This window comes from Gobius niger (assembly GCF_951799975.1).
Source record: "Gobius niger genome assembly, chromosome: 13".
Taxonomy (NCBI): Eukaryota; Metazoa; Chordata; class Actinopteri; order Gobiiformes; family Gobiidae; genus Gobius; species Gobius niger.
In genome coordinates, this window is record NC_136864.1 from 29,816,541 (window position 1) to 29,944,217 (window position 127,677).

At 42.9% G+C, this 127,677-nt stretch overlaps 3 protein-coding genes and 1 long non-coding RNA gene across 7 annotated transcripts; 1 reads left to right on the forward strand and 3 right to left on the reverse strand.

Moving 5' to 3' along the window:
• Nucleotides 1–1,216: 1,216 nt before the first annotated feature.
• tyw3 (tRNA-yW synthesizing protein 3 homolog) lies at nt 1,217–5,508 on the reverse strand. The gene is made up of 6 exons (XM_079570177.1): nt 5,236–5,508; nt 3,481–3,561; nt 3,301–3,399; nt 3,155–3,226; nt 2,748–2,881; nt 1,217–1,585 (listed from the first exon to the last, which is right to left on the reverse strand). Exons 1-6 carry the CDS (start codon nt 5,410–5,412, stop codon nt 1,306–1,308), a joined length of 843 nt encoding a protein of 280 aa, XP_079426303.1. The 5' UTR covers nt 5,413–5,508; the 3' UTR covers nt 1,217–1,305.
• Nucleotides 5,509–12,403: 6,895 nt separating this feature from the next.
• On the forward strand, nt 12,404–64,108 carry LOC306973219 (phospholipid phosphatase-related protein type 4-like). 4 transcript variants are annotated; one of them, XM_079570089.1, is made up of 11 exons: nt 12,404–12,735; nt 32,881–33,066; nt 35,078–35,207; nt 37,901–38,096; nt 47,520–47,577; nt 47,861–48,034; nt 50,833–50,995; nt 51,666–51,891; nt 58,909–59,539; nt 61,018–61,171; nt 62,539–64,108. In XM_079570089.1, the coding sequence occupies exons 1-11, from the start codon at nt 12,673–12,675 to the stop codon at nt 63,759–63,761; spliced, it is 3,204 nt and encodes a 1,067-aa protein (XP_079426215.1). In that variant the 5' UTR covers nt 12,404–12,672; the 3' UTR covers nt 63,762–64,108. The 4 variants fall into 4 exon arrangements, with proteins under 4 accessions (XP_079426215.1, XP_079426216.1, XP_079426217.1 ...); XM_079570090.1 differs by having other exon boundaries at nt 12,405–12,735; nt 62,560–64,108; XM_079570091.1 differs by having other exon boundaries at nt 12,406–12,735; nt 50,860–50,995.
• Nucleotides 64,109–79,160: 15,052 nt separating this feature from the next.
• LOC306973282 lies at nt 79,161–81,511 on the reverse strand. Its single transcript, XR_013793554.1, has 4 exons — nt 81,306–81,511; nt 81,035–81,140; nt 80,670–80,717; nt 79,161–79,294 (listed from the first exon to the last, which is right to left on the reverse strand). It is a non-coding gene; the product is annotated as an uncharacterized lncRNA (long non-coding RNA).
• Nucleotides 81,512–81,611: 100 nt separating this feature from the next.
• On the reverse strand, nt 81,612–123,153 carry asph (aspartate beta-hydroxylase; the record flags this gene model as incomplete). The annotated part of the gene is made up of 9 exons (XM_079569525.1): nt 122,932–123,153; nt 103,631–103,792; nt 101,116–101,160; nt 99,867–99,935; nt 86,122–86,202; nt 84,276–84,353; nt 83,531–83,613; nt 83,289–83,363; nt 81,612–81,830 (listed from the first exon to the last, which is right to left on the reverse strand). Coding segments are annotated over exons 1-9 (852 nt in total), but the record flags the coding sequence as incomplete, so codon positions are not given.
• Between the last annotated feature and the right edge of the window lie 4,524 nt (nt 123,154–127,677).

Sequence of the window (127,677 nt, forward strand, 5' to 3'; positions counted from 1 at the left end):
GAGAGCGACCCTTTTTTTTGTTGGAAACTCAGCCAAAAAAATCCACGGAATTTGTAAATGTGGAAACCTTCTAGTCAAGTTTTTGTTGGACATTTCTTTAGTTCATTGACTGAATAACTAGTTACTTACAATTTGTTTTTAATTAGAATCAAACATGTGTTGAAATGGTTTAGTGAAATATCGCAAGTTACTTCAATATCGTGCAGCCCTAGTTTCTTTGTAACGTTTCTATGCACCCATGGACTGTGTGAGAAATTGTTACTTCAAAGGCCTTTGGAAAAACTAGTTTATCTTTGTGAAGTATGTTAACAAAATCAAGACAAAAGTTGAAACTTCGCAATTATTATATTCACGCTATTCAAATTCGAAAAATCGAAAGATATGCTTTTTTCTAGTTGATGTCTCTGGTTTCTTGGGGGTCCTTTGGCATTAATCATTATCTTATGCCCGTTTCTATCGCCCCCTTCAGTACAAACTAGGCATCGATGTCCAGTTTCACAATAATTGATTTTCCCTTGATTTATATTAAGGTTATCCAGATTTGAACTGCAGAACTATGGAGTAGATTAGGAAAAAAACACAGAAGGTTCAAGCCCGGACTAAATCAGAACTAGCAAAGATGAAAAACATTTCATCACAGAGTAAGGAACTAATACTTCTGTTTGTAATGTGTAGCCTGTTCGTTTCCAGATTTTAGTTTCAGTGGACTAAATGAAATAAACCACAGATTTTTGGCATTCTGTATTTTTTTTCAACAAACTTTTGATACAGATTCATGAGTATTTGAATTAAAGTGACCTTTTATCACAAAGCAGTCTCAGAATTGATTCCTTTTTTACATACAGTAACATTTGAAACCAGTGAACACAGTGAAGCAAATAATAGACAAAACTCCCAGCCACAAACGGCAATGTGGTTTATTCAATACATTTCCCGGAAGAGGAGAATCTAAACAAGCGCTGCAGAAGAGGCTCTACCAACACCGCAGAGAGCCACTGACCACTCTTTTGAGGACAGAGAGGGTCCAACTGTAGCGAATGAAACTAGGACATGTTGATATTTCGTCCACCTGTGGTCAGAAGTGTTTGGTGTTGCTGACGAAGCTTGACGGATGACTTCAACGGCAGAGTTCAGATAATGACTCAAGAATCTACAAATGCTTAAAAGTATGTTTATATATAAAGTTTCAGGTAAATCTGCTATTTAAAAGTGTTTATTGATCCGCAGCTGGTTCACGTCGTCACCGTTTGAAATCCTCAGATTGTATAAAAATGTCCGTCTTTAAAAATAAATGTTCAAACTCCACTATGTGAAGAGATCCAGGCAGTCCTTCAGCTCTGTCAGGGTGCTGTCGCTGTCGTCATGACAACCACGTCCGTCGATGCCGGGGCAGCCGTCCCTGGTGTCTTTCCTGTCGTCGTGGCAACCGTGCGCCTGCTCTCGTCTGCGCCTGCGTCTGTAAACCGCCTGTCCGTCCGCTCCGTCCTCGTTTGCGCTCTGGGCCGGCTGCGCACTGGGGCATTCTGGGACATGCGGTCCGGGGGCGCCTGCGGAGGTCAAAGCTCTCCGGAGGTTCTCATGAAATCTGAGGAGGAAACACAGGAGAGAACCGTCATCGGACTATAAGCAGCTACTTTTCCCCACACATTGAACCTTGAGGCTGATTTATTGTTTTTTTTTGCTCAGACTGAACATTGTGCTGTGACTCCTGTGATCAAAAACACTGCACCTGAGTCCAAAAACACTGGTTATTTCTGATGAAAGACACAATAACAGCTCTAAATCCAAACAAAGTTGTATAGACGATGGAGACTCTCACGTGGTTCCTTTGGGACGTACCTCACTCATGGTAAATGGTCTCAACTTATATAGCGCTTTTCCACCTACATTAGGCACTCAAAGCGCTTTACAGCAAGGATCCACTCACCCATTCATACTCTCATTCATACACCAATGTACGCAGACACTGGGAGCAATGTGGGTGAAGTGTCTTGCCCAAGGACACAACGACAGTGTACACTTTCAGGAGGCGGGATTCAAACCCCCGACCTTCTGATCATGAGACGACCCTCTACCATCTGCGCCACTGTCGCCTCATCTGCACAATGACTCGGACAGGTGCAAACCCCATCTGTGTGCGCTGTGTTTACTGCACACCGAGCAGCAGGATGCCCTCCCCTGACTTCAGGAGCAAAATTAATGTGTTTAATTCTGTCTGAAATTATTTAGCGAAGTGGGTTGACCTCTAACCCCCCGCCTTAACTGAGCACATTTTCTCCAGGTCGGCTTTACCTGAACCTAAAAGCTTCTCGACTGGAGCTCACTGGATTTTTCACGTTCATCTTTTTTTTTTTGACACTTTTTTCAAGAAGCTTTTAGATTTGGGTAAAGCCAAACTGGAGAATCTGTGTTCAGTTAATTCCTTGAGCAATTCACCACAGGTTAAGAGCAGCTTCGAACAACGGGAAAAATGCATACATACGTCCGTGGAAGAGCTTGGTCGCTTCTAACTTCACCCCGTTTGGAGCTATAGGAATATACTGGGAGATGCCAAATGCTAACAACATGACTGAGGGCACGCACAAAGACCAGACAGGTACGCATCAACTCGTCTAAGCTCAGGTAAGAACATATCTCAGTGTGGAAAAACGGTGGCCTGTTCCTTTAAGTTTCTGATCTAGCGTCACCAAAACAAGAGGATTTCATCATTTCGACCTCTCCACAGCATCATCAGGCCTCACACTGACCTGTCGATGCGCCTGAGGTTCTCCTCCATTTTCTGGTTGCAAATTTGACACAGGAAGTCAATGTAGTCATGGGTGACCAGCAGACGGCCCCGCTGGCTCACAGGCACCTCCAGACCGTGGGTGCTACGGACGGCCTGCAGGGACAAAAAACACCAGGACACTCACTTATCGGACTGTGGATTTTCTAGATCAGAGAAAAAACAATACATCGTGTCAAAACATCAGTGACAATGACCAAAAAAACTGATTTATGATGTGCCGGACCCAACAATAATCTCACACACAAACTTCTTATAAGGACTTGGACTTGAATATTCAGAGATTGGCTTTACAGAATGAAGACTTTCAGTTGGACTTAACCACATCTCTGTTCCCTACTACCTAAGAATATTGAATTCCAAATGTACCGAGATGATTTTCCCCGTTTTCCCCACAGTGAGGCCCGAGTTCCTGAAGCCCGAGTTGACGGCCACGGAGTGCTGCGAACACAAGAGCGGTTTAGTTCTCTAGCTTCTCCACGGACGGCAAAAGAAACTACACGGGAGTCTGAAACCATGAGCTGAGCATCTTCGAGGCGACGGCACTGCACGTGGAGCACGAACGGTTCAAACTTCAACACGGCGTCTCCGCTGGACCTGCCCGCCGCGGGGATCTGGACACACACACAAAGCGGGGGCTGTTCAGCTCAACCCGACCCGACACGGTGCTCTTCAGATGTGTGTGTCGTCAGTACCACTTCCTCTGCCGTGCACTTCTGATGGGAGACGAAGAGCCACTGACAGTTCTGTTTATGGACCTCACTGCTGTCTGGGTTCTGGGGAAACACAAAGAAGAATGAGTCGAAATAGTTGATTCTCTCGCCCTTGCTTGTGGAGCGAGGGGTGAGGAGTGAGGGGTGGAAGCCAAAAAGCATAGATCATCGTTTAGAGCGACCTGGATTTGGACTTGTGGATCGTCTGCTTTGTTTGAAGACCTGATTAGAACTTCTGAATCCAGAACCTGTTGTTCTGCGGTTCCCCTTTATCTGAAGGAGGTGCTGACAGGTTTGACCCACCTGTGATGTTTCTGTAGATCTAAGTCAAGTCAGTCAAGATCAGTAATGACCGACACTACGGTTTACGGCTTTTTATTTCTCTGTGAAGGACCCGTTTCATGTTTCAATATTGTAATAATAACAATAATGATAATAATAATAATCATAATAATAAATCAGTTTTATATAGCGCTTTTCTGGATGCTTCACACTACATTATCTGTTCACTACATACTTGGTGGTGGTAAGCTATTATTATAGCCACAGTTGCCCTGGGGTAGATTGATGAAAGCGAGGCAACCAGTCTGCGCCATCGGCCCCTCCGCCCACCACCAACCAGTCACTCCAGTCACTACATGCACCCAGGCTTCCCAAACGGTCTCCCATCCAAGTATCGACCGGGCCCTTCCTGCTTAGCTTCAGAGGTCTGACGGATCAAGCAGAGTAAGGTTGCCAGGGCCACGGTTAAACTGCGAATTGGCTATTTCTGTCTTATTTTTTTTTAATCAAAATCACTATTTTGAATGACAAAATCTCAAATCCAAGGTTCCGTGAGCTGCTTCTTCAACACGGGAGGGAGATTGAGGCGGTTTATCATCATCGCAGGAGCACACGGGCTCTGTTAACTCGTAAACGATGTATTACCGTGGCTTTTCAGATATTTTTGGCCGGGTTTGCCGGCCCAGACCTGGCAACCCTGGGGCAGAGCAGAAGCGGTGTGGCCACAACATTTACCAAATGAACAACAATGATTCTATAAGATATCACCATCCTGTCACAGATACATGTTAGTGTCAAACCCTCTCTCTCCTAACCTCTTAACTAAGTACATTTTCTCCAGTTCGGCTTCACCCAAATCTAAAAGCTTCTCGACTGGAGCTCACAGACTAATCACCAGTGTCACGCCTCATTTGAAAGCTAAGACCATCAAAACTAATCAAAACGAATCTTTCTAGTCTTTTTTTTAACTTTGTTTTCATTGCTTTTTCAATGCTTTTTGATCACTCTTTCGTCAGTTTTTTTATGCGTTTTTGTCACTTTTTTGTTGAATTTTTATCCTCACTCTCATCTCATCTAGTTGCTATTCTGTTGCTCGTTTGTCTTTTCGTTTTTCCTTTTCATCAATTTTTTTTTTTTTTACATTTTTGTCGCTCTTTTGTTGCGTCTCCATCCTCATTTTCGTCTCAACTTTATTTCTATTTCTGAGGGTCACTGATATTTAATCAAATAAAATAAAATAAAATAAAAAATAATAATAATAAAAATAATAATAATAAAAAAAAAAAAAAAAAAAATAATAATAATAATAATAATAATAATAATAATAAAAATAATAAAAATAATAAAAATAATAATAATAATAATAATAATAATAATAATAATAATAATAATAATAATAATAATAATTATAATAATAATAATAATAATAAAGTGACACATTGTGAACTCTCTGACCCCGTCGATGAGGATGGTCCGGCCGGAGCAGGAGGAGGTGGTGAAGTACTGCTGCAGCCCGTTCAGGAGACGCACCAGCGGGGCGATATCCGCGTCCACGCCGCCCTTTCTGCTCTGGTCCAGCTTCTCCGCGCTCTGGCTCTTCCACCGCGCGAACTCCCGGTCTGTGCACGGCATCTCCTCACGGGGGGTTCACGCGCGCGCGGACTGCATTCTGCGGCCAAAAAGGTCCGAATTACGGCTGTGAGGAAATGTAAACATTAGCTTCAGCTCCAGGAAGACGCGTGGGAACGTGTCTTCTTCTTCTTCTGAGTGAGTGAGTGAGTGAGCTGGCGCTGAGGCTGCATTACCGCCACCTACCGGCCAACTACCGGCACTGAGTTAGCTTTACACACAACACGGGAGGCTTACTTTTACTCTTGGCAATTTACGTCAAGAATTATTGCTGTGTTTAACCTCTTAACCCCCGCCTGAACTAAGTGCATTTTCTCAAGTTTGGCTTTACCCAAATCTACAAAACTCATCTAAACGTTGTTTTTCATTGCTTACATTGTCATTGCTTTTTGTCACCTTTTTTGTTGCGTTTTCGTCACTTATTCATCACTTTTTTTTCTCACGTTTTTGTCGCCCTTTTGTGGCATTTTCATTGTGGTTTTTGTCTCATTTTTGTTGCTATTATGACATTTTTTTTTTTTTCAAGAAGCCTTTAGATTTGAGTAAACCCAAGCTGGAGAAAATGTTTTTGTTTTTTTGTCATGTTATTTTTTTCTGTTGGCCTGAGGGTTTGGGATAATGCTTAGTTAAATGTGATTAAATGAAGTATTATTCAAGTATTAACAACAACGACACAACTGCCCCCCCTGTTGGCGAAAGTCCGTAACTACTACTGCGCAGCACATGGGGTTCACGAGATGATTTTTAAGACAATATTTGAAATATTTTTGTCGATTCTGGCCAAATATCTAAACAAACAATAGTAACCCAGATGTTAAATGTTTTGTACCTGAAATGATTCTATAGAAGTACCTTGTGCACTGGGGGTTTAGTCTGGATTCGGTTCATTTCCATCAGTAAAGGCTGTACCTGATGTTTTATTGATGTCCTTTGTGGTTCTAATTCACCTTGTTGTCACTTCTGAACTCGCAGTAGTTGTTTTTATTCAGGTTATTGTGACAGTTCAGCTCCACTGCGCTCCCTGAAAGTTGAAAAGTGAGACAAGCTTTTAAGATAATATACGATAAGCCTTTATTGAGCTCACAATGGAGAAATGTACTTGTTACATTCAGCTCTTAGAAACACTCAGAGTGTGTAATAGGCAGGAAATGTGAGGAAAAAACTATTAAATAGTTAAAAGTGGTATCTTATATACATTGACTATTAAGGACTTTGTGGGGACAAAAAGTATAAGCAGCAAATAATAAGCAGACAGATTATGTCTGCTTATTAAATGTTATAGTAGTTACAAAAAGTTGATAAAGTGACGCAGGAGTAAGTGATGTAAATACAGGGATTATTATTATTGCATGTATTCTGCAAAGGGGTTGTTGCACATGTTACTTTACAGCCTTGTTCAGTCTGACAGCAGTGGGGATGAAGGACCTGCTCCTTCTAGCACTGAGGGTGTCTCAGTCTGCCACTGAAAGAGCTGCTCAGCTCCTCTACAGTCCCCTGCAGTGGGTGGGAGGTGTTGTCCATGATGGAGGTGAGCTTGGCTGATACCCTCCTGTCCCTCACCTCCTCCACAGAGCCCAGGGGGCAGCCCAGGATGGAGCTGGCCCTTTAAACTGAATTGAATATGCTGTAGGTAAGTCAGAAATGAGTTTGGAGACAACTATTTAACATTTGAATCTTATTGTTTCATGCAAGTCTGTATCAGAGTCATGAGCGTAATAACCTGTTCCAGACATTTGCACCGCTCTACTGCTATGTGGTAACATAGCTGCTCTTCTTTATGCATGCACTTATAGTTTTATAGTTTATTCTTTATCTAAATGATGTGTTATGTGTTTTATGTTTCAGGATTGAACCGCAAACAATTCCTTGTTTGTGAACCTGCTCACTCACAATGACAATAAAAACTATTCTGATTCTGACATAAATCAATGAAAGGCTGTTTACAATAACACTGAGCTATTGACCAGCCCAACCGTGACTCTATAAATAAAGGCAAGGTGAGTTTATTTATGTGTTTCTAATGGTAAACATCGGCCGCAGAGCCGTACATGCGCGTGGACGGGGAGGTTTTGGTGACGAGTGTGAGAAAGAGGAGAGAGCAGTCCCCTAAAGCGCTGTCCCAGAATCTATTAGAGACACCGACAAACGGAGCACAGGCATCACAGCGAGACGAGAGAGAGGCTGAAGGACAAGCATGAAGAGGAGGAGGACAGCGGCAGCATGAGGGTCAGCACACAGGTCAGTCCTCACACCTCAGACTGAGACCACAGCCCACATGTCCTGTACAAACATTACGGAGAGGAACAGGAAGAAAAATCACTGTTTGTCTATGAGAATATCAGAAATGCTGTTTGGAAGGTATGCAAATGTACAATATCGAGTTCATCTCCAGCTGAATATATGGGGGGAAATTGGAGAAAAGAAGGGAATTTTTGTTGTTGTTGCCTTTTTTGTTTGTTCAGGACAATAACTTTTTGAGCGACAAAGCAAAATATACATTTCTATAGTCAATCTCTTTACCCCCACCTGACCCTTTTCTCCAGTTTGGCTTTACCCAAATCTACAAGCTTATTGACAAAAGCGTCAAAACAGTGACAAAAACGGGGACGAAAATACAACAATAACAGCTAAAAAAAAAAGAGCGACAAAAACACGACTAAAAGGTGATGCAGAAAAGACGTAAAAAGTGACACAAAAGAGTGACTAAAAAAAGTGACACAATATAAAGTGACAAAAATATGACTAAAAAGTGACAAAAACGTGATGAAAACACAAGAAAAAAAGCGAAGAAAAAACAACAAAAATGACAAAAACAAGACAAAAAAACTACGAAAACGCGACATAAACGCAGCAACAACGCAACAAAAAGTTTAGAAAAGTCTTGAGGGGCTTAGCTTTCAAATGAGGCGTTACACTGGCCTATAGGCTGTGAGCTTCAGTCGAGAAGCTTTTAGATTTGGGTAAAGCCAAACTAGAGAAAATGCTCTTAGTTAAGGCGGGGTCAAGAGGTTAACAGTACATTCCTGTATATATGTGTGACGACTAGCCAAAATGTCACTTCGTTATTGTCAGCATCGCCCGGCCCGAGACGACTTTACTGATGAATACAAACCATAACTGTGCTCCGGACTGTCCCATCTCAGCTCTGGGACAGGGAGGTTCCAGCTGGTCTGAGACATGTTTTTGCCTCAAGGCTCACATGAATCATTGAAAAGAACTACAGTTCAAGCTCTTGGCCAACATTTGGATCGGATCTCGGAAGCTAAGCGGGTTAGGGCCGGGTTTATGTATAATCCAAATATAATCCAATGTCTTTTAAGTTCTTGACACACTTAAACCCCTTAACCACCTCCTTACCCAAGCACATTTTCTCCAGGTCAGCTTTACCCAAAACTAAAAGCTTCTGGACTGGAGCTTACAGACTATAGGCCAGAGTAAGAGCCTCATTTGAAAGCTAAGACCTACAAAACGGATCTAAGATTTGTCCTTACATTGTCACCACCTTTTTCATTACTTTTGTTGCTTTTTCATCACTTTTTCATCACCTGTTTCTCTATGGTTTGGCACCTGTTTTGTTGCGTTTTTGTTGCTTTTTTTGGCTGTATTTTTATCCTCATTTAAGTCATGTATTTGTTGTTCTCTTGAAATATTTGACTGTATTTCCGTGGACCAGCTGTGGCTTATAGACCAGTGAAGCCTTCATGCTGTATGTAAAAAAAGTTTTCTTTATCAATTTTGTTGGTGTGGCTGATATTCAGGTGCGCGGTTTTTGTGTTAGCAATGGATAATACTCCTAGAACGCAAGATAGAATGTAGTTGCACTAAACGCCTGCAGGGGGCGCATCGTTTTGAGTGCAGAAGAGTGACAAACTGACCGGCCAATGAAGGTCTGTTTTTGATGAGGATGTCACATTATAACATGGTTCAAAGCTGTGAGAGAGAGAGAGGGGGAGAGAGAGAGAGAGAGAGAGAGGGGGAGAGAGAGAGAGAGAGAGAAAGAGAGAGAGAGAGAGAGAGGGAGGGAGGGAGGGAGAGAGAGAGAGAGAGGGAGAGAGAGGGGGGAGAGAGAGAGAGGGAAAGAGAGAGAGAGTGAGATAGAGAGAGAGAGAGAGAGGGAGAGAGCGAGTGAGAGAGAGAGAGAGAGAGAGAGGGAGGGAGGGAGGGAGAGAGAGAGAGAGAGGGAGAGAGAGGGGGGAGAGAGAGAGAGGGAAAGAGAGAGCGAGTGAGATAGAGAGAGAGAGAGAGAGGGAGAGAGCGAGTGAGAGAGAGAGAGAGAGGGAGAGAGCGAGTGAGAGAGAGAGAGAGAGAGAGGGAGGGAGGGAGGGAGAGAGAGAGAGAGAGGGAGAGAGAGGGGGGAGAGAGAGAGAGAGGGAAAGAGAGAGCGAGTGAGATAGAGAGAGAGAGAGAGAGGGAGAGAGCGAGTGAGAGAGAGAGAGAGAGAGAGGGAGAGAGCGAGTGAGAGAGAGAGAGAGAGAGAGAGAGAGGGGGAGAGAGAGAGAGAGAGAGAGAGAGAGAGAGAGAGAGAGAGGGAGGGAGGGAGGGAGGGAGAGAGAGAGAGAGAGAGAGAGAGAGAGAGAGAGGGAGGGAGGGAGGGAGGGAGAGAGAGAGAGAGGGAGAGAGAGGGGGGAGAGAGAGAGAGGGAAAGAGAGAGAGAGTGAGATAGAGAGAGAGAGAGAGAGGGAGAGAGCGAGTGAGAGAGAGAGAGAGAGAGAGAGAGGGAGGGAGGGAGGGAGAGAGAGAGAGAGAGGGAGAGAGAGGGGGGAGAGAGAGCGAGTGAGATAGAGAGAGAGAGAGAGGGAGAGAGCGAGTGAGAGAGAGAGAGAGAGAGAGAGGGAGAGAGCGAGTGAGAGAGAGAGAGAGAGAGAGAGGGAGGGAGGGAGGGAGAGAGAGAGAGAGAGGGAGAGAGAGGGGGGAGAGAGAGAGAGAGGGAAAGAGAGAGCGAGTGAGATAGAGAGAGAGAGAGAGAGGGAGAGAGCGAGTGAGAGAGAGAGAGAGAGAGAGCGAGAGAGAGAGAGAGAGAGAGACGTGTGTTTGCCACAGATTCAGAGTTAGAAATTCAGCAGGCTTTTCCTCCAGAGCTGGAAGTAGGTTTTTGGAGCACACGGTGACGTCACCCCCATCGATCTGCTTCGGTTTTCAATCCAAAGACGGTCTATTGAGAGGACGGCTCGCTCATATGTGGAGCTGATGTGTGTGCAGCTTCTTCACCCATGTGCTGTGTTCTTTCCCCGCTGTTCTGGGTCAAATTGTTGTCTTTATCATATAGTTTAAATGTAATCTTCTTATGCATGCTCTTATAATCTTATAGTTTTATAGTTCATTATTCATCTTAAGTTATGTATTATATGTTTTATGTGTCATGTTGCACGATTGAACTGAAAAAAAAGAAGAAAAATCCTAATTGTGAACCTATCCATGACAATGGTCAATACCGGCTCATATGGCGCTGTCCATGGTGCTGGTTCAGAAGGGCTCTCTGTTCAGCACCACGGACAGCGCTCACCACGGCACACACGCATCACCGAGTAGCTAATGAGCGCAGAAAAAAGACTGCATTTCATTTAGCATTTTTCTTGATATTTTTGTGGAATCCTTTAGCAAATAAACCTGCAATTAACCTGCATATTAATTAATATTTATGTCACTTTTTTAAATTGCATTATGGTCATTTTTTTGTTGCGTTTACATCCTCGTTTTCCTAGCCGGCTCCTGCTCACTCCTCCCCGTTTACCACAATGACCACGTTCGAGGGGGAAATCATGGCTGATTTACAGACTCCTCCTCCCCAGCTCTGACGAAGCATGTTCCTAAAAAGGGCATGAGGGCGGGATCTTCACTGTAGACTCTGCCCTTGCGTGACGTGTAGCTCGCACTGCTCCAATGCTAACAGTCCGGCCCTCATTAAGCACGAGATTTCGGAAAAAATTCTTACGAAAACCAGCCTGGTCCCTTAATTGTAACTAACCCAGCGTCATCACAGGAGGAATATCTAGGTGTAGAAAGTTTAAGAAAATTAAAGACCAGGATCTAAAGTTGTTTTTAACATGTCTAAAGTCCAATGCATTCTAATGGGGGACTACCGGCTATATGGAGGAACAACAGCAATGGCGGAGCAATGGCGGCCTCTAGTGTTGTCGTCGCAAAGCAGAGCAGCCATTTTTGTATTTTTGATTCTTCAAAATTGCTGCCCTTTATTCGTGCCGTTTTCTCAAAGAGATTCATAAGGTCTTTGTCCCGGGAAATGGTTTAACGTGAAGTAATTTATTATCTTCCATAGGCTATATGTTGCGTGAATGTATATTGAATTGAAAACACAGCTTTATTGCTTCAGCCTACTTCATTTTGGGCATCCATAGTTTTATCATTTGAAAGAAAAATGAATGTAAATTGCTCAAACTAAACTAAACTACTACAAAGCAGTAAGCAAAGCAAAAGGCGGCCATTTTGAATAATCTGTTTCACCTTTTCCTGTTATTAACATTATTCCAAATAAACAGAGGGAGTGACGCGTCTGTAACTGTGCAGCATCTTCGTGTTCACCTCGCCGACAGAACACCTGCGGATTATGTCAAGCCAACCGAACAGATGTGCGTCTACCGGAAGTAGACGTCTCCCCGAATAAAAAGCCCGCCCCAATCACCGCCTTCACTCAAATATGCAGCAAGTAGAAACACACACTCGCAGATATAACTTCAATGACACAAAAAGTCGCCAGTTTTCCGAAGCGTCCGCGTCTCTCCGGCGCTTTTATTGTGAAAGGGTGCGCCGGAAGTGAGTGCGGTGTCCGCGCAGGGCTTTGCGCAGTCACCTGCTGCAGCACAGACCGAGCTCCACACAGACACACACGGGCAGGCAAGCGAGAGGGGGACACCCAACAACACCCGAACCGACCCCCTCCTTGACAACACCCGGCCGGCCCCTTCCCCTTACACACCCGGCTCCTGTCACCGCCGAGGAGAGCCTTGAGGCGGGCAGCGTGGGTGACAGCCTGGCGGCGCTCCCCCCCCAGAAGCCGCAGTTGTTGTGTGTGTGTTTTTTTTTAGGGGGGCGCAAAATCCTCTCTCTCAGTCGACGACAGCTGAAGCGATGAACTGAACACATTTGAAAAGGGGAAAAGAAGAAAAAAAAGCAAACGACGATGCACGCGCGGAAGTGAACCTATTTCAGGTGAAAAAGGGACTACGGGATTTCGCCAAAATTACGACGGCAATCAAGTACAACTCGCTGTCTCCCGGAGAGGGGAGAGACCAGCGGCCCCCAGCCATGAAGCGCGGGAGGGAGACCAAGGACAGCGTCTCTCTGCTGCCCTGCTTCTACTTCGTGGAGGTGATGCACGCGCCCGCACACACGCATTCGCCTAACACTTGGGACATTCTTGGTTTTTTTCTTTTCATTTTTGGTCCTTTGCGTGCATGCCTGCGTCGTCAACAGCTGCTCCACACACACGGGCTGAGCGCGCGCGCGGAGACATGGCTACAACTGTCAGTGCTTTAGAATGAGATTGTTGTGTAAATGAGGAACACATCAGTGAGAGAGGGGGGGCAGCTGAGGTCTGCACAGGTAGCGCTTTGCAGAGTGAGTCCACAGACTGTAGGGCCCACACAGCCTACAGATGCAATGCCTACGTCCTACTCCATGTCCAGTCTCTAAGACGCCTCTGATGTCTGTCAGATCGGGCTCTCCAGTGCAGTTAGAAGATCCTTTTCTGTGCGGATTAAACGACATTCTAATTACAATAGAGCTGTGGTAATGAGGTTATTAGGTTATGATTCAGTTATTAATGCCTGGCTGAAAATCAAGTTCAACATGAGAGAAAGATGAGGCTGTGGCCCTTCCGATGGTTTAGAAACAAGAGACTAAATATGTGTATGTGTGTCATAATATGTCCTGACGACTTTATATTGTCCACTGATGTGTCCAAAGATGGGCAAAATACAACTGAGTCTTATTAGGGCTGGGGCAAAATATCGCTTTGTTACATGTTGTGCTAATGCACTTTTCAGTCTTAACACTTCAGTAAATGTTAAATGGCATTTGGTTTCCTTTTAAACATTTTAAGGTCAACATATTACTGATCATAATTACTTAGGCTCATTCATACTTCCTAAGATGTCTTAGGAAATAAGTTCTTCCTGAATTAAGTCATTTTTGCTTTGTAACCATGGAAACATCTTGTAACTGAAGATAAGATAAGCCTTTATTGATCTCACAATGGAGACATTTACTTGTTACATTCAGCTCTTGGAAACACAGGGTGAGTAAATAGGCAGGAAATGGGAGAAAAATAATAAAACAATGTAATAGTAAAACAGTGGTATCTTATGTACAATGACTACCAAGGACTTTGTGGGGACAAAAGTAAAAACAGTAAATAATAAATAAACAGACATAACAAAAATGTTATAGTCAGTATTAGGAGTGCAGGTTTACATCATAGTGCAAGTGTTTGATAAAGTGACGCAGGTAAGTGATGTAAATACAGGAATTATTGCATGTATTCTCCAAATAATCATGGTTACAAAGCAAAAATGACTTCATTTTGTTCTTGCAGCTGTCTTGCGTCTTAGGAAGAATGAATGAGCCTTAACTGTATCGTGATCTGTATCAGATCATGACAAAGTGCATCGTCCCGGCTCTAATTCTGATGCATTATAAGTGGACATATCATGGATATTGGGCTGAACAATGAGAACGTTTTTTGCACATCTCAGCATTGGTATTTTACGTTTACGCCTCTGTAAGAACTAAACAGGAAAATACGGGCGCTAGAGCTGTCGTAGACCTTGACTGGGGCTCCTCCTACTGGCAACTGTAGGAACTTATTAAAGAACCCAAACCTCCAGTTTTGATTCGTGGTGAGCAGTTTTCTGATACACACACTGAGCAGAGCGGCTCAGAGCCAATATTATCTGTGATTATGAGCTTTCAAAATGTGGAGGGCAGTTTAGGGTTTTAACTATGATGTTTCCAGGAAGTGCAGAACCAAGAAGAAGAACCTGCTTTGCCTGAGGATTAAGTCCAAAGTGCATGAATGTAGTGAGATAGGTTTGTCTTTAACGAGGGACGCCTTTAGGAAATGGTTTAAAGCCATTAAAAGGATTTGTCCATTTGATGAACCATTTCCCCATTGTACATAAATATATAAATGTATTTGATTCAAAAACATTTAAAACTCAAGACTAAAACGAGCTAGATTTAAGACCTTGTGATTTTGTGCCACGTTGTGAGTGCTGTGTTACGTAATAATACCATAACAGTAATAATATATTGAGCAGCTCTTCTTCTTCACCAGCTCAAAGTGCACATTCTGTCACTAAAGTTCCGTCCAAAAGCCAAATGTTTAGTTTGAAACGGATTGGGGGGGGGGCGGGACATGTTGCATTGTCCGGGCTGCTATTATCTCTGAAGTCCGTCCTCTCAGCTGCTCCTCAGGGTCTGCAGTCTGAGTCCAGCCGCGGACATGCAACACCAAACCAGCTCCACTGACCTACATTCAGCCTGGATTCACTGTCGCTCGCTGTGAACCGCAGGCAGAGAGAAGGAGTCCAGAACAAGGCTTCACAGTGGAAAGTTCATGCCCTTTGTAACTTCTTTAATCGGTTAATATTCATCCTGATTAAATGTGCTCTGCAGCATTAGGCCTAATGAATGATTCTCCGGGTTTTAAAACCTACATGAACTCTTAGGGGCGTGACAACATATCCATTTAGCGATAAATCTCGATATTTTGAGACACATTAAGACACATGATTTTAATGAATAAATAAATGTGAAATATTTATATATTATTATTTTACTGAACGAAATGAAAATATATTTAAATGCAATTCAACTTATAATGTGAACATTGGTGGGTAACTATTAACTAAATATTTCTTTAAGCCATTATCATGACATTATCGTGCATCCCTAATTATAGACCACCAAAAAGTTGCGTGAGCAAATGTTACTGACATGTAACGATGACAGTGGGATTCAGCTGCTGAGTTTAAAAGTGCTCCTCTATTATTGGAAGCAACAGATCACTTCCTTTTAAAATTCAGATTCAGTTCACACAGTGCACATTGTAAACAGCGCTGGCCATCTGGAGAAAACTTGTATTTGAAATAAAAATAAAAAAAAGAATCACACGCATTTCAGAACATGTACTTTATGAAACCTTTCAGGAGTCAGTAGCATGTTCAATGTATTTTTCCTATAGCAGTTAGCATTAGCCATACGGCACGGCTAACTGTCAGTGATCAAGATGTTCTTCACTGTTGTCCACCCATCCTCCACCATAGACACAGACGGCATTGCGTCATAGAAGGGGGCGTGGCTTCACCGAGGGGGAAAGTAGAATCTTCTGGGAAACACAGTTTTCACACTTTTTAGACATTTTCTGGTGAAATATTAACTTATTTATCACATCCAAATAAAGTCAAGTCCATATGGGTGTTTATTCACAGCAGATTGTTCAGTGGAAGCGAATAAATGGCATTCCGTTATTTATGTATTTATGGGCTGTTGAATCACCCCATGTCTTTATTTAGTAGAAACTATATTCATCATCCAGCATTTGTTAAAGTAGTTTTTGATTAATTACAGAAAGTTTCGATTTTTCTCCAAATTGTTTTCCCCCTTAACTGTTTTCAAACATGACCATATATGGGCGATTCCAGAGATGCCGTCTGTATCTATAGGGCTGCAGGATTTTGACAGAAAACCTAATTGCGTTTTTGCAGACAGATCTTGCGATTGCCGTTTGATTTGTGTTTTTTATCTTTATGTTTATGTAAAAGGATGAGTGAAGGAAGTCATGTTCCTATTAGATTGTCAAACAACTTATTCATGCTCCAATTGTCCCACATTAGGCATTTGGCTTGATGTGGACAGTGCCCTCTTCTGGAGGAGCTTCCCCGATATTCGGAATACCTCTGGGGGACAGCCACGTGACTAACATAAGTCCAGGATGGAGTCCCATAGCGTCCATCTAAACACTTTATGGAAACTCAGTGCTTTTGTCTTTTGCAGCTGAACCTGAGATCAGAGGCTCCACAATTCTGATCGATGAACATCTATCACTCAGTCCCTCGCTACAGAACCGTTCGATGACAAATAACTGACAACCCATAGGAGCCCGAGTGTCCGCTTTTGTACCGAGAGGCGCAGAAACTGTGGTGCTTCCATGAAAAACAAGCTAATGCCTGATTCGTGACAGGAGCCGGAGTTGTTGTGGAACAGTGTAATGGCTGTAACCTTTGAGTGAATCGCCTGATTGTCTCATTATGCTCAGAAGACGCTTGAAATGTTAGGCAAATTGAGTAGTTGAAGTCTTCAGGGCACATTTGTCGTGTGCTGTTAAGGGCAAGAAAGCTGTGTTGAGTATTGAGTATGCTGTCAAAAAGTGATGCTTTACAGTAGTTTGCTTTTCTGCTGACATTGTAATGGTTGGTCGTCTTGGAGCATATTCAAAGGCTCTCTGTGGTGCTTTACACAACGTCAGGACCTCTTAGCCTTGGTATTATTGTAGTGTAACGTAAAAGGGTCCAGAGAATACAGAGATCGGCACAAATGCTAATCAATGCGGAGATACAGGGTGTAGTATCAGAGCAAGTTTGGTGAAGGTGTCGCGAAATCTCCTTGTGGCGTTTACCAGAGTGTATGCTGGCTTTTTGAAGGCGGAAGAGAGACACGGACTAAATACTGTGTGCAGGAGAAATGAGCAAAACTAAACACTCCAGCACATACAGTATGTCTTTGAGGAGGATTATAACAGAGACTGAACTGATCCAGCTTTTTTGCTTCCAATATCAATACTGAGGGTTTGATTATCTAACGATATCTGGCATTAACCGATACCGAGAGACTTTCTATAAAGTGTCTTGTTGTGAGTGAAAAAGTGAATGGTCCTCTTTTCTCCAGTGTGAGATCAATAAAGTCTTTTTTCTTTTCTGAGAAACAAGATTGATCTGTTGATAAACTGTCATGGGAAAACTCAGCATCGCGTGGCGGTCGGGGACAGTGCCCCTGGATTGGCAGACCGGGGTGGTGGTCCCTCTCTTTAAGAAGGGGGATCGGAGGGTGTGTTCCAATTACAGAGGGATCACACTCCTCAGCCTCCCCGGTAAGGTCTACTCCAGGGTGCTGGAGACGAGGATCCGGCCGATGGTTGAACCTCGGATCCTGGAGGAACAATGCGGTTTTCGTCCTGGTCGTGGCACACTGGACCAGCTCTATACCCTCCGTCGGGTGCTTGAGGGTCCGTGGGAGTTCGCCCAACCAGTCCACATGTGTTTTGTGGATCTGGAGAAAGCGTTCGACCGTGTCCCTCGTGGTGCCCTTTGGGGGGTGCTCCGGGAGTATGGGGTCCGGGGCCCTCTGCTAAGGGCTGTCCGTTCCCTGTATGACCGCAGCAGTAAGTCAGACCTGTTCCCGGTGCGTGTTGGTCTCCTCAGGGCTGTCCTTTGTCACCGGTTCTGTTCATTACCTTTATGGACAGAATTTCTAGGCGCAGCCAGGGGCCGAAGGTTGTCCGGTTTGGGGGCCTCAGGATCTCATCTCTGCTGTTTGCAGATGATGTTGTTCTGATGGCTTCAACAAATCAGGACCTTCAGCTGCTCTGATGGGAAAACTCAACACAAGGATCACAGGACTTTTCTATACGAAATATCCTTAGGTATTAGGTCAATATTATTTTATTACTTTCGATGACCCAACCATAGTCTATTTCCCAGCCTTTAGCATGGTAGCATGTTAGCACAGAGGTTAGCGCTCTCGCTTCACAGCTAGAAGGTCCAGGTTTCGATTCCCACTTGGACGGGTCCTTTCTGTGTGGAGTTTGCATGTTCTCCCCGTGTGTGCATATATTTCCACTGGGTACTCCGGTTTCCCCTACCACTAAAAACATGTACAATAGGCCAGGATGAATGATGTGAGTGAATGTATGGTGGTGTCAGAGGGACCGTTGGCGCAGACGTGTGCAGTCGCGACAGCGCTTCTGTCAGTCTCCCCCAGGGGAAACTGAAACTACAAACGTAGCTTTACCACCACCGAGTGTGGAGTGAATGTACAATTGTCTCATGTAAAGCGCTTTGTGACTCTGTCTGTGAAAGGCACGATATAAATAAAGATCTTCTTCTTCTACTGCTAGCTGCGGGATTTGCACGGCGTTCGAAAGCAGTAGAATGTAAAAGTGATTCAGTGATTGAATCCTCCAGGTGGAGAGCTTTAAAATCAGGTACAACAGGTCCAATATGAAAGCTGCCGGCCTTCATGGGGCCGTAAGCATGATTAGACTTTGGGGCCCTTACGACATATAAACAAATCCAGGTCAACTATTCATGATTTTGCTTGAAGGCGAAGGGCGTTGTGCTTTAGTTTATTTTTTATTTGTTTGTTTTTGTTTGACTTGTTTTAACTTCTTGGAGGAAAGGATTTTTTGAAATAGTGTAAACAAAGCACATATTTGCTCACACAGCTCAAAAATGAATGTCGGTAACATGACCTTTACTATATGGTTGGCTTAAATAAACAGAGATGTAATTATTCGGTTTATACAGTTGAATGCTGTACAGTATCCGTCATTTTACATGTTATTGCTATAAAAATGTAGATGCTCTTGAGGGCCCCTTGGAGGCCCCTTTGTGACCTTGGGACCCTAAGCAGTTGCTTATCTGCTTATAGACTGCCTGTTGGAATCGACACCTGATATTCCTCTAATCCCATAACAGTATCAGATTGGTGCATCCCTAATTATCACATAGTTAAAAGCTTAAAAAAAGTGGACTGCAACAAGGGCTGGGCAATTTTGGAAAATAAATAATCACCCATGTTGATCCATCTCGATTTTCGATTCGATTTTTTAGTTTAAAAGCAGTGCAGTTCTATTTTTATTTGCACTGCACAACTTGTCAACTTAGCATCTTGCATTTGCTTAGGGACTTTTAGGTTTCAAAAGTCTCCATACTGCACAGTATCGGGTCGATATCAGTAGCACTTAGCATAAAATACTTAGCATAATGAAAGGGATATAAACACTTTATTTGAGTATTTGAGTTTTGATTTGAATATGTTATCCATCCGTTGTTCAGAAACAACATTGGGGTAATAACTGGGTGGTTGCAGTCTGCCATGTTTCCTCTCGCTGCCAGGCACACAGTATTTGGGAGAAGTCACTGCTAGCTTGTAGCATCGGTTGCTGTAAGTTTGCACATATTGCATCATGTTCAGTTTAGTGTTCCGGGCGGTTACACTCTGCCTCAAGAAACTGTTTAGATTCCTTATTTACACCACATCTTTTCAGTATCATTTAGAAATCACTCAAATATTGTCAACATTTCTACTTTCTATGGGGAAACAATGTATCTTATGTACCAGGTCACATGTATGTGCATTTCAGATCAAGGGTGAGGCAGGGCTTGGTTAATCCAAAATGAGTTTCGGCCATGTCCAGAACAAAGACTATTGTAACTGGTGAAGCTGTAAACACTTGTCATACTTTCACTGTGTATATTAAATAAATGGGGGGAAAGGACACAACCTTGTCTCACCCCTTTGCCTATACCGCACCACTCTGTTTTTCCAAATCCTGTTCTGACTGTGGCTTCCTGTCCATTGTAAAGATTCTTCACAAGAGCAGTTAGATGTTCTGGTACACCCAAGCATCTCATGCATTTCCACAACGTAACGTAATCTACACCGTCAAAGGTTTGCTGTAGTCAATGAAACAGAAGTACTGGGCTCTTGTGTTCTCTCAACTTCTTCATGAGCTATCTGATGTTAGCAGGTCACACTGATTTAACATTTCACATCAAACCACTGTTGGAAAAGTAGATTTTGCCCATGATAGAAGCTAGCCGTTAGCACAATTTAAAGGAATAGGCCCCGTTTTTCCATACTGAGATACGTTCATACCTGAGTTTAGACGAGTTGATGTGTGGCCTGGTCTTTGTGTGTGCGCTCAGTCACGCAAACAGACGAAAGACGTTGTTAGCATTTAGCCTCTCCTAGCATGTTCCTATAGCTCCAAACTGGGGTGAAGTTAGAAGCCCAGTTACACAAAATTAAACATGTTGATTTTCTAAGCGGATAGAAAAGGGGAACTATATTGTAAGGCGTAGTAATACAGGAGCACTTCGACATCTGCGCATTAAAGTCGAAGTGCTCCTAAGGTGTTTTTACGACAAATGGACATGTTTAATTTTGTGTAACTAGACTTGGACCGTGTAACTTTTCATGTAACTGTATTTAAATAGGGAAAAGGTGGAAGAGCTTGGTCGCTTCTAACTTCGCCCCAGTTTGGAGCTATACCTATGCTAGGAGAGGCTAAATGCTAACAACGTCTTTCGTCTATTTGCATGACTGAGTACACACACAAAGACCAGACAGGTACTCATCAACTCGTCTAAGCTCAGGTAAGAATATATGTAGTATGTAGTATGCAGTATGTAAGAATGGTAGCCTGTTCCTTGAAGTTGCTGTGAGCATAACATTAGCACTTAGCTTAGCTTCATAGTTCGTGTTTTAGCTGCTTCTTTCCTCTGGTTTGCCTTTTTGCCTGGAATAATTCCATAAACCCCTCCAGAAGTCAGTATTTGTCCACAGTGTTTTCAGTGCGGCTCACAGAACTTTCTTTGCGGTTCGGTTGTTTCTTCAGTAACGTGTGGACGCACCGCTAGCAACTACAGCGGTCCATTTCTAATGGAAAAAGTCGACGAGTGAAACCGTACGAAAACATGTACACCAGCCAAACAGTGCTGGGTTGAAATAATACGTTACTATATAATAATAATAATAATATAATAGTACAACCTTGTTTTTTCTGTGTTTTTAAGAATGTAAACTTTATAAGATTAGGGCTGGGTACCTTGGAAAAACGTTTAGGTAAAAAATAATAAATGTACAGATCTTCCACACATTTTTGTTCTGTTTTGTGGTTCTAGATGACAAACATTTTAGTATATGTATCAGGAAAAGTATTGTTCAGGTATCAGTATCGAAAACCAAGTATCGTTAAAGTACTGATACCAATACCCAGCCCTTGATGCGTTGTTAGCTATAAAAATTAGCTTCATAGTGTCACAGCATTTGATTCGAGCGAGAAAGGAGATGAGTTTTCCCAGCGTTTGACTTTGTCCATGAGTGTCCATGAGTGTGGGCGCTCTGGTGGGGGCTACATTTAGCTGTTGTTGCTACAGGCGTAAATGTCGGTCAGTGCAGTAGAGGTTGTGAGGAAGGACTGCGACATGTCCCAAATCAGAGCATCACAGAAAGGCGGGGCTAAACACCTCTGCAGGGTGAAGACTGCTGCTTCTACTTTGAGGATTCGACTTCAGTAACGCCCTGGACAGTTAAGGGCCTTGTTCTTGACCTTTTTCTCTTGGCGTAGAGTCAAATGTTTTTGCCCAATAGAGATATTTGTTGGTACCAATGAGACTTCTCCGTGTCTGCATCATATTGTGATTACAAATCAAACCTGCAAGATTTGTTTGGATTGTCTGTGTGCACGCCTATGTCAGTGTGCAACAGAAACAAAGGTACTTAGACGTCATCTGTACTCTGTTGTTTTTGCGTCTCATCCATGAAGTCTAGCTTGTACTTTGTAGAAAAGCTTTAGATGATGAACTATATGTTTGTGTTTATACACACACAGGCCTGCAACTAATGATTATTTTGGTAATAGATTAATCTGCCAATTATTTTCTCGATGAATCGCTTGGCTGTGAAAGGTGTATGATGATGCGTACCTGTCTGGTCTTTGTGCCTGTGGAAGAGCTTGGTCACTTCTAACTTCACTCCGTTTGGAGCTATAAGAATATACTGGGAGAGGCCAAATGCTAACAACATCTTTGGTTTTTTTGCGTGACTGAGCGCACACACAAAGACCAGACAGTTATGTATCAACTCGTCTAAGCTCAGGTGACAACATATCTCAGTATGGAAAAACAGTGGTCTGTCCCTTTAAGACTTGTTGGAGTCAAATTAAAGTGAACTGAATGGACTTTTTCCGGAATTGAAGAAGTTTTAACTGGTTTAAAACTACAGGATTTGGCAACAATAAGAGTGGAGTTTATTCTGCTTTCTGATTAGATAATTATCCTGAGGCACTGACGGATCATTTATGAAATTTATAACGTACAAAACACTCTGCACACCCATAGTTTGAAAATAAAGTAGTCATCTTCAAGTCATTTGTTTTGTATTTGAGTCTTTGTAAACCAGAAAACGATTAAGCGATGACTAAAATAGTTGACAACTATTTCAGTAATCGATTAGTTGTCGATTAATCGATTATTTGTCCAGCCCTATACACACAGAAAGAAAATGACGTTCATAACAGAATCCATTAGTGCACAACAGATTACCAATAGAAAAAGTATAATGTGACTTTGTACATGTTATTTTGCCAAGAAAGTCTTCAGATTTGACTCAAGTCGAGAGTCAAGAAAGCTTTTGTGAAGCTCCTTGGAAAGAAAAGCTACAGGTTTGGGCTCCCCCGGCGTAATATTAGTATCTTTGACAGTCAGCTGCTTTGAGTTGGCCTCGTCAATGATTGAAATGAAGAACACAACAGATTTTAATTCTTTCCATATTGTGCACAATCACCCAATCACAGCATGCAGGCTGACACTCCACTGAGAGTAAACAATATGTTTAAAGTTCACTGACAAATTGGCTGTGAAAGACAAAAATAGTTTAGCATAAAGTGTAGCTTTCGCCCGAGCTTTGTGCGCGATTGCAAATGTCATTATTGCATGAGAATGTGATGAACCCGGAGCACTCTGGATTCGCAAATTACCCGCCTACCCTGAGGAAAACTCAGAGTGATTGGTCACTTGTCGAAATTTTTTTATCCATGTGCAAAACTCAGGCCTTTCCCACACATAGCAGACCGTGACATTCATCTTCCTCTTCATGACGACTTCATCTCAAAGTTCTCCAGCAGAGGTGTGTCCCCGGTCTGACCCAAAACCGCTGTTGCTGTCTTTGAATGTGGGACAGGTATTTGGTGTAAAATAGTCGACTGTAAAGTGCTCTTTCGCTACGTGTGGACAGGGCCTCAGAGCTCCATGTTGCCTGGCCCTGTGAGCGTGAAGAGCACCGGCTTTTGTACGTTTTATAAAATTAAACTTCACTTGTTTTGACTCTGCTTCTGCCGCGGTGATCCTCGGCCTCTCCTCTTCTCGTGAAAAACTGCAGAATATTTGACTCCCCTTTGGCGACTCCTCTCTGGAATCGTTCTCCCTGATTGACACACCATCTGGACATTACTTACCATACCACATAGAGGTGACATTCTGTGCTGTCATTTCCCACTGGCATCCCTAGTTTTCCCATTGCCACGTTTGCCATGGCCAGGCTAAACGCCGCTGAATCGGAACTGTTTTCCTTCTAACTTCCTTTTCGAGTCATGTAGATGAATTATGAATGCCTGACTAACTAGAGAGCTTGTGTTTCTGCTGATTCCCGCTCCCTTTCCTCGTCGCGTGGACATAAACAGGGCCAGATCGGGTTGGCGTGAGCAGCACCCTTTGGAGGGGGGGGGAAAAAAATCTGTGGAGAACTGCACGGATTTGTTCCAAACGGAGTGAATTTCTGACGGATTTTGGCTGATTTGCGCCGGGCTTTTTTTCTCGACGGCGCGGCTCCTACGTTTTCGATCGGGCCGACTCTCGCACATTCTGCCCACCAGCGGCTGCTATGGCAACCCCTCTGAATGGAAGTATTTTTATATGTGTGGTGGGGAGAGGATAGAGAGAGAGGGAGGCGCAGTGCTGCCCATACTACTCGTCTTGTCTCCGCAGTGTCCACACACGTCTGGCCCGAATCAAGAGGAGCAGAGCCGGGGGGGAAATGTTGGGCTTTCTGTTGTGACTCAGCATCAATGGTTTGGCTGTGAGCATCTGCAAAGAACCGGAACCTAGGCCTGTTATCTAAGGTTTGATATATTAGACCTTATAATGCCATAGAGACAAACTCGAAAGCTTAAAAATGACAGTTGTTGATCTGCTGTGTTGGGGGTGACGGATTACAAAAGTAAAGTCTCCAACAAATTAGGGTAATATATTAGTCATTACATTTTAAGTACATTAACATTTAAAAGGTTTGTATTGATGTATGAATGAAAAAATGCCACCAAATATAATGCAGCACCATTCTTTGCCCGCACAGCGACTCCTCCTCGGGAGTTTAGAGCCGCCCTCCTCGTCCCGCTGTGCACACGGCCCAGTTGAAGCTGTTCTGAGCTGGGTCGGTGGTGAATCGCTCGAGGCTTTCGATGAATTTAATCTGCGTTTTGCCTAATAATATTTCAGCGGTGAGAGAATTAATCATATTTATTTTGCCATGGACAGAGGTAGAGGAAGGAATTAAAAGTTCTTCATGGGACTAAAACTATGACTAAAATGTCCAGATATTTTTATTGACTAAAATAAAACTAAATGAAAATGAAAAGAAGAGACTAAAATCATCCAAACTTCACTGACAGTTTGAAAGAGCCTCATCTCATTTAGAGGAACAGCTCTGAGCTTTGTTCATGTGGGATAAGAAACATGAAGCAGAGGACCTGAAATAAATATGATTATTGTAAATATTATAAATGCAAAGTCGACTAGATTCGTCTTAGTTTTAGTCGACTAAAACTAGACTAAAATCAAAGAGAATTTTCTTTTTTTTTTTACAAAACCTTGACTAAAATGAAATGATATTTTCGTCAAAAGACTAGAACAAAATTAAAATATGTTGTCAAAATTAACACACTGAGTGCCAAAAGTTTATTTTTTTATTACGAAACTAGACACTCTAATACACCTTATGTGTGATTTTGGTAGCTCCGTGATGAACAGAAGTGAAATAGATGACAATCAAAAACTTCTGGACATTTCGTATTATTGCGTTTCTTTTCTTTGTTTTAGTCTAAAGGGGCGTGGTGTTTCGTAGCTGTAAACCCGACACTTCTCTCTCGCTCTCTGTAGCGTGTTTGACAAAGCAGAGCAGCTTCCCATGGAAAGATCGAAACAGTTGAGATTTTAACGTTTGTCTGAGTTTTTAAATGGTTGAAATCGGTCCAAGGACGGCTGAGAAGCATCCTGTTAAAGTCTTCAAGGAACCAGGATGTTTAAATGCACACGCGATAAAGAGCGAAAGAGATCGATAACACGCGTTGTTTCAAAACGTGTCAACAATGTTGTCATTGAAAATTGTCTTGAAACTAATATATTTAGGCATTTGCCTCTTCTCAAAACGTTAGTGTCAGTCCAGAGAGGAGAGAGGAGGATGTTGCATAAACACCCGTCATCTCCGTTTCTAGAAATAATCTGTGATTTTGATCAAAACTAGCCTCTGTTTAGCTTGGATTTCTCAGGAACCGAGGCACGTAGAATTAAACCGTTTTAACCTACGGAGAGCTTAGACTCTCACCTTTCAAACGAGCCATAGCTTTTTTCAGTTTATATTTTGCCAAAAGTAACTCAAAAGTAACTCAAAAGTAAAGTAGTGTAACTCGGCTACATCTATATCTGTCAAGTATCTATCATTTATTGAACAATGAGTCAATACAGTCATTATTGTGACGACTGTATCGAAACCAAAAGTATATTTACACAGTGGCATGTCAGGGATATCGCGTTACATCGATAAATGACGTCACAAATTTCAATGTAAGTTTAAGTTAGACCTGCAGTCTGGCCATGAACACAAGATGGCGCCACTCAGTCAATAACTCATCAATAACAGACTTGGTGTTTTTTTCTCATGTATTCATGTTTGAGTAACCTTTTTTCAACAATTATTCCCCATTTTACACACATTTCTTGGCATAGGAGATGATGATGTTTTCTGTTTCTTGACGACAAATATTTTTGTATCGGTATCGAAAACCAAGCATTGTGTCGAAAAAAATGTAATGGCCAAAATAAAACTTTAGTTGCGTTCATGGTGTAGCTTTTGTGGCCCTCTTACATCCTTTGAATCCATGTCATCCATAAGAGTAATAAACACAGACTAAGGCATCAAATAGAACCATATATATTACAATGTTTCCATGTCTTTTGGACGTGGTTGTGCTGAAGGCAGACTCCTGAATGGCACCACCTCTCAGTCCTCTTGACTTTTGTAAAAATCTTCTCCTCTAGACGCAGACAGGAGTTCACCATTAAAATGCCACCTCACAAACACCTCAGTGGCAGGAGCTAATGTGGCTAATGAAGCTAAACGGTGTGAATGAGGTGTGTGGATGGGAGATAAACGCTGACTGCTGTGTTGATAGCGGTGTTAATGACATGTGGGTTTGGGAATAGACCGAGGAGAGGAGGGAGTACCTGATAGAGAATCTGCAGTCAGTTCATCTGTAGTAGCATGTGGAAGACCAGACCAGTGGACTGAGAACCACTAAAGGGTTACCAAACTGACCTCATTTCTCCTTCCCAGGAGCTCAGCACTCTCACCCACCTGCCCCGGCATGAGCTGGTCCTCAGGCCTGTCGAGATAACAACATTTGAACTTCGATAGACTGAGACAGGAGTTCACTTTTGTGATTCATGTTTTCAGTCGGGATGCACCGATGGTTTGGCTTTAGAAAGTACTCCAAGATACCGACTACTGATACGAGTACAAGGCATTTTCCTAAAAGATACTTAGGTCATAGACTGACGGTCCGCAGGATGACGGCTCCTCTCACTGGCCTCTTTTCGCATTAGCCTCACTACAGCTCCATGTGGATTTTCCTGTGTGTTGGCGCATGGCAAGTAGCCTAGAGCAGCGGTTCTCAACCTGGGGGTCGGGACCCCCAAGGGGGTCGCGAGACAAATTAGGGGGGTCGCCAGATCATTTAGACAAAATATACATATTTTCATTAGCATATAATCTACTGTTTTATTGTAGCATGTGTTTGATGTGTGTGTATGTGAGTGCCATTATTTGTTCATAGTTTGTTGAATTTTATTTTAGCCATTTTTTTTCTTTGTTTTTTAAGAATTATGTAGGCTAATGTTCCTATTTTTCACGGTGTGACCCGGGCGGGAGGTCACAAACCGCTTTACCTGTTATATTGGGGGTCGCGGCTCCAAAAGGTTGAGAACCACTGGCCTAGAGTATTGTTTTTTTCTGCATCTAAATGTTGCTTATGGTCATGCTGTACCTCTTTATTTAGCTCTTTCTGACTACTCTAGTACCGAAGGAGAAAGAAGAAGAAGCTTTTTTCAGTTTAGGCAACTTGCAAAAATTAAACCTATTTTAATGCAAAAATATCACTTTGAGACCGTCATGCTTTTGTGGATCATTGCACTTTATTGTGGGATGAGCCAACATGCACTTTCAAGGCTGCAGCTCGTCCAATGTGCTGCAGCTCGACTTTCAACTGGAGCGCGTCCACGTGAGAGCGACTCATTGGCTGCTGGTGTGCTTTAGAGATTTTAAATTTCTTACTTTGAAAGGTTTGAATGGCCTCGCCCCCTCCTGCCTCTCTGACCTGATTCAGCTCCATGTTCCCTCTCGTGAAGCTCGTGGCGACCGTAGCTTTTCCATTTCCTTTGGAATCAGTTACCGAGATTAGACAGGCTCAGTCTCTGCCTGTTTTTAAGTCACTTCTTAAAACAAATCTTTTATCACTTGTTTTTGTATACATGTCATCCATGTAGAGGAGGTGACTGATGGTGGCCCCGTTCCTGAGTCGGCTATGGATACCGACTTAGGAATGGGGCCACCAGTCATTGGTTTTCCAGCAGAGGGCGGAGCAGCAGGATTCAGGAGGATTGTTGAGAACTGTGTGAATGGAGTCAAAAACCACTCTGGGGGTGTTTTTGATAAGGAAATAGCATTACAACGTGGGTAAAAGCCCCAAAAAGTCGATGTTACATTATATAAGACCTTTAATGAGTATGAGTACAAGCACATAATATCGAGCCCATGCCCGATTCTGGTATCGGGAGGGCTGGGTACTAGGCTGGTATCAGGAAAAAAAGGTTTCAGGCTCTACTGGTATCAAACAAAGAAAGTATTGAAAGCAGGTACGGAAAAAAAACGTATATCTTTAGATCCAAGTTTTGATTCTGTTGGTCCAGGAACAGCACTGAAGGAAGAGGTTATTTCAGCTCAAATATATGATTGGGCTTTATTTTTTTGCCCCATTTTCCCCAATTTCTTTAAAAAAAACAATTTTAGCCACAGTTTTTGGTTGTTTCCCCAATTTTTTGCGCCTTATTTTTTTCATGACTAATATTTCCCCACATATTTGCCCCCACTTTCCCTCCATTTTTTCCCCTATGATTCCCCATTTATGACATTGAAGATGAACCTGATGTTGTAGTTGTGTATATCTGTTTTCTGATTCTACATGACAAATATTTTAGAATAAGTATGGGAAATATTTCAGGTATCGGCATCTCAGATAATACAAGTCAGACGATGCTGTTTTCATGCTACTTGAATAACTTGAATACTTGAGTTCAGCGCTCCGGTCTGGCTTGTGAACATTCAGACCCGACTGTATTCCTGTTATTTAGTTTAGCAAAAAAAAAAAAGATTGAGACACTTTTTTTTAAATACACAATGTCCTAATTCCATGCCCACATCTCGCAGCAGGGGAGTGGAGGACGTCTGTCAGAGTCTGTTGTGTAAATGCTAATTAGCGGTGGGCGATGTTGACAAAACGGAATGTCTCATTTTATAGACTTTGCCGATAACAGTAATCACGCGATATTTTTTACAAACCATCAGAAATGTGCAAAATATACGTGTGGTAAACAACAAATTCATTCCTAACTTTTCTAACATATTTGTAGCATCCGAAGTCTTCACAGAGACAAGTTCATACATCCCTTTAGACATGTGAGCTTTGTTGTTATGGCGGCCATTTTGAATACCGAAGCAGAATTATGCAGTACTACAATATGTAACAATATGTCTACTCAGGATATAAATGAAAGACAATGTACTCGTAGTCAGTGCTCAAGAACATCAAAATAAAAAAACACGCATGTTTCTGTGAAGAAGTCAGTGTTTGAACTGCTCAGAACGTTGTTAGCTTCCTTCTGGTTAGCATTTAGCTTCAACCGCTCAGCTCTGACCTCTCCAAGAAAAGACCTGAGCCACACTCCAAACATCCAAGGCAAATTTCACACCATTTTTCAGAGACAGGTTATACTAGAGGAGGACTTAATGCATTCCCTTTCATTTCTAGAAATAAAATCAGGTTTGGTCCCTTTAACCGGGCACATTTTCTCCGGTTCAGCTTCACCCACCCACGTCTTTTTAAGAGCAGGCTCAAGACCCGCCTCTTTAGCTTAGCTTTTAACTGACATCTATTTATTTAGACCTAATTATATATAATTATATAATTATATATTTATCTATTTATTTATTGGTTTTTAGATGGTTTCTTATATTTTTAGGCTCTCCCAGTGTCTCCCCTGAAGGTTGCCCCTCTGGTGATAGGATGTGGCTGTGTGGGTGCTGCTCTGTGGGTGCTGCTCTGTGGGTGCTGCTCTGTGGGTGCTGTCCTGTGGGTGCTGTCCTGTGGGTGCTGCTCTGTGGGTGCTGTCCTGTGGGTTCTGCCCTGTGGGTTCTGCCCTGTGGGTGCTGCTCTGTGGGTTCTGCCCTGTGGGTTCTGTCCTGTGGGTGCTGTCCTGTGGGTTCTGCCCTGTGGGTTCTGCCCTGTGGGTGCTGTCCTGTGGGTTCTGCCCTGTGGGTACTGCTCTGTGGGTGCTGTCCTGTGGGTGCTGTCCTGTGGGTGCTGTCCTGTGGGTGCTGTCCTGTGGGTGCTGTCCTGTGGGTACTGCTCTGTGGGTGCTGTCCTGTGGGTGCTGTCCTGTGGGTGCTGTCCTGTGGGTTCTGCTCTGTGGGTGCTGTCCTGTGGGTGCTGTCCTGTGGGTGCTGTCCTGTGGGTGCTGTCCTGTGGGTTCTGCCCTGTGGGTTCTGCCCTGTGGGTGCTGTCCTGTGGGTTCTGCCCTGTGGGTACTGCTCTGTGGGTGCTGTCCTGTGGGTGCTGTCCTGTGGGTGCTGTCCTGTGGGTGCTGTCCTGTGGGTGCTGTCCTGTGGGTACTGCTCTGTGGGTGCTGTCCTGTGGGTGCTGTCCTGTGGGTGCTGTCCTGTGGGTTCTGCTCTGTGGGTGCTGTCCTGTGGGTGCTGTCCTGTGGGTGCTGTCCTGTGGGTGCTGTCCTGTGGGTGCTGTCCTGTGGGTACTGCTCTGTGGGTGCTGTCCTGTGGGTGCTGTCCTGTGGGTGCTGTCCTGTGGGTGCTCAGGTGGAGGTGTGATTATTGAAGAGACTAAACAGCACCATCTGATTTTGTTCTAATCTTTCACATTTAAAAGACAACAACTCTACAAAATGAACTAGAAAGAAATCGCAAAAGAATCACGTTATCAATGAAATAAATCCCAAATGCTCCATCCTCGAAGTTGTGGGTTCGAGTCCCAGATTGAAATATTGACTAAATCGTCTCAGCTCTCCCCATGTTACATCCTTAATAAAAGTTTGACTTTTTGACTCCAAGTCCAAATATGGAGCCGCAATCATTTTCAATCGTCTCGATTCAGTTGCTGTAAAAATCCAAATCTTTTCTGGCTCATGTAAAACCCGGAGTTTTAGATTTCTGAAGAGAATGTAATCTGATTACTCCAGTTATCACTAACATCTGAACACAATGAACATTTGTACGTATTAAGGCACATGATGCTTTAATGATTAGTTTACCTGAATTATGAATGTTTCGATAGCTCTGCTCAAATATTTGTCATATAAAACCATTTAATTATTTATCTATTTCAGGCAAATAATGAAAAGAAAACAAAGAAAACAAAATTCATTTAAACATACAACAAAAAGCAAGCTCCAATTAGCTTGAAAGGGGGTGGGAAAAATAAAACTAATTTAATCGCAGCCCAGTCTCTCTCTATAGTGACCAGACCTGTTGTATAACTCACAAAGTCAAATCTCCAAATCCTCTCAGATGATGCTCTCTCTCTCCAATTGTAAAGAAACACTGCATGTTAGTCGGTAATCATTTGTTGAACGTTTTATGTAGGAATATTGACGTCATATAATAATTTACAAGATCCTTAAACTTTAGCAACTTTTACTGAATAAATAAGTTATGGCGGGACCACATTACACCGGTTTGAGAATCGCTGCATTGGCCCCCGTGTGTTTCAGGATCGATTTGAAAGTTCTTTTAATGGTTTTTAAATGTCGTTATGGTCTTGGTCCTTCTTATCTTTCAGAACTGCTTTTACCTGAGGAGCTCAGGGCTGAGGAGGAGCTCAGGGCTGAGGAGGAGCTCGGGGCTGAGGAGGAGCTCGGGGCTGAGGAGGAGCTCAGGGCTGAGGAGGAGCTCAGGGCTGCAGAGAACGAGAATGTTTTTAAGAGCAGGCTCAAGACCCACCTTTTTAGCTTAGCTTTTAACTGACTAATCTATTTATTTAGTCCTAATATGTAAAATAGATATACGGGAGGTTGTGCAGGCTCATTGTTTTAAATGTTGTTATCTGTAAAGCACTTTGTGATACCTTTCGGTATGAAAAGCGCTTAATTAATAAAGTTTGATTGATTGATTATGAGTGTGGCACAGTGGTTAGCGCTTGTGCTTCAGAGCTAGAAGGTCCCGGGTTTGATTCCCACCTGGACGGGGTCTCTCTGTGTGGAGTTTGCATGTTCTCCCTGTGTCTGCGTAGGTTTCCTCTGGGTACTCCGGTTTCCCCTACCACTAAAAACATGTACAATAGGCCAGGATGAATGTGAGTGTGTTTGAGAGTGCACATGGGGGACGGCAGATGGAAATTAGCCTGTGGCTACAATCTGGCGTGGCGTGTTTACATGCATGAGACCCATGTATGTGCATTAACATGCACTGTCCCGACCAAATAAACCAATAAACATCTAATGAAAGCAACCTTGTGAATGATCGTTTCTGTAATGTGATTAAAGGATTAAAACAGAACAATGATGTTCATTTAATCCATAAAAGACCATTTCTTTTACATTTGTATCATGTAAATGAGCCCAAACAACCAAGTCACTTCCCTTCATGCTGTCCCGGGACCCGACACTGGCATCAAAGCTAAGTGGTGCTGTGGTTAGCACTTATGCTTCACAGTGAGAAGGTCCCAGGTTCGATTCCTACCTTTCTGTGTGGAGTTTGCATGTTCTCCCTGTGTCTGCGTAGGTTTCCCTCCGGGTACTCTGGTTTCCCCTACCATGAAAAACATGTACAATAGGCCAGGATGAATGAGTGTGTGTTTGAGAGTGTGAGTGTGGGACAATTGATGCAAATAAGACTGGTATGAGTAAACAGACTGCACCTATGAGAGGAGTGGGGGGGAAACTGTAGCATAGCGCTGTATTGTCCTGAGTCACTGACGGTCACTTCATCATATGGTCACTGGATGTTATATCAGAGTCATACATTATCGCCTCCAGCCCTGATTCAGTCGCTAAGAGATCAGTCCGTTGAGAAAAGTTCTTGTTCCTGACTGCAGTTTTTGTCTCCCTCGGGCAGCTCCCGATCCTGGCCTCGTCGGTGGTCAGCCTCTACTTCCTGGAGCTCACGGACATCTTTGAGCCGGTGCATTCTGGGTACTCATGCAGCGACCGGAGCCTGTCGCTGCCGTACATCCAGCCCAAGCAGGAGGTGTGCCCCCTCCCTCTGCTGTTCAGCCTGGCCTTCGCCGCCCCCACGGTCACCGTGAGTAGCATTTTGACACCTCATGGGAGCGCTCGGTTACTGACTGCTGCTTGTCTGACCGCTGCTTGTCTGACCCCTATGTAGCCCTGAGAGGAGTTAAGAGTATTTCAGATTACGTGACATGTGACGGGTCACTGATGAACTGTCACAGACGACATGTTCAAAACAGTAACTTCTGTGTTGGTGTTTTTGTCATGAAGCTAACGGCTAACTCTAAACTACAATTCAATACAATACTTATCACGATACTTAGGGGCAGATACAATATTTATTATGATAGTTAGGGGCTGATACAATACTTATCACGATACTTAGGAGCCGATACAAAATTCATCACTATACTTCGGGGCAGATACAATATTTAATATGATAGTTAGGGGCTGATACAATTCTTATCACGATACTTAGGCGCCGATACAATACTTATCACGATATTTAGGGGCCGATACAATATTTATTATGATAGTTAGGGGCTGATACAATTCTTATCACCATACTTAGGGGCCGATACGATATTTATTATGATAGTTAGGGGCTGATACAATGTTTATCATGATAGTTAGGGACCAATACAATACTTATCACGATACTTAGGAGCCGATACAAAATTCATCACTATACTTAAGGGCAGATACAATACTAATCATGACACTTAGGGGCCGATACAATATTTATCATGATAGTTAGGGCCTGATGCAATACTTATCATGATGCTTAGGGGCCGATACAATTTTCATCATGATACTTAGGGGCTGATACAATTTTCATCATGATAGCTAGGGGCTGATATAATACTTATCATGATACTTATGGACTGATACAATATTCATCACGATACTTAGGGGCCGATATGATCTATATTGCGATACAGTAAATATAGTGAAACCTTTGAAACAGGTAAAAAGGATGATGTGTCCAAAAGCTAGAAACCAAATGCCACTTTGAGTAGTGCGTTACCACAGCATAAATGTAGGCGTAACACAAAGTGTGTCACTGTTTCAGAAGCAATGCTACATTTAAAAAGTACTGAAAGTATTGCTACTTTGATAAAACATTGATTTATCAAGCATTGATACTTTATTTGTAACAAAGGCGTATTTTGATATATTGCCTAGTGGTTTTCAAAGTGAGGGTTGGGACCACTTTGGGGGGGGGTCGCGAATTGGGGTCGCAAAATGATTTTGAGACGATATTTTTTACATTTCTGACCTTTAATTTGATGTATTTTTTGTAACAGATTTTAAATTAAGCCAAATATCAAAGTGCAGTCTCCAAACTGACATCATTAAACCAGATGTTGGTTGAGTGATTTTGGGGGTCGCAGCCTGAAAGGTTTGGGAACCCCTGCTTTAGCCCTTACCAGACACTGTATCTTAAGGCATGTCCTTATAGTCTGATTGTTTTTCTTTTCTCCAGTTTAGACAGGCGGACCAGACTAGTCAGAAAAGCTAATACAGTTTGCAAAAGATTTTCCTCAAAGGATTTGCTTGAAGCAATTATTGTTGTTTATTCATAGAATCACTTCTTCAGTGTATTTCACAAACTGGTGTAATCTTCGGGTCTGGTGGGGCTCAGTCTGTTTTCCGACTGAGTGGATCATCGGTTTGAGATATAAACATCATGTAAAATGTTTTGTTATTGTGAATAAATCAACATTGCAATTGTAATCAGTGAAACCACTCTTTGATTTGAACATAATGACCTCATTTCCGGTGATGTGTAAGGAATATTACAAAACCTGCTGCAAGGCTGCAAGATTCTTCGTGATCAAATCTACATATGAAATCAATTTGAAAGGTCACAATTAGCAGATCACAGGCTGCAGTTATTTAGCAAAGATATTTGTTGTAAAATAAACCTTTTAACCCTGGAGTTGCGAGCTCTACAAACATAAGATACTTGTATTATTTGAGCAGTTCATACACGATGGATGTTGTCTCTGCCGTGGAGAAAGTCCCATCACTCGTCGTACCCACTCAGCCTAACGTTCCATCTGTGTTTGCGTTGCCAGATCCTGATCGGCGAGGCCATCCTGTACTGCTATCTGTCGCGGCGGTCCTCCTCCGGCCAGACCGAGGCCAACATCAACGCGGCTGGATGCAACTTCAACTCCTACATCCGAAGAGCCGTCCGCTTCATCGGTGAGGAGACAGAAGCCCACACACATGTCACTCAGGCTCCGGGGCTTTTCATTTCAAAGAGCTGTGACAAACGCTGCAGGGGAATAGGACTGACAAATACATTTAGAGATAGAGCCATTTGGAACGTTTCCAAATACTAGAAAAAATGTACTGAAAGTTTTTCTATCATTTAAAATGGTAATTAATGAGGAGTTTCATACGTAAAAATGCGTGAGTTTTGTTTTTGTTTTGAAAGAGCTTTGACTGTACACTGCCTGACCCCCCAAAGGTTTCTATAAGCTTCTGTGCTGTCCAAAGATCCAGTGTGTTGTTCATTTTTCACCAAGATCTTATATTGCGGATGGGAGAGTGTGACCACTGCACAAAGCCTTGTCCAGCACATCCCAAAAGATTCTCAATGGGGTTAAGATCTGGACTCATCTCGTGCTCCCTGAACCACTCTTTCACAATGTGAGCACGATGACCCCTGTCTTTTTTGGAATGTGCCCGTGCCACCAGGGAAGAATAAATCCATGGATGGAATAATCTGGTCATTCAGGATGTTCAGGTAGTCAGCTGACCTAATTTTTTGGGCACATATAATTTTTTCCACATAGTACGCTTCAAACCAGCACCATTTTACTGCAGTGTGCGCCGTTGTATGGTTTACCAGTTCCATTACAAACGAACACAGTCGTTGAGGGCGGAGCTCTCATGGACGCACGCGCTGGAATACACATTACTGAAGCAACAACAGAACGGCCATGAAAACTTTTGTGAGTTTTTATGATAACACTGTGGTCAAATGATGCCTTTTGATGGAGTTAATGGAATTATTCAGAGGATCCAATGCAAACGATAGAGGAAAGAAGCCGCTAAAAGACGAGCTATGAAGCTAAGCTACATGCAGACCTGCTAAAGTTGTGCTAACAGCGGCTAAATACTATCATCGCAAAATCCCCTTTTTCAACAGCGGTATGATGTGAAATATTAAATCAGTATGACCTGCATGTTTTAGTGAGGGCGTTCCTCTCTCCTCTGCCCAGTCAGAGCTCAGTTTGTCCACGCCATGGCAAGTTCAGCACTTTGGCCCAGGGCTGAGTTCGGTCCCAAAGTTTGTGCCTGGCTGATCTTGTTTGACCCTGGTCTGGCCAGTGGAGACATTCACCTACACGGGTAGACGTGGCACTGGACTGGGTGGTGATTGCCAGTGGAAAACATGAGCGACACGGTAGCGCAGCGGTTAGCACTCGTGCTTCACAGCTAAAAGGTTCCGGGTTCGATTCTCACCTGGTCGGAGCCTTTCTGTGTGGAGTTTGCATGTTCTCCCCGTGCCTGTTTATGTTTCTTCTTCCCCTACCACTAAAAACATGTACAATAGACCCGGATGAATGAGAGTGTGTCAGAGAGTGCGAGTGTGGGACAACGGTTGGAAATTAGCCTAAGGTTAATGCATGAGACCCATATATGCTCATTAACATGCACTGTCCCGACCAAATAAACTAATAAAATGTGATGCTGAACCTGGACCTGACCAACTGCAGTCGCCCCAGGTCATGGCAGTTAGTTAAATCCATGTGTACACATTTTTTCTGGGTCAGGCAGTATATGTCAACTGAAAAGTTATAACAGAATACCCTCAACTTTTCAGTTGACGTATACTGCACATTTTAAATCAATATTGCAAATTGAGTGTCAAATCAACAAGTAACAATGCAGACATGCCATGTTGTAATGTCGCATAGCCTCTAATCACTCACAGGAAGTGACATACATAGAGGTAAACATTTTTAAACTGTTGCCATGCCAACCATGCTATACACCAATAAACTACACACCAATAAAGTCAAGCCAAAATCGATATGGATGCTTTTTCACAGCAAATAGTTCAGTAGAAGCGAAAAACTGCACTCGTTGCTCACGCTAGCATATATACCGTGAAGCTAACACTAGCTTCCTGTTTAGAATTGTCCTTTTAAAAGTATTTATGGGCTGTTTGCTCCTCTCCATGTCTGTATCTTTATTTGGTAGAGAATATAAAGCAGTGCTAAGTAACTCTTGCCCCTAGAGGCCATAAGCGCCACAACAGGTGTCGTAGCATGTTATATTTTTTTACTCATTAATTGTCCATGAGAGTAAATACTGCGCTGACAGAAAAGACAAAGGGACAGAGGGATATTGTACATCTAATTACGCAATGGAGATGATTTTTTTTCACTCAAACTTGGCTGTAAATACTGTTTAAGTGGCGCTAGCCCATAGTTAGTTTTACCTGTTAGCTTGTTAGCTTCTTCTTCGCGATCCCATTAGTGTGTATTGGGGGCTCCGACCCGGAGGCAGGAAAGTTGCAATTGTGGTTTTCTGGCCAGAGACACCATGGGGGAGATGAAAGACCCCTGCTTTAATAATGCAGCATTTGTTAAAGTAATGGTGGAGAAATGGGAAAGTTTAGTTTTTCCTTCTTTTTAACGGCTGAACTACTGAACTTTTTCTCAAAACAGACTTACGGTCGCCTTCTTTCGCTCCTTTGCTAAAATTCGGACCTCGCTGTCCTCGTACAGTTAATTCGGAACCGCTGCTGTTCTCTCTGCGATGCTGGTACATCCTCTTATTGCGGGCTGTCTGACCAGTGTACAGTGTTTTCAAAGTAGATAGCGTAAACATTTCAAACGAGTTGCTCTTGATTGTTTTTTTTCTTCCACTTCTGCGCTCAGGCGTGCACATCTTCGGCCTGTGCGTCACCGCCCTGATCACTGACATCCTGCAGCTGTCCACCGGCCTACACGCCCCCTACTGGCTGGAGGTGTGCAAGCCCAACCTGACGCACGTCAACATGAGCAGCTGCGAGGAGGGCTTCATCCTGGAGGACATCTGCTCTGGACAGGACCAGAGTCTCATCACCGCGGGGAGGTACGGCACTCACAGTCCACTTCCTGGTTTAGACTGACCAATGACTGCGTAGCATTGCATCGAGAATGAAATACAAGCTTTCATTGTATTGGTGAACATGTGAGTGGATCGAGCTCTCCTCAGACCTGGCGTCACAAACTCGTCACCATGGAGATGTGGCCGCTTTGCTTTCACTGTTGCTTTAACCCTGTTTGTTCTCGATTAGTCCTGGTTTAATCCTGTGGTCAGTCCGGGTTTAGTACTGGTTTATTCTTTCTTTATAAAGTCCTGGTTCTGCTCTTTGTTCAGTTCTGCTTTAGTGCTTCCCTGTTTAGTCCTAACTTTGTCCTGCTGTAGCCCTGGATTTATGGTTTAGTCCAGTATTTTTGGTTTAGTCCAGTATTCAGTCCTGGTTTAGTCCTGATTTAGTCCCGGTACAGTCCTGGTTCAGCTCTGGGTGAGTCCTGGCTTTGCCCTGGTTTAGTCCTGGTTTAGTCTAGTATTAACCCAATATTCAGCCATAGTTTGGTCCTTGTTTAGTCCTGGTTGAATCCAGCCTCAGCCCTGTCTTCAGTCCTGGTTTAGTCCTGCTCTAGTCCTGCTTTAGTCCTGGTTCAGCCCTGGTTCAGTCCTGCTTTAGTCCTGCTCTAGTCCTGCTTTAGTCCTGGTTCAGTCCTGGTTTAGTCCTGCTCTAGTCCTGCTTTAGTCCTGGTTCAGCCCTGGTTCAGTCCTGCTTTAGTCCTGCTCTAGTCCTGCTTTAGTCCTGGTTCAGCCCTGGTTCAGTCCTGCTTTAGTCCTGCTCTAGTCCTGCTTTAGTCCTGGTTCAGTCCTGGTTCAGTCCTGGTTCAGTCCTGGTTCAGCCCTGCTTTAGTCCTGCTTTAGTCCTGGTTCAGGCCTGCTTTAGTCCTGCTTTAGTCCTGGTTCAGTCCTGGTCTAGTCCTGGTTCAGCCCTGCTTTAGTCCTGGTTCAGTCCTGGTTTAGTCCTGGTTCAGCCCTGGTTCAGTCCTGGTTCAGTCCTGGTTCAGTCCTGGTTCAGTCTTGGTTCAGTCCTGCTTTAGCCCTGGTTCAGTCCTGGTCTAGTCCTGGTTCAGTCCTGGTTCAGTCCTGGTCTAGTCCTGGTTCAGCCCTGGTTCAGTCCTGGTCTAGTCCTGGTTCAGTCCTGGTTCAGTCCTGGTTCAGTCCTGGTCTAGTCCTGGTCTAGTCCTGGTTCAGCCCTGGTCTAGTCCTGGTCTAGTCCTGGTTCAGCCCTGGTCTAGTCCTGGTTCAGTCCTGGTTCAGTCCTGGTTCAGTCCTGGTCTTGTCCCGGTCTAGTCCTGGTCTAGTCCTGGTTCAGTCCTGCTTTAGCCCTGGTTCAGTCCTGGTTCAGTCTTGGTCTTGTCCCGGTCTAGTCCTGGTCTAGTCCTGGTCTAGTCCTGGTTCAGTCCTGGTTCAGTCCTGGTTCAGTCTTGGTCTTGTCCTGGTCTAGTCCTGGTCTAGTCCTGGTTCAGCCCTGTGTAATTCCTCCCTGTCGGCTCTCGTATCCTCTGCTGGAGGATGTGAGTGGGAGGTAATGTCTAGTTTGAACACTGGGTGGTAAAGCTCTGTGTGGTTGCCATGGAAACGCGGCGCTGAATAAGAGGGCCTTGTAGTCGCTGCCCGCTGAGGTCGCTCCACACAAACTCACTCAACATGGCCGTCGCTCCACCGTGAGCGGGAGCTTCCATTCGAGACGGACCAAACACAACACAAGCATTCATTCATCAGCATTCTGACCCAGAGTAGGGCTGGGTACAAATATCTGAGTAAAAGTATCAGGTATCGGTGTCATTAAAGTAAAACAACGTCCCCAGCCCTCGTCAGCAGCAGAAGAAGACGCTGTTTGGTGAATATTTGAACAGTTAGTCCCGGGCGGAGATCTGCACCACAGAAGTGCTCACTCTGTCCTCTGGGCTCGTTCTCAGCCTCCCACCACTTTCACAGCTCCGATATGTCACGTCAATCCACCAGGGCTCTCGCGCAGGCTGCGGGCTCCTATACTGTGTACTGTGGAGGACATCACAGTACACAGCGCCAGAGGAGAGCATGCAGTACAATCAAACAAGGTCGAGAAATACACAAGAAGCAGAGTCACGGGGGTTCCGCAGGGCCTGAAGAACCAAAGCCATAGTGTTGTGCCCAAGTCAAGGCCTTAAAGCGATGGTGTGGAAGTCCAAATGCAAAACGAACCGCCTGGTCTTGCATTTTGATCTAAAGTACGTAATATTATATCGTTTTTTTGTCCCTCTTTCCCGGATCTCAGCGACGAATCAGAGGAGCTTTGATTGTTGACTTTCAAATCTCTCCCTCTCTCCTCACTTTTCACATGTATATGATCAGTTTTCATTGCTTTAGGATTATCACACGGTGCGACTGGTCGGCTCGGTGGCACAGTGGTTAGAGCTTGTACTTCACAGCGAGAAGGTCCTATAGGTTTGTTGACTACCTGGACGGGGCCTTTCTGTGGAGTTACATGTTTCCTCTGGTTTACCCTAACACTAAAAACATGTATAATATCGTCCCCTCTGGAGCCGGGACTCCCCTGGATATGAGATTCCTAATCCCAGACGGACACTTGTGAATGTGACATTTTGTCAGTAAAAATACAGTGGGTGCGAAACATCTTTAATAAAGTGTGACTAGGGGAAGGTGAAATGATCAACAAAAGGCACGAGGATTTGAGACATTCCCATAATGTACAAAGGAGAGCAATAATGCCTCGTAGCGCCCCGATACGGCAAGTATCACAGCTTTAAACATGTTTCTTGGCAGCCAAGGGTCTTTCAGTTCAGTCGGATTTTAGCGCTTTCTTCCTTACAAAAGTCTTGCAGAACTGAGAGATTTGTTGGCTGTCAGACACATGTAATATTTCCGATTTTAAAAGGGATTTCTCTAGTATTGTGAGTTAATAAGAACTTTAACGGGGGGACGTCGTCGACCAAAGAGCTCCAACAGGAGATTCCTTTGAAATTGTAAAATGCATTATTAGAAGGGTCCCATCAGAGTTTAATAGTTGAATAATTGTGAAACCTTTCTCCTTTTTTAATCAAGCCAGTTCTGTAGAAACAATCATACGTCAGTGTTCCAGATAAAATAACAGTGAGGAAAAAAATAGTGTCTGTAAAGCCATTTCCATGACAACAAAGCCTGTTTGTTAGTTGTGCTGTTCTTCAGTATTTATACAGGTTTAGCTCTTTCTGAAAGAAAGTGATGACAGTTTCAGTGTCCGATTCCAATATATATTCAGTGTTTACTACTTTAAGATATAGAACACTGACGACTCCCTCCTCCAGTGAAGTCAATCCAGGCCGATGTTTTTAACTCGGCCATGTAATAGAAATATTCTATTGTGCGAGGCAGGACTAATTCCTCATAGAGCAGTGGTTTTTGGACTCCAGTGGGAGGTCAGGTCTGTGCATATACCATAACATTATGTATATGTTTTATCATTGTTGTTGGTATTATACACCTTGCCCAGGAACAACAGCTGAAAACTAGCTTTGCAGCTAATACTGACACTTTTACAGAAATGTTCATTAATGTGTACTGTCCCTGTCAAGTAAACTAATAAATAAATAAATAAATGAATGAATACGGTCCTCAGTGTTAGCTGAAGGACTGTCAATTGATGGAAATGAACAATTGAAAGCTAATTCTGTACAGACTGGAATAAACTGCAGCAGAAGAATCTGATTTAATGTAATACAGTTAAATATGAATCGTAGAAAATCCTCAGGCCATGTCTGACCATCAGGGTTTGAAGTGTTTTAGAGGTTTTGTAAAATGTTGGTGTCCTCCTGGTGCACATTCACTGAGTGTGTGTCAGTCTGTGGATGGTTCTGATCTGTGAGATGACAGCTGTGCTCAGCCTCAGGCGGGCCATGATCTCCCTCCTCCTATTGGGCAGCATCAGTGAAGTCAATGTTTCTCTCACCACTTATCAGAAAGAGAATTCAAGAGCTGAGATCTAGGTTTAGGAAAGTTGAAGATCATGTTTTGTGTTGTTACATTACTATAGAGGGCCTCACACGATTACTATAATGTTTTATGTTTAAAAAATATAATAAATGGGTAGGTAATAGTTAAAAAAAAATGTACTTATTTGGTTTTGGCAAAAGTGTAATATGTATTTATTATATTTACTATATTTGTTTTTCATTTTGGAAAATTCCCCACATTTCCGAGCTTAATTTCCCTTTGAAAGATTCCGTCCATGTTCTGTGTAACCCTGTTAGTTGTTTGTTTGTAAATAGTTGTGTTGTAGTTTCAGTGTATGCGGGTCATTGAATGAAGTCGATCAATAATAGATCAAACATATGCTTGAGATTTCCTCCCTGCAGCACTGAGCTTTTGTACAGTGTCGTAGAAACATGGACACGTTTGGAGAGATACAAAGGTCATCTTTTCCTTTAAAGTCATTGTTTACTGTGGAAGTGAAGAGCAGAACATATGGCCGCAGGTGTCAGCGTGTTTTGCCCTTGGAGCAGCAGCAGCAGCAGCAGCAGCAGCAGCAGCAGCAGCAGCAGCAGCAGCAGCAGCAGCAGCAGCAGCAGCAGCAGCAGCAGCAGCAGCAGCAGCAGCAGCAGCAGCAGCAGCCAGGATTTACATCGTGTCAAAGTGAGATCAACTATGAAACTACGCAAGTTCACTCCCTCAGTCCAAGTCCTAATTCCAATTTCTGAATTAGATTATGTCATAATGTCAGTTGGAGGACCGGGGCCAATACAACTCTATTCAAGTGGTTTGTCCCAATAATGAGAGAGATATCATTATTGGGACAATAATGATATTCAGATGATCAGAGGAGACAGAGGGCAGCTACAGTTTCTCCATCCTCCAAGGTCATGCGGGTGGAGTGGCTGAAGAACAACGAGATCATCGACCCGGCCGAGGACAGGAACTTCTACATCACCGTGGACACAACCTGATCATCAAGCAGGCGCGTCTGTCCCACACGGCCAACTACACCTGTGTGGCCAAGAACATCGTGGCCAAGCGCAAGAGCTCCACCGCCGTGGTCATCGTCTACGGATTTCCCATCAACCAGTGCTCCTCCTGTGACCAAAACAGTGAAGATGGCGGCCGCGACACAACCATCTTTCACCAAAGAAAAAAAAGAGTGGTGCGCACTGAATGGGTGCTGCTGCCGGATGCTCTCTCATCGAATGCAATTTCTCCATCTGTGAGATCAATAAAGTATCATCTTATCTTATCTTATATTAGCCAAAAAGCAAATAAAACAATATCACGACTGTTTTATTGGAGAGTTAGTCTTGTTGAATAAAATGTAAACAGAAATCAAGCAGCTGTCGGATAATTCCTCAGGATGTAAATTCTTCACCTTCTGTGTTTCTGACTGTAGCTGTGTTAGCCTTGAAGCTAAAGGCTAACGTTTATTTAACGCTAATGGTAAAGTAGTGCCACCATCTGAACTCATATAATGAAACACATGTATTTGTTTTCTTCTGTTTTTTTTTTTATCTGAGTTTATTTTCTTTACCTTAGAGATCATAGAAATGCCTTTAGCTATCTGAGTCTGTTCCTTCACAAATTGTACGTTCCGCTCCCATATAAGGAATATGGAAGCCGTGCACAAAACTGAAATATGGTGTGATGCGTTTTGTCCTTTTCATGGCATTTGTAGAATTTCTAACATAGTATAAGATGAAGATTAGTGGTTTAGTGGATGTTTTTCTGACTCCACAAAAATCAGAAATTGAGTTAGCATTTAGCTCAGATACTAAATTGTATCTAAAGTCAAATCTCCAATGGTCTGTACATTCATTAATGATTTCTAACTTTGGCCTAAATGTGGTCGATGGTTGACAACAGCTGAAAACATCTGGATCAGTAGTTAATGCTAATGGCTAATGACCAAAGTTTCAGACTTGCCAAGTCCGCAGACATTAGGATCAAACCTGCTTCTCCGTTCTTTTACTATGGTCATTGCCCTACACGGGCCAACAGGAAGTTAGCCAAAAACATTCTCTGCACAGACTATTGGGATGTTAAGTGTGACATCACACACAAAAGCCTGTAGTGGCTCAACAGGAGGTTGAAATCCCATTGTAGTCAATAGGGCTAAAGTTCCATTGGACCCAGAAGTAATAATAATAATAACAATAATAATAATAATAATAATAATAATAATGCATCGGTTTTATACAGCCCTTTTCTGGACGCTCAAAGACGCTTTCATTATTATTTATTTATTGAAACAGGGACAATGTACAGAACCATTAGTCTTTACAAGAGGAGATGGTTTGCACCAGATTTAGCTCAGCAGCTATTTTCCATCCGCAGTCCCTGGACAGGTGTGAACATAAAGCATTACAATTACAATCTACAAATCCAATCTACAATAAAATCACTGTATAAAATACATTCTATGCTTTTCCTAAAAGTGTACACACAACAACAACAAAACTAAACAATCTCTATGGTTTACAATACATTCATTAATGCTGATACGACTGATGATCTAAAATGTAAATTTTCAAATTTCTAGTAAAACTATTAAAATCCACAGACAGTTTCAAACTGTCTGGAAGTTCGTTCCACTGTTTAATGGAGCGAAACGAGAAGGCACATTGTGCAAAGGCCGACGATCTTTTTGGTATGACACAGTTATTGTTTGCAGTGGATCGAGTAGCTCTTGTATTTTGCTCAGAACAAAGTCTGACAAAGTTCTTCAGTGGTGGTGGAGCTGCGTTATTGGTGATTTTGAATATAGTTCTTAGATTATTGTATAAAATGAGATTGTCAAAACTGAGCAGTTTATACTTACTCAGGATATTGCAATGATGATGATGAAGTGTTTTTTTATCGAGTGCCTTTAAAGCCTGATTATACACGGATCTTAGTGGTTTGAGTGTGGTCTCCTTTGCCTGTGACCAGCTGGATAAACAGTAAGTAAAGTGAGGAATTATCATGGCGTTGAAATAAGTGAAAGCCGCCGCGACTGTCAAGCTGTTCCTCATATGTTTTAGAGAAGAAATATTATATTTAATTGTATTGGTTAGTTTTTTAATATGCTTTTTGAACGTCAGTGTTTGGTCTAAATAGAGCCATAAGTATTTTGTTTCTGTTACATTTTTTAGTGCCTCTCCATTCACATAGATGCTAGGCATCTCTTTTGTATTATTTGTTTTGTGAAAATACATACCAACTGTTTTACTAGTGTTTAATGTCAGACATGAGGATTGGAGCCAATTTTGGATTTCTTCCAATGCTGAAGACAACTTTGAGGCCACTGTCTGCATATCCTTTCCATGTGTGAATATGACGGCATCATCTGCATACATAATTATATCCAGGTCTTTGCACACATCAGGGAGGCTATTTATATAAATGCTGAAAAGCAAGGGCCCCAGGATTGATCCTTGTGGGACCCCGGTTGTGCAAGGCTTAAAGGAGGACATTGCATTATTAGTTCTCACACACTGCGTTCGGTCAATAAGGTATGAATGTAACCATTCCAGTGCTTCACTGGACAGATTACACTGGGCATTAGGGACAAGAGGACAGAGTGGTTTACCGCGTCGAAGGCCTTTCGTAAGTCCAAGAACACGGCACCCACCGTGCCCCCCTTGTCCAAGCCGGCCCTAATGCTCTCCGTTAGGTAGCAGCAGGCAGCATCAGTGGAATGCTGCCTGCGAAAACCAAATTGCATTTGGTGCAAAGCATTATTATCATTTAGATGTTCTGTTAACTGCCCTATGATTGCTTTTTCTAAGATTTTTGACACTACAGGTAGTATACTAATGGGCCTATAGTTACTAACCTCATTTTTACTACCAGATTTATGAATTGGGGTAATAACTGCTGCTTTGAAGACATTAGGGAACACACTTTCATTAATAGATTTGTTAATAATTTGGGTTATTGTTGTTGCTAGAGTCTCCCTATGTTTTTTGATAAGTGTGTTGTCAAGTCCCCAGTAGTCTTTGGCCTTTGAATTTGATAAAGATTGTATTATTTTATCTGTTTTGGCATCATCAATAATTTTAAATTTTAGTGCAGTATTGGACAGAAATGCAGGTGGTGAGAACAATTGAAGGGAACCAGACGTTTGTGATGTGATTTCATTCACAGAGTCTATAAAATAGTTGCTGAAGTGATCAGCAACTGTGCCATCATTAATGTAAGTTTCATCTATTTTAAGCTCTATGGCCGTGCATTTTGGTTTCCCTCTTCCTGTAATTTTATCTATTGTTTGCCACAGCTTTTTAGAATTTCCCTGTGCCTGTTTAATTATATTAAGAATAAATGTCGCCCTAGCTTTTCTAAAAACCTGTGTAACTTTATTTCGAAGTCCAGTAAAAATTAATCGATCGGTATACTTTACATTGCATTATTCATTCACTCCATACTTGGTGGTGGTAAGCTACTATTGTAGCCACAGCTGCGCTGGGGTAGACTGATGGAAGCGAGGCAACCAGTCTGCGCCATCGGCCCCTCCGACCACCACCAACCACTCACTCACTACATTCGCCAGGCTTCCTGGTGTTACCAAACGGTCTCCCATCCAAGTACCGACCAGGCCCTTCCCTGCTTAGCTTCCAAGGTCTGACGGGATTGGGCATCGCAAAGGCGGTATGACCTTGCTTAGAAGTGATGACATCATTTCTTAAGCAGAGGATTTGGGGCAGTAGTGGGAGGGAAAGGGAGAGTTCAGCTTCCTGAAGCTGTCCCTCAGTCAGTTGGACCTGTCACGGATGGAGACTCCGCCGTCTTCTCCCTGAGGCCAGACTGAAGAGGCCGTGAGATGGGCGTGGTATCTCCCTTTAAGATAACACTTTAACTCTGCCACAGGAAAGCCGGTCCAATGGGCCCCGTCCAGATCATTGTTGACCCAAAACTCTCACAAAGCCCACGGAGAAGAGTGTCATCCAGCTTTATACCCAGAGAGCGTCCGACGATCTCTACAGGAGGGACAGGAGACTTGTGCAGATCGGTCGCTGGTCAGACTCGGACATCTCCTCCGTTCATTGTCCTCCAATTTTTCCAAAGCTGCTGTGCTCTCTAGTGCAGAAAGCTGTGACTAAACATCCCAAAAACAAAAACGCCACAGCTCAAAGAGAACACTACCACGCCATGGTAACAATAATCGTATTTAGACAAAATGTACAATGAAATGTAGGTGCACTTCCAAGATATAATTTGTGGGATGAGTCTACTACATCTTGGTTTCTCAAAATATGTCAATATTTGTCAGAAAACCTGCTGTTAGATCTTTTTTCAGTAAAAGTCTAGTGCATTCTGTATCAGCGGCTGACATAAACAGCCTAAATAGAGAGTGTCCTTTTGCCTTAAAGTGGGTGAGTTAGTTTGAAAGTCAGCGATGTCAGATGAATATTCATTGGTCCTCAGCTGTCTCATTATGAAAGCAATAGCATAAAGAGCCCTCTGTTTTTCGCTGTGTTCCAGGAAGTCCTTTCCGTCCCAGCACGCAACTCTGGCCGCCTTCGCCGCTGTCTACATCTCTGTAAGTATGAAATAACAGCTCAACAGTCATGCGTTTAAGAATAGATATCATTTCAAGAGTTTAAAGACATGACTGTAGCTCCAACACCGTTTTAACTTGAAGATCTATCCAGAACTTTATGAACCAAAAAGTTAATAAAGCAGTTTACCGTATTACAGGTATTTGGTCCTTTATGCTGGGTTTACACATAACGACGACAAGCCATCAATCAAAAATCCAATTGTAATAGAAATAAATTCTACTGAATGTCTCGTTAAATGAATTCCCCATTATGTGTCCCCAGATGTACTTTAACACAGTGCTGACGGACTCGGCCAAGCTGCTGAAGCCTCTGCTGGTCTTCTCTGTCGTCATGCTGGCCATCCTGGCAGGTCTGACCCGCATCATCCAGTTCAGGAACCACCCAGTGGACGTGTACTGCGGCTGGCTGCTGGGAGCCGCCATCGCTGTCTACCTGGTGGGTCAGGCACATGCCAACCCGGCACCCTCTGCTCCTATCGTCCACTAAACATACCAAAACATACCAAAACATACCAAAACATACCAAAACATACCAAAACATACCAAAACACCCCTTTCAACAGGGTTTCTTTGGAGTATTTTGGAGTACTTTAACAGAAGCAATATTTGCTCTCCAGTGTGTGCATGATTTTTCCAAAATCCTCTGGATATGGGGGCTGTGTACACATAAGACATCCACATGAAGGGCGAGAGCTTTTCCTCCCTTATTTCCCAATGAGGGATTAACGATGTCTCCCACAAATCAATGAATAGTTCAAGAAAACAAAGGGCTTATATGGCAAACCTTAGGTGCTGATTGGTTGGGTTAAAAAGCGGGTTTATACATAAAGTGCATTCGCACTCAAAGTAGGCTGTGTTCTGCTGAATGTCCTGTTCTATGGGGTAAATGTAGCATTAGCATGTTAGTTTTAGTGTTGATGTCGCCTGTAGGTCTTGTATGACTTTGATCCCCAGTGCCCAAGCGCGACAGGCTCCGACTGTTTGATGAAAATGAGGCAGTAAGAAGCAAGGCACAGATCAAATAAGGCTAGAGCTTCTTACTGACCTGAGGTGGGATGCTCCTGGGCCTCTTTAGTTCCAAACTGACAGAGAGAGTTGTCCCTGACGTGGTAGAAGAAAAGCCTGGTGGTTGTTTCCTGATGAGTCCATAAGCCATTTCAAAAGTGTCGTCCTCAGCCGCTCAGCAACAAAATAACAAGCGCCATTTCTCCAAAGTAAACTTTTTAATGTGCGGGTCGGCTTGGGTCGGCTTGGGTCGGCTTGGGTCGGGTCAGCAAATTGAGACCCATTTTACTAATTACTGATGACAGTCACTGGAAACATGTTAAAAACGTTTCACTGCACGAAATATCCATAGGAGGAGTTATTTTCTGGTGCTGTTTGAATGTTTTCTTAGTGTTGCCTTATGGACACAGAGGTTTCCTCCTGTGAAGTCTTTATATCCAACCTGTTGTTTTGAACATGATGCCGGTCACTCACCGTCTGCCATGTAAACTTGAACTTTTGGAGTTGTAGAACTTTCCTAAAGCTTCTGATCAATTGATACAACTACCTAAGAAAACAATATATATATTCATACTTTTCTGGGCCGAGATGTCTGTTGCATTTCCTGGGATCTGCTGGAGCCACTCCTTCTGTTTGGGGGTCACTGCCCCGAGTGCCCCAATGACCTCGGGCACCACTGATGCCTTCACTCTCCAGGTTTTCTCCTGCTCTTCTCTGAGCCCCTGGTATTTCTCTAGTTTCTCGTGTTCCTTTTTCCTGATGTTGAAGTCTTGGTATTGCTATGTCGACCACAACGGCTTTCCTCTGCTCTTTGTCCACCACCACAATGTCCTGTTGGTTCATTACCATTCTGTCCTTCTGTATCTGGAAGTCCCACAGGATCTTGGCTCGGTCATTCTCTACCACCTTTGGAGGTGTTTCCCACTTTGCCCTTGGGGTTTCCAGCCCATACTCTGCACAGATGTTCCTGTACACGATACCAGCCACTTGGTTATGGCGCTGCATGTAAGCTTTCCCTGCAGCATCTTACACCCTGCACTTATGTTCTTACACCCTGCAGTTATGTTCTTACACCCTGCAGTTATGTAAAGCTGGATTGTCTCATTGGCCTCTTTGCACAGTCTACACCTGGGGTCTTGTCTGGTGTGATAGATCTGGGCCTCTGATGCTCTGGTGCTCAAGGACTTGTATATAGTGTTATATATACAGTAGTTTAGATACGATGCAATGTAATGGACTTTAGGTTTAGGTACGGGGTCACAAAAGTCCCTCTTGCCAACGCATTAACGACCAACCCTCGTAAAACCTTACACAGGATTTGGAACAGTGTTTTCTAAGGATTTGCGTTGATTCCGGGACAGTGGCAGATTGGAGTAGGCTGCTGTGCCCGAGCGAGGGCTGGAAGGAGGCTGAGTTTCCTCTTTAGTCTCCGACTCATGTTTATGAATCCACCCACTCCACTCACCCCGGCCCACTCACTTTCAGAGCCCACAGGCAGAGAGCTCTCCTGCCCACTCCAACGGTGCACAAACCTACTAACCTACTGGATTGTACGCACGGATGATCCTCAGAGCTGCTTCACAAACACCATTTACTCCGGCAGCGCCCTTCCAACACCATGAAGCGTCGAAGGCCAGTTGTTATTAGTGTGACAGTAGAAGAATTGAGACGTTAGAGAGTTTAAACTTTACTCACACCCTCCTTCTTTGTTTGTAAATGACAAAATCCGGTACAGCCTTTAAATTCAAGGTTGGTAGTGTGCGGAAACTCTTGTTTTTTATTCATGAGCGCTGGGATTTTCCCTCATCTCCTACGCACCTGTCTCAAGTAATTGATGTGTCAAGTTTTTTTCTCCTACAGCTTTCGAATTCAAAACATCAGACACAGTTGTTTCCTAATATCCGGCTTTCACTTTGAGAATTTCATCCACACGGAAAATGATTCAGTTTTTATGATGAAATCTTACACCACAAGCTGAGGGTGTTGAGACAATGGAAAGTGATTAGTCGACTAAATAGGGGAGCACTATACAGTTGTTTTTCCTGGGACTTTGCTATCACTATGTGCTCATGTAAGGACAGCCTATCCGTCAGGTTTGTATCCTGAAAAATGGTAAGCTCTGTGCCTTTGTGTGAGATTATTCAGTTGTTGTGGTTCTCAGCATCTGAATAACTCGGCTTATGTTTGAAAAGTACAGTGTGTAAAGTGTTTCGTTGTGACTGGCTGTAGTCAGTCTTTGCTACCTGTCCTGTGCAGGGGGTGTATGCCGTGGGGAACTTCCAGCCCAGCCAGGACCGCTCCAGGTGCCGCCCGCCTCTGCCCATTCTGAGGGAACCTCCGCTCTCCTCCCTGCCCAACGTCAGCCAGGTCGCCATGGGCAACAGCCACTCGGGTAACACCTCTGGGTTTGTCATTTGCAAAGGATGTACAGCCCTTAACTCCTCTTTTGCTGAAGTGCACTCATCCTGTTGGTGATTCGGACACGCCGCTCACTAGATCACATGACTCTGGTGCTTGGGCAGTCACATGACCTGGAGAAAGTAGTGAGCTGAGTGTCCGAGTGAGTGGTTTGTTCAAATAGAAATTGCAAGATGTGATGAAAACATCGACTGTGGTGTTTTTATTCATTTTGAGCATTCGACTACTTATTTCTTTATTTATTATTTCTACAAAACAGCGCAATGTCCAAACGATTACCCAAGTGCCAGAGTGATCTTTGGTGAGGAGAAAGTAGAGAGCTGCTGCGAGTCTGAATCACTAACTGAATGAGTGCACTATAGTCTACCAGTGTGGCACTGTGTAGTGGAGGGAGTTTGGGGAGAGACATTTTAGCATTTTACTTAAGTAGAAGTAAAAAAAAAAAAAAAGTAGTAGTATGCCAAATAATTGCTCATGTAAGAGTAAAAAAGTACTTGTAGAACATGCTACTTGAGCTCCTCTAACTCACTCTTAGTAAGAATAAGATTCACTAGTGACATAAATGTTGAGAAACAAAAACAGAAAAAGGGATAAAACTGTCCCTGTCTGATTACCTGGGTTAATATCTGATGTGGTGCTGTTAGGTCATCACACTCTGGGTCCCAGCCAAACAGAGCCCATCCTCACCAGGACCTCCTCCCACACGTTGGTCCCCAACACGGAGCTGCCCATGCTGACCCGCAGCGCCTCGTACCGGGAGCCCTCCATGAGCATGAAGAGGGCCAGCGCCGAGGTGGAGATCCTCTCGCCCCCCAGTCCTTTGGGCAACCGGGACAACATGAGCACGTTCAACAGCAGCACTCTGCCCAGGTACAACTACTCACTAAACTAATGTACTTATACTGAATACATACAGCAGTACTCTGCCCAGGTACAACTACTCACTAAACTAATGTTCTTACACTGAATACATACAGCAGCACTCTGCCCAGGTACAGCTACTCACTAAACTAATGTCCTAACACTGAATACATACAGCAGTACTCTGCCCAGGTACAGCTACTCACTAAACTAATGTTCTTATACTGAATACATACAGCAGTACTCTGCCCAGGTACAACTACTCACTAAACTAATGTTCTTATACTGAATACATACAGCAGTACTCTGCCCAGGTACAACTACTCACTAAACTAATGTTCTTATACTGAATACATACAGCAGTACTCTGCCCAGGTACAACTACTCACTAAACTAATGTACTTATACTGAATACATACAGCAGTACTCTGCCCAGGTACAACTACTCACTAAACTAATGTACTTATACTGAATACATACAGCAGTACTCTGCCCAGGTACATCTACTCACTAAACTAATGTCCTAACACTGAATACATACAGCAGTACTCTGCCCAGGTACAACTACTCACTAAACTAATGTACTTATACTGAATACATACAGCAGTACTCTGCCCAGGTACAACTACTCACTAAACTAATGTTCTTACACTGAATACATACAGCAGTACTCTGTCCAGGTACAACTACTCACTAAACTAATGTACTTATACTGAATACATACAGCAGTACTCTGCCCAGGTACAACTACTCGCTAAACTAATGTTCTTATACTGAATACATACAGCAGTACTCTGCCCAGGTACAGCTACTCACTAAACTAATGTTCTTATACTGAATACATACAGCAGTACTCTGCCCAGGTACAACTACTCACTAAACTAATGTTCTTATACTGAATACATACAGCAGTACTCTGCCCAGGTACAACTACTCGCTAAACTAATGTTCTTATACTGAATACATACAGCAGTACTCTGCCCAGGTACAACTACTCACTAAACTAATGTACTTATACTGAATACATACAGCAGTACTCTGCCCAGGTACAACTACTCACTAAACTAATGTACTTATACTGAATACATACAGCAGTACTCTGCCCAGGTACATCTACTCACTAAACTAATGTCCTAACACTGAATACATACAGCAGTACTCTGCCCAGGTACAACTACTCACTAAACTAATGTACTTATACTGAATACATACAGCAGTACTCTGCCCAGGTACAACTACTCACTAAACTAATGTTCTTACACTGAATACATACAGCAGTACTCTGTCCAGGTACAACTACTCACTAAACTAATGTACTTATACTGAATACATACAGCAGTACTCTGCCCAGGTACAACTACTCGCTAAACTAATGTTCTTATACTGAATACATACAGCAGTACTCTGCCCAGGTACAGCTACTCACTAAACTAATGTTCTTATACTGAATACATACAGCAGTACTCTGCCCAGGTACAACTACTCACTAAACTAATGTTCTTATACTGAATACATACAGCAGTACTCTGCCCAGGTACAACTACTCGCTAAACTAATGTTCTTATACTGAATACATACAGCAGTACTCTGCCCAGGTACAACTACTCACTAAACTAATGTTCTTATACTGAATACATACAGCAGTACTCTGCCCAGGTACAACTACTCACTAAACTAATGTACTTATACTGAATACATACAGCAGTACTCTGCCCAGGTACAACTACTCACTAAACTAATGTACTTATACTGAATACATACAGCAGTACTCTGCCCAGGTACATCTACTCACTAAACTAATGTCCTAACACTGAATACATACAGCAGTACTCTGCCCAGGTACAACTACTCACTAAACTAATGTACTTATACTGAATACATACAGCAGTACTCTGCCCAGGTACAACTACTCACTAAACTAATGTTCTTATACTGAATACATACAGCAGTACTCTGTCCAGGTACAACTACTCACTAAACTAATGTACTTATACTGAATACATACAGCAGTACTCTGCCCAGGTACAACTACTCGCTAAACTAATGTTCTTATACTGAATACATACAGCAGTACTCTGCCCAGGTACAGCTACTCACTAAACTAATGTTCTTATACTGAATACATACAGCAGTACTCTGCCCAGGTACAACTACTCACTAAACTAATGTTCTTATACTGAATACATACAGCAGTACTCTGCCCAGGTACAACTACTCCCTAAACTAATGTTCTTATACTGAATACATACAGCAGTACTCTGCCCAGGTACAAATACTTACTAAACTAATGTTCTTATACTGAATACATACAGCAGTACTCTGCCCAGGTACAGCTACTCACTAAACTAATGTTCTTACACTGAATACATACAGCAGTACTCTGCCCAGGTACAAATACTTACTAAACTAATGTTCTTATACTGAATACATACAGCAGTACTCTGCCCAGGTACAACTACTCACTAAACTAATGTACTTATACTGAATACATACAGCAGTACTCTGCCCAGGTACAAATACTCACTAAACTAATGTTCTTATACTGAATACATACAGCAGTACTCTGCCCAGGTACAACTACTCACTAAACTAATGTTCTTATACTGAATACATTCAGCAGTACTCTGCCCAGGTACAACTACTCACTAAACTAATGTTCTTATACTGAATACATACAGCAGTACTCTGCTTGGAAAGCTTGCATCTCTAGTTCCAAATATCTACCACTTTCTGTTCTAAAGTTATGTCCAAAAGTCATCAAAGTTGCAGATGGCGCGTCATGGACCTTAAACAATTAGCAGAGAGGGCTTATCCGGGTAAGCTGGGGCTATGTGTCCGAAACCATCAAATTATAGCCTGTATGTCCTGACCCTAGCTCCTGATCCTTAACCTTTCATGGGGTCAACTGTTAGATCTCTATGCAGTTAGTGAACTTTTGCTCCAGCAGCATTTGCCCAACTCGACCGTCCTTACCCAGGGGAAGGGGAAGTGACATCACCAACAGCTGCTGTTCTTCTTCTTAGGTTATTGGCAGACTGCAGGCAAACTAAAGCGCATGCCGCCACCTACTGTATAGTGTCCAACAATAACAACAACATAGTGTCCAAATAAAGACATCTAAGGAGAAAAAAGCCGTCATATTTCCCTTTAGCTTATTTTATCTCCACAGCTGTTTCATAAAGCTACATTATGCAAATGATCCATGCAGCTTAAAGGAATAGTTCACCGTTTTTACACACTGAGATATGTTCTTACCTGAGCTTAGACGAGTTGATCCGTACCTGTCTGGTCTTTGTGTGTTCCCGTGGAAGAGTGTGGTAGCTTCCAACTTCACCCCGTTTGGAGCTATAGGAATACATTGGGAGAGGCCAAATGCTAACAGCATCTTTCGTCTTTTTGCGCGACTGAGGGCACGCACAAAGACCAGACAGGTACGCATCAACTCGTGTAAGCTCAGGTAAGAACATATCTCAGTATGGAAAAACAGTGAACTATTCCTTTAAGTTTCTACTAAATGAAAACAAAAGCACAAACTGTCTTCATTTAATCCGTTTGCTGAGGCGGCTCTTTAACACTGACATGTGACTGAGCTGTGGTGAAGACAACATGGATTTAGTCACTTTTACAAAGTTTGGCTTGTGCAGAATCTTATTCCATTTTTATTTATTTTATTAAATGTGCTCCTGTCAATCAACAGTGGTTGCGCATGAATCACTCGAGGGTGGGGCCGAGGGGGGTGGTGGGATTGGCATTGGCTTATGATATGGCACATAGCTCCTAATCACCGGTTAGTTAGCACCAGAGGTCCCTATGCTAAAGTGGCTATGATAGTTAGCATCGAGGCTCCTGTTCCTAACTCCTTCCTAACTGACAGCACTATTCGGAGGCTTCTTATCATGGCGGACGCTGACGCACACTCGGTTTGGCGTAAGAGCTCTTACCAATCTGCTCGTTTCGGAAGGGGCCTGGGTTTAGACTCACAACATGAACATGGATTGGAATGTCAGCAGTAATTGGTCTAAGTTTGCCACAGTTGGGCTGTCTTGTTAACCATATTTAGTCAGAATGTTGCTTACAGATGATGACATCACAATCATAACATGTTTGTACCTGTACTGATGACCTTCCACACACATCCCTCCTTCGTCAGTCACAAAACATTTAACAAATCCAAGATTCTTTGATCAAATTTCCACGGTTTGTCTCAATAGCGTGTCGTGTGTTGGCCTGTAAAAATCCATGATCGCTGTAGAACGTAGAAAGTGAGCACATAGCTAGATAGAACGGTTTTAATTCTAATAACTACCCTTTAACGGCTCCTTGATAGCCATTCTTTCAGTTTGATGCATTGACACGACGGCTTTGTGTCACAGTTCGGCTGCGTTTCACTCTCTCCCTGACAATACACTTTGATTAGAAGCCTTTGTGCCAGCGAGTGCGTCTTCACATCATCATCTCTCTCGGAGCGGCCGTGACAGCGAGCTCACATCCTCTGAAGAGTTTGGGAGTCGGGGAAAATGCGCGCGTCACGTCGGCTTTTGTCTGGAGCCGGGTCTGCACTGTCCCTTTTTGAAACGTGTCTGCAGACGGAGAGAGGGAGAGTGTGGGTGAAGTGACAGCAGCTGACGCGAAGGACGCACTCCCCACCGGGCTCTGTCTGACAAAAGTCATTCGCGAAACCTTTTGTATATTAGATGACTTAATTTTTTTTTCCAGGAATTTTTTCAGTTTTTGATGATAAACGACTTTTAAAGTTCTGGTTTGTACAGTGGATAGTGAAAGTGGACACACCCCTCACACTTTTCCCAGATTTTGTCCTGTTACAGCCTCATCCCAAAGTGGATTACATTTGTTTTGTTTTCTCATCAATCTACACACAATACCCCATCATGACAAAGAATGTTTTACAAACAACATTAAAACTGCAGCACTCCACTGATCAGACTTTATGGTAGAGATGGTCGTCCGTCTGTAGGTTCTCCCATTTCCTCAGAATAACTGGTCTCCTCCCTGATCGCTCAGTTTGGACTGACTCAGCTCTAGGAAGAGTCCTGGTGGTTCTGAACTTCTTCCATTTAGGAATGATAGAGGCCACTGTGCTCTTCAGGACCTTCCCCAGATCTGAGCCTCCATACAAACCTGTCTCTGAGTCCACAGACAGTTCATTTGACTCCAGGGCTTAGTTTCTGACGTCTCTGTCAGCCGTGGGACCTTCTAGAGAGGTCAGTGTCCTTCCAAATCTGGTCATCATGAATTTAATCTACCTCAGATGGACTCTGGTCAGTTTGTAGAAACATCTGAAGGATGATCAGTGGAAACAGGATGCTCCTTGCAAAGGGGGTGTATACGAATGTATATGTGATATTTCAATTTGATTTTAATACATTTGTAAAACATTCTAAAATACTTGGTTCACTTTGGGTATGATGAGAATAAAACCTGAATGCAATCCATTTTGGAATAAGGCTGTAACAAAACAAAATATAATATAAAAATAAGCCAAGTGATTAATCGACTAATGGTGTAAATCAGGGGTCCTCAGATTTTTTTCTCTGGGGGCCACATTATTGTTCCTGACTGTGATGGGGGGCCGGACCGGGTTGGCTATAACATAGAATTGTCTGACCCAGACCAAAATGCAGCAGAGCCTCATTGTGAAGTAGAGATGACTCGCCTGCACAGTCGTCCCCACGACTATATCCACAAGGTCAACACTTGATTCAGGCTCATACTTGTTTCGCTGTAGTGGTTTGCAAAAATAGTGATCAAGTCTTCACACCTTGTTTTAATTTCCATTTATTTTTATTTTCAAATAAAACATCATTATGTAATGTGACCAAAATAATAACTTCTTACACTTGTATTGTGCTTTACAAGCCTGTGTCACGAGTTTCTCAAAGTACTGTAGTCATTATTCATTCTCTCCACACTGTGGTGGTAAGCTTCATTTACCACATGGCTATAATGTGTTTATATTCTGATCTCTTATGTAAGTGCCCTCTGCTGGACACCTGTGGAATTATTTTTTATTTATTCAAATTGCCCCCTAGTGGCTGGAATGAGTAAACTGGTTATTTAGTTAAAATATCCTAACTCCGCACAGGAATGGGCTAGAGACTTAGTTTTTTTTTTTTTTGACATACTCAGGGATTTGTGCTCTACAAGTCGGGGGCCGGATTAAATCATCCCGCGGGCCGGATTTGGCCCCTGGTGTAAATGATCTGTAGATAACTAAAAATAATCTTTTGTTTAGTTTAGTTTAGTTTATTAGTTTATTTGAGCAGCAAACAAAGGTAACAGACAACAGATGTTATCACTGGAAAAAGAGAGCATTGCACACTCAGGAGTAGGTTGAAGTTCACCAAACTTATGTAAAACCTGCCCCTGACTCATCATACATGAAGATGCAGTTTGTGACATACATGTTCACTTACAGTCAACAGTTTTGATAGGCACCAGGTACAAATAGATGTCGGCATCTATTGACTAAAAACAGTCATGTTAGTTCAAAGACTAAGTGTGCCTACAACATGCACTTCACAAACAGTCATGGTTTGTCCATACAACAATATGTCATTATATAAAGAATTATTACTACAAAACATAACCACTGAGAAATACGGTTTGCATAGGATCATCTCTGAGTAAAATCTCTCAGCTGTTGTCTAAACTTGTTTCTAGCTCTCACAGACCATCCACCTTCCCATTGTTCACTGGTTAATCAGAAGCTCGTCTCAGCTGGAGTTCGTAGCGAGACCGAGCTGAGATGTGAATGGGGCGGAGCGCTAATGCTAACACTGTGCTAATTCATCCTGTGACTTCCTGGATCATGCTGGAGGATAATGTTCTATGTTTAGACACACACAGCGCACATGGTCTGTTTGTCTCTCACAAATGTGGATGACACTCACACGACTGTAAGAAAACAATTAGCACAGTTTTAATGTTAAAGTACTTGTATTTCTGTTTTCGACATGTTGTGCACATACAGTATCACTTTAGCCTTGTCTGTATCTTGTGTCTCAGGTCTCACGGAGGCTCTTCGATGGACGAAGGGCGTGTCCCCCGCCGCCACGCCTCCATCCACGCCTCCATGGACTCCACGCGCTCCAAGCAGCTGCTCAGCCAGTGGAAGAACAAGAACGACAACCGCAAGCTGTCGCTGCAGGTGATGGACGGCATCAGACCGGCCCCCTGCTCCAGCCCACAGCGGGGGCAGGAGCTGCGCTGCGTCTCTGAGCCGCCCGCCGCCATGGTCCTGGAGGCGGAGCTGCGCGCCATGACCCACCTGCCGGCCATGAGCAGCCAGGAGGCGGAGATGCGCGCCGGGGGACACATACCCGCGCAGTACATGAAGCTCGCGGCCAGCTCAGTCCCCATGGTGCCCATGGTCCCCAATCACAACCACCACGGCCACAACGGAGGCGGGGGCATGGGCGGAGGAGCCAGAGTGTCCATCCAATCACGGCCCGGCTCCTCCCAGCTGGTGCACATCCCCGAGGAGGACAACTGCAACAGTAAAGACCAGGAGAGCGAGTCGGAGGACAGCATGATGGACGGCGGAGGCTCGGTCCGGGAGAAGTGGCTGAGAGTGGCCGAGAAGACCACACTGCCTTGTCGGCCACTCAGCGCCGGAGGGCAGCCACGCCTCATGCAGGTGCTGCCCAGCTTCACTCGCACCTTATGTTTGTTTACCCAATGTTTGACTCATTTTGCTACATTTTCCCCCCTAATTTTTGCTCATTTTTTATTACTATTTTCCCCACATTTTTCCCATTGTTCCCTATTTATTTCAATATAATTTCCCAAATTATTCACACATTTCCTGACATTGATATTGTAAATGTGCAGATCTTCCACACTCATTATTTTTCTTTTTTCTGGTTCTAGACGACAAATATTTTAGTATAGGTATTAGGGCAGGGCAATATGGCCAAAAATCTATATCACGATACAAAAAATAAATATTACAATAACAATATATATTTCACAATATAATTGACGGTGGACAAATACTTTAGGCCTTACGCCTAAGATTAATTCAGTGATATTTTATTCTTTCTTTTATTTTAACGGCAAACTAATTTCCTCGCGAATATGACCAAGCAGTTTACAACCTTCATTTCATTTTACTTTTTAAGCACCTGTCTCCGTGTTCTATAGTCAGTGTTTATGCTGCTCTGGTGGAGCTGAGCATAACATTAATTATTTTGTCTCCACAACAATCTAGAAATTTACAACGATATCAAAAAAGGATATTGCGATAAAAATATGTGATACAATATGGCCCACCCCAATAGGTATCGGGAAACATAAATCAGACATTGACGCTCAAACAGTTACTCAGGACTCACACTACTCAAGTAACATTTTCTCCAAGAACTTGTGTCAATATTTGGCTACTCTATCCACCTCTGAGTAGAGAGAACACGAGTGATGAAATTGAAGATGAAAACAGACAGGCTTCAACAAATTAGACTAAAGTTTGTGTAGTCCTGAGTCTTTTCTTAGCACAGTCCATTAAATTGATCTTGTAAAGGTATGAAACCAAGTCAAATGTACAGCTGAAAACAATTGATCTGAAAATCACCAGAATTAAAGATATGTCTAATTTTTATTTAAAAAGATAACTATCTCCTGGGAAAGGACTCCATCCGACTGGCGACTCTTTGAAATCTGCAGCAAAAGGATCATGGAACAGCACAGATGTCAGTCAAATGATCTTAGACAACAACTCAAAGATACAGGGAACAAAACTTTGACCTGTGAATCATTCAAATCAATATCCATCAACCCTGGAATATTGCTCTAATGAGGGGATGTACTGATACGCCTTCATAACTAAACACACGGGTGTCTCTGGGGATGGTCAGGCTAATATGTCTGTATGCGCTGCTTTGACCCGTGTCCTTTTGGGGCTAAATTGATATTATGCACATTTCCTTTCCTTCTAGAGATTCCGCTCACTCCAGTCAGTTCAGTTTTGTGCCTGACTTTAGAGTTACAATAAGCCATCTGCTGCCTGATTTAGTAAATGTGTTCCTTGATAATCCTCTCGCTGCAATGTAATTACTAAGAGAGGAGATTAATTTGTTTTGGAGGTACTTTTCCTGACGGTGAGTGCTTGTGTTCCAGGTGATAGCCCTGTCCAAGCAGCAGGGTCTGCTCCACTCGCCTCGCTCAGAGGACGGGGGCAGCAGTCTGAGCTGCACTGGCTCTATCCGCTACAGAGCCCTGACCGACCAGGACCCCTCTCCACCCGCCTCCACCACCGGAGTGGTGGGAGGAGGTATGTAGCCACTCACACATTTAACACTTATTTACAAAAGGTCTATTATAGCTCCGCTGGATTTAAGGAAGAGTCTTGAAGGATCACTATTCACTTTTTAAAAATCTTGATTCATACACACTGGGGCCAAGCTGAGTGAGGTGTCACTACTCCTGGAAGCATTATTACATACTATTTGACCGCATTTTTAATTGAACATATATATATATCAGGGTTTCCGTCGGGTATTAGAAAGCATTATGCACAAATTAAAGCCTTAAAAGAATATAAAATTGAAAAAAGCATTCAATCAAATTAAATTATTTTTTTTCCCCATCGTGTCTAATTTGGTTTTGAAGATCAAAATATCCCATTATTCCTCTGTTTGATTTTACATTACAAACAAAAATAGTACAAATATAGTATTAAGGCATTAAAAGCATTACATTTGACTTGCTGCCTGTAGAAACCCTGAAATATATTTAGACAAAACTGTTTCTGCCAAAAATCCACTGAAATCACTTTGGTTTGAAATTGTGCTTTCAAATAATATGTATTTTTCCCCTTCAACAGGATGTAAATCCTTTGTTAGTCTGGAGTTCCTGTTCCCTTTGGGCAACACTTAATCCTAATTTTCCTTACAGGACAAAAAGTACCCCAAAATAACCCTGTAATGGAGTGGTACAGCCTCATAAAACATTTTCAAGATTTCTTAAATTTGAGAGAAATTAAATTTTATCTTGACACGCAGGCTGCCACATAGAAAATACTTCAATATAAAATACTTGAATCAATCACCAGCGATTGAGTCTGGTTAAAGTCAGTATCAACTATATTTCCAGAGCGGAACATACACAAGCAAACAGGAAGTAGAGTGAACCAATCAGTGAAGGGCAATCAGCGGCGTTATTAGCGGTTCAAATATTCACACATGTGACCAAATAAACGATCCTGATCCACAGATGTGTTTGAGTATGGACCAGACTGAAAACCCTGTGTATAAAAATACAGAGGGGGATGATTCAGGATGTTGAAATGCACCCACATGGCATAAACATGTGACAAAGACACTTTTGACCTTCCAAATACAGCAGGCCTAGATTAAGGTCTGATCAGGACTAAACCGGGTTTAATACATCTGAATTGGATTCAGTTGTGGATGTAAGCCATGTCTAAACCAGAAACTTCAACTTATTACTGAAGTATCAATGAAATCATCGTTTTGTATGTCTACGTATCAGTCTATATCTGTATATAAATCACTAATGAAAAGTGTAAAATCATACCACCTGAGGAAGCGCCAGTGTCCCCTGTCCACATACCACAATGTAATGTATATCTTTCTGAATGTGACTAATTAAACTGTCCCAAATTGCTTCCACTCACAGACTACCTTTATGGTATCGTAGGTGGTTTGGAAAGAACGGGCAGCATCGTGCGCGTGGAGGCCCACCCCGAGTCCAAGTCCAACAAGCCTGTGGTGAAGCCCCCCAGCACGGACGGCAGCGGCTCGTGGCGCTGGAAGCCCCCGGATCAGCGGCCCTCCCTGCGCCAGTCCGCCTTCAACCTGAATGAGCTGGGCCACCACGGCGACGACCCCCTGCCCCCGCCAGGACCTCCCGACGGCCGCCGCAGCGTCATCGGCAACGAGCTGGAGTCCGACTCTGGCGCCGAGAGCGGCGGAGGCAGTGGAGCTTTCCCCGTCCACCCCCACGTCATGCACCCCTTACACCCGCTCCATCCCAACAATAACCCTGGTTACCAGCATCAGGGCGGTAACCCCGGCTTGTTCCAGCATCCCACTGCCAACCACTTCGCCAACAATCCCAACGCCTTTCACCACGCCAACAATCCCAACAGTTTCCACCACAACCCCAATGGTTTCCAACACCCGGGTAACCCCAACAATTTCCAACACCCGGGTAACCCCAACAATTTCCAACACCCGGGTAACCCCAACAATTTCCAACACGCCAACAGTCCGAACAGTTTCCCGCATCCTAACAATCCCAGTCATTTCCAAAACACGCCCAACGCAAACAGTTACCAGCATCCAAACAACGGCCATAACAACTTTCCACATCCCGTTTTCCCGCCCGGTAATCCTGCCAACAACTCCCACTCTGGCTTCCCCCCGAGCTCCCCCAACCCCAACACCCCCATACCGCCTCCGGCAGCCTTCGCACCGCCCTTCCACCCGCACCCGCAGGCCATCACCACCATCAGGGTCACGCCGGTGGAAGGGGGCACGGCCGCCAGCAGCGACGGCGGCTCCGACTCGCAGTCCGTGGCGTCGTCGAGCCGCGAGTCCACCCTGAACCGGGAGAGCAGCAGCAACAGTGGCCAGCCCGAGAGGGGCCCCACGCCCGACCTCCACCCCAACCACCGGATCCTGGAGGAGGGCATGGACCGCATGGAGAGGGACAGCAGCGTGCGCTTTCAAGAGAACCTGCGCAATTTCCAGGAGAGCACCGGCGGTCACCATGTCTTGGTCAACCGGCAGCTGCAGGGCATGTTCGCGAGGTCCGGCCCGACTCCGCCCCCGACCATGCCGCGCCCCATCCTGGCACACACTCCGCCCCCCACCCTGGGACTGGCCTATAAGGAATAGCGCGACCCTGGCAGTGACGCGGTTGCGGATGGAGTCGTGGAGGTCCCGTTTAGCTAAGTTTGTGATTAGCTATCGTTCGAAATGTGTCTGGTCCGTGGAGGCGCGCTGTAATTACCTACTGTTGGGAAAAGGTTCCCCCTAAAACTCACACAAGACCCCTTTATAGAACATTATCAGCCACTGATGCCCTCACCAGTCAATCGTTTGAAATCAGCTCCACCTACAGCACCCAGAAGGACATTACTGAATGTAGATTTGAGCCCTCTGATTGGTGGATGTCTTTCTAACTTTTAAAGGTCCTATTTCATTCAAAATCCACTGTTTGAGCTCGCTTTATTCTCAGATAAAACATGCCTGAAGTGGCATCCTTTTTAGTAATCAGCCGACACTTCGATAGGCATGTGACAATACATCGATATCGAGCTATATCGTGATATTTAGCGGCACGGTACAATGCGATACTTCTAATGCCGAGGACAGTAGAGGGCAGCACTCGGACCAAACACTGTCACACCACTAAATGATTTAGAATCATAAACACTATACAGGAACCTTTTGGAAACAGGACTGTGGTTTATCGTATATTTAAAGTAACAGGCTACCGTTTTCCATACTGAGATATGTTCTTACCTGAGCTTAGACAAGTTAATACATACCTGTCTGGTCTTTGTGTGTTCCCGTGGAAGAGCATGGTCACTTCTAACTTAACTCCGTTTGGAGCTATTGGAATATACTGGGAGAGCCTAAATGCTAACAACATCTGTGGTCGTTTTGCATGACTGAGGGCACGCACAAAGACCAGACAGGTACGCATCAACTTGTCTAAGGCAATACTGCCTTTGCGATGCCCAATCCCGTCAGACCTTGGAAGCTAAGCAGGGAACGGCCTGGTCGGTACTTGGATGGGAGACCGTTTAGTAACACCAGGAAGCCTAGCGAATGTAGCGAGTGAGTCCAGAAAAGCGCTATATAAAACCGATGCATTATTATTATTATTAAGCTCAGGTAAGAACATATCTCTGTATGGAAAAACGGTGGTCTGTTCCTTTAAATGTAAAAGAAGTGATATATACGATATATCAATTATTGAAGTATCATGAGGTCATTGTTATCGTGAACCATCGAATCGTGAGGTTTGCACCCCACACTCCGATATATACGTCACACAGTGTTTTAAGTTGCGTCCACGTTCTACAATGTGACGATGTCAGGTGCCAATACAACTCTAAGAGAAAAAGTTAGTTTTTGAAAGAAGCCTGATCATTATTAGTCAGGGATTAGGGCTCCAATCTTGCCATATACCAGTTTTGTACACCTTTATGAGACAATAATTTAACCTTAGTTTATATGTGCTGAGAGTGAAGACGCTGAACATTGCTTCAGTTTTTGTTTCATGTGGATAGGTCCAGGAATAAAAGAGATATAAACCAAGCCAAAAACATCAACTGCATTTTAAGATATCATCATACCTAAGGATATTTGTTCGACAGATGCATTATTTTAAACTGTAATCCCCAAAACACCCAGGCTAAGGAATTAAAGTAGTTGGACAGGCCTGAGTAAAGCGTGATATCGGACCTTTAACGGTTTAGAAAGCAAAGATAGTATTGACAGCAATAAATGACACATGATTAGTATTTCGATCGAAATGTCCCACCAAAAGGAGGCGGTGTCTTCTTCAGTTACACCTGGAAAGTCTAAAGCACTTATGTGACTGCTTAAATGCGCGACGCTGGCCTCCAAGTTGTTACAAAAGCATCATTTTCGGACCGCGGCGGAGGAGCTGGCCTCTAAAGTGCCTTTGGTTGTGTGAAAACATGAGAACAGTTCGGCCCGGAATGGTACGGCCCTCCATCGGTGACGTCAGGGTCATGTGATCTCAGACTGCTGCTCATTTGTATTTCCTGGACTTACGAACTTCTGAACTCGCTCTCACTGTGCCATGGGAGGAGAACGCAAAACGACAACGGGCTCCTCTGACAAAACGGAGTGGCAAAGGTTTTCAAAAGGAGGTTCTTGCTTTGAGGTGAGGACGTTCCGCCTCTCATCCTGCAGCCTTTGTCAATTTGGAAATGGTACCGATCAGAAATGAGTGTTCTATTGAGCGGAAACGATAAATACCTCGAAAAAACGCGTCTTTACTGTGAGCGGCTTCTGACTCATTGTAGAGATGTTCGCATATCGGCGACTGGACTGGGCTGATTTGGACTGAGGATGTTTCGCTTGTATCTTCAGAAGCTTCTTCTCGCCCTTGACCTCTGAGTTGTGTCGGACATTTTCACATGAAGAGCGAGAAGAAGCTTCCTCTCAGACAGAAGCGAAATGTCCTGCTTTCTGTTAGGGTTAGGGTTGGGGTTAGGGTTAGGTTTGGGGTTAGGGTTAGGTTTAGGGTTGGGGTTAGGGTTAGGGTTGGGGTTAGGGTTAGGGTTAGGTTTGGGGTTAAGGTTAGGGTTGGGGTTAGGGTTGGGGTTAGGGTTAGGGTTAGGTTTGGGGTTAGGGTTAGGGTAAGGGTTAGGGTTAGGGACGTCTTTGGAGGGTCCGCCAAACAAAGTACATGGTCAGGTTTGTTTTGCCCCCCCAGTCACGGGAATGTGCTTGCCTTCGCTCTGTACCTTTTCATCGGGCAGTTAGGGTTAGGGTTAGGTTAGGGTTAGGAGATTCTGAGACTTTGCCCACAGCCAGTCATTTTACGGTTTTAGTACTACGCTTTTTAACCATCCAATCACAGATGCAAATTTGTCACACCGTCACTCAAAGACTTTTAAATCCCTCGGCTATCTTTCAGAAAAACTGTAGAACTCCTCTCACATGTAAATAAAATTGTTTAGTAGGTTGCCTGTGTGTTTGGCAGGAGATGGTAATCGTCAGGGCAATACTAGCACTAGAGCGAGATCATCGATACATTCTCTCTCTCTCGGACCATGGACAGTGTTTCGCTCACAGTTTGTTAGTTTGTAGTTTGTCCTGCCAAGAGCTTGATAAAGATGCGCAAGGCTGTGAGTGATGTTAATGTAAGGTAGGGGACAGGGAAGACCGCGCCCCATCCGACCCCCCATTTTTCCTAAGCAACACCCTCAGGCGACCAGCAAAAGCACTTTATTTTAAGCAACTCTATTGTTGCTCCAGGCAGAACAGGCCAGGCCCTTATTGTTTTCGTACACAGGTGAGCTGCTATCTTGGACGATAAACAACAAAAAACTACTAACCAATCACGTCCTTGCGAAGTCGAGTACCAGACTGCCAAGACTTGCCAAGAATTAGAAAAGCGTATCGTCTGGCTGGCCAGGCTAGTCAACAAGGCACACTGTCCGTTTACAGATGAGACTATTTTTCACAGTTTAGTTGCTTAGCTTGTCTTGTCAAATAGCAACATATATATAACCTGGTATGTCCAGCAGTTTGGTTTTAAAGAAGGGTTCTCTTGTCCGTGGTTAAAAATCTGACCTCGCTGTCCTCATAGGAGTCTCCTGTGACTTTAAGATGGAGTGGTCAACTTTTCTTATCACTGCAACTTCTGTATTGACAAAGCTTCTTGGATGAGAGACCGAGTCCAGACAAATGCTTTTTGTGAAAACCTTTACTGCTCTGAAACACACCTGGAAGACTGAGAGCTTGCACGGACTCTTCTGACTCAACGACCGTCGGTACTAACAAAACAAATGGGTGGAAAAGTTTTCTCAAAGCATTTCTTTTCATATAATCGTGGATTTTCTATGCCTTGCTTTAAAAATGTGCTTTTTGTCTATTATAAACCAGTGTGATCTTTGAAATTTGACGACATCACAAACACAGCCAGCGGACTTGAACTTAAAGTCAAGCACTTGAACATGTGTGGAAGCTGGTTTGAAGTGTCTACATGCTCTGTGTGGGACATGCCGTGTATAGACTACATGTATAGACCGGGCTGTGTACATAGAGCGCTTACGTCAGTATTAAACAGGGCTTAGTCATTGTCCAACGATGTGCAGTTATCAAGTTTTATTATTATTATCGTGCAATGTACAAAGGGGGGATTTTGTTTGCTAACTGCTATTTTTACTGAAAGGAGGGATGTGGGGATGTCTAATAGTGTAAAGTATCCCCCAGTGTCACATATACATGGTACAGTATCCTTTGGTCATTGGTCAGTCAGGTCTAAAGGTGTGATGCGGAGACGACTGGCCAATGCCCAAACTCAAATGTATTTAGTTTTACTTAGAGACGACTAAAACGACCAAATGTGTTTTGGTGAGTAATATGGATATTACTATTTACATTACGTATTTTATTTCAGATGAAGCGTTTTAACAAATATTATGAACCAAGTTGAATACAGATGGATTCTCTTGTAAGTGCCAAAAGTTACATACTAACTTGTTTGCATGGGAAGTATTATTTTGATATTAATGTTTCATTTAGAATTCCCCTGATCACGTGGGGTTTCTTTCTCCATGTGACGTTAGTGAATCTTGAGCCTACATAGATATGTTCCACTGTGTAGTACAGGAGCTGCCATAGTGCTGTGTTTACATGCTCATGCCATAGTGCCATAGAGAGGCTGAGGGCCGGAGCGGCTGAAAGCACAAGGACAGAAGCACAGTTTGTATCCAACATGTCCATGAGAACCACACACACACATCATTCTACATTTCTACATATCCATATATGTGTGTCCATGGGCATGGCTCTGAATGTGACTGGTGCACTGCCGATGAACTGAGAGGATTTATATGTCATTGATAATAACAGTGTTATTACTGGCTTTTATAGTACTATATATGGCTGATTGTATCAGATTTATTTATCAATGTATGGAGTCTGTGCAATGTTTTCTAGTGATGAGAATGGACCGTTTTATAAGCAGCTCTTTTGGGAAAAGGCTGACATTTTTTATTTGTAGTTCTGTTGAATTTGATGCAGATGGAAATGGTGTAAATTAAGTTAAGTTAAGTTAAATAACTTAATGACATAGTGTCTATCAGTATCTTTTACAGCAGTTGAATGGTGTAAAGATATATCACCTTTTGACGGCAGAACTAGATCCTTATTGTACTTTTGTTGATGGTATCCAGCAGTACCTCCATAACCACAATAAAATGAATCACGTCAAAAGATATAAAAACATATCTCCCGATATATTGTTAATGTTTGACTATCAGAGGTTTGAGAAGCTACACTAAGTATTTAGCTTTAGCTTTAGCTTTAGCGTGCATTTTAGTTTGAATTAATGGCCGCACACAGTGAAGGAAGGTTGTTGTATCTTCGCCCCACTCAACGACAAACAGCAACAAAAAATACTAACCAAATGGACAACAATAACACTCATCACATTCCACTCTATACGTCTCTGCACTTCAACAAATACTTTAACGCCGACTGGATGTGGACGAAAACCTTTGGGCACCTATTATCTGTTGACTCTCATTTCTTTTAGCGATGTCCCTCTGACGGGGTCGCTGTCTCTACTCAGATTTCATTGATGACTGAGAGCTCTGTTTTATCTTCAAACAGCAGGCTATGTTTCAGATTGTGAAGCACAGAGGTGGGCATAGTGGTTAAAGTATCTATCTTGCAAACAGCTGTTGTGAGTACTAGTAAATCAAAGTTAACCAGCTGTCAGTGTCATGACTTCACCATTTTGTTGCTTTTTATTTTGTAAACTTATACAAGTGTCTCATGAGCTCCTATCGTCCTCAACTCTAAAGCAGTCTTACACAAACAGATGGTTATTATCACGGAGCATGAGGCTAGCTGCGTCTGACCACTTCCTGTCCCTTTGATTCTTATCTCGGTGATCGCAGTTGGGTCAATATTTAAAAAGTTTGTGGTGGAAACATGTTGCTCATGAATAATCACAGACTACGTGTGGAAAACGTGATGTAGGGTGTAAACATTTCACCATTTCATGTTTTTATGAAGGGAGGTGTGTTTGCGCCGAAGCTTGCGACTAATGCTAACTTGAAGCATAACATATAACATATATAACATACCATGGAAGTAAAAAGGAGAAGTGGCGTTGTGTGCGGGCAGTTGGCAAGTGGGGGGAAAACCGTGATTACTTTTCAGAGTGCGTTAGCCTGTTCAATGTATTTTTCCTATAGCCGTTAGCATTAGCTATCAAACATCGCAAATTATTATGAACGATTCAGTTGCTTTCAGCTGTCGTCAATCCATCAAACACATGGAAGTGAGGTCAAAGTGTCCTCTGAGCATATTCAGTCAAGTTTGTGCTTTTTGTGGTCAGATGCTTATCCAAGTGGCCGCTGAACATCATCTAATAAGATGTTAAAGGGACTATACGGAGTTTAAAAATGTTAAAATGAAGTATTTTCCTCTCTCTACATGTTCCACCCACAACAGCCTCTAAAATCCTGCACTGTCACTCAGAAAGGTGTTAATTCGGGTCCGAAGTGCCGTCGTGCATAAGCTTAATATAGAATATGCAGTTACGCGTAAGACCTGAGGTGGCAGTAGAGAGTATGAACCAACTTGCATCTAGTCTCTTTAAAGAAAAGGAAAATTATATAAAGGCCATGAAAGGCCTCATCATGCTTTAGTATTGCACCTGGCTTCCCTGTTTATTTGGATGGGGATAGAACGCTCAATTTAAATAGGTCCAGGAGCTTTTGGCTAACAAACTGTACGCATTTATAGGAACAGGCTGGGATAGCTAAAGGTGTTTGTATGATTTATATGCAGCATAGTTCAAGTTAAAATAGAAACATAATCCGAACTAATCTGCTTAAGAAAGACAAGACATGACCTGACCTAGCATACATTTTGTCTATTTATTATTTGAAATGTAAATGACAGATGCCATATATTAGCACATGCTATTTTTTGACATTTAGTTTTGAATTACGCTAATAATATAACAAATGCTACTTTTATGCTCATACTCTCAGTAATTTCACAGTATTTACGGCAAATATTTTTCTATACTTACTTACTTTACCCACCTCTGATGCTGCTGCATGTGTGAATCAAAGAGCTGTTGAAGTTTGATCAATTCCACCCAAATAATCCCTTTCTTTTGAATAGACTCCTCTCTGTAAAGCAAATTTCCTGTCGTGTCCTTCTCGTAAGACATCTGGGTTTGGTTTATGTTGTAGATGCTCTTTGTAAAGTCAAATACAATTGTTTTTTTATTTTTTATTTATTGGCATGGCAGTAAAACACTGATTATTTCCTTATGCTACTGTTATCAAATGGAAACAATCGATTTATTTGTGTTGCTTTGAAAACGAGCGGAAATTATTTCTCTGTATTTTTAACGTTCACAATTTTGTAGAAAATGATGACTAGATTGTCGGGGAATTTGTCAAAGAACTGTCCCATGATCACTGTAATGAATTTGAAATAAGCCATTGTTTTACATTGTTCTAATGGATATTCTTGAAAGTCAAAAATATTAAAATCCATACTATAAACGCTGTGGACTTACATTTTATATGGTGTTCATCTCATTAAAACAACCAAATCTTTGCTCTCAGTAAGGTGTTGCAGTGATTAGCGCTCATTTCTCATAACAAGGAGGTCCTGGGACATTAAACGGTCACTCTCTCCATGTGTCTATGACCAAACCTTGTGCCATCAGCAGAATGAAAGCCACGGTGGGCCTTTGCTGATGTGAAGCGACGGCTCTCACTGCGAGGCGTAATAGTAGGAATTAAGTTCTATAAATATCCTGCTCGCATCTGGAACAACAGGCGAGGCGTTTCCTTAGCACTGGAAACAACGTGCATGGCCGTATGTATTGTGTTTCTCAAACTGAGGTACATGTTCTGTCTGTTGGTTTAGATTCATCTGATCCTTTCACTGATGCTTCAGTAATGCATTTACACGTGTTTTACACACAGTACATGTTAATTCAACCTGGATAGACTCAAACAGACGAAAGCGGTGATTAGGAAGATTTATTGACATGTATATTAGTTTTGGCGATCAGACCCCGGCGGTAGACATCGATGTATGAAAGTCAGTATGGATGAACAGCTTGTAGTTAGGGATGTCTTCCCCCGGAGCCTGGACACTGGTGGTGGTATGGAAGACCCGTGAAGCCGCAGCAGTTAGAAGCCGTGGATGGAAGAGGCGGAGATGGGGTGGAGGCGGGTCGCAGCGCAGCTGGGAAGCGAACGAACCATGATTGCTGGGGCTTAAAAGCGGGACCGAGGGCGATGATTGGCTGCTATGGAGGTGCGGCTCTTACGCTGATGGCTGAGGTGGAGGTGTGGCCCTCTCGGAAGCGATCATTGGCTGGAGGTATGTGTTGCTGAAAATCGTCTCCCAGGTTGAATTAACGCCTATGCTTCATTAGTCAAATTTAGGATGATTTTATATTTAGACCTGCTGCTATTTATTATTGGGTGTGAAAAGAACCACAAATATAGTATATTATGGTATGGTGTGGTGTGGTGTGGTGTGGTGTGGTGTGGTGTGGTGTGGTGTGGTGTGGTATGGTATGGTATGGTATGGTATGGTGTGGTGTGGTGTAGTGTAGTAGGCTATGGAAAGGTATTGCAGGGTAGGCTATGGTATGGTAGGCTATAGTATAGTGTGGAATGGTATAGTGTAATATAGTATAGGGTACGGTACAGTATTGCATAGTATAGGGTACGGTACAGTATATTATAGTATAGTATAGGGTACGACATAGTAAAGTACAGTATACGGTATAATATATTATAGGATAGTATAGGGTACGGTATAGTAAAGTACAGTATACGGTACAGTATAGCATAGTATAGGGTTTAGTACAGGGTACGGTATAATATAGGGTACGACATAGTATAGGGCAGTGGTTCTCAACCTGGGGGTCAGGACCCCCAGGGGGGTCGCGACACAAATTTGGGGGGTCGCCAGATCATTTAGATAAAATAGCCATATTTACATTAGCATATAATCTAGCATTTTATTGTAGCATGTGTGTGCTATTTTACCAGAGTGCCATTATTTGTTCGTTGTTTGATGACTTTCATTTTATTTATTTTTCTTTGTTTTTTAAGAATTATGTAGGCTAATGTTTCTATTTCTCATGGTATGACCCGAGCGGGGGTCACGAACCCCTTTAACTGTTATAATGGGGGTCGCGGCTCCAAAAGGTTGAGAACCACTGGTATAGGGTATAGCATAGTGTAGAATAGGGTAGAGTATAGTATAGTATGGTATGGTACGGTACGGTACAGTATAGTATAGGGTACGGTACAGTATAGTGTAGTATAGTATAGTATAGTATGGTACGGTACAGTATAGTATAGTATAGTATAGTATAGTATAGTATAGTATAGTATAGTATAGTATAGTATAGTAGGTGAAAAAGAATGAGGTAATAACAAAAACTCAAAAACATGAAGTCCATATGCCGGTTAGTTGTAATTTTGACCCTGTTGAATAAAAAACACGACCCACTTCTGAACACTGACAGTTGAGAACAGCTGATGTTTTTGTCGACTTTTGGATAAGTTGTAGAAATACTGTAGTCTTAGCTTAGCCTTATAGCGGCGCTTTGTGTTTGGCTGAAATGTAAATCCTAAACTGTAAGTGCACCTTTTTACAACTGACTCAATGTCACAAATCCATCATTAATATGAACAATGAGATCGAAAAGTTTGTAAAAAAGAGCACATTTCTATCTGTCCTTTTCTGATTTGATTTGCTGGTTTGTTAGTTTCCGTGGCGATAAGACATGGATTCATGGGTAATGTAGTCCGCACACGAGGAGGGTGTGCTGAGCCTTTATATGATTATTTCTAGAGGTTCACACAGTGAGAGTTTCTGTTTACAGTTACTGCTGCAGATGAGATGGGAAGTTGCCATGGAAACCACACAGTCGACCGTGATGAAGAGACCGCAGCGGATAGAGTAAAAGTGCATAATGTTTTTATATGTCAGTTTAGTCATGATAAGGTTTAGGATAAATCACTCTCTGGCACCTCCATGTGGTCAGCTTTGAAGAAGGAAAAGGAATGAAAGCAAAGTCAGTTTATTACACCAAGTACAGCAGACCTCTGGAACACCTGAAGCGAGCAAATTTCCTCCAGTCTGGCTTTACCCAAATCTGAAAGCTTGAAAAAAAAGCATCAACATAACTGCAAAAACGAGGATGAAAACGCAACAAAAATGTGGCATGAAAAGTAATAAAAACTTAACATAAGCAACAAAAATTAGATGAAAAGCATAAAAAGTGACAAAAACGTGCCAGAAAAAAAGCAAAAAACAAGAAAAATGTGACCAAAAAAGTGACAAAGACGTGCCGAAAACTTGACAAAAAAAATGACGTCTAGAACCAGAAAACAGAACAATATTGCTGTTTCTTTTTTAAACTGTTTCTTTTATATTTGTGTTTTGTCTCTAAAGATTTTATCAGCTCCTGCTTTTGATACTTTGATTTTTTGGATCTCAGTATGAACCTTTACCTTTGTACCACACTGGTATGGTTTAACGGCCCCAGCCTTATCTCTTACAGCAGTGTTTTTCTTTGTCTTGCATATATTTTGAGTTTTTTATTTATACTTGAGCACCCTCTTCCTCGAGGATCCTGCCAATATTATTACAAAGTGACCAACTAAACCAGGGGTTTCCAAACTTTTTGTCTCCGAGGGCCAAAATGAGAAAGTGCCAGTGTGTCGCAGGCCAAACACGGCAATGTCTGCAAATAATAAAAGTGACTTTATTTTATTTTCCGGTATACATTTGTATTTAATTCTATCTATGCAAATAACATGCAAATGTTAAAACAAATGTTAACTGTGGCAAAAGCCTTGTTTTGGTAGAACAAAATAAACAATTGTAGCATTATAATGCAAAATGTAAGATAAGAGAAGATAAGATAAGATAAGATAAGATAAACCTTTATTGATATCACAAAGGAGAAATTCACTTGTTACAGTCGGCGTTACTTCACGGTCTTATTGTACAGTCTGACAGCAGTGGGGATGAAGGCTTTGCGGTAGCGCTCCGTCCAAACAACAACACCTGTATCTGCAGCACCTACAGTGACTTTACCTCATTTATTTGGTAACTCAAAGACAATGCCACATTAGATCATTTTGAAAGTGTCAGTTCAGCAAACATTCTTTTATAAGTCAATTTTTAACATGACCTTTGTAGATGTCAGCAACCTTTGCAATAAAAGTTGGAAAACTGGGAAAGTTGATCCTACAACGCTTTATGAGAAACACCAAGACACCACAACAGTGTTTCCTTAACTTTGCTAAAGGAGTGAAACAGCGCCCCCAATTTGACGCTGGTGGCCAAAAAGAGTACTGCATCCATATTTACCATTGAGAATGAATGGGAGAGTTAGGCTGCCTGCGTCCGAAACCAAATTATAGCCTCTACGTACTAAGACTAGCAACTAATCCTGAACCTTGTGTGGAGGCTCATTTGGATTTTTTTTCTCCTTGAACAGCTGTTTCATAAATTGGCACAGTGCCTTATGGGATGGCACATGGCTCCTAATCACCGATTAGTTAGCACCAGAGGTCCCTATGCTAAAGTAGCTATGATAGTTAGCATTGAGGCTACTTTTCCTAACTCCTTCCTAGCTGACAGACCAATTCGGAGGCTTCTTGACATGGTGGACTCTGACACACATCCGGTTTGGCGTAAGAGCTCTTACCAATTTACTGGTTTCGGACGGGGCCTTTGTATTAAGCACGCACCCAGAGCCGGTGCTGGCCCTTCTGGGGCCCTAAGCAAAAATCCACATGGGGGGCCCTACAGTACACGTGCCAAAGAGCAAATCCATTTATTGTCAAAAACGGTTCCACTGTGCATTAGTGCAGGGCAGAAGTGGAAAATAATGACCTCAATTCAGGCCCTGCCCCTCTGTGTGAGAACCACTAACCACCTAGCTACTGTGAGACTGGGATTTAGGACTACTACTTGTCTATTTCCCAACTTTTTAAAATGGTAAATGGCAAATGGTCACATTCTCTCATCTCTGGTCCCTGACCCACAGTTTGGGAACCGCTGATTTAAAACTAACACCTGCACCTGACGGTTATTTCTGTCTGACCACTGAGAATTAGTCTGTGCGTAGCCCAATTCGTTTAAGACTGTGAACATTCAGAGAACCAGAGTTACTGTAAGTAACTGCGTGCATGAGAACCGTGTGGATTCAAGTCATCTTTGAGACAAAATAGGCCTGTAACAACGCCTTGATTAATCAGTGAAACAACACCGGAGTTTAACTGAGATGCAGGGCCCTTACGGCTGCGGGGGCCCTATGCAACTTGCATGGTTTGCCTATGGGAAAAACCGGCTCTGCACACACCGCACAAAAGTTGGCAGGCCAATAGAATTGTTTCAGTGGGCCAAATTTGCCCGTGGGCCCCACTTTGGGCACCACTGAACTAAAATAAGATTATTCAGTGTTTAGTTGTGTTCAAAGGAAGCTAAATTACTCATTAAAATAATCATTAAAACTAACTCTCCTAAATTCCACTCAGTTTCACCTCATTTTATTAATCTGAAATCATCCAAGCACCCCCTAAGAAACACTGTACTCAAGGCACAAGATCATTTCAAGACATAAAAGAGAAAGATACTGACCCGATACAAACTGTTAATGGAAAATGTCTGCATCTATAATAATATATACAATAATATACTGAGGGACTAGTGTTTCATGAATCATCGAGAGAGAGAAAAAAACACACACCAGGATTTTGTTTTTTGTCCCAAACTTTATTGGCAGCTCCACAACAAACTGCTCATTACAGTCCATTATTGTCATCACTTGAAATAATTTACTCCCATTGTTTCGTCGACGAACCCTCTGCGGAACAGGGCTGGGGCCCGAGATCGGGGCGCAATGAACCCCACCAAAAAATCAAAACAAAACATCTCCGCCGCAGCCTTCTGTTCCCTTCAAGTCTCGAAATCAAATCTTCCCGTAGCTGTCCGTAAAACACAGCTCGTGGTTAAGCACAAATCAGGAAAAAAAAAAAAAAAAACAAGCGTAATTCCCTATTCCCTCCCCCAAAAGTCCTTTTTTTTTTTTTTTTCATTTAAAAACGTTTAAAAATCTAGAAGTTCTCTCTTGGTAAAGGTCTTCAAAGTTAAAAAGGTGGTACAGTTCACATTGACGTACGAAGAGACGAAAAATAAAAAGAAGGACCGTCACAGAGAAAAACACAAGCTACGGAAAGTGGAATGAGTTCATCCCGTAGAACACGCTGGTATTAGGATCAAAAGCCATGTTTCCGCTAAGACGACACAAGAGTTTTGGTAAAAAAACAAAAACAAAGAGAAGTTGCTTGGTTGGAATTTGCCGTAGAAAACACTTAAGTATTCAAAGTAAGCGCAAAATCGGGTCCATGTGGATGTTTTTTCACAGCAGATTGTCCTGTAGAAGCAGAAACAACACGGCACTTCCGCTAGCGTTAGCATATGTAGCATGAAGCTAACGCTAGAAACATTGTTAGCATGTTTTTTGGCTAACTTCGTTTACCAATCCCAGCCAAAACCGTTAGTACAGAACCTAACGGAAACATGGCTCCTGTGAAAACACACGATAACAAACACCAAAGAAAGTATTTTCAGTTTCAAACGTGAAGCAGTTTCGAGAACAGCAGTCGTGGGTTTTTTTTTTACTCATTTGTGCAGGATCGAAAAGCGGAATGTGTCCGATATTAAGATTATACAAAGACATTTACAGTCTGCTCCTTCAAAAGTTAACATTACAAAAAGCCGGCGCGAGGGCTTTTATTTGGAAAAGGGTGTGAGGGCGTCGACTACCCGCTACCCCGCTACCACGCTACCACGCTAATAACGCTCATACATGAAAAACAAAGCCGTGATTCGGAGACGGGAGGAATTACTACAAAAAAAACGAGATCTGGGCGTTTCAAACCGGTTGTGACGATGATTCTTTAGAGTTGACCAAATCCAAAAGGTTAAGGAAACCGACTGACAAGATTTTATATTGCTACTCCTACTCCTAAAAACCGTTGACGTTCATGATTTAAAGCATATTAGGCCATCTTTTTCCGTCTACTCTATTTGTTACATTCATTCTACTCAAAGCTTGAGGCGAATTAAAGTGCATATGACAGGTTTGAGTGTTTTTCTAATTCAAAAGCTGCAATATTTATGTAAAAAAAAAAGAAAAAAGAGTGGGATATGCTTATGGTCCTTATGTACAGCATGGTTGCATGGCGACAGTTAGAGGCATTTTATGTCACATGCTTCGCCTTTGTCCAATACAGAAATGAAAAAAAATGACTGTCAAATGCACTTTAAGGGAGAGAGAAAAAGTGATTAAACATGAACATAAAACAATATGAAGGAAAAAGATGGCATAATATATATTGAATTCAATGTAATTACGTTCATTATATTTGATCAAAAATCATGAGGTCAACAAGTAATTAAAGTACAGGGAAATAATGAAAAACCTGATCCAGACACATTTAGCGTAGGCTGTATCATTCATATTGCTAAATACATCACGCACAATTAAAAACACATTCGGCCATTTTGAACGGCGGCCGACAAACCTACTCCTGCCTCAGCGCCGAGAGGAGAAACTTCAGAGTGTGAGTGGTTGTACTAACTGAGAATGTCTAAAAAAACAAACAAACATCTATTTTGTCGTAAAATGATAAAAAGCCACCTCCGTTTGTTTCCCACATTAAAATTCACAGTCCCTTGTTGTAAGTATTTGACAGTATTATTAGTTCCTCAAAAGAGAGAGAGGCAAAAAAAAAACAAAAAAAAACAAGTTGACAAAAATGGAGGAGGATGAAGAAGCTACCGACGCACTCAGATTAGCATTCACGCTAACGGCTAACACACATCGCACGCCGAGTGGTACATGGTTATTTGCATAGAGGCTAGGCATTTACAAAAACAAAAAAAAAGATTCAAAGGGGTTGGATTGTTTTTGTTAACATACAGAAAAAAAGAAAAAAAAAGTACAAAATGGCTAGCGAAGCCAAATTTTCGAATCGCATTAGCCACAAATCCCCCCCCCCCCCCCAAAAATCGACAATTTTTTGTCACGTGGTTTAGTCACGTGACCTTAGGCTGAAATAAAATGAAAAGAAAAATTAGTGTTTCGGAAATATGTGGTGTGTGTTTTTTTTTTTAGCTTAGCTTAGCTTAGTTATGTTTGAGTGAAATACGGTTGCGTTAGTGGTTATAGAAAAACTCGGAGGGGGGGGGGGGGGGGGGGGGGGGGGGGGGGGGTCTAAGAAAGTCTTAGTCTAAGAAAAAAAAAGGTAAAGAAAAGGTGAATTAAATTATTAGGAAATAAGTTTAAAAACGAGTTTAAAAGGAGGCGCTGTTGTTCATCCGTTCATCGTCGCTCACTCGTTCATTCACACAGACGGGGGAGGAGGAGGGATGGAGGAGGGATGGGTGGTGATGGAGGAGGAGGGGAGTGATGGAGGAGGAGGGATGGGTGGTGATGGAGGAGGAGGGGAGTGATGGAGGAGGAGGAGGAGGAGGAGGGATGGGTGGTGATGGAGGAGGAAGAGGAGGAGGGTGTGAGGTCAGTGTCAGTCCTCGAGGTGGAGACCACGTCGACCTCCGCAGCTTCTACGTTTCTGCACGAGACAAAGACGACAGCATCACCAGATGTTTCAAACACAAGCTCTGCTCCAGAGAAATACTTAAAGCGACAGTCTGTAAGTTTCAATGCTTCACAAATGTAGCAGACAGTGTATAATTGACCGCCTGGGCCTGCCATTTGAAGCAACGTAAGCAACATTAACCTCTTAATCCCCGGCTGAGCCGAGAGCATTTTCTCCAGTTTGGCTTTACCCAAATCTAAAAGCTTCTCGACTGGAGCTTACAGCCTTATAGACCAGTGTGACGCCTCATTTGAAAGCTAAGACCTACAAAATGGATCTCACATCTTTCATCACGTTGTCGTTGTATTTCTGTTGATTTTTTGTTGCCTTTTCATCACTTTTTTGTCACCTGTTGTTGTCGCTCTTTTCATTCTCATTACGTCTTTTTTTTGTCGCTATTTTGACGTTTTTCTTTTTTTTTTCTTCAAGAAGCTTTGGCCGATGTCGAACTGGAGAAAACGAGCTCGGTTAAAAGGAACAGGCCACCGTTTTTCCACACTGAGATATGTTCTTACCTGAGCTTAGACGAGTTGACGCGTACCTATCTGGTCTTTGTGCGTGCCCTCAGTCACGCAAAACGACCAAAGATGTTGTAATCATTCGGCCTCTCCCAGTATATCCCTATAGCTCCAAACGGGTTGAAGTTGGAAGCGACCACGCTCTACCACGGTCACGCACAAAGACCAGACAGGTATGCATCAACTCGTCTAAGCTCAGGTAAGAACATATCTCAGTATGGAAAAGCGGTGGCCTGTTCCTTTAAGGTGGGGGTTAAGAGGTTAAATAGATGGCTACAACAACAAGAAAATCCTCTTAGATAAAAAAAAAAAGAAAAAAGGATGCACCTGTGTAAATGCTGATGCGCCATCTTCTCTAAAGAACTATTTCACTTGCGGCTAATTCTGTTCCCGTTGTGAACAGATACCCCCCGAAGACATCCCAACTGTACGCATTAGCACTTTGCGTCCATACATGTGTCGTCAAAAGAATCGCCCGCTCTATCAGTTACTGTTGCAACACGGCCTTATCTCTATCTCTGGTACATATGGAAACACCATCGGCGCAGCTGTCACTTCCCACATGTGAAGGTCTGGGCATGTGTGCGCAGGCCTGCAGACAGATAGTGTGTACTGTACAGAGCAAAGTGCGGAAGCTATCAGCTGCACGTGGAGCAGACACATGCCTCCTCATGTCCCTCTGCAAACACTGGCATCTGGCTTTACAGTATGGCGTCATGTATGGGAAAACGGCCATTGGAACCGAATGTCACAATATTGGGGAGATGCCCTGGTAATCTCAGATCCATTGCCCAATAATTCCCAATTAATAATACTGCTACTTCGTTTACCTGTGGGCTCGTCCTCGCTCTGTTCCTGCGTCTCGGTGAACTCTGCTTCTGAAACACAAGCACACTTCAGAGGTGAGAGAAGCAACGGAAAAAGGCCGTGATCGGATCGTCCTTAAATCAGACGGTGGAAAGGTTTTTAAGCCCCTCCCCTTTTAATAATGAAATAAAAACAAAGGAGAAACTATGAGTGTTTCAGCAGCCTTTGCATAATACCCCACCTAAAAGCTAGAACGCGCCGCCTATACCTTAGGCCCTATACCAAAAAAAGAATTTCATGAATTTTCTTTTAAAACTAATACGTTTCATCATCTTTCCCCAAGGTTTAGCTTAGCTTTAGAGCAGTTTGCTGCGTGTGGAGGTCTCACCTGTCGCCGTCTCCTCTTCCTGTTCCTCTATGGCCTCCTCCTCAGCTTCTTCTGTAAGAGCCTGTTCTTCTTCCAGCGCTTGCTCTAGTTCTTCTTCCAGCGCTTGCTCTAATACTTCTTCTTCTACTGCTGCTTCTTCTACTACTTCTTCAAATGCTTCTTCTACTGCTTCTTCTACTGCTTCCTCTGGCGCCATTTCTTCTTCTGCTGCTACCTCCTCTGATGCGGTTTCTTCTTCTACTGCTGCTGCTTCCTCTGGAGCTGTTTCTACTTCTGCTGCTGCTTCCTCTGGCACCGTTTCTTCTTCTGCTGCCTCCTCTGTAGTTTCTTCAACTACTGCTGCTGCCTCCTCTGGCACGGTTTCTTCTTCTACTGCCTCCTCTGCAGCTACATATTCAGCCGCTTCCTCCGGTTCCTCCTCAGCTGGAGCATATTCTTCTGCTACAACTTCTGCTTCAGCTGCTGCTTCCTCCACCAGCTCCTCAACAGGTTCTTCTGCAGGCGCCTCTTCCGGTTCCTCCACTGCCTCTTCGAAACTTTCAGCTTCCTCCTCCTCAGCTACAGCTTCCTCCTCCACCGCTTCTTCTTCCACGGCTGGTGCCTCCTCCTCCACGGCTGGTGCCTCCTCCTCCTCAGCGGCAGCCTCCTCCAGGGCAGCCTCCTCCAGGGCAGCCTCCACCTGTCGGGTCAGTTCCTCTCCAACCTCGTCCACCACGGGCTCTTCTTCAGCAGCTTCTGCTGGTGCCTCCTCAGCTGCCGGCTCGTCCGCAGCCATTTCCTCCTCTACTGGAGCCACCTGGAATTGCAACAGATGTTAGAGATTAAACCGGGTGGGTTCAATAAACTGCACATTTAAATTGCAATTTGAATAGTCGCAACTGGCAATCTGAAAACATTTTTGAGTAAGTAAAATGACCAATGTATAATACAAAAAGGACTCGCCCCCTGGACCTGGACTTCTCTCCTAGACGTGTTTAAAATGTGCTTAAAAACTCCACTTTAAAGTAGGGATGCACCGATCCAATACTGGTATCGGACATCGGAGCTGATACCCAAAAAAAGATGATATCAGGTTTTGGATACAAATATCCGATACCAGTTTTGGCTCTCACCACTTTAAAAACACAGATTTCACCGACTCCAAGTGAACATGGACCTGCTGTATGTCATTGTGAAGCTCAGAACCTGGAGAATTGAAACGAGTTCAATCGCAAACGCTTTCTTAATCGCTGGCTAGCAACAGTATGCTAAAGCTAATGACAACTAATCAAGGCTGGGACAGAAACTATAATTGAATCACCTTAAGTTGCCTAATAATAAAATTGGTCACTGCTGGGGCAGCCAAGTGTTTGTGTTTAAGTTTATGAAATGTTGTTAATAACTGATAGTGTAGCGTTGTGTAATGTTTTTCCATTAGAGTTTATTAATAAATAATAATTGCAAGCATCTTGTTATCAATTATAAATGAGACTATATTGACCTCACAATGGCAAAAAGAGGACCAAGTTTTTCACTCAGAGAAAGACACTTTTAAGGAAGTCTCTAGTCACTATCGGTTAATATCGGATATCGGCAGTAGTAATTACGATGACTTTAATTCAGTAGGTGGGAGGAGAGAGAACTGCTTTGGCCCCTATCTGTCCCCTTTCTCCCCAGGAAAGATGCTTTCAAAAGGAATGGGAAATCCAATTCTCATTTCTCAACAGAACAAAAAATACAAAGAAACATATTGATACTTGCATTTATTTGATAATCTAAAACCGTCATGCAGGTGTGTGTTTGTTGGGCTTTAGAACCTAAAAGCTCCATGATTTAGAAAAACTAAAGTTACATGATATAGTTTTATATCCTATAACCCTTGAAGACCTCAGTCTATGGTTTTAGCTGCTGCAAACAGTTTCCAGCCGATGATCAAAGGAACACGAACATTACATGAAGACTTCGACTGCAATGAAACAGCCGAGTCAGATTTGTGCGTTCACAAACTCTGGCCGTGTTTTCATAAACGCAACGTGCAAACTATTTAAAGATCCTACTGTTTGAATAAGTTAAAAATGTAGTTGTATATAACACCGGCAGAGGGCGCTCTTCCTCCTGTGACCAGAGCAGCAGAGCAAAAAAAGAAAAAACTCAGTAAATCTTTAGCCTTCTGTAAACACGCTCATCAACGCGGGGAAGAGAGTCCGACCACAGACGTTGGATACAAACAACATAGATGTAGGTAAAACGCTGGTGTAATGAGATAAGGACACACCTCCTCCACTGGCTCCTCCTCCTCCTCTGCTGCTGGAAGCTCCTCCTCCAGGACCTCTGGCTCCTCCTCAAACACCTGCAGCGCGACAACATGGGACAGTCAGGTTTAGCATGTTCGAAGGCGCTATACAAATACATTTGACTATTGGGACAATCAATATTTGGACAGTTCTTTATATTTGGACAGTTCTTTATATTTGGACAGTTCTTTTCTAAGTGCATTGTTTTGTGTCCCACACAAACCTCCTCAGGTTCAGCCTCGGGTTCGGGTTCGGGTTCAGGCTCAGGCTCTGCCACTGGCTCTGGTTCTGCTTCAGGCTCTGGCTCTGCAAAAACAAATGGCATTGACACCCAGCCGTACATTTGACTACAGCATCAATATCTCTACGACAAGGGAAATCTCCTGAACTGCAGTCACCTTTTCAATGTTTTGTGCACGGCAGCGTTTGTCCAGCAGGGGGAGATATAACTAAACTTTAGAGCATTTTTTTCTCAGGACCCCATTCTACATCAGCAACCCAAACATACAATTCCAAACCTACAAACGTTTCAGTTTCTCCTTAAGCTGCTTCAAGGTTTTTGTCATCCTTTATTTCCTACTGTGCTTTTAGAGACCACACAATAAATCATCAGACTCCAGTTTTTAGGAATCTACTTTCAGCTCATGATAAAGAGGCACATTTCTCCACATTTAAGACTAGGCTATGGTCAGGTCAGATGGGTAGAGCATTTGATGTCGCCTGTATTACAGTGTTCTGATATGTAAATGACAATGCTGGTGTCCCCCCCCCCCCCCAGTCTCTCTTCCCTCTGAGGAGTGGCCGCAGTCTTCAGTCTCTCAGATATTACCACTGATGCCTTTTCTCTTCATTCAGAAGAAAAAATATTTCCTGAATTCTTAGTTTCATGACTTTACACCCATGAAAAGTACATGATCCCTGATATCATAAGGCTGGTGTCCTGACCCCCCTGACCCCCCTGTTGTTACCTAGAGGAGCAGTCGTGTCCTCTGCTTCCGCCGCCTCGATCACCTCCTCCACAACGACGGGCTCGGGTTCTATCACCTCTGAGGACACATTTCAAAACACACGTTTGAGTGGAAATCAGCCCCCTTAACTCCCACCTTAACCAAGTGCTTTGCCCAAATCTAAAAGGTTACAGCCCATAGGCCAGAGTAATGCCTAATTTGAAAGAAAAGACCTACAAAACTCATCTAAATTTGTCACATTTTTGTTACTTTTTAATCAGTTTTTTGTCAATTTTCTGTTACTCTTCTGTGACTTTTTTTGTTTTGCTGCATTTTTGTCACTTTTTCATCGTTTGTTAGTTGCATTTTCATCACACATTTTCACCGCCCCTTTTGCTACATTTTCCTCCTCATTTTCGTTTAATTTTTGTTGTTTTTTTTGACACTTTTTCAAGAAACTTTTAGATTTGGGTAAAGCCAAGCTGGAGAAAATGGGCTCTCGGTTCAGTGAGGGGTTAATGTCCAACGCCGTCCTCTCTTCATTCATCGTGGCACATTTTGTTTACATGACACACATTTCGAAGGTTAGAATGGGTCAATAAGACCAGGCGTGGGGCAAGTGTGTTTTGTTTGTTTTGTTTTGGGCCCAAATCCTCTTTTCTGAAACACGTGCTTGGTCAATGTTGAGCCGAGTTGCGCGTGAGCAAACACGGGAGAAAGACCGTAAATACGGAGTAGCATTTGAAGCCCTTTTAAACACCACAGCAGTGACAGCAGATGCAGAATGATAACTCCATAGCTGTCAATAACACATGCTACTTTAGTCCTGTTGGCGTCTACAGGCCTTTCCAGTTCTATTGCATTCATTTGAAAGGCTGAGTTGCACTCGGAGCACATGGCTACTTGATATGTGTAGGATGTCGTTCGGCGCTCCCGATTGTGGCTGTTTGACTCGATTCTGACAGAGTCTGACTTGGGTTTTTCTCGTTGCAGACCCTCCTCAGTAACAGGATTCATAAGCTGCTGTGAACTTTAGCACTAGCTGCTTTAGCATTAGCGAATGCATCGTGATGAAATCAAGGTTATGACTGCACTACAGAGCTGCTATGGCCTTACATCATGACCCAATATGATAAATTAAGATACTTTTTGACTTCAGTGAAGGTTCTTGAGTCATCTTCCATACTCTGTAGTGGAAGTTTCGTCAGCGGACAAAAGTTTAAGCTCAGCCCGCAGACTAGATAAAGCCCACATCGAGGAGATCAGCTTAGCTCAGAACCCTCCCCTGTATTAATGGCTACTCTCACCTGTGGGTAAACATCTTTGTAGTTATTAATCTTTGTAGTTCTAAGTCCTAACAACCTAACTCAAACCTAAGTTTCAGCCTGAACGGCCCTAATCTCTTCTGATCACTACTAATTACCTGCCTTTTGATCTGTCCTGGGCTGAGTTTCAGCCTCATTAGCATTAGCATTAGCATGAGCATGACAGAGCCCCCCAGGCCTGGAGCGAAGGAGATTTCTACAGTTCTGGCTCATTTACAATAATGTTTGACTGACATTTATGCCGACCTGCAGCCTTTCTCCCTGCAGCTCGCCTCAACTGTGACCTAGCACGTATTTCGGAAAAGAGGAACTCAAGTACCACTTTTTGTCCAGAAGATAAACTGTATGCAGAGGTGCGGGATTTGCCCTTGTGCCAAAAGGTGCCTACCCCTTCATAACAATTATTCTTCTGTCCACTTCCAATTACACACTCGGACGTGTCTCGCCCCAGGGACCAGCGGGAGCCGGGATCCGAGCCGCCACTTGGACCCATCTTAGGTCCATTTCAGATTTAAGCGTATAATGATCCAGTCTGTGCTTACCTTCTTGTGCCGCTTGTTCAAGTACAGCCTCCACCGGGGCAGCCTCTCTCGACTGGACCACCACCGCCTTCTCCTTCAGCCCTATAGGGGTCACGGACGCTTTAACACTCACAGCACACCACTGGAACCGTGCGCTTTCAGATTTCAGAAGCCGTTTTTGGCACATACGAGCCACGTTTATAGCATGACACTCACACATCGTTCAAAGGCTCGTGGGTTTCTTCTGCAGACTGACACTAATAAACCTTTGTCGTGTAAATAAAGTGGATTCGGACAAAAACAAATAGACACAACATTTTCCCCCACAAGAGATTTTAATGACGTAGCATTTCTGTAAACTTGAAAATCAGTGAAGAATCTCCAGCCTCTTGACATCACACCACTGCAAGGCTTTATGAAAGACTAAACGTGAATACAATCACAGGAAAAAGGCTTAAAGCCACACTGCGGACATTTCCACTCAGTGAAGAGAACAAACTACCATCACGGGTGTTTTTATTGGTGGAAAACGCCTCATACGGCCCAAAGTAGCATTGTTTTGCTACAGTTTGGTTCATTTTCACAATACAAAATTTTCTACAATGTGGCTTTAACCGTTTAAGTCAAAATTAGGGCTGGGTACCATTAAACCATACAAAAAAACAAAACAAAAAAAGATTTCCTTGACTTTTCAAAAAAAAATCTTCTTCTTATTCAATTTCTCCCAGTTTTCCCCCATTTTTCCCAAAAAAATTCTTTCCTATTTTGACATTGGAGATATCCCGATGATCTTCCACACTATCATTCTGTTTTCTGGTTCTAGACGACAAATATTGTAGTATATTAAAAAAAAGTATTGTTCAGGTATCGGCATCGTAAAGCAAGTATCGTGACAGTACCCAGCCCTAGTCAAAATTAAGAAATCGTCATCCTCTGCTTCAGTCGGTAGTCAAAAAAACGCTCATGTCTATATAACATTGAAGCACCAGATGGCAGATAAATAAACCGTTTTTCTACGTCAAGATCGAGGTGAACACAGAGGCGTTTCAAGGCGAATGTTTCCACTAAGGCCAACATTTGGTAAGATATGTCCCCCTTTTAAAAATAAGAAATACAGTCCTTTAAAGGCCCTATACCTGAGGTTTTGTTCAAGTGGTGGAACAAGTGTGATAAGTCTTCCTTTAGTATGTTGTAAACTCCGACATTTGAGGCATTTGTATCAATTTCATGAACTTGTAAACTGGTTTTGTAGGATTTCTGTTGAAAGTGACCCTTGCAGTCTTCAAATGTGCCCATAAACTCGTCCCTGTTAAGAACTGGGATGCTACAAATGTTCGGAGAGTTAGGAATGAGTTCGGACCACGACTAACATTTTAAATTAGCGGCTTCCTCTTTTATTGTTTGTAATTTAAAAAAAAAAAAGAGGTATAGGGCCTTTAACCTGACAAGTCAAGTTCTTTTATTATGGAAGAAAAAACACTTTGACCAATTTGTGTCTAACTATAGAAGATCAAAGTTCTCCTTTCTTTAGCCCTCAGGTGTTTGTCGGCTCTTCCGGACCCCTTCATCCCACCAGCACCTTTGGACAAACACTCTGGTGACCCGTGCAGCAGTGGTCACGTCATGACACATCAGGCAAATGTGATACCTGACCTTTAAGTTTGATCTGAAACGTGTAGCGGATCTTTAGCTTTTCTCCGCTTTGTTTTTCCTGGGCCTGTCCCTCGCCTTCCCCTGCGCTCTCCTCTCCGCCTTAGCCCTCCCCTCCGCCGCGGACGTCTGGTTGCCCTCCTCCTCCCGCTCCTCCTCCTTCCTCCTCCTCCTCCTCTCCACCTCGACCTCCTCCGTCGCCCGCGCCATCTCCTCCCTCTCCATCCTCTCCTCCTCCTGCCTCAGCCGCTCGGCCACCCTCTCCCTCACGCGGGCCGACATGTTGGCCCGGCCCTGCTCCAGCGCCCGGGCCTCGTCCTCCTCCTCGGCCAGTATCTGCCGCACCTCCGCCAGGGCCATGCGGGCCAGTTTCTTGGCCTCCACGCGCTCCCGGATGACGGCCAGCTGCTGTTTCAGGGCCTCCCGGAGCCGGAGGTGAGAGTCTTTGGATCGGGGGTTGTCTGAGTGGAGGAGGATAAGACACCGGTGGGTTTTTCAAAGTCGGACTCGGGTGAGGAACGGGCATGCGGAGCAACCCGGAGGCATCGGGCACAACAAAGCAGCGATGTTGCGGTTAAAGGAGGTTTAAAGGTGGCACAGCAATGACAATGCTATATTTGGGTTGCCTTTACAAACTGGGATGTTAAAAATGTGTTTGGACTGTCAACAACAAGTCAACATGTACACACTTTCTTACAAGTCCTAAATCAAGCTGTAATCAGGCTTTTACAAGTAGTTCACACAACTTAGTAGGGATGCACCGATCCAATACTGGTATCGGATATTGGAGCCGATAAAAAATACGATATCGGATATTGGCTAAAACACAACATTCACCGACTAACTCTAAGTGACTATGGACATGCTGTTTGTCATCTGGAAGCTAAGAACCTGGAGAATTCAATCACAGAGTCAGTTTTAAGCTCCGCAAATGTGCTTTGATCACCACGCAAAATGCTGCGACTAGCAACAGCATGCTAAAGCTAGCGGCAGCATGCTAATGCTAACGAAAACTAATCAAGGCTGGGTCAGAAACTAAGAAATACCTAAAGTAGCCCAATAAAATAAACTAACCGTAAGTGTTTGTATTTCGATTTATAAAACACTGTAAAAGAATAAGTGATCTAACACTTTTGAATGCACAAGTTCTAATGATTGGATTATTATTTGTCCAGTGATCCATGTTAAATGTTTTCCATTGCTTTATTAATAGATAGAATTGATAATTGATCTGTTCTTTTCAATCAGAGAAAGAGACACTTTTAATAAAGTATCTAGGTATCGCTGAATATCGGATATCAGCAGATACTCAAACCCCAGTATCGGTATCGGAAGCAAAAAAAAGCTGGATCGGTGTATCTCTGCAACTTGGTGTGTGCTATAAATCAAAAATATGTGTATTTTCGGTTTACGACATACTAGGACCTGGAAACTCAAAGTGTGGGGCTCATTCTGACTATACTCACTTCCCAGTCCTATACCAGAGCACGTGTCTTTATTCCATTTATTTATCAGCAGTTTTTTTGTGGTTGACCTGAAAGCCCCGCAGAGTCACAGCTGGATGTTATGTAATGAAAAATAATATTTCCCCATTGGACTAAATGAAATAAACCACAGATTTTTGGCAGCCGGCCTGGAATCTGATCAACAACACATCTACGGAGACGACAAGTGGAGACAAGGGCTTCCATGTTGCCTCGATCCCCTTCTTTAATTACTTGCTTTATTGAAATGGCTTAGTACAATATCACAATAGTATGGTTATCGCAATATTCAAGGACAAGGGATGGGAATCAAGTAGAACTACAAGTAGAATCAGTTTTCTTTGAGCAATCCATCAGAATGGTTTGTTCCCTTCATTAACGATTCTTCTCTTCATATTCTAAACCTGCAGGCCGGATCCACGCCTGTCGCCACTGTTATTATGATTATTGTGAGAGAAAATATTGTAATTTTACGACTATTCAAGATCATCGACGAAAAAAAAAATAGTTTTAGCTTTTCAAATACTTTTTAAAACTATATGTAGCAGGAGTGCTGCCCCGTGAGGTCGAGGTGGGCGGTACAACGGGGTTCTACAACATGGTAGACTGTGTAGTCTGCGTGAGTTTGTGGAGGATGAATTTCAATTGTTTCAACATATAGTGATTTAAGAATTGCTTTGTTCACAAAGATTCAATGTAAAAATCCTGATTTGTTTTGGCTCTGGGACAGTGACAGGCTGCGCTGGCTATTTAAAAATGACATTTTTGTCAAATTTTGTTAAAAAAGCATGGACACTGAGGCAAAGAACTTTACATCCTGAGAGATAGTAACAGTATATATTTATCTGTGTTTACTGGTATTGGCTCTCTTCCTTTTTATTGTTGATAGTGTCATAGAAGCCTAGCCTGGCATCCAGACTAATCTCCGATGTTTATTAATTAATAAACAGGAGACTAGTCTGGCGACCCTGTCGTAGAAAAGCTACTGCTTGAGGCGGGACTAATGTGGGACGACCGAAGCGCAGCAGCCAATGAGAACATAGCGGATGTGACGACAGAAACAGCGACAAGAAAGTTGTCGTCATTCGGACATTAACAATGGCGCTCCTGCCACACGGAGTTCAGTAAATGACTTCTGTCGTTAAGAAAAACTTAAGAATACAAGCATACCGGAGCATTACGTGAAGTGGTTGCTTGTGTTGAAAAACTACAAAACAAAGGCGCAACAACGTGACGCCCGTTCAGGGAGCTGCTCTGATTGGTCGGTAGGCTCCATATCGCTGCGTCACTTCCTTTGAAAGCGCCCAATGGAGTGTTGCCAGACCCTCTTCTGTAAAGAGGCGGAGTCTGGTTGGCGAGACTAATAGAAGCCCATGGGGGCTGGGCACATATTGTTTGTGCATGACCCTTAAATAAATATTCAATAATTCATTCATTGTAGCATATTATTTAGCCTATTTTATTTATTTGGAATTGAGAAGAGAATCGATCCAGACTTAGATCAATAAGAGAAATGATCAATGGCAGCGACGTGGAAAACATCCCTATTCCAGACACTTATCGAATATGGCTTTCCTCAAATCGTAGAGCACTAATAAAGTCATACGTAGCTCAAAAGAAAGGTAGAAAATACACAAATATACTAGTTAGTAAATATAGGGTTTCCCTCAGGTCTAGAGTGGGTCAGGACATCAGCCTGAGAAGCTCAATCAATGCATTTTTCTCCACACAACACAAATCAAACTAGTTAGTATGAATTAAATGAGTTAAAGCACTTCTCCACTGCACGGCCTGAGCCTCATGCTGTACCTTTGTGAGCTGCCGTTCGGGGAGCACCTCCGGCTTGGTCATCTGACACAAGACAAACAGTTTTAAAACACGGCACAGGTAAAACGACTCACGGTGTCAAGTCTGAAAGTGCATTTGTCTCGGCGGTGTTTGCACAGCCACCTCCCAAAGGACAAACAAGAAGAACCAACGCGAGCGGCGCCGAACAAACGTGCAGAGGTCAGAGTGGATACAAAGAGTCCGGCCTTGGACCGCGGGGGAATCGGGAGAGTCAGGGGACGATTCATGATCATTAATAACTGGCTCACACAGTTATACACAAACGTCTTTCATGTACAGTCTACCAAATACTGACTGAGGCTTTGAAATCAGAAAAAAAAAAGGGTTTCGTAAAATACGGCAGCACAGACTGTCGAGATGTGTGACGACGATACTGAGGGCGCTAAATCTGAATTTAACAAAACTAAAACAAAACAACTTTAAGTCCAAAACATTTGAATATATTTTTTCTAGAACCAAGTTAAAAGTATTGCAATACATAGTTTCTGATACAATATGGTATCACAACAAAGAAGTATTGCAATATGTTGCAAAACGATATTTTGTCCCTACATATTTTATTGTGACCAAAGGGCATAATTCGGGCCCTTCTACGTCAGCATCACACATTGATCTTCAACAGTGAGACACCATTTCATCTCCTTCAACAACGGTTCATGTGTCCAGTCCAATCCAGTGCTTCTTTGCTCCACAGACACGAGCACAAGCAGCGACAGTTTTAAACAAGAGATTCACATGCTTCAAGGGAACTAAGTGTGTGTGTCCACCTGCCTCATGTACAGGTTATCTCCATAGGTCTGTGGACTTTACCTATACATTAACAGCTGCTGGAGCTCAAAGGTGGGCCGGCATACGGCAGGCTCCACTAATATTTCACCAGGACAGAACCTGCACCCTTTGTTTGGTATTTTTGAGGTAAACGACTCCTTCATGTTCATTCATGTCTGTACCATTGGGTCTATCCTTGGATCATTTCAATTATGCTTCAGTAATGGTGTCAACAATCCCTCCAGGATTTCGCACGCTAAGAGTTATACTTGCATTTTACAGCAGTTTTAACAAAACTTCAGGGAATAAGGAAAGACATAAAACAGGATTTTTTTTATCAATGGTATTATCTATAATGAGAGCCACATGCATCCAACTGCCGAGGACAGTGGGAGGAGCGAACACGCTCCAAAACGAGCAGACCAGATAACGAATGTCTGTTTTATTTCACTCATTAACATTGAGCTTCAGTTCAACAGCAGTGACTCCTAAAGTGTATCACCAAATAAGGATCCAGTAGCAGAGAAATGAGACTCGGATACAGGGCGGCACTCGCTGTGAAGTCAGACCGAGGCGAGTGAGAGGAACAGACGGAAAAGTCCTCGCTGTGGCTTCAGTCTGAATGACTTAACCTCTCAAGAGGCGCTGGACATCACCTCCGACGCGCAAACATGGATTTAACTGACCAGCAGCTCACTTTCGTTGCAGAGTCAAGGAATTGTTGCAAAGAAAATAGTGGAGTTTGCGTTAATAGTGGCGATCGCGAAATCCTGGAGGGACTGAATTAGGTTTAGTTATCATTTAGGCATTATCAGTCCAGATCTATTTTAGAGACTTTTTAGACATGTTTTAGTCCAGATTTCTTTATCTAGGTCTGGTGTATTTGAAAAGTCAGTTATTTTAAACGGTGGTACTTAGAAACGTTTTGAGAACTGAAAAACCAATGACCAAAACATCAGATTCATTAAAACCTTTATGAAACTTTCCACATTTTCTCACTCTGTATATTTTTCTACAAGTCTACAGGAGAAATGAGCGGGGATTTGTTTTTCCCTCCAGGAAGAACAGGCGCCCGTCCACTTTTGACTTCCGTACATATACAAATACTGCTGCTCTTTATCAAGCTAAGCTCAAGGATGGAAAGGAAAGGAAAGGGGGGGAAATGGGGAACAAAACAAAACAAGTTAAGAAAGTCCAGCGCGGTTTGTTACACATGCAGCCGTAGAAAAAGTCTGCCGCAGCCCGGACAAATGCATTGCTTGTTACTTCAGAAAAATAAAAGAGTGTTTCCAAAAGCTTGTGCGGATACATCCATATGAACAAGGTCAAAAAGCCTCCAAAGGTTCCTGAGTATCTTCAGTGTGTCAGGTAGTGTTCTTCAAGCGGATTTTCACAATAAAAGCTTTCAAAAGTACAATGATAAAGGGATTCCTCCAAAAAAAAGAGTCATTGATACACGATATATAAAAGGTTCCAACTGGGCAAGATATTTAGGTCCGTGTTGTTTCTGCTTGAGTACTCCGCAGTCTCACCTCAGCCCTGAAGCCGGAAGCAGGCATTCACCATTTGAAAGCTAAGACCTACAAGGACTTTTTTTTTGTCACATTTTTGTCGTGTTTCCATCTCTTTTTTTGGTCTGGTTTTCATACGGTTATTTTTGTAGTTTTTGTCATTTTTTGTTGCTTTCTTCATCGCTTTTTTTCCTTTGCTTTCTGATGCTGTTTTCGGCACATTTTTTATTGTGATCGTTTTTGTTTTTAGTGCTTTTTCATCACTTTTCCATCATGTTTTTGTCGCTCTTTGTTGCTTTTTGTTGTATTTTTCATCCTCATTTTTGCCGCTTTGTTCAAGAATCTTCTAGATTTGGGTAAAGCCAGTTCAGTTGGGGGTTAAGAGGTTAAAGGTACACTGCGGAACATTTTGGGTTCCACTGTTGCCGGCAAAACGAAACCATCTTATCTTTTTCTTTTATGTGCATTTATTATCTTTCATTTATGTTAAAAGGTGAGGGGATTAGACTGAGATCACATGGTCAAATCTGTGAATACATGTGAATTTAAAAAAATACAGTAAAAACAGCCGGACACAGAAAAGTATTTTTGCAGTGGGTAATCAGAGAATGGAATTGGATGAGGACCTAATCAAACTGAACAGCATATTTGGCTGCCTTTTGGTCTCCATGGAGACGAAAGTCACTTCATTGTTTTTTTTCCAATTAAATATCTTAGACAATCAAAAATATCTGATGAAATAAAAGTAATTTGATTCATTGGGTGAAATGTGATGCGGCGAGGCTTTAAGTTGAATATATAGAGAGATGCTAAAGGCTAAGCAGCTATTGTCTCCTTTGCCTCCTGTAGGCAGCAATGGTGTGTTTTCTGCCCCGGGGTGAGGGCCGAATCACTTGTTCCTCAAACATATTTGTTAATCCAAGTTATAAAATGCAAAATACAAAAGCGTTCTAAAAGGACCTGAATATATTTATGATTCCTCACCCTTTTCGATCCATAAAAAGTTGGTCAAAGAAAAAGATGCAGTCAATTGTTTATCCGAGGCAAAACAAAACAAAAATCACTGCTCCTTCCACTATTGGTTCTGCAGTCCGACAATGACCACCTTCTGCCCCCGATTCCCATCATGCTTCGCTCTTCCCGTCCGCCGCAGCCCCTCCTCCTCCTCTTCCTCATCCTCGTCGTCGTCCTCTTCTCCCCGTGGACCCGCCGACCGCCTGGACGCCCGTCTCTCCTGCGGCCCCTGGTCCTCCTCCTCCTCCTCCCCCTCGGCGACGTCCGGAGGGTTTATGAGTCCGAACAGGAAGGTGAAGAAAGTGTTCAACCAATCAGAGCCCTCCTCCACCTCCACCTCTTCTAACCAATCCAGAGCCGGGGACTGGCCAGACGGTGAGCTGGCCAGGCCTGTATCCGCAGACAGACGACGACATGTGCGGGGTGGGGTGGATGGATGGAGGGATGGAAGGGGGAACTCAAAAGCAAAAAAAGGATGAGAGGAACGAGGGATACGATGAGGAGACAGAGAGAGAGGGAAGAAAAGAGAAGTGGAGGTTTAGAGCGGGGTTAGCTAAAGACCAAGAGCTGCTACAGAGGGAGACCCCGACCTATCCATGCTGTACACGTCCTGGTTTTAAATCTGTGGTGTCAGTAACTACCCAAGATCCCAGGATTCATCGGGCTTTGTGAAAGAGTGGAGAGCGCATAAGAGGTCACAATACGCCTTCAATAGGAGTCACAATATTTAGGGGCCGACACGATACGCACTGCCATACAGAAAGATTTCTATACATTTACAAAATTATTCAAAAGACGGAGTGGAACAATGCTAAAAACGCATTGATTTTTAGCATTGTTCGTGCCAAACTGCCACAAGATTTCTCGTCACAGTTTAACTCATTGACTGCCAATGACGTCTATAGACGTCAATTAGGTTTTTCAATGGGAACAGCTGCAGCAAAGCCTTGAGCATGTCTGGTGTTAAAATCTTAAGTTGTGCTGCCTATTGCTGCCACCTAGTGACTCAATAAAAGAACTAAAAGTTCTGTTAATGAGTCACTAGGTGACAGCATTGCTCTTTCATTTTCTCAGCTTTTCGGTCAGAAAACAGCATTTTGGGTGATTTCACCTATTTTCTATGGACATTTACTAAAGAATGGAAAGAGGTGCAAACAAACTTTTTTCAAGATGAAAGAAGAGAGTCTAATCTTTCTTTTGGTGGGTTTCGTGTTGACATAGACCTAGACCAAAATTTTCTGTGGGTCTTGAAAAAAACAGTAAAAATCCCGAAAAACCTCTGGCAGTGGGGAGCTCTCTGATTTGAAAATGGCTGGCAGTCAATGAGTAGAAGTAATCTCATGGTATACATATTTTTTTTATATGCTACAATTTAGATATAGACAGACTTCCTGTAGACTGCTTATAGGACTCAAGGGAATATTGAGGCAACAGTTCTGTAACAAAGTGTACTATTATATTGATTGGCACTTAAAAAAGAAAGAAAAACTTTGAAGATTTAAGGTCAGTCACTTGGGACCGCCTCCTCGGTGGAACCGCTGCAGATTCACGCCTGCAGATCCACACTCGCACCTCGTTACTTTCCCTTTATTTATAAACTATAGTCGACGCTGTTAGAAACTACGATTTAGCCTTTTTATCTTAAACTGTAAGCACACAAATGGAGCCTGCATGATTTTATACATGATGTCTGTTAAATCTTATCAATACCCATTCTTATTAGTTTGTTGATTTTGTTACAAATAATACAATACAATGGCTCTATACAAAGGAAACATGTCAAAGTCTCGTCTCGACTCGCGGACTCAATCTCGTGTCTCGTCTCGTGGGATCCACCCCTACAGGCATATATGCTTGTGTAATTATTAGAGTTATTCGGGGTATACACTAGGCATGCGGTCTTTCTATTTTTTATTTTATTTATTTATTTGACCTGGACATTACACAACAAATGTGTTGCTCAGACCAGAGCTACAAGGTTATTTTCCTCTGGAGTCCCTGGGCAGTGACAGACGTTTTATACAGTGAGCAGTCCATAAACAATAAAAAACACAGATAAACATCTACAAGAAGCTCCGGCAGAAGGATCACCTCAACAAGTCCTACTACAATATTTACAGTAACTAGCTTTATTATTTGTACTTTAAAAGAATACCATGATTACCGGGTTTGTGCGAGTGATCTCAAATATGACCTTTGTTCAACCATTTCTTCAGGTTAAGTTTAACCTGTCGCAAAGTGCTACTCCCAGGAACAAGTTATTGGTAATTAGTTTCACATCCCTGCAGCTTTGACAGGGAAGCAATTCTGTCTTTCTTCGGCCTACTTAAACAAACCACTACTACTAGTACAAGTACTAGCTGAAATACATATAATATATATATAGAGAGAGAGCGTCCTTCATCTGCTGCTAGCCAGAAAGCAAAGTGATCAAAATGTTGGAGCAATGACGACATTTTATCACAGAAGCATGCGATGTCAGCTGATGGCTGTGGTCCATAGATGTGAATGGAGCAACAAGAGGAGGCTTATGTTTTGGGAATGTTTGGGAAACATAAACTTGAACACCAAGAAGCCGCTCTAGAGAAGCAACAAGAGTTTGACAGTGCAGTCCCTAAGCCTTAAAATTACAAATGTGTCAAGAGAGGACCAGATGAAAATGACACGGATTGAACTAGGCACCCCATCAGATCAGATAGTGTTAAACCGGGACAAAGCTCCTACCACCCATCCTGAGGGTCATGACAGCAAATTCCTCTCAAGAGCTACTGAATGATCCCTCTATGAATCGGGAGAATGTAGATGAGTCTAAGCCAAAGTATGGATGACTCTGATCGAGGACACTTCAGGGAGGCTACAGATGCCAGTTCACCTGAGCTCAAAGTGAAAGAACACAGATGTCACTGCACAACAGCGATTAAGCCGCCATTGTGTTTCAGTAATAGTACCAGATACTACCGCAAACCTTCCTGAAGTGGAGGATCTTAGCGCCACTGAAGCTCTGAGCTCCAACAAAAGAAAGAAAAAGAAGCTGGTAAAGCAAATAGTTATCAAAGTAAAGGAGGAAGACCAGGATCCTCCAGCAGAGTCCCAGGACATCACCACAGAAGATCAAGTCCAGGGTTCTTCCAGAGTCCCAAGCAGAACTCCTGAAGAGATTCTTCAGTGACTGTTTCTAAAATGATTTGAGGTTTATCATATACCACAAAGTCTGACAAAAACAGGAGACAATATATCAGGTTATACTGCTGATCTGATCTGATGCAGGCTGAAACTCCAGTCATCAACAAAAAAAGATGGAGAAAGAGAGGAAATGACAAGCAGAATAGGCTACCCGTTGGTGCCAAGATTCCCAAAACAGAAGGCTGACGATGATGCCAGAGATGTACAAATTAAGACCAACTATGAAGACACCATCAGCGAAGGGCTAAATCTTGTAAACACGGAGGGTGAGGTGAACAAGGTCCAGGATTCACCAGCCAGTTCACCAGAGCCCAAACAAACAAAAGGAGGTCAGCATTACACCTGATGAAGACCAAGGTGACAACCAGAATGTGTCACACTTGAAGGGCCTGATATGTTTTCGCCCCACTGCTGCCAGAAATCCCAAAGACCATTCTGAAATCTCAGGTGGGGGGTGGCAGAGCTCTCGGCTGAAATCCTTGTATCAATCAATTTTCAAAATAAAACCACAGTGGATTTTAAAATAATTATTTCAAAAACATTGATAAAAAAATAAAATAAATAAACATTTTTTTTTTTTTCAATTACACCCCAGGTTTTCCACACTCCAGCATTGTTCATAGCAATGTCGGCCCTATCTTCCCCAGCACTGACGATGATAAAAAAAAAAGAAATTAAAAAAACAGCTCATCCAGGAAGGTCCACCAGGCTGTCTTTGAGACTTTTTTCATACGCAGGCAGAAAGTGCATGTTCATTATACTCCATGTGGCACCACTCGTGCAGTAACACGTGCCAAGCTTGGAGACATTCAGAATAGATTTCAATCGACTGTATTTTTCTACTCACGGTTGGACGGCTGCCATGGCAACATGGCAGCACTCGTCTTTCTGCTTCCAGCTCTGATAAGTAAATGGTGGCAAAGTTTTTTATTGGTTCATTGGTTTGCGAAGTGGTTTCAAAATGACATATGAAAAGAATGGGGGAGAACCCTCTGCATGTTGGGAAAGCTGTTGGAAATACTGCATGGACAATCACACTGATCCTCCGGGACTTCATTGTACATTTTTTAGGTTGGAAGATTAGCATGTTGTTTTTGTTTGTGGTTGATTGGCAATACAGGAAACCCACCATAGAGAAAACAAACTGCTTCAGCGATGTGTTTGCACACAAATGAGACCAGTCACTCTTTTGAGGACAAGGTCAGAGAGATTGGTGCACCTGGCCTTCAACAGACATGGAGGACTCGAGTTCTGCCCTGGCTGTGCCGAGAGCTACAGAGGGACAGGGTTCTGGAAAAACATTGTAATGACGGGTCTAATTTGGTCTCTCAGCTTCATAAATTAATAGTCAAATGCTATGGGCGGCACGGTGGCGCAGCAGTTAGCGCTCACGCCTCACAGCAAGAAGGTCCCGGGTTCGATTCCCACCTGGACTGGGGCCTTTCTGTGTGGAGTTTGCATGTTCTCCCTGTGCCTCCGGGTACTCCGGTTTAAATAAAGGTCAATAAATAAATAAACACTGCACTATGCTAAATAAAAAAACAACACAAACTATTTACAGGACTGAATTTGGCCCATGACAGTTATGTTAAAACACTGCCGGTTCCTACATTTCAACAACGGATGCAAAAACAGTGGAGAACATTATTATATGGAGATTATAGAGTCTGCACACAACGAGCCCTGTATATTCTCCATTCACAAAGTACTACGCTTCACTAATGACAGAGTCACGGAAGACCTATGATGAAGAACAACATACATTATCTTAAACAAATATGCCGACATTGTATTCTTTATATTCGTTAACACGGTCAATACATACCATGTAATAGTAATACCATGTTAATATTTGTTATCACGGTAAACTGAGAGTTGGAGGTAAATAATGCACAACTATCTGGAACAAACTTGATGGTAAAGTATATGGAGTATTTGTACATGCTGTAAAGTGACTGTAAAATGAACTCATAAAAGATTGAACATGCTCCTTTTCGTTCAAGGGGCATGTTTAATGTCACTTAAGAATGAAAAATGAATGAAAACAAAACACAATGAAAATTGAAGAGGCTGTTGTGGACCATCACTACACCTCACATCTCGTTTTTGCCTGTGTAAGTCGTTCTTTCCTCATAACAAGCTCCGTTGTCGCGCACAGGCAGATTATGATTCCGTGTATTCTGTATTTGCTGATTGATTGTCAGTCATGCAAAAGAAACCCACTCCACCTTTGCATTCGGCTCGTCACACACATGCTGCTGTCCGCTGTGAAACAGGGGCCAGGTGAATTATGGGGAAAAGGACTTGCCTAGGAGGATTTTGGCGTCTTCCACGTCAAAGTCACCGTCTCCGTCTGTGTCGTACGCCACCAGTTTACCTAGGAATGATCGATTGACACTTGATTTTAATCTTTCATCACAAATCAGCAGGAATTAGAACATCAGGATCTTGCATGCAATGGTTCAGTACTGTGAAAGGGAATCAACAAGTGTGAATCAGTGTGAATATGGGGACCAAAACACACAGATGAAAAGAGGTGGAGGATAATAATGTGTAGAAAAGCTTGGTGCATTTCCTTGAAAGACAGATCAGTTCAAATTAAACATTCGATCCCTATACAAATGAATAGGGAAGCCAGGCGCAATACTAAAGTATGGCAAGGTATGTTTTGTCCATTTATATACTTTTTGTGGTTTTCTTTATCATCATCCTCTCATAAGATGATGTTTAGTGGCCATTGGATGTATATCCGACCCAAAAAAAGAAGAAACTTAACTGAATTTGAGTTAGCATTTGGAACAGGGGCCACTGTTATACACCAATTTGTATCTAAAGTAAAACCTCAAAAAGCCTGTGCATTCATGAATTATTTCCAGCCAGGCTTTGACAAACTGACAAACCGACAGCTGAAAACATCTGGACTGTTCTCTTTGACCAATCAGAGGCCTCCGCTGGTGTGTGAGGTGGAATGGAGGAGTGAAAAGGGTGGAAACGCAGTGATGTGATTCTTGAAATTGAAATGTGAATGCGTGCATATATGCAATATGGATATAAAACTGCTGGAACAAAATGTCTAGTAGTTTCATCTCCTGATCCTCCATTTTGCATAATACCCCCCCTTTAACTTAGCCAGTTGATTAACATGCTTCAATCTACTGATTCATTTACGCTCATGTCTGGATTAGTCTATCCAGGGTTAGCTAAACCAGCTTCATAGCACACGGCCCAGGTCTTTCAGCTTTTTTGTGCCATTTACATAGAGTTGAGCATTTTTGTGTTTCCAGAAGTAAACTGGAGTCTTTAAATATGAAATAATTCGAAATATGTTAAAGGACGTTTTTGAGGAGCCACTGATTCCGCACAACACCTTTAATCCATTGAGATACCTCCAGGGACAGTGCCATTCCAGCTACAGCGAAAAGGTCAGACATGTCCACAGAGAAGTACGGAGGAAGGTGTGAGGACATATGGTACACTTAAAAAGCACTAACAAGCACACTCAAACACTACACATTTGTCAAGGTTACACAGTGAATCAGTGTAGGATGTAGGATTACCTTGCAAGGCCTCAGACAGGTTAATCTGAATGCCTTTAGCCTTGTCTGCATGCAAAAAATAAACAGAAATTACAAGATCACCCACAGAAAAACAACAAGAATCAGACATAGGCCGTCACAGAACACGTTGCGCCGGTTTTCTGCTTTCCTTCTTACTAATGAACCATCCATGGGTTTCAGTCGCGTGGCTTTTCAATTGTTTACTGCAATGGCATGCATTTATCTCTTGAAACCCATGGATAAATGGTTATAATGTTAACGCTTTTGAGCTGAAAACGATCCCGCGCATGCACAGAGGTGGTAAGTACATTTACTTAAGTAGTGTTCTTGATCATCAGTAGTATTTTTGTTGGGAACTTATTACTTTTACTCCATTACATTTGAACTAAGTAACAAAAAGTACACGTTGTCCCATTTTTTAGACAAATGAAGCACACTCCAGAACAGTAGGTGGCAGTGTGGGGTTGCACTGTCAATGCTGCCACTGACTCACAACAAGGAAGATGATTTGTCCTTTTGAACACGACTGAAGCAATGAAATGAAGTACTTTGACCACCAGTGTATATGCATGATATATATCGCAACATTAGAGCAGCCTTCCACCGCTTTATATCGTATTTAGGTTGAATTTTAATGGCCCGCACTAGTCAAGACGGTTATGGAAAATTGGCAAGACGCACAATCGACCATCACCTCCCCGGATTTGTTCTTGCGACAGGCCTATGGACAGCGTAAAAGACACAGAAGGTTTACATTAGTCACATGCGAGTGATTAGGACATGCTGCGTTCAAACGACAGGTTTTGTGAGCGCCGAAGCGGCCGAGGTGACGGTCAGTTGGTAGTTCGTGGGCGAGGATGGCTCTGCTGGATTTGTATCTGCTTTGCATGGATTTCAGGGAGGGCGCGGAACGGGGCTGATGGGCAGCGATTGGCGAAAGCTTTGCATAAAATGGAAATGTGCTTGGCTGTTTGTGTAGAGTTGTGATAGTGTTTTTATAGTTTGACTTCTCTATGCACGATAAGAATGTCATACATCAAGTTTGCAGCTGACACCAGCCCTGATTCCAAGAGGCTCTTATTGTCACTGCATGTTTTAATATCATTGTCATTTCCGGCCAATATCGCTCGTCAACAAGTCTCCAAACTGTCTTTAGCATTCTTCTTAGCACACTGAAGCCCTCTGCTCCCGTCACATGAGGAGATGAGCTAAACATAGAATGTAATAAAGTGTGGATTATCCGCATTAGCACATAGTTACTGTGCCTATATTTAAGGTCTTTGATTACTATCCACACAAATCAACAGTTTTACCCCCTAATGTTTGATTTTACAACTTCAGATTTAAAAAATAAAAGTAAATTAACTTTCAAGTGGAAACAATTAATATAATTGTGAATATATATATATATATATATATATATATATATATATATATATATATATATATATATTTATTTTATTTTTTTCACTGAATCAACTTTCCTCCATAGTTTACATGAGAACTTATTACTTCAACGTTTTCTCAAAAGGCATTTACCTCATATTCTAGGGTCAACCTCTTAACACCAAATTCCAATGTTATAATCTTAATTTTTTACTTGTTTTGTTTCATCAGTTTTAAACCCCAGAACCATTTTTATTTTTATAACGAGTTTACCCAGAGACTAAATTAGATATCCAAAATCCCTCCAGGAAAATTCAAATCTTTGTATTTCATACAGCAAGAAAATAAACCAATTAGCCTAGCTCTATCCATTATTTAGATTTCATTACCAAAATATAGATTGCAATTTTGGTAATTTCTACTTTTTGTTTTCATTAAAGTGCTAGTGTGTAAGTTTAAATGATGTACACAGTTAACAGTTTGCGTTAAATTGACCTGGGTCTGAAATTTAACACAAGTGATATTAAATCATATTTTTATTAAAGTCCCTCCTTTTTCCTGATTTCAGCAACTAATCAGAATCATGGGGCCATCGCTTTGACCAATGAGATGAGCTTTTCCTGTGAACCGACCTGTCAGGTCCAATCAGGAGTGGAAGGGGAGGAGCTTGCCAGTTTACTTTTGAAAGCTTGTTTTCACGCTCCTCATTTTACAAACGAGGTGTGACTTTCTGGTCCAATCAGGAACTTGATAGTTTACTTTCAAATTTCACTCTCACTCTCTCCACAATTTGCAATCTTACAGACTGTCACTTTAAAGGCCTAATTTCAAGATTAAATCTTTAAAGAAAAGAAACTTGCAGCAGTAATAGTAAAGTTAAAAGAAGGAAAACAAGTTCCAGTACCACTCCCTTTTGTTCGGTTTTATTTTACTTTAATTTCAAACATTGCAGGCCTATAGGATGTTGCAGTACCTTGAATGTGGATGAGGCAGAACAGGATTTAAAGTTAGTTTGGCCTTATAAAACAGCGTTACTGTAAGATTAGTGCTCCTCAGCTGCCATAACAGCGAGACTTTTGCGCCCCGGCCCACCAGTTGGGCACCCGCCCCGTTTGTCCGCACTACTCACCGAGGACGCCTTGGTAGTCCACCAGGTCGAAGTAGACAACGGCCACGGACGTCCAGACGCCCAGCAGAGCCAACACGATGAACCAGGTGAAGAAACTCCCGCCCCCCGAGCCCGACTCCGCCTTCTTCCCGTTCTTATTGGCCATGGCCGGTTTGGCGCCATCTGCAACACAAAGACAATCATTTTACACCACAGGATAAAGGAGAATGGTTTGGGCTGCCAAGCAATACATCTTTGTCAACCTTTAAGAGTCTACAGAAGGAGGCAGGTTGATTTGGATTGGACATAAAGAAAGGTCAAGGAGCCAACACAAAGGCTATTCCGGTGTGTCTATTTAAACTTGAAGTGTGGAGGACAGTGAGCAGGTGTGAGCGGGCAGGAGTGCAGGAGTGCAGGAGAAGGTCACATTACACTCCAAGTCTTTATTCAAGTCAAGTTATTCAAGTTGTGCTGCTCGCTGCTGAAGATTAGTGCCACAACATGGATCAGTCTAAGGTAACCGACGAACCGTTTGCCTGGGCTGTCATTCTAAGCTTGTTGTGACGCACCAAAGCAAGGCAGGGCATTCGAATCAGTTTTCCAAATGACAAGTCATTGAATATTTGAAAATCTATTGAGGGGAAGGTTACATAACACAAGACAAGACAAGATAGCCTTTATTGATCTCACAATGGAGAAATTCACTTGTTACATTCAGCTCTCAGAAACACTCAGGGTGAGTAGGATAGACAGGAAATGTGCAAACGATTAAATAGTAAATAGATGTATATTATAAACAATGACTTCCACAAACTTTAAGGGGGCAAAAAGTATAAACCGTAAAATAAATAAAAATAAACAGACTATAACAAAAAATGTCAGTACATATTGGAAAACTTTTCTCTATCATTACTAGTCTTGTTCGCAAAGCTTATTCTATGTAGTCAATGTGTTAAATTTTAGTAAATCTCTGCTATTTCATGGCCTTTTAATGATGTTAGCATGTTGACGCTGTTCTGGAGTTCAAATGCTACACAAATAAAGCTCAGAGAGGCTGATTGACTGTGGTATTATATATGCATTTGCTGGTTTAGCTTCTACGACGGCTCCGTTTGCGAAACTGAGCCTTTTCTGTCGCAAAACATGGTCGGCAAATTAGCTTAGAGTTGGTGGACTTGCTTGGAACAACCTGATGCTAGCTGTAGCGTCAAACACCTTCCAAGTACTTTCATAAACTAAAACAGTCAGAGTCTATACTCTCAATACTGAGTTCTACACTTGGCTAACGCTAACTGACTTTGTCAAATTGGTCAATAAGTTTAGCGTTAGTGGACTAGCTTCTAGCTTGGCGCGACTAGATGCTAGCTTTAGCATCATACACCTTTCAAGTGCTTTCATAAAATAAAACAGTCAAAGTCTATACTCTCAATACTGACTTCTACACTTGGCTAACGCTAACTAACTTTGGCAAATTGGCTAATGCTAACTAACTTTGGCATATTGGCTAATAAGCTTAGAGTTAGTGGACTAGCTTGGGGCGACCATGTATATATATATAGCTTTAGCATCAAACACCTTTCAAGTGCTTTTAAATGTGGCTAACACTAAACATGTTCCCCTGAGTTCATTTAAGCCGTGACATGCGTATGTTTGAAAGTGAAAAATAATGGCGTCAGAACTAATCACAGCCAGTGGTTCCCGTGACTTTGATCAGTACGTAGCTAAATGCTGCACAAAGTAATTGAAAAGACACCGTTCATGAAAGAGACCGTTGTTTGCAGAGTCATGACTTGTGCGGTTGGAATGATCTTGGTGTGGCAGGTCATCCGCCCATTACAGTGTTCATAATCCCAACTGACAAAAGAGGCAAGTCGCTTGTTTTCTCATATTGCACAAAAAAAAATCTATTTTCATACCTTCCTGAAACGGAAGCTGCTAAACTTGCAGCAAAGATTTGTTTTGTTTGTTTGAAAACATGTCCATAGATACAGAATACTGAAATATGAACAGCTAAATTACTACAAGAACATTCATTTATTCATTAAGGGGTTTCATGGTCAGCATTTATACATAAGACTCCATTGTTGTTTGCGAGGGATATTGCACGAACTAAAGAATTGCATTTATGGGGGGATTTCCCAATTGTTCATCACTTTCTTTTAGTAATCGCATCTTTTTTACTCAAACGGCAACAACATTCTTGATGTCACATGAAGATTGAGACTTGAATCCTTAATCCGCCATCAAAACATGCAATAGCCATATCGCAAGAAGCCACAATGTCTCGCAGAAGCCATGAGGTCTTCCATCAGACTGAGATTTACACAGCCAGAAAATATCACACCCGCTAACTTTAACATTTCAGAGTTTAAAAGTTCAGATTTACGCAGCAAAAATACATCTTACATATACATATTTTTATAGGTATTTTGCTCATCTTAATTCAAGTAAATTGAGCGTTTTTTTACTGAATGTAAGTGCAAAAATACTTGTTCCATCGACATTTTTTTGACTACTCAGATTATGTGCAAATAATGCTTCTTCCTTTCTGGATTCTATTGAAGTTTATGAACTTTATTTAACCAGGAAACACCCACTGAGATTAACAATCTCTTTTTCAGGGGAGTCCTGGCCCCAGAGGGGAACCTATTGTACATGTTTTCAGTGGTAGGGGAAACTGGAGTGCCCGGTGGAAACCCACACAGGCACAAAGGGAACATGCGAACTCCACACAGAATGGCGGGAATCAAACCTGGGACCTTCTAGCTGTGAAGCATGAGTGCTAACGGCTGTGCCGCCCGTGCTGAAGTGTAGCCATGGTTCTAATTTAGTTCTATTTCAGCCTTGCTTTAAGTGACTAAACATTTTCAAGTCTCGTTTTGACACAAAATGATGAAACAACATTTCATATTGAATGAAATGTAGCGTGGTTTAGTAAGATATCACACTCATAGCAATATTCAAGGCGGTTACCAAATATCGCCGTCTTTCCTGAGCTCTAACCCTCAGCCTTGGCCCTCGGACAAGTCTCTCCTGTCAGTGACCTCTGCCGTGTCCTTGCTCGTCCCTGTGCCCGCTCTCACCTCCGATCTCCTCTATCCCCGCCGTTGCCGCGGCGACGACAGGAGTCTCCACTGGATCCTCCATGTCCAGCCGAAACCTCGCCGAACTTCTCAGGCCTAGACCGACGGGGGCTGTAGCTTACACCGCGGCCGACATGGGTGCTTCTGTCTGTGCAGCCTTTGTCTCTCCTGATATGGCCGTGGATATTTATAGTCTCCTAGGCCAGCTGACCCTGACGTGCTCTCAAACACGACGGGCTGCCTCCCTCACACACAAAGGCTCTGGCTCCTCCAGGGGACATTAGACCCAAGACTCAGCCGTTAAGGGCCGTGTTTGTATTCGGGAGAGCAGTTTGATGACAATGAAGGAGATGTAGCGCCAAAAACCACTCCGATTTGGTCTTGGATCCCAGAGAGCCTTTTTGGTCTAACCAGTGACCCAAAATTAAAAAAATAAGGAATTAAATATATACAATCATGAGCTAGGGAGTTATCCGTCCAAACTTAACTGTACAGGGGGAGATGAGGAAAATAATGGCGATATTTGATAAAAATAGGAGCAGCAACTCTACTCCGAGCTTAAGGCCAAATCTATGGACGGTAGTATTTCAATCCTGATTCCAGGCTCATGACCATAGATGACAATCTCAGTCGTGTGGAAGAAGTAGTTGGTTTAGTGACACATTGCGACTTATTATTATAGATTTTGCGTCACCAAATACTGCAAAAACAATAATTTGAGGATATGTTGTGCCTCATATGCTACGGCTAACCGTTATGTCATCAAATAAAAGCATCTTTTTTAGGTATTTTCCCCTCAGGCTCCATCATTCCATCGGCTTCCTCAGCTCCAGTAACATTCTTCACATATTGGTTTCATCTGTCAGCCTATGTGCGCATGGTTACACATACATATGCACATTAAACCCATTAAACATCATACTTGGCACAGGGGGTTTATACTTAGTGATATCATTTTTAAATGTTTCACTTAAGGCAACAATGATAAGCTTGTTCAAACACCGTTTTTCACACATCGAGTTGGCAGACGCGGTCTTCTTATTGAGACTTGGATGACAACGTGACGGGAAATTCAGGTTTTGTACCTGACTTCACAGCTCCACCTTAAAATTATGCAGTTTTGACAGCCAAGCTATGTACTCTGCCTCTGGAAAGTACTAATACACCTTGAACCTTTCCACATTTTGTCATGTCTACAACCATAACCATAAACATAAAGATTTGATTTAGATTTTTTTTACTGAAAGTTCACACACAAGTAACAGACAACTGTGAAGTGAAAGCAAAATGATACATGATTCTGTTTTTTTTTTCTTTTTCAAAAAATAGAAAAGTGAAAAGTGAGGCGTCCATAAGTATTCATACAGCATTTTCTGAGTGCATTAAATTGCCTTTATAACATTCCTAATTACTGCAGAATGTTCACACCTTGCCCTAACCATTAAATAGAGGCCACCTGTGTGTAATCTACTCTCACTAAACAAGATCATGAAGGCCAAGGAGCACCAGAGAGGTCAGGGATAAAGCAGCATTAAGATACAAAGATTTCCCAAGATTTGAGCATCTCACGGAGCAACTGTTCAATCCATCATTCAGAAATGGAAAATGTTTAGCACCACTGCAGACTAGGGTTGGGCGATGTCCCCTTAATTGGCCGTTGACGATGTTTACAGTGAACCATCGTGATGGACGATGATATCGTCCATTTTTCATTATATATATATGCTGCATATTACTATGTATGCTAGGAAAATGAGAGATTGCAGGATAAATTGATCTAAACTAAACATGATTTGAACAGAGTCACGGAACACGACTTTTGCAAAAGAAATGTGTTAAAACTTGTGCGTAAAGTCTGAGAGGAGAACGACTTATTCAGAGCGTGAACTCCTCAATACCAAGGCTCTTATCACATTAATACAAATGTAAATCGGAGCTTATTATTTGCATTTGCTCAGTTTTAACGTAATGTTTAAGAAACAGTGGGTGAACGGGACACTATTTAGAAGTTTGCGTCGTAGCTTACGTTTTTGAAGCCGCTCCACGCGCCGCCCGGTCCGTGAGCTCGCAACCTCGTACCTCCTGCACCGCCTCTTTCTCTCCTCTCTCTTTCCTCTCTCGGTCCTTCGTGAGAATAGGCTGCGCGCTCAGCTAGCTCCGATGTGAGAGCCATCTCATTTTAAAACGGTTTAAGTTTCAATACGCAGCAAAGCAAAGCAAAACCACGCGCTGTTAAACTCCGAGCTGCAAAGAGAGAGAGAGAGAGAGCTCCGCGCGTCAGAAACAGAGCAGCTGCGTCTTTACGGTAATAATTACGGCTAACACATCGTGGCTTCTGGCAGGCTACTGACGCTAGCGTGCATATTAGTTACATCCGTGATTTAATTTACAGTGCAATCCCTGCACAGTTTGTAGGTTTACAAAGCCTACAGAAGACCAGTGCGTGTTTCTGACAGGAGGGGGCGTGGCATCACGATGGTGGCTCTCCATCATGATGTTGCTCGTCCATCGGCATACTGCAGACTTATCAAGACACGGCCGTCCACCTAAACTAACAGACCGAACAAGGAGAGCACTGGTAAGAAATGCAACCAAGTGCCCCAAGATAACTCTGGAGGAGCTGTGAAGTCCTGCCGCTAAGCTGGGGGAATCTGTACATGGGACAACTATAAGTCGTACTCTACACAAATCTGGCCTGAGTGGCAAGAAGAAAGCCATTATTGAAAGGAGGCCATAAGAAATCCTGTCTGAAGTTTGCTAGAAGTCATATGGAGGACACAGCTCCATGTGGAAGAAGATACCGACACTGGAGGTTTGAGTATCTGCCAATATCCGATATTAACCGATACCAAGAGACATTCTTAAAAGCAGTAACTGTGAAAAAATTGGTCGACTTTTCTCCAGTGAAAGATCAATAAAGTGTCATTTTTTCTTGCAAACAAGATGTTATCAATTATAAGCTATCTATTAATAGACAGTAAAGGTAATACAACTTGTATTACAACAAATATGATATATCAGTTATTCCTTAAAGGGACTAGATGCACAGATGATAGATTGTTCATTTTTATGCACACTACTGCCACCTCAGGTCTTACGCGTAACTGCAGGTTCTATTTTAAACTCGTACATGACGGCACTTCGACCCAAATGAACACCATTTTGAGTGACAGTGCAGGATTTTAGAGGAAGTGGTGAACAGGTCTGGGCTCATTCTAAACATTAGGACATGGCTGGAATATGTAGGAGGAGGAAAACACTTACTTTTAACATTTTTAAACTCCGTATAGTCCCTTTAACAGCATTTCCTAAACTAAAACACAAAAACTGATTGTATGTATTAGGTTACTTTAGGTGATCAAATCATAGTTTCTGTCCCAGTCTTGATTAGCTGACGTTAGCATTAACATGTGGCTGCTAGCTTTAGCATACTGTTGCTAGTGCATTTGCGATTGAATTCAGCTGTTCAAAATGTCATACAGCATGTCCATATTCACTTAGATTTAGTTGTTGAAAGTTGTGTTTTTAAAGCTTTGACCAAATCACAGCTTATTTTTATTCATTTATTGGCACGCGACCCACAATGAGTTTGACGCCCCTGCACTAATGGATATCACTAAGAAGAAGCTAACAGGCTAAAAGGCAAAGCTAACTGTGGGCTAGCACCACTTAAACAGTATTTACAGCCAAGTTTGAGCGAAAAAAAAAAGTATCTCCATTGTGTAATTGTCTTTTCTGTCAGCGTAGTATTTACTTTCACGGACAATTAATGAGTAAAAGAAAATGCTACATGCTACGACACCTGCAGTGGCGCTTATGGCCTGTAGGGGCATGAGTCACTTAGTCCTGCTTTAAAGAGGTGCGGTGGTGCAGCATGTGCTTGTCAGACAGAAAGAGAGAAAGTGAATGCGTGACAAGTCTAAATAACAAACATTCCACGGACCGGTGAACTTTTTGACTTTGCAAATGTGTTCAAGTTGAGACAAACCGCACACGGGCTGAGCAAAAGCACAGGGACAGACAAATCTATACTGCACTGTGAAAACGTTACACAATTCTGAAGGTCTCAAATATGGCATTTATGATAATATAAAGCAATGTGTGTCACTCAGAGAACTAAATGTCTCAGTGGAGTCTTATTAAAAATCGACTTGGACATATATCTAAGTACATCGCAGTCACAAGATTTCCACTGTGAGAAAAAGGCACTGATGTCTCTATATTGCATTGTTTGAGCAAATGACTTAAAAGTGTTTAAAAGTGAATGTTGGAACTTGGTGGCACACCGATCCCACTGCCACACACGGAGCCTATTTGCACGCCTATAATTAGACGTGGACCCGCACAAAGCCAGAATCAGGGGTTACAGAAAAGGGGTGACGAGGCAGTCCGCAAACCCCCGCTTCCTGCGCGCCACGCCTCCCCCAAGATGACACGTGGAGCTCCCCGAGTCAGGAGAAAGTACTCCAAATAACTTCTCCCAATGATCAAAGTGACCTCAAGTACTTGTTAAAAAGGTAAGGCTGACTTGACTGTTGCACCATCTCAACGCTAATGTCTTCCAGCTGACAAACTTTTAGTCCCTGCAGAGCTTAAAATTAACCTGCAATTTGACTTAAATCATGCACAAAGTTTAGTTTTAGCCGTGATTTCTACAGTCTGCAACTGGCAAATGTCTTTGAAAAAGTTGCATCTTGGCTCAAATAGATGCCTATTCAGGGTCAAGCCCCACAGCCCCCCCTCGTTTTCATACCGGTTTGTCCGTTTGCCGTCTCCATGCTGATGAGCTGACCGCGGAAGCTGATTGGAAATTCAAAAACAAAACAAACAAAAAAAAACAAAATCCACTCCAAACAAAAGAAGCGCTCCTCGCAGGCGCTCAGTACACGCTGTACACTCGTCTGCCTTATGTAACTGCGTGCGCCGGTTTTCACTGGAGGAAGGGAGGAAACGAAAAAAAAAAATCCTACACTAGCTTTGGGGGGTTTTCTGAACAAGAGAGAGAGAGAGAGAGAGAGAGAGAGGGAGAGAGGGAGAGAGAGAGAGAGAGAGAGAGAGAGAGAGAGGAGGGAGAGAAAGAGGAGGGAGGGAGGTAGGTAGGGAGGGAGGGAGGGGGTGAGGAAGAGCAGGGTAGCGAGAGAGCGGAACATTTACCTAAATGTACAGTATGTAATGCACATACAGTTCTCCTGAAGACGCCCACTCCCCCCATTGGCCAGCTTTAAGCTTATGCCCGGGAGGTTATGAGTTGTGTCCTAGTTATTTCATCCAAACTAATAAATAAAGTAATAAATCACCACTCAGGATGGCACAATATATCACCAAGTTATGATGGTGGCAATATTAGGTGACACAATATCCATATTCCACTTAAAGCCACTTTAAATCTTAGATTTTTTTGCACTCTAAGCCGAAAACAAAAATGTGGTTGAGTGAAATATCGCAAAAACGTCATCGCAATATTCAGCAGTTATCAAACATTGCCAATCTAGATTAGTTTAAAGTCTCAATTGGAGCCTAATATTTGATGTTTTGACTGGTTAAGGTTAAGTTGGGCATTTGACCCAGATTATTTCACTTGTTCTGAGATATAGGGGTGTGTATCGCCTTGTCTCAGGCGATACGACACGTATCCCGATACACGGGTCGTGATACGATACGATATATCCCCATATTGGAGTATTAGACAATTATTGCGGTCTAAATGCTTTTCATTAATGTGCTTGTGACTGTGGTGTTTTATGGTGATTATGTAACTTTGAACGTAAAACAGACTCTTGGAAGCCTAGTAATGAAACCAACTGAACTGGGGACACACCTGTTCTAGTATTTCTATAGTTGTGAGTCCTTAGATCAGTAATAACAGTTATAGATGAAAGCAGAAGGGGTATTTAAAACATCTACTCCATCTACTACATCTACTTCGTTAGCATTAGCACAAACGAAGCCGAGGGGAAACTGAACACAGCAGCTCATGTTAAAGTTGTGTCGTAGTACTGCAGTAGCGAGACACAAGTTTAACATGAGCTGCTGTGTTAAGTTTTCCCTCGGCTTTGCTTAGTTCCGTAATAAAATGCTACGAAGCTAAATCCATGCTACGAAGCTAAATCCATGCTACGAAGCTAAATCCTCTCCAAACGCAGTCGTGAGACACTCCACAACATCTGCACACAGCTGGAGGCTCTCGTAATAATCCAGGTCTCTGTCTTTGCTGTAAAAGCCCAAGTGAGGCCAAATATAAAGTTTTAAAAGAGCCCGGAGCGTCTCATTGCTCTTTCTTTAGATGTTAGAGAATCGCGCGATGTAATATTGCGATATATCGGCGGATCGATATTTTTCAACACCCCTATTTCAATACATGTTTGTCTTTATTTCCGGTTGATTTATTTGCCAATGGGGTAAGAAAACTACACTTGATCCATTGGCAGTTCCTCTTTCTGATCTCAAGCGAGATGACCTTAGTACATACAGTGCAGTACAAGAGTTAAACATTTTGAAAAGTGCTAAGGGCGGAGACACATCGGAGGTAGCTGATTCAAGTCCAAAACATTTGGATTATTTGGCATAGAAGTGAGTTTGGGGCGCGTCACCAAACGGTTTCCAATACGAACCACAACGAAGACTGCAATATACTGCTAAATGAATGGCAAAGGCGATTCTAGCATCTCGAGCAAATAAACCAGTCAATCCTCTCAGTGCTGCGGTTCTAAAGGCCATATTCTCCCACATTCCTCAGTGGCCGGAATGTGACCTTTACCTTCAGGGGGCAGTGACTGCTGACCTCGGGCCGCGAATTTAAGGGAGACCCAGAGGAGCTCGAGCACCAACAGAAAACATGTGGAAAACACTAGCGCAGCAAAAGTGCCTATATTTGCACTGGAGGGTTTGTGGGCCTCAAGAATTGGCCGTTGATTTTTAAAAATGTCTTGTCTATAATCCTGTGTATGACGCTTCTAATCTGTAAAAAATAATTACAAAAAAAATAATAATAATTTTTTTCATATGGGATTAATTTCCCTTCACATTTCACATGCCATGGCTCATGCTTTTGCCTGACATAAAAACAAGCGGCGCTGTGTGATGATGTCATCAGGCCGTGCTGCTCAGTTTACTTGTGCAGGTGTGAGGGCTGGCCAGCAGGGGGCAGGTGTGAAACAGAGACCTCTCCTTAATCGAGGCAAACTTGAAATCATTTGTACTTTTATGACTGTTCAGAAAACAGAAAATATTCAGCATAGTTTTTTTTCCATCAATAAATATATAAATAAAATAAAGACTTTTTTTTTAAAGGCAAAAAATAATTGTTTGAATAATCGTGATTTCAATAATCGAGCAGCCCTAGCAAGGGGCGCTTTATTCGGGGCATAGGGCTGATTTATTCAGGACATTCATGTTCAGCAGGGTCTTCAGAGAAAGACAAAATCATCTGATTCCAAAACAAAAAGTCTGCAACATTAAATATACAACACAATCTGAAGTTTGACCTCTAGTAAACCGGGTTAAGGCCTGGACTCTGTGGCCAATCTGTCTCATGAACCACTCTTTCACCATGTGAGCCCGATCCATCCTGGCATTGTCATCCTGGAATAAGCCCGTGCTCTCCTGGCAGAAGAAACCCATTGATGGAATAATTTCATTCAGGATCTTCAGGTTCAGCTGATCTCATTCTTTGGGCACATAGTGATGCTGAACCTAGACCTGACCGACTGCAGCGACCCCGGGTCAGAACAGTTAGCTCCATCCAGGTAAAGGACGCTTTGTTTTTGTCCCTTCACACATGCCGTTTCAGTGCGTAGAGCCACTGGTTAACACTGGGTGCCCATGCGGACTTGCGGACTGCTGACTGTCTAAGCCCTGTTGGCATCAGGAAGAGAGAGCGCGGAGCCAAGCACATCCCACAGGCTTTGTCCAGGCAAATCCACAGACTGCACCGGCTCCACAGAGGGACGGGGCAGGGCGACACTGAGGAACGCAGGGCACGGTGGCAGGCCCACATTTGTAAAACTGTTCATCAAACTCGAGCGTAAACTAGGAATCACAACCGGCTCCCTTTGCAAGTCTCAACTAATAATCAGTCCCTCCATGATTCCGCGGCGAATTTCGTGATTGCCGTCGTCAAGTATGCATGATTTGGCGGGCAATTTTAAAAAGTTGCATTGAAAAGTTGCAGTATTTTTCTACCTTTCTACTACTTTCTCTGGGGTTAATACAAGTATTAATGGGATGATTGGGGGGGAGGGTCTTTCATCTCCCCCGGTGTAACTCGACTGCCACCGGGTAGGAGCCACCAATACACACTAATGGAATCACGAAGTTAACATGCTAACGGGCAAAGCTAACTGCGGGCTAGCACCACTTAAACAGTATTTACAGCCAAGTTTGAGTGAAAAAAATGATCTCCATTGTGTCATTGGATGTACAATATCACTCTCTCCCTTTGTCTTTTCTGTCAGCGTAGTATTTACTCTCACGGACAATTAATACGTTAAAAAAATCACAACATGCTACGACACCTGCAGTTGCGCTTACGGCCTCTAGGGGCAAGAGTTACTCAGTACTGCTTTAAGGAATAGTTGCGAAGGAAATGGCGGATTATTAGAAAAGTTGCAGTGCTGAACTGATTTCTCTTAGTTTGCTTGAGTTTTCGTAAATAGTTGTGATCGCAACATCACGGGAACCTGGGGGGACAGAATAATAACAAGACAGTCCTATGCAGTGAGTACAGCCTGGTTAGCAGGCTGACTTACTCTATGACCACAGGGATAGGATTTCAAGGTGGTACCAACAGGCGCATTAAGGTGGTACCAACAGACGCACTAAGGCCCCAATTTTTACCCAACGGCATCAAAGGATGGCACTGTGATCTCAGTTAGAGTGAGGATTTACGGCGCTACTCAATCCAGGAAGTACCACATACACAGCTGTCAGAGTCAAATTTTTTGACAATGGAAGAACATCCTGGAACTTGCCAGCTCCCCCTCCTGGATGACAGCTGGCCTTTGAAAGAAACCGTTTTGTAAACAGCTGTGTTAGTGATGTGTGAACAAAGCACTGCACTTCACGGCAATCTGTTAAATTCCCCACAAGAACAGGTATTTACGCACTGTTGTTTCTTTCAAGGAGTCGGTCAGTCTTACTGCGAGGGCTACACAATCCTTAGATATTATCAAATGCACTTAGATGTATGCGATTTAAGTTTTGATATCAATATGCGGTTCTTAGTTAGAGCTAGAAACCAGTTGGAGCAGCAGCCAACCGTTTATGCTCAACTACACCCGATTTGAAAACACAATGTGAAGTGGTGTCGCTTTAAGACAGGCTTTCATGCAAAACCATTTCAACGCTTCTCGGGCTGCACAAGATGGAGAAAATGTCCAAGAGTGCAACAAGTCAAAGTCACTGCAGGCTTCATGCAGGTCACACGTGCTCTGCCACAACACGCTTGAGTTTGTAAAGCAAACACAAGCTCCAGCTCACACACACACACGGACACACACACACACGCACACACACACTCAGACACAGACCCTGAGAGGAGCACAAGGCCAGCCATCAGGGGCCTGTCAGCTGCAGCTCTGTGGGACCAGGGACCATGGGGAGCTGTACGGGAGGACACAGCGACATATTCAATTACACATGTTATTAAAGGGATGGACACTTAAAGGACTGCAACGTGGGGCGCCTTAAGCACAATGAGGGAGCCCCCTTTTTGTTCATCTCCAAACTGCTTTTAGAGACTGGAACCGAAATGTGGGGGTAAAATGTAACAGGGTAAAATGTTTTGGGATTGTGAGTAAAACCAACAATGCGGATATCACCAGCAAAATCAAGATTACCTTGAATACAAGGCTACAGATCAGTTGTATTTCTGAAATATTTGCACACACAAAAAAAGCCTACCCATGTGTCCAGCGGGGCAGGGACAAACCAAGGCCACTAAACTAACACCACATTTGAATGCTTTGGCTACAGAGGGGAACACTAACCCGGGTCTCTGTTAAATATAATCAATGACAATTCTATTCAGTGTTTGTTCTTTTGTGGGTTTTTTTAGACTATGACATTTATAAAATGTACAAAACCCTAACTTTAAAAACAAAATCTTCTTTCATCCAAAATACATTTTCATCGATTACTATAATAGTTGTCAACTGTTTCAATAATCGATTAGTTGATTAGTTGTTTGCTTGTTTGGTATAAAAGTGACTAACCCTGTAGTTAACATTATTCTGAGACACTTGAGGTTCTTGTGTTAGTTTTGAAGTTCATAATTTCTTTCTGAAGTTGTTTCAAAACTGCAGCCTCAGTTACAACCTCCACAAAGCCAGTCTGTGGATCGGTCGTTCTGCTGTTGACCCAGGCACCTGCGCTTTGGACGAGCTCCAGAGTCAACATTTGATCAGACCTCGTCTTAGCTGCGGCGCGAGGCTCATTACCCCACATAATGAGAAGACAATGTGTTCTACTGACCTTTGCCTGCGATAATGTCCCGTTTGTCATGCCGGGACATGCAGGGCCTGCTGTTCTGGTCATACCGGTGCCGTGTTCATTTAGAAAAGGCCTAACCCTAATGTCATAAACCTGTCAGCTCAGGTGGCACAAACGTCAGGACATCCGGAAATGTTAGATTTTTTTGCAACCCTAGCATCAGCACACCATCAGTCCTACGAATCGTAATACAAACTTTTATCATATCCAGATTTCCAAACAAGTATATTCTTTATTTTACAAGCTAAATCTGTGCGTCTGCCCGGGGCGGATCACAATTATCATTCCGGAGTTTAGATCAAGGAATGTTGCGTAGGTTCGAATCAAGATTGTCCGCTGTGAAAAGGCCACCACTTCACTGAGCGGACTGTAATCAGCTGTGAACTCTGCCCCGCTCCACTCCGCTGAGTCAGCCTTATGGACAGCGAGAGGCACATTTAGAAATCTGGCCCGCTCATGCCCTGCACTACACCTGCAAGTCTATGGATAATTATGTGATCAGCACTGTTTATTGTCTCATGACTGAGAGTTAAAGCAGTGGCACGTTAAATGCAAAGGAATACAAACAATGACCCCGGGGCAATTTCGTGCTCTGAGACGCATGTGATTGTTGCGTCACTTCATCACTGGATCATCTCCAAAGTGCAGCCGAATCTCACAAATGCAAAAGCGTCAATCGTAAAAGTTTTATTTACTACCTGAGAGCAAAGTGAGATAAAAAGCTTTGTTTACTCCTGACCCACTTGGCTCGGCGCTCGGAACCAGCGAAGAGCCTCTGTGAAGTGGAACAAAAATAAACACATTTGGTGAGGTTTAAGCTAAGGCCAACAGTGTCTTCAATAGTCTTGTGACCTACATTTGCGTTGCTTATGGTTAACACCAACTCTCTCCCATTCATTCTCAAAGGTAAATGTGGATGCAGTACACTTTTTGGCCACCAGCGTCAAATTGGGGGCGCTGTTTCACTCCTTTAGCAAAGTTAAGGAAACACTGTTGTGGTGTCTTGGTATTTATCAATCACAGAGCTGTAGCATCAACGTTCCCAGTTTTCCAAATTTTATTGTATAGGTTGTTGACATCAAGAAAGGTACATGTTAAAAATTGACTTATAAAAGAATTGGTGTTGAACTGACACTTTCAAAATGATCTAAAGTGGCATTTTCTTTGAGTTAACTAATGAATTAACTAATGAAGTCACTGTAGGTGCTGCAGATACAGGTGTTGTTGTTTACATTTTGAACTATAATGCTACAATGGTTGATTTTGTTCTACTAAAACTAGGCTTTTGCAATAGTTAACATTTGTTTTAATGTAACATGATATTTGCACAGAAAGTATCAAATGTATAGGCTACCGAAAAATAAAATAAAATAAAAATTATTAGGCTTTTATTTGCAGTTATACAGTGGGGGGAAAAAGTATTTGGTCAGTTCCCCATAGACTTTCTATTTGGCCCGCGACCCACAGGCACTTTTTCATTTTGGCCCTCAGAGACAAAAAGTTTGGGCACCCCCTGGTTTAGAGGCTTCAGGACATTTTCCGGCAGAATAGTTTGTTTTTCACTTTTTCTTCACTGCATTTTTGAACGAGTATTGGTACTTCCTATTACATTTAATTGGATTAAAGTCTTTTGAATGTGTTTCTTTTTTCACGTTGACCTCCTTCTAAGGAACAGTCCAAAACTGCAGAGAAGTGTATCAGAAACATCACAGAAATAAAGTCTGAAAATCGCTGCGGCTCATTTCGTGTCATTTTAGTAATGAAAGTGGATATTCTCATACTTTTAAGTAAGTAGAACCTTCATCTCATACTTTTAGTAAAAATGATAAATCTGATATTTTTGTCTGCAAACAATAAAAGAGCGTAAATTAAATTGTTCGTTTTGGTCCAAACTCAATCCAAACTATCCAAAACATTGAACCTGAAACTAAAAGAAACTAAATCAGATTAAGGGCCTTCTGCTCTTTTATTAGTCACTCCTTTATGAACAACTAAAATAATAATTAAAAAAACTAAGAAAAACCATAAATGAAAAATCAATCCTATTGGCCAATAATTATCGAAATATAACTACGAATGCTGTAATAAAAATGTATACATTTCAACAGGTCATTTGGGTTTAAAATAAATAAAGCCCTAAAAGTATTTCCTGTCAATATCAATGCTGATTTAACGACTCTTGGTGAAAATCAATTAATAAATGTCCTATTATTTTTTCCCGTCTGCATTTACATTTCTATTTGTAGTTAAATATGTACATTTATCTGTTTTTTTTTGTTTCGGTCCTCCGTACCCCCACTTTCAATGTGATGACTTCTTTCAGCTCCACTCATTTCGTTATATACAGAAAGGTACAGCCTGAGCGTATAAGACTTCAACATAACATAACATAGCCAGAGGGGTATGGATGCTTCCTAAACCACATATAGGAGAGAGTGGATGCAGCCTACACAACTACTGAATACAACGACAAAAGCCCGCTCTCTCAATCCGGTCTACGCGCCCATCAAAGTCCCAATTCAAAACACTGCCCTGCTCCTGCTCCTTTGTGCGCTCGCTGATCCTCCATTGTTGTGACTGGCCCAGACAGCAGGCCCTCCATGCGTGCATAGGCAATGTGGTGGGCGGGGCCTCTGCACGCTGCACACAGAGAGGCAGGCTGACTGCGAAAACTGTACATTTTGTTCCCAGATGGAGTTTAAGCGCCAAAATAACCTTTGGCCTGTGGCAGCATGGAGGTGCAGGCTCACGATAGCACCACTATGTCATGCTTTTTTATTTACGCCACCACTGTACAAAAAAAACTATCCTTCCTTTTGTAAACAAACGTAATTCATAAAGAGCATTGGTCTTGAAACCCGATACTTTGGCAAAGTATCAGTAACGACACGTCAGGCTGGTTCAGGGTCTGCCACCTTTTAGTTAGATCCCACTTAGGTCCCACTTAGGTCCCAGTTAGGTCCCAGTTAGGACCCAGTTAGGACCCAGTTAGGACCCAGTTAGGACCCAGTTAGGACCCAGTTAGGACCCAGTTAGGACCCAGTTATGGACCCAGTTATGGACCCAGTTATGGACCCAGTTATGGACCCAGTTATGGACCCAGTTAGGACCCAGTTATGGACCCAGTTATGGACCCAGTTATGGACCCAGTTATGGACCCAGTTATGGACCCAGTTAGGACCCAGTTATGGACCCAGTTATGGACCCAGTTAGGACCTAGTTATGGACCCAGTTATGGACCCAGTTAGGACCTAGTTATGGACCCAGTTATGGACCCAGTTATGGACCCAGTTATGGACCCAGTTAGGACCTAGTTATGGACCCAGTTAGGACCTAGTTATGGACCCAGTTAGGACCTAGTTATGGACCCAGTTAGGACCCAGTTAGGACTAGGGCCTGACCGATATATCGGCCGATTTTAGGATTTTTCAATATCGACTATCGGCCAAAATCGGCCGGTATCTCAGATTTCAGCACTGTCGGCTCAGTCGGAGTTTTAAAATGAGTCCTCCCCACAACTTCCTAGGCTTCAGGGGAGCGGAGAAACAACGTGGTGAAAATTGTTTGTATACCTATTTTAGTTTAGAAACCTTTGCGTATAATTTCCGAACCCACAAGAGATAGAGACTGACTGTTTTTGTTTTGGAATCTACAGAATTTTGTCTTTCAAACAAGCTCCCTCTGGAGTAACTACTAGATATAATTATACAGCGAAAATGCTTAACTTTAGGCTATTTGAGAGATTAAAAACAACAACATTAAATTAAATTACGTATAATATCGGCCTTTATATCAGCTACCGGCCATGCCAACCTCCTTCATATCGGTATCGAACCCCCGAAAATCCATATCGGTCTGGCCCTAGTTAGGATCCAGCAAGGACCCAGATATGACCCAGCATGTCCCCAGTTAGCTCCCAGTTAAGACATGGTTAGGTCCTAGTTTAGTACTGGTTTAGACATGGTTAGATCCTAGTTTAGTCCTGGTTTCAGTCCTAGTTTCAGTCCTGGTTCAGCCCAGGTTTAGCCTAGATTTTGCCCAGATTTTGCCCAGGCTCAGTCCTGGTTTAGTCCTGGTTTAGTCCTGGTTTAGTCCTGGTTTAGTCCTGGTTTAGTCCTGGTTTAGTCCTGGTTTAGTCCTGGTCTAGCCCCGGTTTAGCCCCGGTTTAGCCCCGGTTTAGCCCCGGTTAAGCCCTTATCCATCTCACCAGCGGGTTCCTGTAACTACTCATTTACAAATAAAGCACAGAGACCAGGATCAAGCCAGAACAGTAGCGGACCACACGGACATCTGAAAACTGCTTGCAGATGCCTGTAGGTGGCAAAGGCTCAAGTTTTTCCAGACAAAGGGCCTCTATATGTCAACAATACAGCCACGTGACAGGGGCCTATATTTTACAAACTTCCTCAGCAGTATATTTTGACTCAGTTTACTCTGAATTTGTAAGAAAAGGAAAGTTTCTCCCCCCCAACTCTAAAACGCAGTGACAACCATAGCCACGTACGGCACAGCACAGCAGACCCCACCCACGGACCCTCAGCAGTGACACGTGCGCATTTGGAAGTAGTTGGCCACAGGTCACGAAAGTTCACCATGGCGACGATGCTATGACGGACCCTTGCGCACGCGTAACAGTGTGCGAGGTGTCAAATATAAACATGGCGCTAAATTCAAGGCATGTCGTCCGAGGCTGGCATGGCTTAAAGGAACAGACCGCCGTTTTTCCATACTGAGACACGTTCTTACCTGAGCTTAGACGAGTTGATACGTAATGGTCTGGCCTTTGTGCGTGCCCTCAGTCACGCAAAACGACCAAAGATGTTGTTAGCATTTGGCCGCTCTCATTGTATTCCTATAGCTCCGAGCGGGGGTGAAGTTGGAAGCTAGCTACCAAGCTCTTCCACGGGAACGCACAAAGACCCGACAGGTACGCATCAACTCGTCTAAGCTCAGGTAAGAACACATCGCAGTACGGAAAAACGGTGTGCCCTCAGTCACGCAAAAAGACCAAAGAAGTTGTTATAGCATTTGGCCTCTCCCAGTATATTCCTATAGCTCCAGATTTTCATGGCCAAACTATTATGGGTCGAACATGGCTAAAGTCAGGGACAGGGATATGACCGAGGTACTAGTTCTCCACTTTGATTTTGAGTCAATTCTGAATATTTTCTGGACTTTATTTCCTTATCATTTCGATCTTTGTTGCTTTGTTTGGACAGTCCACCAACCACTGGGTCAGGGATGAGGCTGGGGACAGCAATAAGTGCAACTCAATGACAACTGTGCACAAAAACTCGCACCACGGGTGACAAGAAGCCGCACATTTTCGTTCCCAGTGCGTGCGTAAAAACGGTCCAATGACGCGCGTTGCCGTCGATGTCGCTGTACAGCGTTACCGGGTGAAAATGCACCACATACCCAGAGCTAGCGGGCTCTGCTAGCGGCGCTGCCTGTGAACGTGCCGTGAAATGAGCTGGGAGAGCTAGCTGGGTGCGAGTGCAAGCGGCTGTGATGTAATAATAAAAGGGCCACTGTGGCTGTAGCCTGTTTAGAACAACATGTCCGATGCGGCTTTAGCGCGAGCCGTGGCCGATAGAGAGGCGCAAGTCTTGGCAGCTTGGCAGGAGAGATTAACCCCCCGCGGGGCACCTATGCTCAATCTGTAACCATGACAGGGAGCAACGACAACAACAAAAAAAGCGCAGGGATAACTAGCGATGCAAAAGAGGAAAAGAAGACGCAGCTACGCACCTTTGGCTTTCACCGTCTTTGCGCCCTTCTTCGCCGCCATGTTCCCGAAGCTGCTGCTGCTGGTGGTAGGATTTCGGAAGAAGGAATAGCAATGCACGCTCCGTCTCCCGCAGAAAGTTAAAGTCAAAAGGAATCCAAATTCACCTCCCTTGTCATAAAAAGTCAGCGCCGAGGAGAAGGGGGGGGGAGCCACGACCACTTTCCCCTATGGCAGCGAGGGCGCACCAATCGGCGTCGTGCGTCTGCGGGGGGAGACGCGGGAGGGGGGAGAGCTTATTCATCTTACTGGACGATGTGGTAGCGCACACGCCCATTTGCCCCTCTCCCCCCTCCGCTCTGCCACCGCCCCCCCCTTTCGGCTCCTCGGGAACGTGGCAACATGGAGACCCACCCCCCTCTCGCTGCACGTTTGTCATCAGCTCTCAGTACTGGAAGGGTGTGTAGTGAGATCGTAGTAAAGAGCAGGAGACTCTGCACACCAACAGTGCAGATGGGTGCGTAAACATCAAGCAGGGTGGAAAGTGTAGCGATTGCATTTATAAGGTGGACAAAATAATGGAGGCCGGGGTTGGTTGTCACACTTTTTGTCGCACAAGAGCAGTGCTGTGGGGTTTCAGTCAGGGCCTTTAGTAGCAGCATGGGCTCATTCACTCAAACGTATATGAATTGATCAACAATAGAAAGGCAAATATAACAGCTTTCATACATGGCATTTGTTTGCTAAAGGATGCATCAAAAAAGCCAACCAAAGCAGCGATGCCTCTGCCCCCAAACAAAAACCTTCTGGAATTTGTAAACACACGACACATGACTGGAGACGAGCGCACTATAAGGTGTAAACAGGCAGAGAGCAACCCAGACGCAAAATCCAAAGTAAGAAAAAGATACTAAACTTAGCCTACAGTTCGGTGCGAGTGTGATGCCTTTTTAGCGCTCGTAGTTGGTAAACGGTGGATAGAGGCGTAGCTTGTCATTAGGCAAGGCAGACAGCTGCCTGGGGCCCCTACAGGCAAGGGCCCCCATGAACAGACCCATTTTTTAATAAACTTGCATCAGATGCTTGATATACAGTCTTCCTAAGATTTTGGAGCTGCAATTACACCATGTCTCCACTAATGCACGGTGGCGCTGTTTATCCCCATCTTGCTGCTGCTTCAGTGAGCCATGGTTCCCTATAATGTTAACTTATAATGAGCAGTGACAGACTTTGTGCTCATGTCTCCACCAGATTATATTTCTAAAGTGAAACCAGTTTATTGTGACACTCTTTATGACCTAAAGCTTTCTGCTCAGAGGGAAACCTATGCAGAGAACTGCATTATGGGAGTTGTCAGGTGACCCGCTCCTGCCCACGAGACGTCCTCTCTCCCAGTGTGCAGTACACAGGGCTGCCACCAGGGGCCCCCTACCGACATTCTTGCTTGGGGCCCCTTGGTACCCTTGCTACGCCACTGACGGTGGACATTCATCATCCAATCAGATTAAGATAAGGCATCAACCTTAAAGGGACTATACGGAGTTTAATGTTAAAACTAAGTATTTTCCTACATGTTCCAGCCATGTCCTAATGTGTAGAATGAGCTCAGACCTGTTCACCACAACTGCCTCTAAAATCCTGCACTGTCACTCAAAAAGGTGTTACTTCGGGTCGAATTGCTGTCATGCACGAGCTTAAAATAGAAGCTGCAGTTACACATAAGACCAGAGGTGGCAGTAGTGAGTATAAAATGACCATCTAGTCTCTTTGAGGCTTCAAGTGGCTCGGGCAGGGTCAAGGTTTGCTGATTGGTTGATATGCATGACGTTTCACTTTCATGACTTGTGATTGGATGATCTACCAACTATCTTAGGAAAAATATTGTGGCGTCCGGGGAGCCTAGTGTCTACGTCCCGCTGTCGTTCCCGCCGCTTTGCTATCGAAGCTCTTCATGAGGAAGAGGCGCCAAATATCCGTGATTAATAAATCCACTTCATTGTGGACTATTTGTTTGCCCAGTTTAGTTGAGCCGCACTTCTGATTGGAGGTAAACAGCTGACGTAAACAGCAGAGGGGTAGCTACTGGGACACAGCAGGGCCTGGGGGGGCGCACTGTCATTGTTTGTCCAATTTTGATTGGCTGATAATTCTGCCAATCATGTGTGCGGCCTGACAACACTGGGGCAGCTACATTTGTGGAGGAGGCGGAGCAGTTCGCCAGAGGTGTCTAAGGGACTTTTTGAGTGGGAAATTAGTTACACCTCAAGAACTCAACTGTACAATATACAAATAAATTATGAATGTGTGTGGCTCCCCGTGAAAAAAGTTTGGACACCCCTGGTTTAAAGACTATAAGTCTCAAGTGACATTTCTTGAAAATATTTATGTTGTCAATATCTTGAAAGCGAGGGAAAAGTCAGGACAGCAGTAGGCAGGAGCGGACCACAGCGGACCATAGTGGACAGGGGGGCGACAGGACCTGGGATCAGCCCGACACAGACACCGTCACTTTTTAAATCATTTAAATTTGTCTTGAAATCACAGGGAAAAGTTCCTCTTCAGTCAAAGATGTCCCCCATTCTCTCGTGACTTGTTTTAGACGTTAGCTGGATACAACTGCGGTTCTGAGGCACCACACTGAGGCCACTGTGATTGAATGGCATTGAACAGTGTCTGCGCAATGGTGCACAATGCAACTTTTTAATGTAAATATATTGCATTGTATTGTATTGTATACTTATTGTCCCCGTAGGGAAATGTGTCCTCTGCATTCAACCCATCCTTCGACGCCGCTGGGGCAACCCGTAAGGAGCAGTGGTCGACGGCAGTGCCTCGCCCGGGGACCCATCTCCATGATGTGGAGCCAGGCTGATGGTCAGGAATCACATGGCTGGAGGATTCACCTATTGTACATGTTTTAGTGGTAGGGGAAACCGGCGTACCTGGAGGAAACCAACACAGACACGGGGAGAACATAAGCTCCACACAGAAATTGAACCCAGGACCTTCTAGCTGTGAAGCGGAGGCGCTGCGCTAATATATTAGTGTGTATTTGAGTGCGGCTGCTTGCAAAAATATTTTTCCTAGGATAGTTGGTATATGGTGGACATAGGGCTGCTCGATTATTGAAAAAATAATAATCACGATTATTTTTGTCATAATTGAAATCACGATTATTCAAACGATTATTTGTTGCCTTTAAAAAAATCCATCAAAAAAGTGACAAAAATCCATCAAAAAAATGACAAAAATCCATCAAAAAAATGACAAAAATCCATCAAAAAAGTGACAAAAATCCATTGAAAAAGTGACAAAAATCCATCAAAAAAGTGACAAAAATCCATCAAAAAAATTGCAAAAATCCATCAAAAAAAAGACAAAGATCCAGCAAAAAAATGACAAAAATCCAGCAAAAAAATGACAAAAATCCAGCAAAAAAATGAAAAAAATCCAGCAAAAAAGTGACAAAAATCCATCAAAAAAAAGACAAAAATCCATCAAAAAAGTGACAAAAATCCATCAAAAAAGTGACAAATATCCATCAAAAAAGGACAAAAATTCATCAAAAAGGACAAAAATCCATAATTAGATTAAAAAAATAAAAATTGAAAAAAATTGAAAAAAAAAATTATAATCGATTTTTTGCGATTATGCTAATTTTGTAATCGTTTACTGTTGTAATCGAAATCGTAATCTCGATTAATTGCACAGCCCTAGGTGGACATTCATCATCCAATCAGAGACAAACATAAGATTAGGCGCCAGCCCACTATCCTTAAGGTTAGTGGTTAGGGCAGGGTCAGGGTTAAGCTGATTGGTTGATATATGTGTGACGTTTCACTCTCATGACTTGTGACTGGTTGATCTACCAACTATACACTGTTAAAAGTCGTATGCCCATTTTGTTATTGTAACGTAAGAGTGTAGTCTGTATGTATGTCGGTATGTAGTATTTTATTGTAAATGTCTTTATTCTGCAATGTGTATATTAAGATAAGTGAACGTGGATGAGTGTTTGTGAAGCTGAATGAATTTGTAAGTCTAATGAGATGATTGTAGACACTTAGATACTTACTGTATGTACATTTTATTCTGCAATGCTCTCTCCCAATAATTAGACGTTTTGATAACACTTTACATTACAGCCCGCAGTTTCTTGTATCGACACAGGGTACAAGAAAGTAATTACACATGTAGGTACAGTAACTTGTTTACCTTAATAAATCCTTTTCGTAGTCCCTCTGGTGTATTACAAGTGTTAATGGGATGATTGGGGGCTCTTTCATCTCCCCCTGGTGTCTCTTTATTACACCTTTGTTACACATACACCTACATGTGGTACACACTTTTACTCTTTGAACAGTTATCAAACTCTGCACCTTAATGTGTAATTACCTGTACTTACATGTGTAATTACTCTCTTGTTACCTGCACCTAAGCCTAAAGTGCAGGTAACACTTTGAAGAGTGTTTTTTGGCAAAACACTCTTCAAAGAGTAGAAAAATGAATGGTTCTGTTTTCATCAAATCAAGTCTAAAGCTGATTAAACCGACACTAAATGGACTGCTAGGGTTTTCAAACCTTTGACTATCGGGATGCCTCTGATCAGAACGACTTTAGAAAGACGTCAAGGCGGAAACAAATGTGATTAAAGCACAATTGGCTGCAGTCTTCTCAAGGATGTTTAGCCCTAACCATTGTTCTTTCCACCATTGTGTTCACTGTCAGCTGCTTGAATATTTAGCTCCATTTCCCCCGTTCCTCTGACT

Excerpts from the sequence above, each read along its gene's own strand:
- tyw3 (XM_079570177.1), bottom strand. The coding sequence starts at position 5,412 with ATGCCGTGCACAGACCGGGAGTTCGCGCGGTGGAAGAGCCAGAGCGCG. Across the intron at positions 3,227-3,300 it reads TCGAAGATGCTCAGCTCATG|CACTCCGTGGCCGTCAACTC; the intron begins GTTTCAGACTCC and ends TTGTGTTCGCAG. Across the intron at positions 1,586-2,747 it reads AACCTCAGGCGCATCGACAG|ATTTCATGAGAACCTCCGGA; the intron begins GTCAGTGTGAGG and ends TTTCCTCCTCAG.
- LOC306973219 (XM_079570089.1), top strand. The coding sequence starts at position 12,673 with ATGAAGCGCGGGAGGGAGACCAAGGACAGCGTCTCTCTGCTGCCCTGC. Across the intron at positions 48,035-50,832 it reads CCGCCATCGCTGTCTACCTG|TCAGTCTTTGCTACCTGTCC; the intron begins GTGGGTCAGGCA and ends GACTGGCTGTAG. Across the intron at positions 50,996-51,665 it reads CATGGGCAACAGCCACTCGG|GTCATCACACTCTGGGTCCC; the intron begins GTAACACCTCTG and ends TGGTGCTGTTAG.